This window comes from Notamacropus eugenii, chromosome 4 (genome assembly GCF_028372415.1).
Source record: "Notamacropus eugenii isolate mMacEug1 chromosome 4, mMacEug1.pri_v2, whole genome shotgun sequence".
Classification (NCBI taxonomy): domain Eukaryota; kingdom Metazoa; phylum Chordata; class Mammalia; order Diprotodontia; family Macropodidae; genus Notamacropus; species Notamacropus eugenii.
The window spans coordinates 381,966,534-382,110,712 of NC_092875.1; the positions used below are offsets into that span (position 1 = coordinate 381,966,534).

At 36.6% G+C, this 144,179-nt stretch overlaps 1 pseudogene; it reads left to right on the forward strand.

The window, feature by feature from the left end:
- Positions 1–4,637: 4,637 nt before the first annotated feature.
- LOC140502612 (Golgi-associated PDZ and coiled-coil motif-containing protein pseudogene) lies at positions 4,638–89,461 on the forward strand (annotated as a pseudogene).
- Positions 89,462–144,179: the final 54,718 nt, after the last annotated feature.

Genomic DNA, 144,179 nt, shown 5'->3' on the forward strand with positions numbered 1-144,179 from the left:
GCATAGACCCATACCTGACACCGTACACAAGAATAAAGTCCAAATGGGTACATGATTTAGGTATAAAGATTGATACCATGAATAAACTGGAGAAGCAAGGAATAGTGTATTTATCAGATCTATGGAGAAGGGAAGAATTCTTTACTAAAGGAGAGATAGAAAGCATTATGAAATGCAAAATGGATAACTTTGATGACATTAAACTGCGAAGTTTTTGTACAACCTAACCCAATGCAACCAAAATCCAGAGGGATGTAGTAAATTGGGAAAGAATTTTTACAGCTAAGCTTGGGGATAAAGACCTCATTTCTAGAATATATAGAGAACTGACTCATACGTATAATCATACAAGTCATTCCCCAGTTGATAAATGGTGAAAGGATATGAACAGGCAATTTTCAGAGGAAGAAATTAAAGATATCTATAATCATATGAAAAAATGCTCTAAATCACTATTGATTAGAGAGATGCAAATCAAAACAACTCTGAGGTACCACATCACACCTTTAAGATTGGCAAACATGACAGAACAAGAAAATGATAAATGCTGGAGAGGATGTGGGAGAGTTGGAAAACTAATTTATTGTTGGTGGAGCTGCGAGCACATTCAACCATTCTGGAGAGCAATTTGGAACTATGCACAAAGGGCTACAAAAATGTGCATCCCTCCCCTTCTTTGTTATGCGCGGAGCGCACCTGGCTCTAGAGCAAACAGTGGCTGGAGGCTGAGTGGATTAGGAAGGCCTTTAGCATATGAGTACCTTACAACAAGACTTCATTCACACAGAAATCTGCAGCTAGCACAACTGACAAAGGGAGGCATCAAATAAAACAAAGATGAAACTAAATGGCTGAGTTACAACAGGGGAAGTGCAATCAACTAAAATCCCAAAGCATATTTTAAGAGAAGCAGGTGGTGTAGGCGCCTTACATCACCACTCCCTTAATCTTGCAAATGGATCTATACAGGTGGAAAATTGGTCACCTCCTCCCCACCCAAGTGTCCTGGGTTTGTGATATCAAAGTCCTCATTCAGCTGGCGAAAAAAGGATGCCTAGATGGGAAGCTGTCAGCAGCAGTGTCTGCGGTTGTGATGAGGGCTGCTTCCTCTCTGGGCAGCAAGGTTAAAGCTGTCAGCAGCAGGCTCAGGTGGTGTATGATCCTTCTCCGGGGTCTCTGGGCTCTCCGGGGTCTCCGCCTCCTGCGTCTCCCTCGTCTCCGACCTCGGTTCCCACCTACGGATCCTTCTAATGGGAATCCACGCATCACCTTTTCCTGTGGAGACACAAACATACCCTCGACCCCCTATTAGTATCTTAAAATGTCTCATAGCTGGAGTAGTATGTGAGCCTTTTGAGACAGCTGTATCAAGCTCTGATTGTATTAGGCCTCTTGATCTTAGCTCTGATTGTATTAGGCCTCTTAATCTTAGCTCTGATTGTATTAGGCGACCTTTTCCCCTTCTTTGTTTAGCGAGGATCGCCTTTAAGGTAAAGATGATAAGAATGCATAGTGGCTCTTTACTTAGGTATAGCTGCTGCCAGGTGCTTACAAATGCTTCATTAACATCTGTAAGGAACCTGACTTTCCCAGATTTTTTCTTTTTAACAAACACAGGAGCATTCCAGGGTGCTAATTGCTCCTTAACCAATATTTGTAATGCCTGGAGTTTTTCTGAAGTCAGAGACCATTGCTCCACCGAAATCGGGGTGTCTGACTTCCAATTCAAGGGTGGGGACTCCAGTACAACAGCAATGGCCCTTACTAAAAATTTGATAGCTTCATCCCGAGGCGGCTCATAATGTCCCTGCCCCAGATGTTAAAACTAAGTCCTGGAATCACCAACGGCCATACGGTCCTTTGGCGATCCTCTGCCTCCCACTTTACTGGGTGCATTGTCTCTAAGGTATTTTGGCACCCTCCTATTCCCCACACTGGTCTCTGGCTTTCTTTAAGCTTCCAGTGCCGGGGTACTGAGCGACCGCTAAGGCAGGTCCTATCCGCTCCAGTATCAAGGAGGCCAGTCATGGGAATTCCATTAAGCCAGATCGTACACTCAGGTCTATTCTGTCCTATTTCCTTTAGTAACTGGATTTGAACTGAGTGCTTTAAAGGAAGGGCAATAGCTATGGGAAGCTGATCCTGGCCCCTCCCTGTACTTATTTCTTTCTGCCCAGGGGTAAGGCAGGCTCTAGCTAAGCTCTTCCAGTCATTAGGAGTCAGAACGAACTGACCGCTGAGAGTTTCAAGCATGGCTATAACAAAGGGTGAATTAGGGCCATGCTTGGTACAAGCCTCTTTAAGAGTCGCCACTCTCTTCCACTCTATAGGTATGTGGCTCCTCCAAACCCCACCGGGGACACTGGGGTCCGCTATTTCTAACACAGGAAATGTCCCTACATCTTCTCCATTCTCTATAGCCTTTCTTATTCCTTTTTCCAAACTGGACTGTGGCCCTGAACTGTCTGACCAATGGAGCAGGTTATAAGGAGGCGCGGAGGAAAGGCACGGCGTATTCTCCCCTGCCTCGCCTTTTCCATCCGCTAGATGGAGCTCCGGGTCTATTTTTTCTTTACGCTCCTTAACTTTCCGCTTAACTTTCTGCTTGCCTGGACTCTCGCTCCCTCCCGTGTTCTCCCCTCCCCTCTCTCCGCTTCCACTCTCATTCCAATCCCGCCCTGGCCTCTCCGGCCCTTCCAGCAGGCTTTTAATTACACCGAATATCAGGAAATCTAAATCCTCCAGCTCCCCAGGGTATTGTTGCTCGTAAGCAGTCATTTGCTTTCCAACCGCTCCCCATTTTTCTCTTGATATTCCTGCCTGCTTGAGCCAAGGAGAAACTTTCCAAATCCTTTCACAAAATTCTCGGAGTTCATCTAACTCTATTGTGACCCCCACCTTCCTGCATTCCCTGTGAAGTGTCTCAGCCCAGACCTCCTGTTCCTCTGGCTTTATTACTGGCAATAGATTCCCCATCTCCGCCCTTTTCCCAGGGGTTTGGGAAGCTTCTCTCCCCTTTCTCTCCTTCCGAATCTAGGATTCGGGACTTGCTTCTTTCACAGCCCCTTCCGGGTGTACCCCAAAAGCACCCAGGATTATCTACGCTCCCAATCCCTGTTGGGGCGCCAACTGCCAAGCCTAGAGGCCTGTATTGGGCTACCCGAGTCTTTCTTACCTGTCCAGGTCTTCGGCTGGCCACGCCGGATGCACGTATGAGAGAAAGGACGTTCCAGAGTCAAACAGGGGTTGAGCTTTATTACAGGGTTTCGGTTACAAGTGCAGGGGGTCTTCTTTCTTAGGACGAAGAGGGGGAGATTTCCTAAGAAGGCTAAGCTTAAGGGATTGGAAGTAGAAGTACAAGCGGAGAGAGAGGGGGAGGGGAGAGAGGAAAGAAAAGAAGCGGAGCCCTACTTTTCTCTTTGGCTCCACACGTGCTAAGAGAGCTTTTAGGCTTCCTCAATCCTACTTAATCTTCAGCCACACAGTTTGCATCTCAATACCGTGCTGTTAGGTAACTAGGTGTGCTCCAATCCGGGACGACCTCGAGGGCAGGGAGACTCCACCCATCAGGTATCTCCGGGGGAGAGGCGGAAATACCCGAGCTAGCCGAGCTAGCTCGGTCTGACCTTCTCGAACCCCCGCTGTTCATGGAGGGCCTCGTAAGACTCTAAGATTTAGAAGTCCCACTTTTACCTGCCCGAGACTGTCCACACGGAATTGAGCTTCCAGTCCCAACACATACCCTTTGACCCAGCAATATCGCTACTAGGACTATATCCCCAAGACATCATAAAAATGGGAAAGGGTCCCACATGTACAAAAGTATTTATAGCAGCACTCTATGTAGTTGCCAAAAACTGGAAGTCAAAGGGGATGTCCATCAATTGGGGAATGGCTTAATAAATTATGGTATATGAATGTAATGGAGTACTATTGTGCCATAAGAAATGATGAATAAGAAGACTTCGGAAAGGCCTGGAAGGACTTACATGACCTGATGCTGAGTGAAAGGAGCAGAACCAGGAGAAGTTTGTGCACAGGATCGACCACAGTGTGCGAGAGTTTTTTCTGGTAGACTTGGAATTTTGTAATAATGCAAAAACTTCTTATAAAAAAAAAATCCCAAAGGTGGTTCTCAAGGCAAAATGCCTTCCACACTTAGAGAAAGAAATATGGAAGTCATTCACAAAATGTAGCAGATCATGTTTGTGTTGTGTCTGTGTTTGTGTATCATGTTTTGATTTGTTATATGATTTCTTTCATTTATTTTAGTCTGACTACATAGCATGAATATAGTGAAAATATACTCAGTAGGAAAGTATATGTAGAACCTATACAGAATTGTATGCAGTCGTGGGGAGGGAGGGGGGTAGTGGGGGGCAGGTGTGGGGGAGATAAAATCTCAATTGTATGGCAGTGATTGTTAAACATTAAAAAAAATAATAATAATTAAAAAGAACTCTGAAATATAACTGAAAAAAAAAAAAAGGAAAGACACACATACACTAGCTCCGAACCCAGAGCCCATAAAATATCTCTAAGAAAGAAATCCCAACTAATTCTGGAGCAGCAGAAGCCACAGAACAACAGAGCAGACGAGATTTCTGTTCCAGAAAGCCCAGAAAACCTCTCGCAAAATGTGTGTCATGCTCTGGACCCGGATCCGAGCCCAGCCCTGCCTTGGCCATATGGCACTAAGAGGAGGGGATCTGAGCAGGCTTCAGGGACAGAATCTCCAGCAGCCGCTCGCGTTCCTCCATCCACGGGCCCCAAAGGTTGGTGAGAGGGTCTTGTCGGCTTGCTGAGAGGGGAGTGGGGTGCCCACATAATTCAGGCCCGCTCGGGAGGCAACAGCAGAGGCAGGAGCAGGCAGGGGCACCCCAAGAAGGCAGGAGCCTGGATCCATTGTCGAAGGTCTCTGCATAAACCCCCTGAGGGAACTGAGCCCCGTGAGGCTGCCCTGCCCCCACCTGAGCTCCTGAACTTGATCTCACACTGAATAGAAGCCAGCCCTCCCCCCCCCCAAAGCCCTGAGGCTAGGAAGCAGCATTTGAATCTCAAACTCCAAGCTCTGGCTGGGGGGATATGGAGGCAAGGTGGATGTGGAAAGAAAACTCAGAAGTCAAGTCACTGCCTGGGAAAATGCCCAGAAAAGGGGAAAAAAAATAAGACTATAGAAGGTTACTTTCTTGGTGAACAGGTATTTCCTCCCTTCCTTTCTGATGAAGAAGAACAATGCTTACCATCAGGGAAAGACACAGAAGTCAAGGCTTCTGTATCCCAGCCCACCCAATAGGCTCAGTCCATGGAAGAGCTCAAAACAGATTTTGAAAATTAAGTTAGAGAGGTGGAGGAAAAACTGGGAGGAGAAATGAGAGACATGCAGATAAAGCATGAAAAGCAAGTAAGGATAAAGGGAATAGGTGGTCCTGCAACAATCACAGGGGCATCTCTTTCTTAGTCATTGCTGGCAAAATTCTTTCTAGAGTGTTCCTTAATAGACTGATCCTTCACCTGGAAGATGGCCATATACCTGACAGCCAGTGTGGCTTCAGAAAGGACTGAGAAACAGTCGATATGGTGTTTGCCGCCTGACAACATCAGGAAAAATGCCAGGAGAAGAAGAGGTCTGTACAGAATGTTTGTGGATCTGAACAAGGCTTTTGATACTGTTAGTCATGAGGGCTTATGGAAAATTATGTCTACATTTGGTTGCCCAGAGAAATTAATAAAAATTGTATGTCAATTTCATGATGTCATGTTTCCCAGAGTTCTGGACAATGGACAAAGCTGTCATGCCTTTTCAGTCACCAATGGAGTAAAACAGGGCTGTGTGCTTACTTCCATGCTTTTTAGCATGAATTTTGCAGCCATGTTTACAAATGCTTTCAATGAGAATGAATACGGCACCAAGGTCAACTACCATACTGATGGTAAGTTCTTCAATTTGAAAAGGCTGCAAACCAAGATCAAAGTGAGTGGAGTGTTGGTGCATGATTTTCTGTATGCAGATGATTGTGCACTCAATGCAGACTCTGGAGCTAAGATGAAACAAATTATGGATCAAGTCTCTGCTGTCTGTACTAATTTTGGCCTAATAATTAACACCAAAAAAGCACAGGTGCTCCATCAGCCACCACCACATCATCCACACTTGGAACCATCAATTGCAACAAATGGAGAAGTTTTGAATACTGTGGATAAGTTCACTTACCTTGGTAATGTACTTTCCAGGGATGTACACATTGACAACGAGGTTGATGCACGCGTTGCCACAGCTAGCTCATCCTTTGGGAGGTTCCAAAGGAAAGTTTGGGAGAGAAGAAGTATTAGACTGACTACTAAATTGGAGTCTACAGAGCCATTCTGCTCACCTCATTGTTGTATGCCTGTGAAAAATCGTCAATCTACCAGCGCCATGCCAGGAAACTGAACCGTTTCCATTTGAACTGTCTTAGGAAGATTCTGAGGATCACCTGGCAGAATAAGGTACCAAACACTGAAGTACTTGTTGGAGATGAACTTCCAAGTATTCAAACTATGTTTCAGAGGGCACAAACTCGATAGGCTGGCTACGTTATTTGAATGCAAAATGTATGCTTGCCAAAAAGACTATTTTATGGAGAACTTGCATGGGGCAGGCAATCACATCGTGGCCAGAAGAAATGATAAAAGGACACTCTCAAGGTCTCTCTCAAGAACTGTTGATTTGTGTGTGCAACATGTGAGACACTGGCAAAGGATCACTCAGCATGGTGTGCTTACATAAGAAAAAGGTTCTGTGCTTTTTGAGCAAAGCAGAATTGAGATACCACAAAGTAAACGAAAGATGTGCAAATTTTGGATATTCACCCCAAATATTCACATGCATTATCTGTGCTCAACCTGTGGTAGAAGATTCCGAGCTCATATTGGTCTTATCAGCTACATTCGAACACACAGACATTTCAATTTACAATGTGGATGTCATTTTGGTCCTCTTCAAAGATGAAGGACAACAACCAGCTATGTATGTATATATGCAATGGTCAGGCAATTGGAAGTCTGTCTGTTGGTCCCCCTATGTTGACTGTAATTAAAATGATTGTTGATCCCTCAAAAGTTGACATTCCTTTTATAAATGCACATCTAATAACCTGTGATAGCAAGCCCTGTCCTGTGAATGTTGTGATGCTTACTGATGTAGGAACAACTCTCATTTTGTTTTTATAAATTTGACTCACTTCTCTATAAGTTTGAGAAATGAGGTCTTTATCAGAAAAATTTTCTTCTAAATTTTTTCAGTTATTATTGCTAACTCTATTGACCTTCATCCTATCCCACTTGTTTATTCTATTCTCTCTTTCTCTCCTTTTACCTTATTTGTTCTCAAAAATGTTTTGCTTTTGACTACCCCCTCCCCAATTTACCTTTACTTCTGTTACCCACTTCTTTTATCATCTTCCCGTCCTGTTTTCCTTTAGGGTAAGATGGATTTTTGTACCTAATTAAATGTATATTTTATTCCCTGTTTTTTAGCCAATTCTCATAAGCATCTGGTTCACTCACTCCCACTTACCTCCCCCGTTCACTTCCTATGAAAAAGCTTTTTCTTGTCTCTTTCATGTGAGATAATTTGTACCATTTTACCTTTTTCTCTTTCTCCCAGTGCATTCCTCTCTTACACCTTAATTTTATATTTGTAGATATAATTTCTTCATATTCAATTCACACCTGTGCACTCTGCCTATATATATTTCCTCTAACCACTCAAATAATGGGAAAGGTCTTATGAGTTACAAATATCATCTTCTTATGTAGGAAATTAAACAGTTTAACGTCATTAAGTCATTTACAATAATTATTCCTATTCAACTTTTTATGAGTCATATTTGAAAGTCAAATTTTCTAATCAGCTTTGTTCTTTTCACCAAGAATGCTTGAAAATCTTCTATCTCCTTGAATATCCATTTTCCCCTGAAGGATAACACTCAGGGTTCTTTTTTTCTGGGGGGGGGGGTAATCCTAGCTCCTTTTCCCTCCAGAATATTATATTCCAAGTCCTCAGATCCTTTAAGGTAGAAGCTGCTAAATATTGTGTTATCTTGATTTTGGTTCTACAATATTTGAATTTTTTTTTCTTTCTGGGTACTTCCTATAGTTTGTCTTTGACCTGGGAACTCTGGAGGTTGGCTATAATATTTCTAATACTTTCATTTTGGAATCTCTTTCAGGAGGTGATTATGGATTCTTTCATTTTATATTTTACCACCTGGTTCTAGAATATCAGGAAAGTTTTCGTCAATAACTTCTTGTGAGATGCTGTGTAGGTTCTTTTTTTGAATCATGGCTTTCAGATAGTGCAATAATTTTTGAATTATCTTTACTGGATCTATTTTCCAGGTCATTTGTTTTTCCAATGAGATATTTCACGTTGTCTCCATTTTATTTCTTTCTTTATATTTTCCTTTATTGTTTCTTGAATTTTCATAGTATTTACCTTCCATTTGCTCCATTATAATTTTTTATATTTAACGTTTAACATTCATTTTCACAAAATTTTGGGTTACAAATTTTCTCCCCTTTTGTCCCCTCCCCCACAAACACCAAGCATTCTAATTGCCTCTATGACCAATCTGCTCTCTCTTCTATCATCCCTCTCTGCCCTTGTCTCCATCTTCTCCTTTGTTTTGTAGGGCCAGACAGCTTTCTATACCCCTTTACCTGTATTTCTTATTTCCTAGTGGCAAGAACATTACTCGACAGTTGATCCTAACACTTTGAGTTCCAACTTCTTTACCTCCCTCCCTCTCCACCCCTTCCCTTTGGAAGGCAAGCAATTCAATATAGGCCAAATCTGTGTAGTTTTACAAATGACTTCCATAATAGTTGTGTTGTATAGGACTAACTATATTTCCCTCTATCCTATCCTGTCCCCCATTACTTCTATTCTCTTTTGATCCTATCCCTCCCTATGAGTGTCGACCTCAAATTGCACTCTCCTCCCCATGCCCTCCCTTCTATCATCCCCCCCACCCTGCTTATCCCCTTATCCCCCACTTTCCTGTATTGTAAGATAGGTTTTCCTACCAAAATGAGTGTGCATTTTATTCTTTCCTTTAGTAGAATGTGATGAGAATAGACTTCATGTTTTTCTCTCACCTCCCCTCTTTATCCCTCCACTAATGAGTCTTTTGCTTACCTCTTTTATGAGAGATAATTTGCCCCATTCCATTTCTCCATTTCTCCTCTCAATATCTTTCTCTCTCACTGCTTGATTTCATTTTTTTAAGATATGATCCCATCCTCTTCAATTCACTCTGTGCACTCTGTCTCTATGTATGTGTGCATGTGTGTGTGTGTAATCCCACCCAGTACCCAGATACTGAAATGTTTCAGGAGTTACAAATATTGTCTTTCCATGTAGGAATGTAAACACTTCAACTTTAGTCAGTCCCTTATGACTTCTCCTTGCTGTTCACCTTTTCATGGTTCTCTTCATTCTTGTGTTTGGAAGTCAAATTTTCATTTCAGTTCTGGTCTTTTCATCAAGAATGCTTGAAAATCCTCTCTTTCATTGAAAGGCCAATTTTACCCTGAAGTATTATGCTCAGTTTTTCTGGGTAGGTGATTCTTGGTTTTAGTCCTAGTTCCTTTGACTTCTGGAATATCCTATTCCATGCCTTTCCATCCCTTAATGTAAATGCTGCTAGATCTTGTGTTATCCTGATTGTCTTTCCACAATACTTGAATTGTTTCTTTCTAGCTGCTTGCTATATTTTCTCCTTGACCTGGGAACTCTGGAATTTGGCCACAATGTTCCTAGGAGTTTCTCTTTTTGGATCTCTTTCAGGGGGTGTTCTGTGGATTCCTTGAATATTTATTTTGCCCTCTGGTTCTAGAATCTGAGGGCAGTTTTCCTTGATAATTTCATGAAAGATGATGTCTAGGCTCTTCTTTTGATCATGGCTTTCAGGTAGTCCCATAATTTTTAAATTGTCTCCCCTGGATCTATTTTCCAGGTCAGTTGTTTTTCCAATGAGATATTTCACATTATCTTCCATTTTTCCATTCTTCTCGCTTTGTTCTGTGATTTCCTGCTTTCTCATAAAGTCCTTAGCCTCTATCTGTGCCATTCTAATTTTGAAAGAACTATTTTCTTCAGTGAGCTTTTGAATCTCCTTTTCCATCTGGCTAATTCTGCTTTTGAAACATTCTTCTCCTCATTGGCTTTTTGAACCTCTTTTGACAATTGAGTTAGGCTATTTTTTAAGGTGTTATTTTCTTCAGCATTTTTTTGGGTCTCCTTTAGCAGGGAGCTGATGTGCTGTTCATGCTTTGACTTCATATCTCTCATTTCTCTTCCCAGCTTTTCCTCCACCTCTCTAACTTGATTTTCAAAATTCTTTTTGAGCTCTTCCATAGCCTCAGCCCATTGGGTGGGCTGGGACACAGAAGCCTTGATTTCTGTGTCTTTGCCTGATGGTAAGCATTGTTCTTCCTCATCAGAAAGCAAGGGAGGAAATGCCTGTTCACAAGAAAGTAACCTTCTATAGTCTTATTTCTTTTCCCTTTTCTGGGCATTTTCCCAGCCAGTCACTTGACCTCTGAATATTTTCCTCACACCCACCTCACCTCCTGATCCTCCCAGCCAGCGTTTGGGGTCTGAGATTCAAATACTGCTTCCAGCCTCAGGGCTTTGTGCGGGGGCAGAGCTGCTATTCAGTGTGAGATTAAGTTCAGGTGCTGAGGTTGGGGCAGGGCCGCCTCTCAGGCTCAGTTCGCTCAGGGAGTTTATGCACAGCCCTTCAACAATGGATCCAGGCTCTTGCCTGCTTGGGGAGCCCCGGTGTGCCGCCGCCCCTCAGCTTCTGTCTCCCGATGGGGCTTGAGCCATGGGGGTACCCCACTCCCCCCTCGACCCGCCAAAGAGACTCTCTCACCGACCCCCATCACATGTGGGTGGAGGGACTTCTGTGGCCGCTGGAGATCCTGTCCCTGAAGCCCGTTCGAATCTGTTCCTCTCGGTGCTGTGGCCACGTCAGGGCTGTACTCAGCTCCCAGTCCCAGCACCCAGTCGGCAGAGGGAAGGACCGTTTGCGAGAGGTTTGCAGGTGTCTCCAGAACAGAAATCTCCCTCGCTCCAATGTTCTGTGGCTTCTGGGTGCAGAATTCGCCATGAGTTACTTCTTTGTAGTTGTTCTATTGGTTGTGGGTTCGGAGCTATGTGTATGTGCGTCTTTCTACTCCTCCATCTTGGCTCAGCCCCCCCTCCATTATAATTTTTAAGGAATCATTTTCTTCAGCAAGCTTTTGGACCTTCTTTTCCATTTGAACAATACTGTTTGTTAAGACTTTCTTCTCCTCTCTGACTCTTTTGATCTCTTTTGTCATTTGACCTAATCTGTTTTTAAGATGCTATTATCTTTGGTATTTTTTGTCTACTGAGCTATTGACTCATTTTTCATGATTTTTTTTCATCACTCTCATTTCTTTTCCAATTTTTCTATCTCTCTTACTTGAGTTGATAATACTTTTTGATCTCTTCCATGATCTGAGACCAATTTATACCTTTTTTAGGGACTTTGGATGTAGGAGCTTTGTATTTGTTGTCGTCTTCTGATTGTATGTTTTGATCTTACTAGTCTCTATAGTAACTTTTAAGTGTTTTTTCCTCATTGTTTGCTCATTTCCCCAGCCTATTACTTACTATGACCTTTAACTTTCTGTTAAAGTAGCTATCTACTTCCAGGGTGTAGTGTGCACTATTCCAAAGTCTATGTGTTTTGTTCAAATATTTTCAGAGATACTTCTAGAGACCTGTAAGTTTTCGATTCTTCCAAGTTGATATGGTGTATATGAGGGGTATTTACCACGTTCCTTTCCTGTGCTCTTGTCTATGAGCAACCACAAGCAATCTTTTCTATCCTGAAATTGTGAGGAGGGTTCTCCCTCCATTAGCACACTAGAGTGCTAATGAGCACTCTAGTGTGCTAATTCTCCTCCACACCCTGGGACTGCCATCCAGGACTGTGCCCCAGATCTATTGTGGATAAAGCAGCAGAGTCCCTCCTTATTGCTAGCAATAAGATCCCTTTGATCTCTTTTTGAGTTGATTCCCATCTATGAGTTGAACAAATCACCTAAGTGTAAGTCATACCATTTCACTCCTCCACTTAGTAAATCCAATAAATTCTTATTGCCTTTATACTAAAATATAATTTAGAATAACCTGACAAACAAATCAAGCAAGCAATAGTACAGGATTTATTATAAAGCCTGCTAACCATCTCGTGATAGAGAGATGAGAAAGCATAATGGATCACATAAAAGATATAGGTAATAAATATATGTGTCTGTATATGTATATGTATATATATATATATATATATATAGTGTCTGTTATATTGTAAAGGGATTTACAGTCTAGAATAAATCAATATCTACATCCATTTTATACATTAGTTCTTTCCTTGTTTCTTTTTCTTCATATGATTCTCTATTTCCTTTTCCATTTGTTGTTTCTCATGCTTTGAATTTACTCTCCCTACCTCTGTTTCTCAGAATTACTTGTTTTACTTCCACTTTTGCAGACATATCACTTTTTTCCAAAAGTACTTATCTGATTCCATGAATTTTATTGTGATTCTCATGTAATTGCATTCTAAACTTTTTGTGTATACTTTATGTATTCTTGTAGATGTGTATACTCTCTTCCCCTTAACAGCATAGAATATCCTTCCTGGCAAGAATTATGTCAGAAATATCTTTATATACATCCTAGTGGATGGCTGATATTTAATACAATTTTTATTGTTTGATTGATGTGTCTTACAAAAGAAAAGAGTTGAGTTCCCCCTTCAGTCTCTAAACTGAAAAAAACGAACGTTCTTTTTCTCATGAACTCATTCTTTCTGTCTCATACTTCAAGAATCTGACGCAGATAATATCTTAATGTTTTCCTCATAAAAGCAGGTTAGGTGATTTTCATTCACTTTTTTTCTTTTCAATAAAGGGTCATGAAACCACCCTTGAGTTCAGTGAACAAAATATTTTGGCTGTCACGATCACTTCTTGGACACCTGAGTATAAGATAATGATGTGGATGTCCAGGTTCTTTCTCACTGCTTTGGTTGACAGTTCATGTTGGAAAACTCAGGCAAAGAAGTTCCTTCCAACTGAGCCAATTTGACATACCTTCAGTGAATTTCCTTGTTGAATGTACCCTTATTGTAGATAAATAAGTTTTGTTAACGTGAATGATCTATGAATATCTTATTTTAACTCAGCATCAATTCTAAGATTTCAGGGGATAAGTAAAAGTCAAGTACAGCCCTGATGAAGTTCTATAGTCCTTCAGGATTGGATGATAATGACAGCATTGAAGAGGGAAAGTGTAAAGAAAATAACCCAAACTGGATTTATTGCTTTTGGTTGTGCTTTTGGTGATGTCCCTAAAGATGGTGGTTGGTTAACCTAAGTTATTGCTAGGAATGTGTGAGAACCAGCTTAAATTGGTTTAAGAAAGAAATTATTATTAAATTTTCATTGTGAGCATTTATATTTTGGAAATTGACAATTCTCACGAATCAAGATTTCATTTATTTTCTTTATTGTCTAAACTCAAGAAAGTGATGAAGAAAATGTTAATAATGCAGATTAAATCTAAAAGTATGTCTTGCTTTTTTTCTTAAATTGTTAATTGCTAAATATTTACTAACATACAGTTGTGCAATCTTTACTCAAAAAGATTAAAGTCTAAATTGTCTGAGACCATTCAGCAAAGGAAGACTTATGTTAATAGGTTCTGTGTATTTAAGAACTATACCTTGAAGGTAATTCAGGAAACTAATTTTTGGTCAATCTGAAGCATCATCTTAGACATCCTATTGTCATAATTTAATCCTCCAATAATTCTACTATGGGATTTTCTCAGGTTTCACTTCACCATCAAAATTGTCTAAAGGGTATGAATTTGGGAAAGATGAAAGAAATTTTCTACTTACCAGAAAAGGTAAATTCAAAAGAATTAATTTTTCCCTGATGAGATATGAGGAATGGTGATTGCAAAAAATGTCATTATTCTTGTTTTAGTCTTAATCTTTCTAGAGTTGATTTTACTTTTGTTCATCTATCTACTTTGAGAAATCCAAAATGAATTGAAGATGTTGGTGTCACACCACATGGACCTGATAGTTTGAAAGAGAATTTAGGGGGTAGAGTGGGGAATGGAAGGCAAAGTTAGGGAGTTCCAGTCTTAGTCCTCTCTTATTCAATCATGTATTTAAAGGCATATTATATTGTTTGTTTATGTTTATTTTTTGATCCTCCCCTATCCCCCATTTAGGTGCGCCAGTATAACAGTTATTGAACAATGTAGATAAAGGCTAACCTGTTGTCCTAAAGTCACTTAGCAGCCAAAAATTTTATATAACCTATCAATATACTAACAAGAAGTGAAATGCAGTGAATCCAGTATGGTGACCATTTTCTCATTAAAATTCAGGTAGAATTTTGTTTTGGTATTTCCCATTAATGGTATTAAAACAAAATTAAAGGCTAGCTTTGCTGAGAAGTCTAAAGGCTTGAGCTATTTATGTAGCTAACAAATTTTGGTCTTCTAAGTTCAACATAATCACAAGGAGCTCTCTGAAATGTATGACTATTGGTTTATGGTGGGCAACTCAGGCAAGAGTGCTTCCTTCAACTGAATAAATTCATAGTTTTCACAATCCACATCTTTATTAAATATGCTATTCATGCCATGAATAAGTAAATATTTTAACAACTACTGAATGACCTGTGATTGTTTTATTTTCTTCCAATGTTAAACCTAAGCAACTAAGAGATTGGTCCAAATTATGCCCAACTCAAAACACACAGGATCACAGATCTAGAGCTTATACCATACTGTCTTTTTATCAATCAATAAGTAGTTACGGGATACTTATTGTACACAAGTCATTCAGCTTACGGATACATGCAGTGATTGAATATAATGAGGACCAAAATAACATCTTTGTTTATAATCTTAGAGAATCATAGCTCAAAAATTATAAATGATTTGAGAAATCTTCTAGGAATGTCAAACAGATGACCTGAAACTCACATGGAACCCATAACACTCCTGAATGTGATCCAAATTAGAATAAAATGGAATTGGTAAATATTTATGAAAATATATACAAATATAATCAAGCCAGAAAGAAATGAATCCTGCAGGGAATCTTATTTATGAAGTAAAGGCCCCCACTTCTTTTGAAATTTGACATTATTGTGTAATCCAGTCTCTCATTTAAAAAAATAGAGACGATGTACAAATAAGTTAAGTGATTTACTCAAGGTCACACCATATTTAGGATTTTACCAGAGTCTCCCAATTCTAATCAGCTGTCTTTCCTCTGTACTATGCTGTTTCCAGTCTCCTAAATGTAAACACCATCAGTATTATTACTCATGCAATTTATTAAAGCATTAAAAACAAATGAAATACATAAATATTGAAGTTTATTTTTGATAATACATCAGAGCGAGTCAAGGTAGCAACTCTCTGTAAAGGAAAAAAAAAAAACAGGTGTGGAAAAATCTCACCAAGATGCCATTGACTCCTTCCCTTCTACACTTCATAATCCTAGCTTTCTCAGGGTAATTATTTGTCACTTAAGAATTCTCCTCATAATTTCCATTCTCTAAATAGAGTTAAATCTAATTGTCTCCAATTGGCTTTTCAGATTTTTTTTTCTCGACAGTTAATTCATTCAGTTTCTCAGAAAACCTGCATTTGTTGTCCTTTCTCCGTTTTCTCAAATGATATCTCTTACAATCACAGTTAATTGACTCTAGATGACTGCTTTCTTCATGACTCTCTCCAAAGTTTTGTTCCCTCTCTTTGATGGTACTATACTAGTATCCATGGACTCTGTGGGATGGGGACTTTGAAGGTGGTTTTTACATAAGCATAGCACATGGCATTAACTATTGTTAAATTTTAGATTCAGGTTATTATTTTAGATTCCTAAGAATTCCTTTTGTATCCAGACTCCACTACCCAAAGAAATTTACTCCCCTCAGTTTTGTGTCATCTTAAATGTAGGTATAGATATACACATAGACATACACGCCTATGTTTATATTCCTTCTCTGCTTTCATTCAAGTGGTTCTTTATTAGAATGTCATTCCTGTACCCCTCCATCTCTTGCATTCCTTGACTTCTTATAAAACTTACCCCAAATTCTATCTCCTACACAGAGTCTATATCTACAATGTACCTAGTATATATTTCATATTTACACATATAGATGTTATTAATATAATATTTTGGAGGGACGAAATAAGTTTTCTTTTTTTAGTTTTTGTCGATGTAAAACATGGCAGAGTGAGTAGAATGTATCTTCAATTAAATGGATGAAAAAATTAAAAGAAATAAGTACTTAATACGAAAATTATAAACACTACTCATTCTCCTCCTATTTATCTTACCAGGTTTCAGTCCCCTTACTGGATTTTCATCCAGGTCATATTGATCAGGGATAGAGAGATAGGGGTACAGGAACTCCAATTCTGGAATTACTTGCATGGACTTTCTGGAAAAGAATTCATGGACTTAAGCATTGTTGAGCTCAAGGTAAATATTTATTGCAATTTTTACTGGGCAAGAGTTCTTAGGTAACCTACAACCTTAAAGACGTACAGATAAAGTTTATGTAGGGTATTCTAGAGCAAAGCATGTGCCAAATATGCTAATTAGGTAATTCAGGGTAGGAAAGAGGAGTGCTTAAGGAGTGGTTAGTTCTTAAAGGAATATGCACATTTGCTATCTAGTGCAGAGGAATTTTACTCAGAGTTCATCTGTAAATAACCCACAGAGGGGTGGGGGTTAGGGTTACATGGATGTGTAGTTTTAAGTCTGAAACATCACTGAGTCAACTAATGGACAAGACTGACTAAAGAATACCAGGTTGCTCTCATCAATGTCTTGTTAGACAAGATAAATATAAGGGAGTATACCTATGTCTAAGTCTAGGACTTATGATTGGTCAGTGAGTAGTAAATACCATTATGACCCAGTACGCAGTCAGTCCAGTCAATACACAGCTGGTTCAGACTAATAACTTCAAGAGCTCCAGCTGGCTACTGTAGTAGGAAGGAAAATAACAGTTCTTGCTGGGTCAGACTGTCCTTGAGCTGGGGAGAAACTGCCTGGGGCAGTGTTTCAAGACTAGGGAGAAATGTGAGTTTAAAAGAGAAATGTGACTTTAAAATTGTAGTCCAAGAACGTTCATCCAAGCATCCCATTAATCCTAACTCTTACTCTCCCGTAGGGCTTTCCTGAGCATTGTTCTCTTCTTCTTCTATATTACTTTGCTTGGTGGCTACATTAGCTCCATTGGATTCAATTATTGTCTTCGTTAATGATTATAAAATCTACTTTTCCATTTCTAATCTCTCTGCTTATGTTCAGTTTTGCATCTCGAACTGGCTGTTAGATATCCCAAACTGATAATCTCTGAAACCTCTTGTCTCTTGTCTTTTACATTCATCTTTGACTTATTTCTCACTTTGACATACAAGACATTATTTTCTAGTTTTACAACATATGTATTCAACCTTCATTAGCAACTCTTGGTTATACCTTCAGCACCAAAAACACACATTGAAAAAATATATTTCTTAGTATTATTTTATGTTTTCTCAATTACATGCAAAAATTTGCCTTTCGTTTTATTTTTTTAATTCTGGGTTACAATTTCCCTCCTTCCTCTCACATTTTCTTTGAGAGGGCAAGCAATTTGATACAGATTATACATGTAGAGTCATGTAAAACATATTAAACGTATTACATATTATACATATTAAAACATATGTAAAAAAAGACCAATAATAACCTCCACAAAAAAAACAATTTTTTAAAAAAGTATACTGCATTCTCTATTGAGATTTCTTTTGTTTATTGTCTCTAGATGGATATCATTTGTCATTGTACGTCCTTCCGAATTGTATTGGATCATCATATTGTTGAGTATTCACAGTTGATCATCATAAGAAAGATACATTACTACTGTTTCTATTCACTTCATTTTGCATCAGTTAGTATAAGTCTTCCCAGTTTGTTACTTTTTCTGAAACCACTGGGCTTATCCTTTCTTAAAGTACAACAGTATTACTTCACAATCATATGCCACAACTTGATGGACATCCCCTCGATTTCAATTCTTTGCCACCACAAAGTACAGCCATGACTAGTTTTGGACAAATTGGTCCTTTTCCTTTTCCTTTATTTATGTATTTATTTTTTTTTTTGAGATATGGGCTTTGTAGTGGCATTGTTTAGTCAAAGAATACATACCGGTTTGTAACTAGTTCCCAGTTGATTCCCAGAATTGTATCAATTCACAACCACTGTCATGGTGCACTAGTGTCCAAATTTTTTCCACAACTCCTCCAAAATGTTTCACTTTTCTTTCATGCATACTATCCAGTCAGATAGGTTTGGTACTTCAGAATTGTTTTAATATTTATTTCTCTATTCAGCAGTGATTTAGAGCATCTTTTTACATGGCTACAGATGGCTTTGATTTCTTCTTCTGAAAACTACCTGCTCATGTCTTTTGACCATTTTTCAATTTGGAAAAAGCTTGTATTAATGTAAATTTGACTTGTTCTCTGTGAGAAATGAGACCTTTTCCAAAGAAATGAAGTAAAAAAAAATTTTTTTTCCCAATTACCTGCTTTCCTTCTCGGGTTTATTATATTAGCTTTGTTCCTTCAAAACCTTTTTCCTTTAATGTAATGAACATTATCGAGTTGTAAGTGAAATAGTATACATAGCACTGGACCTGAAATTGGGAAGATCTGACTTCAAATCTGGCTTCAGACACTTACTAGCTGTATGACCCTGAGAAAATATTTCAACCTTGTTTGCCTCAGTTTCTTTATCTATAAAATGACCTGGAAAAGTAAATGGCAAGCCACTCCAGTATCTTTGCAAAGAAATACCTAAGTAGGGTCTTGAATAGTCAGACATGACTGAAACATTGGAATAACAACAAAAATCAGAAGTATCCGTTTTCCAATTTATAAGGCGATCTGTCTTGTTTGATCACAGATTCTTCCTTTATCCATACATCTAATAGGTAATATTCCATGATCCTCTACTTTTCTTATGATATCACTGTTTATGTCCAACTCATTTATCCATTTTGACTTTATCTTGATATCTATATATACTTGATATATCTTGGTATACTTATTATTGTGTGAGATGTTGGTCTATATCCAATTTCTGCCAACATTTCCAGATTTAACAGAAATTTTTGTCAAATAATGAGTCCTTAAGATTTTTGGGTTTCTCAAATATATTATTCTGGTCATGTCTGCTGTGCATTATGCAACTAATCTATTCCACTGATCTATAATTTACTTCCTTAGACAGAAATGGATTGCTTTGGTGATTGCCAATTTGTAATATACTTGGAGATCTGATACTACTAGGCCATTTTTCTTCACATCAAACAAGGTGTGGTATTTTGTTTGTTTCTGTTATTTTGGCTAAGCTCACAGGAAAGAAAAGTTAAAATAATAATAGAAACACTGGTTGGGTAAAATGAGATGATGATGAATGACAAAAAAGGCAGAATTGCTAATTACTTATTTTGATAGTTTTCTTTCTATTACAGTGTGGTAACTGGTGGGTATTCAAATACAAGCTGTTTACAATTTAATGATGGAAAGCAACAACAAAAATAAGGAAACTGAGAAACTCAGATGGGAATGGCAAGGGAAAGAAGCTGTCCAAGAGCATGATGGAGAAGTCTAAGGGAGGCCACAAAAATGCAGCTGGGCAGAGAAAGAAAAGATGGTTGGCTTGAGTCCTGTCTTCAACTGTAAACTTTGGAGTTTGCGACTCCATCCTCCAATTAGTGAGGCAACGTATATTGATGAGGTGTGAGGAACAAGGCTTGAGGTTTCCTAATGACAGAGTTTCTAGGGACAGGATGGATAAGTTGAAAGCAATTTTATAAAGTACTGCTAGGTGGGAAAAGGGCATGAAACTCTCCCTGATGAATTTAAAACACCAGTGTCAGTTGACATTTCTCCCAGGTTATTGAAAGAATAAGTAAATACTATTCTTGATTTAATTTCAGAACATGAAGAATGAAAATGCTGCTGTAATGAAAGAGAAAGGAAACTGTGAAATTTTTTAGTGTGTTCAATTCTGAGTATCTCATTTTAGGGAGAACACTCATAAACCACAGAACTTTCAGGTATGGGTGGTTGGAATGTTAGGAAAACAGCATACCATGCCATCAGATGATTTTTCGCTGGAGAAGAAAAGACCTTTAGGGTATTCAAGAGCTGTCTTTAAGTAGTTGAAAGGGTTTTGGGTGGAATAATGATTAGACTTGTTCTGGCCCAGTAAGCAGAATTAGGAATAATAGATGCAAGTTGTAGAATGAATGACAAATTTCAACAAATGCAAAGGAAAAATAAACCCACCAACTTCCTATGAAAGAATGGCATTTTAAAGTGAAATGGCCTGTCCTATGAGGTAATGAGTTGTCCCTTACTGGCAGTCTTTAAGTGAAAACAAAGGACAGACCCCACTTACTGGGGATGCTCTGGAGGAGAATTGTAGAATTTTTGTATGACTGTCTTATGAGATAAATGGCATCATTGCATAAGGCCATGAAACCAAAACGATTTCACATAGATGTGGTCTATGAAAAGTCTCCATTGTTCTTTTGGCTAGGAAGCGACCATTCCTTAGCAACACCCCTCTTTCCATACACTGAAACAGCAAAGACCCCAGAATAAACAGGAGAGTGCACTATACAGATTCTTAGACTTGCATTTTTAAAAGGAATGCAACTTTGGAGGGGTCAACAATCTACTTTAGTCAAGTAATCATTCACTTACTTCAGGGGAAAAAGTCAGCACTCTGAATGTCACACAGTTACCAGAGAAAGAAGCACCAACATGTGGAATTTCAAAGCTGGAGGAGCTCCCTAGTGGCTATACAGAGTCTCATCTGACACATGAACCTTCTTCCAAAAAATAACCTCAGAAGTAAAATCTCACCTCACAGTATATGTGCACTTTTCAGAGCTGGACAGCATAACCCTTTTGACCCAGTGACTCATTAGAAATTAACAAAAGGTATCTGAGGACTATTAAGAGGTTGAGAAGATCTTTAACTCCTCCCCATCCACCATTAACCTTACATTAAACTTGCATATACCCATAAAGCTTTTCAACTCATCCAAAGCAAAATGTCCCAAACCCAAAGGCTTAGATTAAAATCAAGGTAAGGCGTTAACTATGTTATTTCAGGACCAATTAAATATTGGGATGCCATCACAGAACTGGGAGGAAAAAGCTCAGAGATAGCCCACAAAGGAATATAAAATAATCCAAACTGACAAGTATAACTACCTTTTGTTTAACTCAAGACATGTAGTTTGTTTTTTAAAAAATCACATGCAGTTTTGTGTTCTGTAAGTTTGGTGATAGTCTGTACAGTCACAAATTTTATAGCTCTCAAATAAAGTGTACATATGGAAATATTTAGTGAAGATTTTACAATGCTTATTCCTGACCTCATTGTTTTCCTAGGTACATCATGAGCTCTATCATGTTTCATTATGCTTGCTTGAATATCAGTTTTGTCTTCCGTTTCACTTTGTTTGCCTGGTGTGACTGCAGGTTGCTCTTATCATTTCAGTCTGTTAAGCCTCTTTCTTTGTAGTCATACTGTCACAAACCTAGCTCAGGTCCTCATTGTCTCTTTACTGCAATATTTGTCTAGCCTTCAAAATGATCTCCTTTTTTGAAATCGCCTCCTACTCCACATGATCTTCAAAATAGCTGCCATGGTGATTTTTCTAAAGGTAAGGTCGGGTTTTGTTTGTTATCTACCTGTTCATTGACCTCATACGGCACCCTGTTAAATCCAGAATCAAATGTGAATTCCTCTATTTGGTATTAAAGATTTCTGTCATACATTTTCAGTCTTATCATATATATCTCTCCCTATGTTTCTATGATCTAGATCCAGTAGCCTGCATGCAGTTTTTCAAACACAATACTTTCTCTTGGGGCTCAGGGCCTTTTACTAATGTTTTTTTTTTTTTTTTTTTTTTTTATTCATGGTTAGAATACTCTTCTCCTCAGTCTGAACTTCCTTAGTTTTCTTTAGGATTGGGCTGAAATCTTACACTCTAAAGGATATCTTTTGTACTTTTCCAGCTGCTAATGCCTTCTCCATTCAGATTATCTTCAACAGTTTTGTATATATCAAGTACATTCTTAGTCATTTGTATTATCTCCCTCATTAGAATGTACCGTCCTTAAAGTAAGGGAGAGTTTTTTGTTTAACTTGGTTTTCTTTTGGATTGGTTTTGTTTTTCCTTTTAATATTAGTATTTATAATAGTTCCTGGCATATGGAAAAGGTTTAATAAATACTTGTTGTTATACTGGATGAAATACAAATCATAACAATCATAATAATACATGAACATGAACCATTTTATGCTCCTCCACCTCTAGTTTACTGGTCAATGATATATTATGCGTTTTAGAATATGTTAGAGAAAATAACTTCTGATATTTCATCTGACTCTAAGATTCTTTGATTCTGTTATGGACTGGTCCTGATTCTAACATTTACTTGTCAATGTGGCCTTGGGCAAGATACCGAATTAATCTCTCCTTTCCCTTTCTCGAAGTTGGAAGTAATAATACCTGCCATACCTGCCTCATGGACCTTTTTCTTCTTCTGAAAATCAAATGAAATAATACAGGCATTTTTTTCCAAATTATAATTGCTTATACAGATATCTGTAATATGGTGAATAGAGAGCTGACCTTGAAATCATTAATACTGAAGATGTGCTAATCTACATTGGTAAAGGGATTTTCGTAAGTGTAAATTATCTATGACAACAAAATTACAAGTTTTGTTAATAATAGTTAAAATGTCAACTACGACTGTATTTCTCACGTAGTCGCTTGGAATGTACTAATGTTGATGGCTATAATGAGAACAATGAATCCATAAAGATTAACAAAATTTCTATACTGTTTTAAGCTTCACAAAGCACTTTACTTACAACAAAAATAAATTGTGTAGAATGGTTTGATGGAGATGGTTAATACCACTTGGAAGAAGCAATTGTTAAATTTTTCTGTGTGAGTATTTATACCTCACTTCATTAATATCACATATTTCTTTTATTTGCCAGTTTCTCTACTAAATGTTTAAAGATTTTATTTTATTTGATCCTTACAACTCTGCGATGCAGGTACTATTATTATCCCCATTTTAAAGTTGAGGAAACTAAGGCATAGATGGGTCAAGTGCATTGCCCAGCATCATGCAGAAAGTAAGTTTCTGAAACTGGATTTGTACTTAGGGTTTCTTGACTCCAGACCTTGAGCTCTATCCACCATGTTCAATATTGTAAGCTAGGATCAATATTTAATTATCCTAGAGATTTAATGGTGCAAGGTACCAGGGTTTCAGTTGTTGAGCCCTGATTTTCATTGTATAAGAACTCAGCAAGAGGAACGATACTGGCTCCACGGAACTGGCATATGCATTTGATGAGACACCCTATCATAGGAAAGGAAGAGATAAGAGAGATATTCTTGACTATCAGGAGTCAAGTATGACTCAGAACCTTTCTCAATTTATACAAACTGAGACCCAGAAATGTTTTTGCTTGCCTAGATTTACACAGATAATCATGTTAGAATTATGGTTTAAAAGTGATTTTCTCTTGATTCCTACATTCAGAGTGATTACCATTGCTTTTGAGAGGGCTTTATTTTGCATTGTTTCTCAATCCGTTTTGCCAATTTGATTCAAAGGAAGAAGGTATTATAGAGAAAAAAATGAAGTGAGTGAAGCAGTGAATATATAAAAAAACATGTTATATCAAAGTTTTGGCTGGTGTCCCCCTTTGAAACATACTTTGCTTTGAGAAGAACACAGGGCTGTGGAGGGGAAAGAAGACATTTAATGGAAACATGATGATCCTAAGAGACCAACTCATATCAAACTAAAAAGAAAGGCTCTGTTTTAAAGAAGTCAAGAGATGAGTGTTTATGAAAGATAAAGTAGAAAACAGTGGAAGGATACAGTGGAAAACAGGAGTGATGTGTTTCAATCTCTTCTACAGTGGGATGGAACAATGGAAATTGTATTGTTTGTGAGTTGAATCAGATCCAGGGAGTTAAATGGAGAATTTTTAAAAGCAAAATTTCACTCAGCGTTTTGTGTTTGAGAAGTATATGCTTATTAAATGCTGCCATACTAATCATAAGTCTGTAGATGAAATACATTTCAAAGCATATGTAGGTCAAATCCATAATTTTACAAATCAGGAACCTGAGGATCATGATGATGTCTTGTTTCTGGTCAAAAAGATTATAATTAGTGATAGCATTTGGACTGTCTATTGATTCCAAAATGCTTTTCTTTCGACTATACCATGGCTATACTACATAATTTTTGACTATACCATGACTATATTATATGTTTTTAACACTCCCCACTGATAATTTTACGTACTTCTCACACATCGTGTTTTTGTTGCTCCTGGTAAGAATAATCAATTGTTCTTTCTACTGAGCTTTTCCCATTCTTCTTATTCATTCCCATAAGGGGCACTAGGTATGCTTTTTTTTTTTCAGCTGTAATGTTGTATTTTGACCTGATGAAGTAAAAAAATTGCTCTTTGAAGAGTTACTTTTTTCCTCCTCTCTCATTGGTAATTCCCCCTGTATGGCAAGAAATATATTTCTTTTCTTTTTACCACACAAATATAGCAGTTAAATACACATAGTTTATTTTCATCTAGCACTGGTCCTGTCAAATTTCGCAAATGAAAAGAATCCTTGTGTACCTAGCAATAAAGTTTCCCATTTCTGTCTGTCTTCATGAGGATCTTTATCACAAAATTCAAGTTCAGGGTGAGAATATACCTTTATGCCTTTTGACCTTTGATACTTGGGGGAAGTGTTTTCTTTTCTTTTTTATTTAATTAATTTATTTTCTGTTTTCAACATTTACTTTCACAATATTTTGAATTTCAAATTTCCTCATCATCTGCTCCCCCGCTACTCCAAACAACATGTATTCTAATTACTCTTTCCTCCAATCCACCTTCCTTTCTATCACACCCCTACCTTATCCATTTTCCTTCTATTTTCCTGTAGGATGATAGATTTCTATACTCCATTGTCTATACATCTTATTTACTAGTAGCATGTAAAAACAATTACGATTTAGTTTTATAGTTTTGATTTCCACATTTTCTCCCTTCCTCTCTCCCCACTCAGGCACATTGAGAAGGCAAACAATTAGATACAGGTTATACATGTGTCGTCTTGCAAAACTTTCCCATAACAGTGATGTTGTGAAAGACTAACTATATTTTCCTCTATCCTGTCCTGCCCTCTATTCATTCTCTTCTCTCTTTTGACCTCTCCCTCTACCAAATTCTTTGCTTCTAATTACTCTTTCTTCCAATCTGCAATTTATTGTATTAACCCCTCTCTCTTATCCCCTTCCCCACTTCTTTTCTGTAGGGTAAGATAGACTCCCATAGTCAATTGAGTATGTATGGTATTCCCTCCTGGATCCCATTCTAATGAAAAGAAGGCTCACTTATTCCCTCTCACCTTCCCCTTTTTCCCCTCCGATGTGAAAGTTCTAACTTGCCTCTTTTATGTGAAATGAAGTACTACATTCTACCTCTCCCTTTCTCTTTCTCCTACTATATACCTATCAACATTTAATTTTCTTCATATATAGCTCACTCTGTGCCCTCTGTCTCTGTCTTTCTTTATATATATATATGTAGGTATACTTATATGTATAGACATATACACAAACATATATGTTATACAAACGTACATATACACATATCTAAACATATAATTTATATAAACATACATACATATATACATAGTCACACACAAATATATATGTATATATACATATACATATATGTTTGGGTGCATACACACACATATTCCCTCCAACTTTCCTAAAACTGAGAAAGGTCTCATGAGTTGGAGATATCATCTCTCCATGTAGGTATGTAAACATTTTGACTTTAATAAGTCCCTTGCAGTTTTTCTTTCCTGTTTATCTTTTCATGCTTCCCTGGATTCTTGTATCTGAAATTGAAATTTTCTATTCTGCTCTTTTCTTTCCAACAAGAATATTTGAAGGTCCTCTAAGTCATGAAAATTCCATTTTTTCCCCTGAAGTATTATACTCAGTTTTGATGGGTATGTGATTCTTAGTTTTGCATCTCCAATGACATCTGGAATATCATATTCTAAGCCCTTAGTGTAGAAGCTGCTAAATCTTATGTTATCTTGATTGTATTTCCACAGTACTTGACTTGGTCCTTTCTGATGTTCGTAGTATTTTCTCCTTAACCTGTGAGCTCTAGAGTTTGGCTACGATATTCCCAGGAGTTCTCCTTTTAGGATCTATTTCTACAGGTAATTGATGAATTCTTTTAATTTCTATTTTACCCTTTGATTCTAGAAAATATGGGAAGTTTTCTTCTATAATTTATTTTTTTAAAAATTAATTAATTAATTTAACTTTTAACATTCATTTTAACAAAATTTTGGGTTCCAAATTTTCTCCCTTTTTGTCCCCTCCCCCACCCAAACACCAAGCATTCTAATTGCCCCTATGACCAATCTGCTCTCTCTTCTATCATCCCTCTCTGCCCTTGTCTCCATCTTCTCTTTTGTCCTGTAGGGCCAGATAACTTTCTATACCCCTTTACCTGTATTTCTTATTTCCTAGTGGCAAGAACATTACGCCACAGTTGTTCCTAACACTTTGAGTTCCAACTTCTTTACCTCCCTCCATCCCCACCCTTTCCCTTTGGAGGGCAAGCAATTCAATATAGGCCAAATCTGTGTAGTTTTGCAAATGACTTCCATAATAGTTGTGTTGTATAGGACTAACTATATTTCCCTCCCTCCTATCCTGTCCCCCAATACTTCTATTCTCCTTTGATCCTGTCACTCCGCATGAGTGTCAACCTCAAATTGCTCCATCCTCCCCATGTCCTTCCTTCCATCATGAGCCCCACCCTGCTTATCCCCTTCTCCCCCACTTTCCTGTATTGTAAGATAGGATTTCATACCAAAATGAGTGTGCATTTTATTCCTTCCTTGAGTGGAATGTGATGTGAGTAAGCTTTATGTTTTTCTCTCACCTCCTCTCTTTTTCCCTCCACTAATAAGTCTTTTGCTTGCCTCTTTTATGAGAGATAATTTGCCCCATTCCATTTCTCCCTTTTTCCTCCCAATATATTTCTCTCTCACTGTTTGATTTGATTTTTTTAAGATATGAGCCCATCCTCTTCAATTCACTCTGTGCACTCTGTCTCTATGTGTTTGTGCATGTGTGTGCGCATGTGCGTGTGTGTAATCCCACCCAGTACCCAGATACTGAAAAGTTTCGAGAGTTACAAATATCGTCTTTCCATGTAGGAATGTAAACAGTTCAAATTTAGTAAGTCCCTTATGACTTCTCTTTGCTCTTTACCTTTACCTGGTTCTCTTCATTCTTGTGTTTGAAAGTCAAATTTTCTTTTCAGTTCTGGTCTTTTCATCAAGAATGCTTGAAAGTCCTCTATTTCATTGAAAGACCATTTTTCCCCTGAAGTATTATACTCAGTTTTGCTGGGTAGGTGATTCTTGGTTTTAGTCCTAGTTCCTTTGACTTCTGGAATATCCTATTCCATGCCCTTCGATCCCTTAATGTAGAAGCTGCTAGATCTTGTGTTTTCCTGATTGTATTTCCACAATACTTGAATTGTTTCTTTCTAGCTGCTTGCAATATTTTATCCTTGACCTGGGAACTCTGGAATTTGGCCACAATGTTCCTAGGAGTTGCTCTTTTTGGATCTCTTTCAGGCGGTGTTCTGTGGATTCCTTGAATATTTATTTTGCCCTCTGGTTCTAGAATCTCGGGGCAGTTTTCCTTGATAATTTCATGAAAGATGATGTCTATGCTCTTCTTTTGATCATGGCTTTCAGGTAGTCCCATAATTTTTAAATTGTCTCTCTTGGATCTATTTTCCAGGTCAGTTGTTTTTCCAATGAGATATTTCACATTATCTTCCATTTTTTCATTCTTTTGGTTTTGTTTTGTGATTTCTTGGTTTCTCATAAAGTCATTAGCCTCCATCTGTTCCATTCTAATTTTGAAAGAACTATTTTCTTTACTGAGCTTTTGAATTTCCTTTTCCATTTGGCTAATTCTGCTTTTGAAAGCATTCTTCTCCTCACTGGCTTTTTGAACCTCTTTTGCAAATTGATTGAGCCTATTTTTCAAGGTGTTATTTTCTTCAGCATTTTTTTGGGTCTCCTTTAGCAGGGTGCTGACCTGCTGTTAATGCTTTGACTGCATGTCTCTCGTTTCTCTTCCCAGCTTTTACTCCACCTCTATAACTTGATTTTCATAATCCTTTTTGAGCTCTTCCATGGCCTGAGCCCATTGAGTGGGCTGTTTGAAGGTCTGGGGCTAGGACTGAATCACACTCTCCTCTCAGTCAGGTGAGCTACCCTTCCCATTGAACTTTGAAGCTATCTTTAGCATTTGTGGGATGAGAAATCTGGAAACCATAAGAGAGGCTAGCAATTCAATCCCCTATGGCCTGCTCCAGTTCTGTCTTCACTGGCAAGTTAGAGGCTGAACTGTGCTCGACTCCCAGTCTTATATGATAGACCCTACCTGTTGATTTTTCACATGATCTTGGACTAGAAATTTCGTTTATTCTGTCATTTTCTGACTTCTGTTGCACTAGAATTTGTTTAGAGTCATTTTTACAGGTTTTTTTGAGGGGTTTGGGGCAAGAGCTCTATGAAGTCACTGTTTCTAATCTGCCCTCTTGGCTTTGTCCCATGGAAGTGTTTTCTGTCGAAGAGTTCTGTTTCTCTAACTCCCCTAATAAAGCAATAATATCCTTCCATGTCTCCCTAGTAAGCACTGTGGGTGAAACTATTCAATGTTTTCCTAAAACACATAGCCAATTTAGTTTCCTGCTAATTATGAGCCACACTTCCTCCTACTGTTCAAGATTTTGTCAAATCTATTTACCGGAACATCACATGACATGTACAAGTACAACTAGATTCAAATTAACGTGTCATATTAAAAGACTTCGAAGCAGGATTTTCTTATAGTTCTCTAGCTGAACAATTTTTTGCACATTATCTTGACTTTCCTGTGCTGATTTTGTTTTTGTTTTCTTTACCCTTTTCTTCCTAAAGTTAGCACTAATTACCCTAGTGAATATTTCTCTAAATAAAAGTTACTTTTCTCTGACTTTTCCTTTTAAAGTATTCAGCAAAACTGTAAACTTATCTTCATAACGATTATTTATTAATCCTACAGTGTCATTCCAGCATTTAGTTATTTCAGGATTTTAATACACAATGGTTCTGTTATAAGTATTACTTAAAATTGAAAACTTTGGGAATAATGAAATGATTTTCAGGGGATAGAAAGGAAATAATGTAAAGCTTTGAGCATTATTTCAGGTTAAAAATCATAGTCAATTAGTATCTAATTAATCATATTAATACTAGAAGTAAATCACAATTATGTTAAATGGATGAAAAGGATATTATATTTGCATGGGGTTTGAAGAATAATAATAACTTTTACATTAGTTCTTCACTTTTTAATTTAAAATGTTATTATATTAATCGAAATTATTTTAAAATAACATTAACTTGTGTCATCACATCTTTGTTATCATTTTTCATTTCTGATTCTCATTATGATGAAATTTTAAATATATTGTCAAATAATAATTTCAATATATTTCTTAAGAATGCAGTACAAAAACTTCTTAAATATATACATAACAAAAAATTTAAATATTGACACTGTCATAGGAATGTTATTGTTATTTTAGAAAGGAGAAAACTGAGCCCTATAAAGTTTAAGTAATTTAAACCAGATCATACAGTAGAAGAGTTTGGAGTTGAACCTAGCTTTTTTGCCTTTTCTTTTTTCAGATGAGGAACAGATGAGCAAACTGAGGCAACCATGTTTAGATGACTTTTCCAGGATCCCAGTGATAGTAATGATCTGAGGTCTGATTTGAACTCAGGTCTTCCTGACTGCAGTCCTGATGCAGCATCTGGCTACCCTGAATAATACATTATTGGGTACTTATTAGTCACAGATTATCATGACTGTTGGATTTTCTCTTTGTATAGATAATACATAGTGGCATAGTATTAAAGAAAATTCTAGTAGAATCTTTTCGGCCTCTGACTAACAATGGTGTTCTGTGTAATATTCCAAAGCTCTCTCTTGCCACATTCATCCAATAAACATTTTTAAATGTCTGCTATATATCAGGCACTCTGTTCTCACTGGGAATAGAACTGAAGGCAAAAGAAATATAACCCCAGCTCTCAAAGAGGTAAAAATTGAATGGGAGAGACAACGTAAGAGCCTATATATACAAAACAAGCTATATAAAGGAGAAATGGGAAACAATTACATTTGGAAAGCACATAAATTAAGATGGTTTAGGGAAGACTTTCTGTGGAAGGTGAGATTTTATTTGGGACAAAAAAGAAGGCAGGAAACATAGTGGTCTGAATGATAGAGGGAGAACATTCCAGGCATGTGTGTGTATGTGAGGCGGGCGGCAGTCAAGAGGCTGGTGTTACTGAAATGAAGAGTACATATAAGGGTCTAAGTTGTAAGAAGACTAGAAAGATAGGAACAGGCTAAGTTGTGAAGTGTTTTGAATTGAAAATAGAACATTTGGTATATGATCCTTGAGCCAACAGGGTGCCACTGTTACCTTGAGTGGGAGGGTAACATGGTTAGACCTGAACCTTTGGAAATCATGTTAGTGGGTGAATAGAGAATGGATCAGAGTGGAAAAAGACTTGAGACAGGGACATTTTCCAGAAAGCTGTTGCAGTAAACAAGATGAGAATGGATAAGAGCCAGCACCAGAGCAGTGGCAGTGGGAGGACAAAGTTAGCATACTTGGGAGAAGTTACAAAGGTAAAATGTTTAAAATTTGGCAACAGCATAGGCATGGGGGGATGGAGGTGGTGAAAGATAGTGAGGAATCCAAGATAATTCCTAGGTTGCAAACCTGACGAATCGAAGTAATGGTCTTCATCTCTACAATAACAGTGAAGACAAAAGTTTTGCAGGATTCTGGGGGAGAAGCAATGTGGTCTGTTTTTGAAATAGAGAGTTTAAGTTATCTAACAGACATGCTGCTTGAGACGTCTGAAAGATAGAGCTCCAAGACTGAAGGTCAGCTGAAATCCTGGAGGAGAAAAGGTAGATTTTACAATAATCAGCATAAAGATGGTAGTTAGAACCACAGCAAGTTATGAGATTACCAGGTGAAGTAGTATAGAAAGAGAAGAGAAAAGCATCTAGGATAGAACCCTGAGAGACACCCATGGTTGAAAGGGCATGTGAAGTATGGTCCAACAAAAGAGAAATCGAAGGAGAAATCAGATAGGTAGGAAAAGAACCAGAAGTGGAGTACCCTGAAAAACTCAGCAGAAGATAGTAGGAAGGAGTTAAAAACAATAGATATTGTCAAAGACAAAGAGAGGTCAAGGAAAATGAGGATTAAAAAACGGTCTTTGGATCTGGCAAATATTGCTGCTGCTGTTCAGTCATTTCAGTCATGTCTGACTCGTCATGGCCCTATCTGGGGTTTTTGTGACAAAGATACTGGAATTGTTTGCCAGAGGAGGAACTGAGGAAAACAGGGTTAAGTGACTTGTCCAGGATCATACAGCTACTAAATGTCTGAGGCTGGATTAAGACCATCAGTAACTTTGGAGAGAGCAGTTTTGGTGGACTGGTAAGGTCAGAAGCCAGACTGTAAGGGGAGAGTAAGAGGAGAGAAAGTAGAGGTACCTATTCTATCTCTTTTTGAAAAATTTATCTTCAAAGTACAGAAGTGATATAAAACAATGTTTAATGGGGATGGAATGACTGAGATAGGTATTATTTCCAGGATAGGGGAGACATGGACATACAGAAAATGAGCCAGTGGAATAGGGGAGGTTGAAAATAAATGAAAGAATTGGGATGACAAAGGGGGTAATCTGTTAGAGGAGATAAGTAAAAAGGAATTGTTTGAACAGGTAGAGGGTTAACCTTATGCAAGGGTACATTCAGTCCATAACATGAATCAGAGGGTGAGAGAGAAGGAGGCACCTGAGTGATAGGACACAAGGAAGAGGAGAGAAGAGGGAGTTCATGGCCACTTGCTTAGATTTTTTTTCAGTAAAATATGAGGCAAAATTCTCCACTTGGAGAAAGGGGGAACCATGGCAGGTTTGAAGAGACATGAAAAGGCTTGGAAGATGCACTACTCTTTCCTTACAGTGATTTTACCCTGTAAAATACGAGAAAACTGTCCATCCAATCAAAATTCAGCAGCCTGAAAAGATCAAAGTACTAAGGTACAACTAAACGTCTCTCAGAATACATTAAACAAGAACATTCTGACACCTTTATGTTTTGGATAAAATGTAGAATATCTTCTCAAGTGACAAAGATTTTAATGATAATGATATATACAATAACGTTTGATTACTCCGTAACTTTGGTTATATTGTAAGTCATTGAAAGCCAAACTGAGCTTTATATTGGTTATCTTTCCCTAATAATATTTTACATTTCTTCTATTCTCTGCTAGTTTTTAAAATATCTAGTTGCATTTACAAAGATTGGTTATTCATTATTCATCACATTTCAGTTTTTTTTTTTGTTTATTTGTTCATTGTTTTAATGTTTCACCAACTAATTATTAGACTGGTTCTTCTTTGCATGTTTGTGATAATGTATGTTTATGTGCCTTCAAGGAAAACCTTGAATATTTCCCTAAAAAGAAGAAGCTACAACTACTACCTTTAGTTTGAAATAAAATGCATTCTCTTAAAGAAAAAAGAAACATAAGTCATTAACAATATATGGAAATCGTTAGGTTAATATTCACCACAAAATGCCCAGTCAGGATAAATCACAAACTTGTTAGTCATTGCACATTGACTATATTATCGTGCCTTAAACGATACAAATGAAGCATTCAGTTTTATATTCAAGGCTCACATTATCTGCTCTTGTTCCAACACATGAGTATACTTTCCATGAATTCACAGTTCTTTATGTAGTTTACCATCTTTCTTACCCCATCTATACCTTTCTGTTCTCCTTTCTTCTCTCCCTCCTTTCTCTTCATCCTTCCTTCCTTATTCCTTTGTTGCTTCCTTTATTCCTTCCTTCTTTGAACGTTTATTCTCTCATTCTCTTTTCTTTTCATGGTCCTCCTCCTTCCCTTTCTCTCTCATTCCTTTCATTTTTTCATTCCTTTGTTCCTTTTTTTTCCCTCCTCCCTTTGCTGTTACTTTCATTCCCCAAATAGCGATTAAGTCCCTACTTTGTGAGTATAGCCTTGTAGAAATAGTGCTGGAGTATAAAGTGAGTAGATTTGTGTTTGAATTACAGTTTTGCACCTTATTATTTATGCATATTATTATTATATTATTCTGAGCCTCAATAATAATGATAATAATATTTTATTCTGAGCCTCAGTCTCCACATCTGTAAATTGATGAGACTGAATTAGATGACCTTATCAACTCTAAATTGATGATAATATGAACCCCAAAAAAGTGAGGAAATACTCAGCCAATCTCTTTTTCTCCCCCCCGAGCCTCAGAGTATCTGAGATAAGTGTACTCTTTACTAAAAAAAGGAAAAAAATCCTTTGCTCTTATTATTATGCTTAGCAGAAGTCAGTATAATTTGTTCTATCAGTCTCTCGACTTGTACTCTTACTAAAGGAAGGTAAAATATTGAGGACCTGTTAAGGCCTGTACCCTTCCCATGCAGACTGCTGCAAGGGACTAACAATGTATCCTTCCTAATTATTCCTTTTTACTATTTTTTCCATGAAAGTTAATTCAGTAAAATTTTTTCAGTAAATAATTTTTCAGTAAAGTATCCAGAAGAGAATTTCTGTATGTATTTTTGGATGCATTGCACATGAGTTTTCAATTACACTCAAGGATCCATTGCCAGCACACTGAACCAATGTATTGGCTCATAAAGACAGTGAGATCTGACCTGTTCTGCTAGATAGGGGCCTTTCCCTCCAAGTGTTCAAACATTCATATCCATTAATTTGAGAGGTAAAATAGGGTCAAATTCACAGTGAATCAGGGATGTGTAACCACATGGAGTGCCAACAGGATATAAGCTGTACTGTAGAGATTCAATCATTCCTTTCTATTTCTGTAGCTATGCTCCTAAGGCAATTTATGTGTCATTTTTTTTTTTACTTCAGCTCCTTTCCGACAAGTTTTTGCCTATTTTTGCTTGTACTTTCAAGTTCTGGAATGACATTCTTCTTACTCATAGAGACTTTTCTGTGCAGTTTTGTTCCTAGAGAATTGAAGTAGTACAACAGTTGCTGGTTTAAACAAGAAGGAAATTTTGATAACATTTCACTCAGATTGCTTTTACAAGACATCACACTCACAAAAATTTCCTTTAGGTTTTTATTTTGTTTAAATATATGGGTCAGAAATTCATTTAGATGTTTGCTGATTTGATAAATTGCCATCTGTTTGAAATGGTAAATCATTAATGTAAGGGACCATTGTTTCAATTCAATTTCACTGGTTGTAAATCCTACTTTTCTTTTAATGTCAAAATTACAAAGCACTAATTCTAATATGACCCATGGCACCATCCACAACCCTTGCTTCTTACTCTAAAATATAACTGAAATGCAGCCAATATCATCTATTGATAGAAACCATTGCTGGGGAATGTCTAACCATTATTCATCATCCGTGTTTCAAACTGTAGCAGTGTCACTGAAACTACTTAGGGTCATTCTTAGACAAAATGGAGAAGGAGATGAAATTTTACTTAATTATCCTTTCCCATTCCCCATTATATTCTTTCTTGACACTGTTTCCCTAGCCAAGATACCTCATGGATCTTGCTCTTAGAAAAGGAACTTATAGTAGAGCAAGAAGCAATTAATTATAAAACATTCCTTTCACAGTCTCTCTTTTTTTTTTTTGGCTGGGGGTGGGGGTACAGAAAGATTGATAGTAAATTGCAGATTTGTAGTATTTTTTAATTAATTTAAACTACATTTATTATGTACCTACTGAATATGCAGCTCTGGATTAGTTTAATGGTGATCAAATGTTTACGTGAAATACAGTGTCCTTGCTCATGGAACATATTTTATAATAATACGATAGGACCTTATACCAAATAGTACTGGTAATTGGATAAGTTATTCCAAATTCCTTGAAAGGAAAGAGAATGGAACCTAATTACAATAAACAAGTGAATTTGACATCAATTCCTGGATTGTGTATGTGGTGAATATAAAGGCTAATATAAAATGCATGATTAATGACCTTATAGAAAAGGAAACACTGAAAACAAGGATTCTTCTCATTTTTCGAAACAAAAAGATGATTCCATTCCAAACATATGCCTTTTTTTGAAATATGTATGTGACACACATTATGGAAATACAATAGACACAGTTTGCCTATATTTTATAATTCATTTAAAAATGCCTTGAATGTGGATTTCTAACCCACATTAGACCATTATGACAGGCTAGTATATTAAGAAATAGTGGAAGATGGTGGAGTGAGAGCAATGACTCAGCTAAGCTCTTAGACAAACTTCTTCAGATACCTCTAAAAAGAGAATCTGACCAAATATTGGAGGTGCATCATTCAACAGGAGACAGACTGTGACAGAATCACAGCCCAGGAAAGACTAGAAGGTCGAAGGGAAGGATCTGTTCCGCTGGGGTGAGCCCACAGAGCACAACGCAGTGTGTCCAGCAAAGCAGAACAGGAGAGATCCAGGGAGAACTGAGGCAACAGCAGGCAGAACCGGGCTGAGTGGCAGCCCAGGGTGAGAGACCAACAGAGCCGAGCGAGGGACAGCCCCTGAGCCAAAGATATCAGCCACAGCAGCTCCTGAGACTTTCAGTCCACAAATTAAACGTCTGTAAGTCACCTACTTGACCTTCTGAGAGCCACATTGGAGGAGTGATTAGTAAATGCTCTCTCCTCCCCCATTTATGACATCGAAAGAACCATTAAATATTTCCCCAGAAAAATCCTGGATAAGTGGGAACAGTCGAGGGGGCAAATAGTCTCATAACACCTGAGGCTAGGAAAATAGCTAAAGGGGATTCCTCCTACTGTGGCAGAGGTGAACTGGAAGGAGAGGGGTCCCAGGGCAGTAAACCTCGCACTAGGTCCCAAGTAAGCTTCAGTTTTAGAAAAGGAGCCCCAGGAGGGGTGGAAACTCGCACTAAGAACTAGGCGTGCTTCAGCACTCCAGAGGAATTGAGAAGACTAATAAGGCAGCTGGGATCACCATCTCCTGAGTTTGCCTTTGCCTCAGCTCAACTGAGGAGATCTCTAGTGACCAGACCACCCCTCCTCCACACCTAACAAATTAACCCCAGGGCTGATCCAGGAAACACAAGACAAAAAGACACCTGCTCTTAGATTTTTCACACTAGTCAGAAGGATATAGTATATTGGAAAAGGATTTTTACAGCTAATCTCTGAAATAAAGGTCTCATTTCTAGAATATAGATAGATAGATAGATAGATAGATAGATAGATAGATAGATAGATAGATAGATCTATATATATAACTGAATGAAATGTACAACAATACAAGTCATTCTTCAATTGATAAATGGTCAAAGGATATGAATAGGCAATTTTCAGAGGAAGAAATTAAAGATATTTATAATCATATAAAAATACTCTAAATCACTTGTGATTAAAGAGATGCAAATCAAAACAACTCTGAGGTACCACATCACACATATTGGATCGGAGAAAACATGACAGAATAGGAAAATGATAAATGTTGGACAGGATGTGGGAGAGTTGGAACACTAATTCATTTTTTGCGGAGCTGTGAGCTCATCCAACCATTCTGGAGAGTAGTTGGATCTATGCTGAAAGGGCTACAAAAATGTGCATAACCTTTGACCCAGCAATATCACTTCTAGGACTGTATCCCCAAGAGATCATAAAAATGAGAAAAGGTCTCACATGTACCAAAATATTTATAGCAGCACTTTTTCTAGTTGCCAAAAACTGGAAATCAGTGGGATGCCCATCAACCGAGTAATGGCTAAATACATTATGGTATATGAATATAATGGAATACTCTCATGCTATAAGAAATGATGAACAAGAAGACTTCAGAGAGGCTTAGAAAGACTTATATTACCTGACACGGAGCAAAAGGAGCAGAACCAGGAGAACTTTGTGCACAGCAAGACCACAGTGTGTGAGAGTTTTTTCTGCTAGCCTTGGATCTTCATAGCAATGCAAGGACATAAAAAAAAAAAAAATTACCTATGGTCTTCTTAGGCAAAATGCCTTCCACATACAGAGAAAGAACTATTGAATTCAATCGCAGAATGTAGCAGATATATTTTTTTTACTTGTTTGTATTTTTTTGGTTTGTTATATGATTTCTCCCAATTGTTTTATTTCGTCCACACAGCATGACTAATAGGAAAAATGTATTCAGTAGTAATGTATGTGTAGATCCTACATAGAATTGTATTCCACCTTGGGGAAGGAGGGGAGTATTGGGTGGTATGTAGGGGGAAAAGCATCTGTGTTTTATTGTAGTGATTGTAGAATATTAAAATAATTAAAATGCAAAAAATAATAAAAAAGGAATGGTGAAGTAATCAGACACTAAATTGGTCATAATAGGACTCAACTATATTTTCTTTGGGGGAAAATATCTCATACTTTACTTATTTCTAAATTTTCAGTGGTGACTCTTCCCTTTCCTCTTTTGTAATATATATGTCTGCCCTCTAACTTCTTGATGCATTCTTGGATTCATCTTTACCTCATCAGATTATTTTAAGAAATCTTTTCTTATCAAAAGCTTTGTTTTTTTCAGCAACACTCCATTTTTTCTTAAAAAGTAAAGAGTTTTTCCTCAAATTCCCTCAACCTTTTTTCTAGAAGCTTAAGGATAGATAATAGTGACCAAAGTATAATTACAAATCACACATGTTGTCTGTCCATTTTCAAAGAGGAACAAATGAGGTCTTGACTTTTGCAAGAATTGAATTTAAGTGAGACAAAGCTGCACAGGTGTCAGCCTCACTCTCTCCTTCAATGTCACTGAAGTGCAGTGATGAAGTCAAAAATCAGAATGATATGTGATGACTTAGGATGCATAGGGTAACTTTGGCATGTTCCAAGTCTGACCAAGGGCTAAATGCTCCACTGTTCCTGCTTCAGTTGCCTTCATAGCTATAGCAACAAATTATTTTGATCTTCCCTTTCCATTCAGGGAAGCTTCATGTGCTTGTGGTAGACATCACCCTCCCTCTGCAGTGGGTTTGTGACCTGTTGGTTATCTCAAACTGGTTTGTCCTGTTTGTCAATATGGTTTCACAAGAGTGTGGATACCAAGCATTCTAGAGATCTTGGATCTGTAGGTGAGAGTTGAGTTAAGACAGACACCAAATATAGATAAACAGCCCTGAAAATTGCTTGGAAACTCCTTACACAGGATGTACTAACCCTTCCTGAACTCCCTATATATCTTACTCATACTTTATATATATTCCACTAAAGTTCTAGATTTTCAAACTTTCTCAATGTATTATCTCCAGTCCTTTCACTTTCACCTCATAGTTCATCTGAAACCCTAGAAAATAACTAAGTGAATCTTTTTGAAAAGTCTATAACTCTAGAACTATAATTCTTCTATAGTGTAATTTGGCTGCTTATAGTCTCAAGGTAACAGGAAACCTGGTTGAAAATTTAAATCTTCCTCTTCCAATGTTTACTAATCTTTAGTTTTGCCTTTTCAATTTGATTTAGTCACTTCCTCTTAGTAACTTATTTCCCTTTGATGTCTTTCTTCCTCCTCCCTAAAAATGTTGCCTAATTTCCTTTAGTTTCTTCAGTTTTTATGTTTTGTTACTCTATTCATTTTCCTTCTCAAATCTAGTTCTTTTTAGTATGACTTTTTTCTACACCTTCATTGTCAGTCTTCTTCAACTACCATCATTCTCCTCCTTCTATCTCTTCAACTCCTTTAGGCTTTCAAATTTTAAAATCTTCAAACGTAATCTCTAACTCTGCTTGAAATTGTAAAAATCTCTGTCTTCTTAATAGTTGCTTCTCTTTATTTTTCTTCTCCTTTGTCTCATATACTTTTTACCAAGTTTTCTTTCCCAGACATTCCTCACTGAAGCTAAAACAGTATTATGATGAATTAAGAATGAAAAAAATGTCAAAATATAGTGTGGTATGGAAGGCAAAGATAAGGAAGAAGAGGTAAGATAGTAGAGAGCAGGCAATAAGTTGCCTGAGCCCTACCCAGTTTTCCATGGAAACAACATTAAATCGAGTCTTGAAATGGATTCTGGGGTGACAAAATCCAGGAAAAGATGGAGTGAAAAATTATTTAATTTAAGATTACTTAGGACTTCAGAAATGTCTATCTAACCTGGGTAAAAAGGGAGTCATCTCAGCCCATATGGTGTCCAGGAAAGCCAGTGGGAAACTCTTAAACACAGCACAGATCAGTAACTACATCCTCCCAGTCCTGGTTTAGGTAGGCACAGAAAACCAATTGTCATGACTCTAGCCTGAGGACAGATGGCAGTTGCTAACTGTGGAGCCTAAGCACAATAGGAACAACTAGGCTTGGTCAACCCAGCACACTGTGCAAGTTTCCAGAACCTGAAGCTGCAGGATGATAATCAAGTGATCAGGCCCTTGGTCTGTAGCATAAGAAGCTTCTGGCAGTAGTCCCTATGTCCCAGGAGTGAAATTCCACTTTTAAAAATAAACAAAAAACAAAACAGTGTCCTGACTACAGAAAGTTATGATGGTTACAGGGAATATCAAAAAAGAAACTCAGAAGACAATGTCAAAACAATGTCAAAGCCCCTTCATGTGAATCATTAAAGAGGAATAAGAACTTTTCTCAGCCTCAAAAGTCCCGTGGAAGAGTTCAAAAAGGATATTAAAAATGAAGGAAGAAAGGCAAAAGAAAAAAAATGGAAAATAAATTAGACTTACTCAGGAGAAATACAAAAAAGAAGAATTAACAGCTTGTAAAAGGAAGTTTAATAATTGACTAAAGAAAGCAATTTCTTAAAAAAAAATGCAATTGATCAAAAGGAAAAAAAAGAAAATCCATGAAACAAAGCAACTTCTTAAAAAGCAGAATTTTCCAAATGGAAAAGAAGATACAAAATTTCAAGTAAGAGAAGAACTTCTCAAAAAGCAGAATTGGCCAAAAATAAAAGGAGGTATAAGAGCTTACTGAAGAAAATAATTCCTGAAAAATCAGAATTGGATAAGTGGAAGATAATGACCATATGAAACATAAAGAATCAGTCAAAACAAATCAAAAGAATGAAAAAAAAAACAGAAAAAGATTAAATTATCTTTCCTGGATCTATTTTCCAAGTGAGATTTTTTTTTTTCCAATGAGGTATGTGACATTTGGCATTGATGTAAAAGTTAACGTTTTAATGATAAATTTGATTTTATCATTTTTATTTAAGCAGGAACTGGAACAGGTATAGAAAGGAATATAAGACACTTAAGACTTGCCTCAAAAGATGTTCCTTAGCCAATGTGAAATTATATTCATATCTGAAACCTGGTTATTTGAACTTGCTATTTTAAGACCCTATGGGACTATTAAGTGACTGCTCTTCCGAGTCTGACTCCAGGTATGGATAGCAAGAAAGGCGGTCTGAGACTCCAATCGATGATGCCAATAAGCCCGTGAGATGTTGGTATGAACTGAAAAATGTGATCTCATGGGAAAGGTGAAAGAGTAGCTATTCAACCTCAGCTATTGATGTAGGATTCTTCTGACTCAATTTCTCCACTGACACCTGGAAGACTCTAAAAGCCTCACTGAATGCAAATTGACAATCTACTCCTGCCTGGAGCTGACACGAAGTTGGGGAGATATTGTTTCCCTGCAATGTCTCTGCTCTTGGTGGCAATTTCTTATAGTCCAAAGGTTTGTAACTTAATACCAGATCTACTAAATTATAGACTGTTGGTAGGGGAACATCCAAGGCAATGTCTAAAATTAAGCTATTAGGCTTAGGATTTTAGACCAGCAACAAAAATTAAGGTCCTTTAATTCTTAGTAATCGTGTGGAGACAATCAGGTCAAGGCCTTATGAAGTTAGCATACATAGTTATTATTTATGTCTCAGTTGGTTAATGTTTAAAAAATATCCATTTGTGGTCTATGTTGTAAATGCTTTAAAAGAAATATCACCTGATCAATAGTTGGAATTGTGTTATGTGATATGAACTGTGTTAAAAATGGGAAATAAAAAAAGAAAAAAAAACCTGTAAATGTTTACTTGAAATGATGCAAAGTGAAGTGAGCAGAACCAAGAGAACACTGCATATAGTAACATCATTGCTGTACAATTATCACCTATTGATAACAATTCTTTTCAGCAATATAATGTTCCAAAACGTCCACAGAACTCATGATGGAAAATTCTATCCACATCCAGAAAAAGAAGTGATGGGGTCTGAAAGTAAATAAAGATAGTTAACAATTTTTATTTTACTTTATTTTTGTTATTTTTTTCTCCTTTGGTTCTGTTTCTTTTTTTTGACATTATGACTAATATAGAAATATGTTTTACATGATACCACATACATAATATATGTCAAATTGCTTGCCTTATTACAGAGGAGAGAGGGGAGGATGGGAGGGAGAAAGCTAGTAGATAATGCCCAGATAAAGGGATTTAAGATTTATTAAACATGAAGGTGTACACTTCTGGGTAATGGCATGATTGAGGATATGAATATTTTTGTGTGTGCCTGAGATGGAGTAACTCATGGGACTAAAGTAGGCTGAGGACCTGAGTGGTTGGAGTATCTAATGGAAAGTCAATATGTATTTTGAAGTTCCTTAGTTGTGAGCAGGAGTTGGAAAAGAGAGAAAAATTGTGAGTCAAGTATCAAACTCATTGAGGAAGGATACAGCAACCTAGCAGTTTCTCAACAACAGTTTAGGTTTTTTACTGTGTTTTTATTCGGTAGTAAATTTGAATAACATGAATCTCAAAGGAAAGAGGTTACTGAGCAATGGAAGCAGGGAAAGAACCAGGAAGTGACAATGGAGAACAAGGAGTATTCTAACTCCCTCACCTCAATCAGTAAGCGGAGACAAATGATTAAAAGTACAGCCAATATTGGTAAGGTTGGCTTGAGAGGGTGTGTCCTTAGGGAACGACTAGGTTTCAGTAAAAGCTGGAGGATGGAGAGAATGAGAAAGGAAAGAAAAATAGGATGAAGGGAAGCTTCTTTTTCATGAAACAGACACTTTAGAGAGAGCACATTAAAAGAAGTGAATGGAATTTAATTGAAATTTAGTAGAAACGAGTAATTGGGTGGTAAAAAATTGATGAATAGTTTTCATGCTGATCTACAACAATTCAGAGTCCCGGGGATGTGAAGGGTATGACAACATGTGGGAATATGCATCACTAAGTGGAGGGCACCACTCCTTTTCCCAAGGGATGTGAGAGATTAGGCTGGAGAAAAGTGCCCCATTACACACACACACACACACACACACACACACACACACACACACACAATATTTGCATTTCTCCAGACGTTCAAGAATCAGAAAGAAGTGGTGAGCACCTATATTTTTTAGGTTTTTCCAGTTATATGAAACATATTTGCATATTTTTCACACTATGAAATAAAACACATACCAAAAATATAAAAAAAATAGTATGGTTTAATCTACATGTAGACTTCATAAATCCTCCATCCCAGACGTGGATAAGGATTTTTTCATCATGAGTCCTTTAGAATTGTCATGGATTATTATATTTCTGAGAGTAGCCAAGTCATTCAATGCTGATCCTTGTAAATTATTACTCTGTCTTTATAGTTTTCTTTTCCAAGGTTTTATAGTATCCCAACTATATTGTTTACACTTTTTCTTTTGAAAAAATAATTAAGTTTTAGTTTTCAACATTCACTTTTATAAGATTTTGAGTTCTAAATTCCCCCTACCTACTCCCTCTTCAAGATGACATGCAGTCTGATAGAAGCTCTACATGTACAATTCTATGAAACATATTTACACATTAGTCATATTATGAAATAAGAAATAACAAAAAAAGGAAGCCAGGAGAAAGAAAAAAAAGAGAAAATAATGTTTTGATCTGCATTCATAATCCATAGGTTTTTTGTTTGTTTTTTTTTGTTTTTTTTTCAGGATGTGGACAGTATCTTCTATCATGAGTCTTTTGGAGTGTTCTTAGAGTTTTGTATTGCTTAGAAGAGTTAAGTTTATCAAGTTTGGTTCTTACATCCTGTTTCTGTTACTGTGAATAATGTTCTCCTGATTCTGCACACTTCACTCAGTGTCAGTTCATGTAAGTCTTTCCAGTTTGTTCTGAAGTTCACCTGTTCATCATTTCTTATGGAGCAATAGTATTCCATTATATTCATATACCTCAACTTGTACAGCCGTTCCCCAATTGATGGACATCTTCCTCAGCTTCCAGTTCTTAGCCACTACAAAAATTGTTGCTATAAATATATTTTATATGTACATTATTTCCCCTTTTGAATGAACTCTTTGTTAGACAAACTTAGAAGTGGTATTTCTGGGTAAAATGGTATGCACAGTTTTATAGCCCTTATGGGAATAGTTACAAATTACTCCTCAGACTGGTTGGATCAGCTCACAGCTCCAACAACAATGCATTAGTTTTCCTATTTTTCCATATATTCTCCAGCATTTATCATTTTCCTTTTTCTTTTCACGTTAGCCAATCTAATAGGTGTGATGTGGTACCTCAGCGTTGTTTCAATTTACTTTTCTGTAATCAATAGTGATTAGAGGATTTTTTTTGTATGACTATAAATACTTTTATTACCTTCCTTTAAAAATTTCCTCTTCATTTCCTTTGACCATTTATCAATTGGAGAAATGATCTATATTCTTATAAATTTGACTCAGTTCTCTATATGTTTTTAGAAATGAGACCTTTATCAGAGGTCTTTATCAGAGACAGTGGTTGTAAAAACTCTTTCCCAATTTTCTACTTCCATTCTCATCTTATTTACATTGGTTTTGTATGTTCAAAACCATCTCAATATAATGTAATCAAAATTTTCAGTTTTGCATTTCATAATATTCTCTGTATCTTGTTGGGTCATAATCTCTTCTATTCTCCATAGATCTCACCGGTAAACTATTCCTTGCTCTCACAAATTGCTTATAGTATCATCCTTTATGTCTAAATCATATACCCATTTTGATCTTACCTTGGTATACAGGGCAAAATGTTGTTCACTGTCTAGTTTCTGCCATACTGTTTTCCAGTTTGCCCAGCAGTTTTTGTCAAATAGTGATTTTCTAGAAGGTGGAGTCACAAGATCTTGTATTAAAGATGAATAAACGTCCATAAGTTATTCCTTTTCTATGCTTGCTTTTCTCCTTCATTCAGATGTATGACTATTACAACTGTGAATGATGTCAAGATTTTTAATGGCAAAGTAATTTTGTGTATTTTCTTCCGTGTGTGTGTGTGTGTGTGTGTGTGTGTGTGTGTGTGTGTATTTAATGAAATTAACACATATTAAATCAATTATTTGCTGCATGGTAGGATTCTACTTACATCTTAGTAACTTATAATAGCACTGAGGCTAAATCCAACAATACTGAATTGATTTAGTCTAGACTACATTTTAATCAATTTTTACAGCAATATTGGCTGTATTTTATTATATTCTGACTAAAAATTTATGATGACTTTACAGCCTTGTTTAATTGTTCAACCTTAAAAACAGTCTCTAACAAACACATTATGACTATTCAAGGAAGGCATGCATGCACAAAAAAATATACGACATAAACATTGCAAATTTCAATAATGTTAATTTCCTCAGTATAATTTCCTTTCCTGATCATATCTATATGATTCCAAAGTATTCATGTTCTCAAAAGACTTGTAGAAGTATACAATAATAAGGAATTTGTTTTAGACTGAAGTCAGATGTTTTGGATGGTAGCTGATCTCTTTGGTATTTAAGCCATCTCAATTACATTATATCATTTGACACTTTTGCTGTGGTAACAAACTTTCTTTGAACTCCACAGAAGAAAGCTACTAAACAAAAGGCATTTCCTTCCATGAGAATTTGTAGGAGAAGAAAGAATTGGAATTTATCAAGATACTTTAAATAATCTTCTTTATTAATATACAGTGTAAGATTGGCTTATACTCTCATATAAAGAAGAATTAGACTGATAATCTTATTCTTTAGTGAATGTTGATGTTCCCAGTGTTGTTTGAGTCAACGAAAGTCACATAGCAAGATGAGAAAAGTAGAATATGTTTCTATTCTAATTTATCAGTCACTACCAGGATCACAATTTATTACTGAGTCACATAGGATTTATCTGTGATACTGTTAGGTTAAATGAAATCTTGATAATCTACTACTCAGTATTCAAAATCAAATATAACACATATAATGAAACTGGTATAATCACTAGCATATTGAGGTGAGGTGGAAATATTTAGAAAGAGAAAACTATACTTATCTCATGTGACTCAGGTGTCTCTAAATATAAATATAGTTCATTGTTTTAAGTCACACATTTTTTATCATTTATCCTTAAGAAAGATATTTTAAGAAAATATTTCACAGACTTTATGTAACATGTTAAGGTTCTCAAAGAGTTTTTTCACTGCCAGCCTAAAAATTGCGTAGTATGACTAGAAAAATTCCCTTTTAAAAGTGAGGTAATGAAAACTCTACTCATTTTTCACAAAAGGAAACTAAGTTTCTAAAAGTACATGGGAACAGATCATGGCCATGGAGATAGTGTAGGAGATAAAATTTGAACTCTCTGACCCCACATCCAACGTGCATTCCATTATACTACATAATCATGATACTCTTGTTTCTCTCAGGCCTCACTTTCTTGCACTACAGATAAATCTTGTTCAGAATATCCTTAAATTCAGTAAGGGTTCTTATATTACACAATGGTTTATAAATAAGTCTAGAGCATTAAGCTGATTCATATTATTGTCCTTTCAGATTGCTTTAAATATGCTTTTGCCATGAGCAGAATTTCCTAGTGGCTAGGACTTCCAGGTGAGAATTAAATGGTATTAATGAAGAAATGGGATACAAGAAGCCATGGGGAAAGACGTTAAAGTAGTGGTGGCAAACAGAGAGCTTGGGTCCTATATTTTATCTTCCAAGACCAAATACATTACAAAATAGAGAATGCAATTTACTACACATAACAACTCAAGATGAGATCAAAAAAGTTTTCATCTGTTCGATTGTCAGTCAATTGATCAATAAACGCATTCTGATTTCCTGAAATTGTGCTATGTCCTGAGAATATAAGTACAAATATGATAATATAACCAACGCTCTATATATGTATATGTGTGTATAATATATGTGTGTGGATACATAGATGGATAAGCAGATATGCCTAATACACAAAATAGATAGATCATAATTTTGGGAAGGTACTAACACCTGAATACACAAGGAAAGGTCTCATATAGAAGGTGACATTATGTTTAAATCCTGAAGGAAAATGGTAATTCTGAAAGAGGGAGATGAGGTGGTAGTGTATTCCAGACATGAATGAAGACGGTGCAAATGCACAAAGGGGTGGAATATGGTGCTATGTATGAGGAAAAAGGGGAAAATCAGTTTGGTTACATTTGATGTATTTGGAGTATCATATTTTGGAATGAGCGTGGAAAGTTGTTAGGCACTAGAAAATGGTGCTACAAGGAAGACTTCATATTTCTTCCTGGACATAATAGTCAATCTGTGATGTGTATTGAATGGGGAAGGAATTGTGTAAGCTTTGGCAATAGAAAAATCAATTTTGAAACTCTGAATAATGGAATGGAAAGAGGAGTGATAAAGAATAGAAAGACCAATCAGAAGATCATCAGAACTGGAAAGAGTGAAAGTGGCCGTATCACCAAGTAGACACATGTTGTAGAGGCAGAAAGAAAATGACTTTTCAACAAGTTGGATATATGGAGGAAGATAAAGGGAGGAACTGAGAAAAGTCCTAAGTTTATATAGGGTGTGTGCAAGTAATGTCAGTGAAGGAAGAGGAAGAATAAGAGGAAGAATACAGAATTTGAAGGAAGAACATAAAGAGGAAGAGGAGGAGGAGAAAGAGAATAGAGATGGAAGAGGAGAAATAGGAGGAAGAGGAGGTGAAAAGATAAGAGGATTGCATTTTTGTTCAGAAGGCTATTACTCTGCTGCAAACAACTTCATTAGCAGAATGTATAAGACTGACTCTTCGAAGTCCTTGTTGCTACGCAGGTATTCACCAAGAGTTATTAATTAGCATACATTAAAATCTTTTTTTAATATTGATACTGAATTTTAATTTTCCCAAAAGTGTAATATTAATTTTGTAGTATTCTGTCAAGTATGCTGCACAGATGTATACCTGTCTACACATGTTTTATTCTAGTTTTTACATTGAAAATTGAGAATAAGCACTCCCAATTATTCTGTCTTTGGTGGTGGGTGACTTTTATAATGAGAAATTAATGGCAATGTGACCATCAAGTGAGTTCATAGGTATTCTAAGATTAAAACCGAAATGATAGTTTTAGAAATGTCTTGTCATTTAAATTTGATCCCTAAATTCAGTATCCCTGAATTGTTTCATCATACCTTTCCTGCTAAATTTGCTTCCTCCTGCTTTATTCATTTATTCTCTCTACGTCTTCCTCCCTTTTCCTTTTTAGGATACTTAAACACTCTTCAAATATCGGTTTCCTCCGCCTACTATCAGTTGTAAGTCTCTAGAACATTTTGACCTAAAAATACATTTTAAAAGATTTCTTAATTATATGGGTAAGAACAATGTTCTGCACTCCAAATCCAATTTATTAAAATCAACATGATACTTCGTGCCTGATGAATTCATTTATATTTGCAGTATCAATAAATTATCTTAATGTGTAAGCTAAATGTGAAAAATCTAGTTAATCCAGGTGGAAAGAGGAAAGAGTTTTGAGTCACTGGATAAAATAACAAATAGGCCATCTAGCTGGGACCTGAGACGGGGTAAACTAGATAGGCAAAGGGAAAAAGATTCAAAAATGTGCTATGGTGATGGCATAGCATACGGAGAGGAACAAGCCTTATGCCTGACCAGCAGGCTGCTGGTCCTCCTGTGGAGCTTGCAAATAAAAGAATGAGGTGGGAGAGTGGGTCATGAAGCAATATCGATTTATTCAAGCAAGCACTATGTTTATATAGTCTCTGCCAGCCAGCCCAATGAACCATGGTAACACACACAAACAAACCTGAAACTATAGTAATGAACACAAGCTGGAACTACAGTAACAAACACAAACTAGGGGTGGGGCCATCCCTTCCAGCACCATCTTGTTCACCCTTCCCTCCACCGGACTCAGTTTACCTGATGTCCGTCAGTGTGGTGTCCCAGATGGTGTGGCGGTCAGCGCCCCTTACAAAAATGCAATTTCGTTACTCTACATGGATTTTAAATCTAAGATTCCTGTAGATCTATTCCACTCAAGGGGTATTTCATGATGGTAGGAAAACAAAAAATGAAACAACACAAAACTTCCAATATCCATGATCCATGAGTTACTCTTTGACTACATATACTCTCCAAGATTTATTCCATATCCTTTTGGGCTTTGCATAGATTTGTGGAAGAAGAGGTCCAAGAGTCTACAACCTAAACTTTGGCAGTCTGGAGGACAATGTTTTTAATCAGCTGTTGTTTCTGTATCAGCTTAATAAATGCTCCTAAGTTAAAGCTAACTAAAAACTGTAGCTGGTTATGTATTTTGATTAGCTATATAATCAACAGGCAATTTAAGATTGTGGACATTTGAGTGAGTGTGCAGGAAAACCCCTAAGGCCTTATGTTTACCTTAGAACCTGAGAGGAGAAACAGTAAATCACCACTCGACTAAACTTGCAAATGATGAGAGTAGTTGGAAAAGTGAATCCAGACAGTATACTATATAAGGCTAAAAAGAAAGATATCAAGAAATCTAAACATGAACCAATGGCTTTTTACCATTATTTTTCTTTATTTAAAAAATCTCATTTAAATTTTCCAAGTTACATATAAAAAATTATATAACAATTTACCCCAAATTTTGGATTCCTAATTATATATCTCCCTCCCCACCCCATCCATTGATAAGTCAAGAAATTTGACATAGGTCATACAGGTGTGAAGCAAAACACATTTCTATGTAAATCATTCTGTGAAAGAAAATAGACCCCAAAATCCCAAGAAAAATAAAGGAAAAGAATCTTAGATCTACATTCAGGTCTTAAAAGTCCTTTCTCTCAAGATGGATAGCATCTTTCATCATAACTTCGACATAATTGTATTGGAACATTATATTGCTGAGAATAGTCAAGCCATTCATAATAGATCGTCATAAAATATTGATGTTACTGTGTACAATGTTCTATTAGTTCTTCTCATTTGACTTTACATTAGTTCATACAAGTCTTTCCAGGTTTTTCTGAGAGCATCCTGATCATCATTTCTTAAAGTAAATACTATTTTAAATTTACTCTAAAGAAACTGTAGAGTAGCAGAACCCATAGAAAGATCAAGTGAAACAAATTTCCAGCCCAATACAACTTGCAAGGTTATCAGGAAAAGTCTGTTGTAGCAGGGTTAGAGACTATCACAATACAGCACAGGCAGAGTTAGCCCAGAAAATGCTGAAACAAACCCAGAGCAGAACTCAAAAAGACTGAATACCTAGCAACTCTGGTGGCTTCCAGACTTCTTTGCCCACAGAAACCAGGAACAACTTAGAAGGTCATCACGAAGGGTCTGTTACACCAAGTTGTGGTATGTAATTATTATTGAATACTATTGTACTATTAAAAATGATAAGCAGGACTGTCTCAGAAAATCTGGAAATTCTTGCATGGATTGATGCAAAGTGAAATGTACTGAGTACAAACTATCGGCAATATACTATGATTCTCAGCTGTGAATTATTTAGCTGTTCTGAGCAATAGAATGATCTTTGACAACTCTGAAGGACTTCAGAAAAAAATCCTGTCCATCCATAGAGAAAGAAGTAATGTTGTTTGAATACAGATTGAAGTATACTTTTTATAAAAACTTTGTTTCTTTGGTTTTTTTCTATATTTAAAGACGTTTCTTAAATTTATTAAAAACACATTTATTTATAAATAATTTATATTTGTCTATATTTACTTCAACAATGTTTAACAATAACTATTATGGATAAATTTTGCATGACTACACACACATAACTTATATGGAATTGCTTGCCTTCTCAATGAAAGGTATTGAGAAGGGAAGAAGGAACTTACTTTAAAAACAAATGTGACAAAATGGTTTCTATACATAACTGGGGAAAAATAAATACTATATAAATACACAAAAAAGAAGACAGAATTCCTTCACAATCACATAGAAAAATTTTTTTAGATGTTTCTCATTTGAAGGACATTTTCAAAATTTCCAATTCTTTGTCTCAACTAAAAGAGCTGCTATAAATTTTTTTGTACATATAGGTCCTTTACTTTAAAAAAATTCTGTGGAATATTGTAAAAGCAAGTAACCTGAAATACACAGGAGGACAGTTTATCAGTGGACTATCAGAAGTTTTTAAATCTACTTTTATGAAAAGAAGGGCAACTTTTGAGGGTTCAACTATCATGTTAATCAAGCAAATGTATCATTTTAGTTCAGAGGAAAAAGTCAGCATCTAGAATTGCAGAGAAAATGCAGAGAAATATAAATCAATGGACAACACTTCCAGCTGCCTGACCATAAGCAATACTTACATCACAGTTTGACAAAACCAACTGTCTCACCACACATACATAGTTACCAGAAGCACTATCATCTGGGTTTTCAAAGCTGTGGGGCTGCTTAGCAACTTCCAAGAGTCTCATCTGGCCCTCGAACCTATTTCCAAAAACGAAATTCCAAATTAAAACCTCACCTCCGTGTCTTCATACACTTTTCAGAGTCAGAGGGCATTACCTTGAAAACCAGAGCCTTATTAGAAAATGAGCAAAATGTATTGAAGCCTATTAATGGACGGGGAAAATCCTTAACTCTTTTGCCCACTCACCATTAACGTTATATTATGATTACGCTGGGCCCTAAAAACATTCTAGTATATTACATAGGCAATTGTCATTAACATTTCTTAAGTAAATACAACATATTTCCCTAAAACACAGCATGAAATTTACATTTGCGGAATACGTAACATAACATCATTCCTTGGGGAGTAAGCAATCATTTCCTCCTTCCTCAACCCAAAACAAAATGTCCAAATAAAGTCTTTCATGGGGTGTGTATCCTCCCCACACTGCCTTTGCAGGCACTTTAAGGTGCAGGCTATCATGAGCCAAGTCCCAGTCTCATCAAACTTCCAGCCCCCACTTCTAAGTTAGGAGAGGTGGCTGAGCAACAAAGCTTTCAGGGTGGGGTTCTTGGGACACTTGTCACTCCCCCCCCCCCACCACAGGCAACTCTACCCCATGGGTCCCAAACTGTCCCAGAAGAAAGCTGCAAAACAGCACATTCAGTAACTTGCTGAGCTGTCCCCATCTTGACCCAGGGCTGAACTCAGAGCTCCTGGGTTCCTCCTCCTACAGCAGGAGCTAGCCACTCACAGACCCTTCTTGGGACTGCACACAGGCAGCTTTCTGCTCCTATTCCAGGGCTCACCATTCCAAAGTTGGCACACAGTTCTCTGCTTCTCTTGGGTTATTCTTCAGGCAGTTTCCTATTCCTTTTCCAGGGCTCCATTCCAATCTCTTCCCCTTCTGGTCTGGATTCTGCATACAATACACTTTCAGGGTCTTCACCCTCCAGCATAGTCTGGAGCCAACTAATACACTGGGGTCCTGGCTCTTTTGATGAGAATGGGATGCCAATGTAAGGATAATTTAAGTTTAATGGTGGTGGGAGGGAGATCTTCCCTGCTCATTAATAGTATTCAATACCTTTTGTTAAATTTTAATGAGACACTGGTCCTCAAGTGCTTTGATGCCCTCTGGCTCTGAAAAGTGTATAAAGACTCTGAGTTGAGGTTTTACTCTGGGGCTTAGTTTTTAAAAGAGGGCTTGTGTGCCAAATAAGACTCTGGAAAACCTCTAAGTACCCCCCTGTGTCAGTAAGCACCTCAAAATATAAGGGTGCTGCTATCACAGTTCTTAGATCTGCATTCATAAGAGGAAAACAACTTTTGAGGAGGTTAATAATCACTTTATTTAAGAGGATGTATCAATACTTTAATCAAGAACATATCTCATTCACCTGTTTCAGGGGAATCAGCACCCTGAACTTCAAAGAAAATACAGAGAAACTGAAGATCAAAAGACACAGCTTCACTTGACTGAATTCAACAGACACTTGGAGCCCAATTATCTGGCCATAGCTGCCAGAGAGGGAAACATTCCATCTAGGTTCTCAAAACCGGGGCTCTTCTTTAAAATGCTTTCCAGGGTCCTCATCCAGCCAAGCAAATACTTTCAGTCAGTAAGCCCCAAAGTAATCAACAAACATGGCTTCCTCTGCCTGACCATAATTCAACAGACAGGTACATCTGTCAGACCAATTACCTGAATGGGAAACAAGATATCTGGGTTCTCAAAGCCTGGGACTCTTTAAAGCAGCTTCCTAGAGTCCCTATCTGGCACTCAAACCTTATTACAAGGACTAAGCCCCAGAGGGAAACCACAACTCAGAGAATTTATGCCGTTTTTGGAATCAGAGGGCATCATATTCCTTGAGAACCAGTGTCTCATTAACAAAAGGCTTGATCCATCCCACAGATCTTCCCTAATCATACTTCCTTAATGGATATTAATGGGTGGGGAAGATCTTTAATCACATTAAAATAATCAAAAATACAAATACATATACCATATCAAGTTAAAGTAACCCTTGTTTTTGTACTCTGCTCCCTGTAAAGACTCTTGATTGATAAAGGTAATATTCAATCAGAGCCACTTTATTATACTAAAACAAAAACAAAACAAAAGATCCTATTTTTATTGCCATTACACCCCCCCCCCCCAATTCCACACACTCCACCACCACCTCATCCATCTGGCTTCGAAAACCTGGATGTTTGTGCTTCTCTGTCTGGCAACTATGTGGGTATGGTCAGACAGCAGAATTTATCAATCTGTGATTATGTACATATATATATATGTACGTATATGTATATAGATATGCATATATATTATTTTCTTATGTTATGTTATGCTGTGATATGTTGTCATGTTATGCTATATTATGTCATATAATATCATATTGCATTACATATCAAATCATATCATATTATATCACATTATATCACATCCCTTTACTTTGTATCATGTCACATTACATCATATTATGTGACATTATTTCACATTACATTGTATTATGTTGCATAAGTCGTGTTACACCATATTATGCCATACTGTGTCATATTACATCATGTTATGTTATATTATATATATAATTATACATATATATTACATCATATATATGCATATATACATATATATATGTATAGTTTATGATCAGGCAGCTGGAAACATTGACTGTTGATCTTTATTTCTTTTTATTTTCTCTGAAGTTCAGGGTGTTGACTTTCCCCCCTGAAGTAAGTGAGTAAATACATGTGCTTGATTAAAGTGATTGTTGACCCCTCAAAAATTGACTTTCCTTTTAGAAAAGCAGATCAAAGAATCTGTTATAGCATGACCTTTTGTATATGTTGGGGTGCTTGCATTTACATTTATAAACCCAGTAGTGTTATTGTTACAGTTCTTTGCACATAGTTCCAATTTGCTCTCCATAATTGTTAGATTGGTTCACAACTCCACCAACAATGAGCTACTGTTCCTATATTTCCATATATTCTCTAAATTTGATCATTTTCATTTTCTGACATATTAGCCAGTCTGGTAGGCATGAGGAACTAACTCAGAGTTTTGAATTTGCCTTTCTTTATTTTGCTTTCTGGTGTTTTCATCTTAATAGACTTTTTTATTTCTTAAATTTACATGTAAACATAGTTTTCAACATTAATCTTTGTAGAAGTTTCAGTTCCAAATTTTTATCTCACCTTCTCTCATCTCTCCTTGCCAAGTCAGCAAGCAATCTGATGTAGTTCATAAATGTACAATTATGTCAAAGTTATTTCCACATTAGTCATGTCGTGGAAGAAGGATCAGAACAAAAGGGAAACAACATGAAAGAAAAAAGTGAAAATAGTGTGTTTATATGTTCATGTAGACTCGACATTTTGTGTCTTTTGGAATAGTCTTGTGTGCTTGTATTACTGAGAAGAGCTAAGCCTATCAATGTTAATCTTTGTCCAGTGTTGTTGTTGCTGCTTACAATTTTCTTTCACTGTATCTTTTTATGGCTTCTGCTCCTCTAGAATTTGTTTAGAGTAATTTTTTTACAGGTATTTTATGAGCTGTATGAGACAAACTACAGTAGGTGTGTCTTTGTACTCCTCCACCTTGGCTCCACCCACAAGGAGCTCCCACCGCAGACATTATTCAAAACAGCAAATGTTGGAGTACACACAAGGTGGCACAGAGAACTCAGGAAGTTGCATGATTTCTCCTCAGTTTCCCTCAGAAACAATCTTCTCTCCAGAGTGACAGAAACCAAAAAAAAAAAAACAAAAACAAAAACAAAAAAGATGGAGAGAAACACTTTTCCAGGTTAAGATAACTTAGAAGGACTTCAAGAATAGTATATCTCACTTAGGTAAAAGGGGAACAAAGCCCAGTGTAAATAGTATCCTGGTAAACTAGCTGGAGACTCATAGCTATAATGCAGATCAGGAATCAAGGTGCCTCAATCCTGGCTCAGCAGGCCATCAGTGAAGCCTCCAGCCTCAGTGCAGAAAGTAAATTGTCAACCCCAGAGAGTTCATTTCATTCACATTCACAGTTGTGATTATTAATTGTGCATTTCCCTCTACCCTATTTGCTACCGGCTTATACTTTTCTCTCTTTTCCCCCCGTCCCTCTTCACCAGTGTTTTGCTTCTGACTGCCTCATTCCTCAATCTGCACTCCTTTCTATCACATCACTTCCCTTTCTTTCCGTTTTCCACTTCTTCACTAGAGAGTAAGAAAAATTTGTATTCCCCACTAATTGTGTAAGCAATTCTTTCTTTGAGCCAATAAAAATGACAGCTCTATTTTTATTAATTTATTTTTCAATGCCATGCCAATCAATATATCAAAATTATTTTATAGAATAATAATAATAAAATTAATCCAGAAGAACAAAAGGTCAGAATATCAAGGGAATTAATGAAAAGAAATGCTAGGTAAGATGACTTACCCATACAAGATTTTAAATTGTATTGTATTATAAAGGAGCAATCATCAAAACCACTTGCCACTGGCTATTAAATAGTGTAAAAGTTTAGGTACAGAAGATACAGAGGTCAATTACTATACTACTCAAGTGTTTGATAAACTCCAAGACTCCACCTTCTGGGAAAAGAAATAATTATTGTCAAAAACTGCTGAGGAAACTGGAAAATAGTGTGGCAGAAACTAGACAAAGACCAATGTTTTACATCGTGTACAAAAATGAAGTCAAAATGGGTACGTGATTTACATAGAAACGCTGATATTCTAAGCAAATTAGGAGATTAAGGAATAGTTTACTGTTAGATTTACGGAGAACAGAAGAATTTGTGACCAACCAAGACATAGAAAACATTATGGAATGCAAAATGCATAAGTTTGATTACATTAAAATGAAAAGTTTTTGCACAAATAAAGCCAATGTAACTAAGATTAGGAAGGAAGCAAAAAAAAAAAGTAGAAAAGTATTTTTACAACCAATGTATCTGAAAAATTCTCATTTCCAAAATATGTAGAAAATTGAGTTGAATTTATAAGAAACCACGTTATTCCCCAAATGGTAAAGGAATATGAACAATCAGTTTTCAAGTCAGAAATTAAAGCTAGCTATAGTCATCTGAAAAAACTCTCTAAATTATTATTGATAAGAGAAATGCATACCAAAACAACTCTGAGGTAACTCATCACACCTATAAGATTGGCTTACATGACAAAACAGGAAAATGATAAATGCGGAAGAAGATGTGGGAAAAAAAAGAACATTAATTTATTGTTGTTGCAGTTGTGAACTGATCCAAACATTCTGGTTAGCAATTTAAACTATGCCTAAAGGGCTATAAAACTGAGCATATGCTTGACCTAGCATTTCTAGGTCCTTTCTCAAAGAGATCATACAAATGGAAAAGCACACAAATGTATAAGAATACTTATAGCAGCTTTTTAGCAGTGGCAAAGAATTTGAAAATGAGGGGATGCTAATCAACTGGAGAGTTTCTGAATATGTTGTTGTATGTGAATGTAATGGAATACTATTGTGCTACAAGAAATTGTGAGCAGGTGGACTTCAGAAAAACCCGGAAAGTCTTACAGGGGCTAAGGCTGAATGAAATGACGAGAAGCAGGACAATGTTGCACACAGTAACAGACACATTGAGTGATGACTAACTTTGATACATATACTTCTCAGTAATGCAAGGGTGTAAGACAATCGCAAAACTCTCATGATGGAAAATGCTGTCCACATCCAGAAAAAGATCTATGGAGTCCAAATGTAGATCGGAGCACATTATTTACTCTCTGTCTTTCTCTGCCTCTCTGACCCCCCGCCCCGTCTTTCTCTGTCTCTGTCTGTCTCTCTGTCTCTGTCTCTTTCTTATTTCTTCTTTCTAATGGTTTCCCCCATTTGTTGTAATTCTTCTTTTCATATTATAAGCTGCCTTAGGGTTGGGGAGGGGAGAGATGGGGAGAAAATTTGGAAATCATAATCTTACAAAGGTGAGTGTTAAAAACCAAAATATTTTTTTGAAAGAGTTGCAAGTGTCATCTTCCCATGCAGGGATGGAAAAAATTTAACCTAATTAAATGACAATTTTTTTTCTTTCTTATTTACCTTTTTCTGCCTCTCTTGAGCTTTGCATTTGAAGATCAGATCTTTAGTTAAGTTCTTTCCTTTTCATCAGGGAAGTTTGAAACTCTACTATTTCATTTAATATCCATGTTTTCCCCTGAAAGTTTGCACTTAGTTTTACTAAGTATGTGGTTCTTTGTTATAATCCTAACTCCTTTTCCTTCATCATTTCTTATAGCACAATAGTATTCCAACAAAATCACGTACCATAAATCATTCAACAATTTCTGAATTAAGGAACCTTCCCTCAATTTCCAAGACTTTGTCTGCAGAAAAGAGTTGCTATAAATATTTTTGTACTTATAGATCTTTTTCCTTTTTGCCCTTCTTTTGGGATCCAGAACTAGTAGTTGTATTGCTAACTCAAAGATTATTCATGTTTTTTTTCGCCCTTTGAATATAGCTCCAAATTATGCTACAGAATGATTGAATCAGTTCACAACTGTGTCAACAATGAATTAATATCTCATTATTCTTGCATCCCCTCCAACATTTGTCATTTTCCTTTTCTGTCGGATTAACCAGTCTAAGAAGTATGAGGTAGTACTCGGAATTGCTTTTATTTGGATGATATTTTGGAAGGCAAAGGAACTGGGATTCCAAATATGAATCACTTTCCCACCACAACTAAGCATAATACATGAAGGGGAAAAATTGTTCTTTGATAAAATAGAAGGATTTCAAACTTGCATGATTAGACCAGAACTAAACCAGAAGTGTGACCTCTAACATCAAAACCCAAGAGAAGCATAAACAAGAAAAAAGGAAAAGTAAAACGTAAAGGATTCAATAGAGCTAAACTATTTGTTTCATTACAAAGTAAGATAATCACTGTAATTCTTAAAATTATGTCGCTAATAACATAGCTAAAGGGAAATGTGTTTGTCCTTCGTTGCTGAAGAAGACCATGTCATCAAGGAAATAATGAGGTGACTAGTACTTGACTTAGTTTTGAGTGACGGAGGGCTGTGCAGGTCACCAGCCTTACTTCTCCTACAGAGCCATCTGAATCCAGTGACCATCAGGATGGATGGAGATGACCCAGGATTAGGCAATTGCGATGAACTGACTTTCTCAAGGTCACATAGCTAGTGAGTGTCAAGTATGTGAGGTGAGATTTGAAATCAGTTCCTCCTGACTCCTGCACTGGTGCTCTATCCACTGCACCACGTAGCTGTTCAACTAAAAGGAAAATACATATCGACAGAAGGTGTCGGTATAAGGTAAATTTGAGGCAATGTCATAAAAGAAATTAAGGGATGAGAAAGATGAGTATAATGGGTGTAGAAATAAATGAGAGGCAGAATGGAGTAAATTTTTTCACACATAGTTGTAAAATACATTACAATGGAGGGGACTATGGGAGTATGGGCAACTATTTAACATTAGTTTCATCAATATTGGTTCAAAGAGGTAATTGCATACACAATCAGTTGAATATAGAAACTCATCTTACCTGACAAGGAAGTTGGAGGGAAATTGGTGAAATAAGGGGGTGGGTTGTGAACAGAAGCAAGCCAGGGCTGGGTAGCAATCCTTATTTCCGAGAATGTAAAACAAAAAGAGACCTAATTGAAAGAAATAAGGAAGGAAATGGCATCTGACTGAAAGGTAACATAGCCCAGTACTTCTTAAAGACCCCATATAGAGTCACAAGCCAAATTTTAAGAGAAACCCTGAAAGAGTCATGAGTGGAAAAAAGTTTAAGAAGCCCTGCTATAGGCAATGAAGCAATACCAATACGAAACATATTTGTACCAAGCTGTATGGCATCAGTATTCTTAAAGGAGAAGTTAAGTGACTTACAGGAAGTAAAAGGGAGAAAACTACACTAGTGGGGAACCTCAAATGTCCTCTATCAAAACTAGACAAATCCAATGAAGAAAACAAACAGAAACTTAAGAGGTAAATAGAATATCAAAATATTAAATGGGACAGACCTTTGGCACAGTTTAGACAAAAAGGGTGACATCATAAGCAAAATAGAAAAGCAAGTAATCACCCTTCAGATCTACGGGGAGAAAAACTCATGGCGAAACAGAGTATTACAAAATATAAAAATTTGTTCTTAACTTATCAAGAAAAAAGCAACAATATTGTACAGTTTAGGTTTTGGGAAGGATTGAAGAGAGAAAAGCTACACAAGTGTCTGAAAAACTATCTTCCTCTTTAGTACGTTGTGCTCATTGCTGCTTGCTTTTAAGTTAAAAAGTGAGCATGTTAAGTTAAGTAGGCCATTGCTAAATTCAGTATAAATTACCTTTCCTTTGGTTATGTACTTTCTTTTTATTTTTCATATTTCACTTTTTCTTTTCTTTTTTTTGAATTTGTTTATTTAAGTTTTCAACACTCATTTCCACAAAATTTTGGGTTCCAAATTTTCTCCCCATTTCTTCCCTCCTCACCCCAAAACGCCAAGCATTCTAATTACCCCATCACCAATCCGTCCTCCCTTATAACATCTCTCCCTTCCCTTATTTCTATCTTCTCTTTTGTCCTGTAGGGCAAGATAAATTTCTATAACCCCTTACCAGTATTTCTTATTTCCTAGTTGCAAGAACAATACTCAACAGTTGTTCTTAAAATTTTGAGTTCCAACTTCTCTTCATTCCATATAGGCCATATCTGTGTAGTTTTGCAAATGACTTCCATAATAGTCGTGTTGTGTAAGACTAACTATATTTTCTCCATCCTATTCTGACCCCAGTTTTCTTCTATCCTCTCTTTTGCTCCTATCCCTCCCCAAGAGTGTTGACTTTTAATTGCTCCCTCCTCCCGTTTTCTTCCCTTCCATCATTCCCCCACCCTGCTTATCCCATTCTTCCCCACTTTCCTGTATTGTAAGATAGGTTTTCATATCAAAATTAGTGTGCATTTTATTCCTTCCTTTACTCGAATGTGATGAGAGGAAGCTTCAAGTTTTTTATCTCACCTCCCCCCTTTTTTCCTCCACTGAAAAGTCTTTTACTTGCCTGTTTTGTGAGATATAATTTGACCCATTCCATTTCTCTCTTTCTGCTCCCAATACATTTCTCTCTCACCCGTTAATTTCATCATTTTAAGATTTGATCCCATCCTATTCAATTCACCCTGTGCTATATATCTCTGTCTCTGTCTCTGTCTCTGTGTGTGTGTGTGTGTGTGTGTGTGCGTGTGTGTAATCCTACCAAGTACTCAAATACTGAAAACACTTTCAAGTGTTACAAATATTGACTTTCCATGTAGGAGTGAACAGTTCAACTTTAGCAAGTCCCTTATGACTTCTCTTTGCTGTTTACCTTTTTATGGTTCTCTTCATTCTTGGGTTTGAAAGTCAAATTTTCTTTTCAGCTCTGGTCTTTTCATTGAGTGCTTGAAAGTCCTCTATTTCATTGAAAAACCATTTTTCTCCCTGAAGTATTATACTCAGTTTTGCTAGGTAGGTGATTCTTGGTTTTAGTCCTAGTTCCTTTGATTTCTGGAATGTAATATTCCATGCCCTTCGACACCTTAATGTAGAAGCTGCTAAATCGTGTGTTATCTTGATTGTATTTCCACAATATTTGAATTGCTTCTTTCTAGCTGCTTGCAATATTTTCTCCTTGACCAGGGAACTCTGGAATTTGGCCACAATGTTCCTAGAAGTTTCTCTTTTTGTATCTCTTTCAGGAGGTCATGGGTGGATTCTTTCAATATTTGTTTTGCCACCTGGTATTAGAATATCAGGGCAGTTTTCCTTGACAATTTCATGAAAGACGAGGTCTAGATTCTTTTTTTGATCATGGCTTTCAGATAGCCCCATAATTTTTAAATTGTCTCTCCTGGATCTGTTTTCAAGCTCAATTGTTTTTCCAGTGAAATAGTTCACATTATTTTCCATTTTTTCATTCTTTTGTTTTTGTTTTGTGATTTCTTGCTTTCTCATAGTCATTAACCTCCATCTGTTCCATTCTAACTTTGAAAGAACTATTTTCTTTAATGAGCTTTTGAACCTCCTTTTCCATTTGGCTAATTCTGCTTTTCAAAGCATTTTTCTCCTCATTGGCTTTTTGAACCTCTTTTGCCAATTGAATTAGCCTATTTTTAAAGGTATTATTTTCTTCAGCATGTTTTTGGGTCTCCTTTAGCTAGGTGTTGACCTGCTTTTCATGCTTTTCTTGTATCTCTCTCATTTCTCTTCCCAGTTTTTCCTCCACCTCTCTAACTTGATTTTCAAAATCCTTTTTGAGCTCTTCCACAGCCTGAGAACATTGAATATTTATTTTGGATGTTTGGGATACAGAAGCCTTGACTATTATGTCTTTCCCTAATGGTAAGCATTGCCCTTCCCCATCCAAAAGGATGGGAGAATATATCTCTTCACCAAGAAAGTAACCTTGTATAGTCTTATTTTTTTTTTCCTTTTTTGGGCATTTTCCCAACCAGTTACTTGATCTTTGGGTCCTTTGTCAAGAGTATGATATGCTCTGGTGATCTGTAAGGCGTCAGTTCCTCTAAGGTGGCACAATCAAGCTTGTACTTGTCTGGGCGAAGATCGGGATTTTTGTGCCTAGAATCTTAGCAGTTTCCTCTCCACAGGCACTTGGCCTCCAGTTCTGCCAAGCCAGTAATGGGGGCTTATTTTCAGATAAACTGGATGGGGAGGGCAGCCATTCAGTGTGAGATAAAGAGCATCTCCCTCAGGGGCTCTACAGAGGGCTGAGACAAGAATCAGCTCCTCAGTGCCCCCAGGGCTTTTATGCTCCAACAATGGATGCAGCTGCTGTTTGGCCTCTGTTGGCTGCTGCCTGAGGCTGGAGCTATGGGAAGTCCCTTCTCCCTCCCTGGCCAGCTGAAAAAAACCCATTACTGACCTTTGGTTCCTGTGGGTTGAGGGATCTGGGGACAGCTGCTACTGGGGCTGGGGATTCCATCACTAGCCATTCCGCCCTCAAGGACTGTTCCTGAGCAGCACAGCCAAGGCTGGCCTGGGCTCCCTTCCTGTTCAGTGCAACCGAAGTTTCCCTTGGGCCTTTCACGTCACACTGGGCTGGAAATCTCCTCCACTCTGTTGTTCTGCACTTCTACTTCTCCAAAATGTGTTGAGAGTCCCTCTCTATAGGTATTTTATGGGCAGTGTGGGGAGAACCTGCCTTTGTGTGTCTTTCTACTCCGCCATCTTGTCTCAGCCCCACTAGTTTGTACTTTTTAAGGTTATGTAAAGCATTAGGCATTGTATCTGTATCATAGAGTAATATGAGGAGAAGAAAGAATAAGACACATGAAAAGGTAAAATGAAATAGAGGTTTTATGAATTTTAAAGTCCAAAGCTAGAACATTACATTTGATCTTGGAGATAATAGGAAGTCACTGAAGTCATTTAAGCTTTATGTGTGTGTGTGTGTGTGTGTGTGTGTGTGTGTGTGTGTGTGATTGGTATGGCACTGAATACGTAAATTAATTTGGGTAGAATTGTTATTTCTATTACATTAGTTCAGCTTACCCATGAGCAATGCACATTTTTTCCAATTGTTTCGATATAATTTTATTTGTGGCAAAAGGGCTTTGTAATGGTATTCATCTACTTCCTAGGTTTGTCTTAGGAAATGGTCTCCCAAATATTTTATTGTCTACACTTATCTTAAAAGGAATTTCTGTTTCCTTTGCAGCAGAGTTTATTGGTAATAAATAGAAATGCTGATGATTTCTCTGTATTTATTTTATAACCTATGATGCTGTTTTTAAAATCTTTCTTGAGCTCTTCAAAGAAGGCTTTTTGGGCTAACGATCAATTCATATTCCCTTTTCAGGTTTTGGATATGTATATATTGACAATGCTGTCCTTTTCTGAATTTGTTTCTGGGGAGTGGAACCAAGATGGCTGAGTGAAAGCATGTACTCACCTAAGGTCTACCACAAACTGCTTCACATATCTCTAAAAACAGAATCTGAAGAAATTTTAGAGTGGCACAATCCACTAGGAGAGAGGGTGTGGTAAATTTGCGGCCCAGTACAGGCCAGAAATTTCCTGTGAAGAATCTGTTGCACGGGGCTGGAGGCACACAGAGTGCACAGGCTGTACTAGCACAGTCCCTGGCACAGAAAAACCAAGTGGCAACTGCAGGGCAGACTGAAGCAGCAGCAGCAGTGCAAATTCTCAAATAGATCAGGTGGGACAAGAATCCAGTGAATCTTAATGAGAGAGAGGCACAGGAACCCTGGTAACAGCAGCAACATCTCTTGAGACTATTAGCCTACATATTAAATGTCTGTAAGTCTCCTACTTGAACTTCCAGGAGCCAAGATGGTGAAATGATCTGTAAGTGCTCTTAACCTCCCCTTGTTGACCCAGAAAAAACCCAAAGAATATTTCCCCAGAAGAAACCCTGGAATAGTGGGCTCAACCAAAGGGTTAAACAGTCTGTCAACTGAAGAGGCTAGGAAAATCGCAAGGGGGTGGGGATTCTCTCTTGCTGTGGCTGAAGAGACTTCCTGTGCTCTGGCTCAGGAGAGGAAACTTCCTGTGCCCAGACCAACCTCCCCCACATGTCACACAGTGAACTAAAGGATAACACTGAGGAAATTCGGAAAGACTTCAGTTGGCCTTTGCCCTGCTACACCAGTCAGTTCAGCACCAGGTAGGCTGTGGAAATCTAGCTTCTAGTTGAAAGAACCAGAGGCCACAGCATACAAAGCTTCAAGTTCTCAGCAAAAGAACTGTGGGACATAGCCCCCTGTGCCCCAGGAGCAGAGATCAAATTTAAAAACCAGGAAACAGACAATCATCATGAGAAAGAAGCAAACCACAAAAGGAAAGACCATAGAATCTTACTATGGGGAGAAGGACCAAAATATAAATATAAAAGACATCAGCATTGAGAATGTGCTCTCATCTAAAATCTCAGAAGGGAGTAAGAACTTGCCTCAAGTCCAAAGAATATTATAGGAAGATTTCAAAATGGATTCTAAAAGTCAGCTTAGAGAAGTAGAAGAAAAATTGGCAAATAATATTAAAAATGTAAAAAAAAATAATTCACTGAAGACTTTAAAAAGAAAATCAGACAAATGAATAAAGAGATACAAAATTAACTGGCACGATTGAACAAATGGGAAAGGAGAATCAAAAGTTAACTGAAGAAAACAATCTTTAATAATTAGAATTGGGCAAGTAGAAGCTAATGACACTATGAGACATCATGATTCAGTCAAACAGAATCTAAAAATTAAAAAAGAGAAGAAAATGTAAAATATCTCATTGGAAAAAAACATCTAACCTCGAAAATAGATCCAGGAGAGAAAATGTAAGAATTATTGGTCTCACCGACAGCCATGATGAAAAAAGAACCTAGACAATAACTTGCAAAAAAATCATGAAAGAAAACTCTCCTGAGGTCCTAGATCCACAGGGCAAAATACTCATAGAAAGAATCCACCAATCATGTCTTGAAAGACATCCCAAACTGAAAGCACCAAAGAATATTCTTCCCAAATTCCAGAACTATCAAGTTAAGAAGAACATACTGCAAGCAGCAAGAGGTAACAATTCAAATATCACAGAACTACACTCAGGATCACACAGGACTTGAAACATCTACATAGAAAGATCAGAGGGATTGGAATATGATTTTCTGTAAGGCAAAGTAGCTTAGACTGAAACCAAGAATCAGTTACTGAACAAAACTGAGCACAATATTTCAGGCAAGAAGATTGACATTCATTGAAATAAGGGATTTCCAGATTATCCTGATGAAAATACCAGAGCTCAATAATAAATTTGATCTTCAAATACAAGTGTCAAGAGAGGCATACAAAGGTAAATGGGGAAAAAAACAAAACAACAATATGTCATTCAATATGAGCAAACTGTTTACATCCCTATGAGGGAGGATGATACTTCTTAATGTTGAGAGCTGTATATTTCTTGTGATATTTGAAAGGGATATACATAGACAAAGGGACTGGATATAAATTAAGTGATGTGATGATAAAAATGTTATTTAAGTGTGTGAATGCATTATAATTGGAGATGTGAAAAGGACGAGACAGAAAAAGGTAAATGACATCACAGGAACAAGCCAAAAGCTTATTATAATAAAGGAAAAGCAGTAAAGGAGATGATCTCTGTTTGAGCTTTACTCTCATCTGATTTGGTTCAAGGAGGGAACAACATGCTCAGTCAAATATAGAAATCTAACTTGCCATATAGGCAGTAGGAGGGAAAATGGGAAAGAAAATGTATAGGAGGTTAAAAGGGAAGGAAGAAGCAGTAAGGGAAAGGGGGGATGAAAGAGAGGGGGCCTGATAGAAGGGAGGGAAAATTGAGGGAGGCAGTGGTCAAAAATTAAAACGCTGCTATGGAGGGGAAGGGAGGACAACTAAAAGCATAAACGAGGAAATAGAATGAAGAGCAAGACACAGATAGTAATTATGACGGTGAATGTGAATGGATTAACTTTCACATAAAACGGAGGCAGGAGCACAATGAATAAAAAACCATCATCCATCAATATGCTGTTTATAAGAAACACATTTGAAAAAGGGGCATAGACATAAGGTAAAGGTAAAACGTTGGAGCACAATATAGTATGCTTCAGCTGAGGGGCAATAAAACCAGAAGTAGCAATCCTGATCTCAGACAAAACAAAAGTAGAAATAGATCTAATCAAAAGAGATATGGACGGAAACTATATCCTGCTAAAAGGCACCACAGACAATGAAGGAATACTATTAATAAACATATATTCACCAAGTGGTATAGCATCCATATTCTTAGAAAAGAAGGTAAGGTCGTTGCAGGAAAAAATAGACAGCAAAACTATACTAGTGGGGGACCTCAACATCCCCCTCTCTGAACTTGATAAAACTAACCTCAAAATAAACAAGAAAGAAGTGAAGAAGGTGAATAGAACTCTGGAAAAGGCATATATGATACATCTATGGAGAAAACCGAATGGAGATAAAAAGGAATATTCCTTTTCCCAGCAATACCTGGCACATATATAAAAATTGACCATGTATTAGAGCATAAAAACCTCACAGTCCAGTGCTGAAAGGGACTGAATGAATAAAATAACCATGGAAAGATAGACCAAAAATTAATTGGAAGCTGATCTAATCCTAAAGAATGAGTGGATTAAACAACAAATCATAGAAACAATCAACAAGTTCATTCAAGAGAATGACAATAATCAGACAAACTATCAAAATTTAAGGGATCCTGCAAAAGCAGTTCTTTAGGGAAGTTTTATATCAATGAATACCTACATGAATAAAATAGATAAAGAGGCTATCCATGAATTGGGCATACAGCTGATAAAGGTAGAAAAAGAACAAACTGAACTTCTGTTTTCACATTACCTGTCACCCAGATACAACTCTGTGGTCATTGTTTTTCTTTGTTAGGTTTTGCTCATGTTGCTTCTCTTTCTCTGGCTTTTAATGTTGACTTCTATTGCTGAGGCACTGGGCATACTATACCAGGCTTTCTGTGCTAGGGACAAGGGTCCTGGTTATTGGTTTTGTGTGGTAAGGTCCCAGGTGCTGGCTTCAGGAGGCTGGCTACTTATCTGATGCTGAACAGGAGCTGGTGTTGGTGTCTTGTATGTACCAGGTGTTAGTACATTCCTGCTCCACCATCCTGGGACTCCGAATGTCCATCAGTTTGATGAAGTAGGGCTCGTCACTGGAGTGCCTCCCAACTTGTACTAGTCTCCTTCAGCCACAGGAAAAAGGACCAATTCCTTGATCATTGTAGCCTCTCCAGCTAAAAAAACGGCTGCACCACATCTTTCTGCTGACTCCACTGTTTGAGGAGATTTTTCTAGTGCAATATTCTCTCACTTTCTTAAGGTCAATAAGGGAAGATGACAGGAACTTACTGCTTACTCTGCTACCTTGGTCCAAGGAAGTTCTATTTCGTTGTTAAAGTTGTAATTTATTTCAAGAATTTTTTGTTGTTGATTCACTAAAATTCTCTAAATATGCCATCATATCATCTGAAAAGAGTGGTAGTTTTTACTCCTTATTTCCTCCTCCAGTTCCTTCAGGTTTTTTTATCTGCTATGCTATTGTAACAGAAAGCACTCTGACATGCACAGGGGAGCCTGCTATCACAGGTTCTTTGATCTGATTTTCTAAAAGGAAAGGCAACTTTTCTGGGGTTAACAATCACTTTAATCAAGCACATGCATTATTTACATAGTTCAGGGGAAAAAGTCAGCCACTGAACTTCAGAGTAAATGCAGAGAAAGCAAAATCAACAGAGAGAGCTTCCCAACTGTCTGATATAAGCAATACATATATAGTTATCAGAGAGGTAAACACCAGCATCTGGGTTTTCAAAGCCCAGGGTTGGGGGACGGGCACTTAGTGGCTTCCCAGAGTCTAATCTGGCCCACAAATTTTCTTGTAAAAGCTAAGAAGAAAAGTAAAGCCTCACTTGATAGCACTTAAATATTTTTTAGTGCCAGAGGGCATCATAACCTTTGAGAATCAATGTCTCATTAACAAAAGGTGTGGGCCTTCCTATGAATCCTCCCAGGCCCATTAATATATGGGGAAGATCTTCCCATTAAGAAGCAAAATTATATTAACAATAAGAAAAATATATCATCAATAGAGCTACTTGCTTCCAGTTTCTTGGAGAGTTTATCCCATTCATAATCGCAGTAATGATTATTGAGTATTTCCCTCCATTTTCTTTCCCCTGTGTTTACGCTTTTTAAAATCTCTCCTTTCACTCTGTTTCTCCTCACCACTCTTGCTTTTCACCACTCTTGCTTTTCATCACTGTCTACCTAAATCTGCCCTCTGTTCCATTGGTTCCTACCCCACTTTTCCTTTTACCTTCCCCTCCTACTTCTCTATAGGTTTCTTTTTCCAAGTATGTGTGTATGTTATTTGCTCTTGGAAATAAATTCAATGATTTTAAGGGTAATACAATGTTTATCCCCTCCCTTCTTTCCCTCTACTATATTAGGTCTTTTGAGACTCTTCATATGATAGTTACCCCATTCTGTATTCTTCCATACTCCTTTCCCAGCGCAATCAGCTTTTTCACCCCTTATTTTTTTATTTTTTTTATCTTCGCATCAATGTTAACTTATACCTGCAAGCTCTGTTTAAAGATACTTCTAACTGTCTTAACAGAAACACAGTTTTCAGATTTACAAACATCACCTTCCCATGTAGGGATGCCAATAGTTTAATCTCATTGAATACCATATTCTTCCACCCTGCCTTTCCAGTTTAACTTTTTTGACTCTTGAGTCATGTTTTGGAAGACTGAATTTTCTATTCAGCTCTGGTCTTTTCATTTTTTTTTATTTAATTGTTTTAAAAATATATTCATTTTATTAGTTTGTAGTGTTCTACAATAACTACCATACACTTAGATTTTTTTCCCCTGTACCTACCCTCCACAACCCCCCTCCCTCCCCAAGATGGCATACAATTCTGTATAGGATGTATACATAAATTCTTATTGAGCACATTTTCATTATACTCACACTGTGTAGAAGAACTAAAATAAATGGGAGAAATTATATCATAAACCAAAACATAATGCACACACACACACACACACACACACACACAAGATCTGCTAAATTCTGCCATTGAATTTCATAGTTCTTTCTCTGTATGTGGAAGCCATTTTGCTTTAGAAGACCATTGGGAATTTTTTAAAAAATTTTCTTGCATTGCTGTGAAGATCCAAATCTACCAGAAAAAAAACTCTCACACACTATGGCTGATCCTGTGCACAAAGTTCAACTGGTTCTTCTCTTTTCACTATGCATCAGATCATATAAGTCTTTCTAGGCCTCTGTGAAGTCTTCTTGTTCATCATTTCTTACGGTGCAACAGTATTTCATCATTTTCATATACCATAATTTATTCAGCCATCCTCCAATTGATGGGCATTCCCTTGATTTCCAGGTTGTGGCCACCACAAAGAGTGCTTCTATAAATATTTTTGTACATGTGGCACCCTTTCCTATTTTTAGGATCTCTTGGGGATACAATTTTGAAACAATACTGCTCGTTCAAAGGGCATGCACATTTTTGTCGCCCTTTAGGCATAGGTCCAATTTGTTCTCCAGAATGGTTGGATGAGGTCACAGTTACACCAACAATGCATCAGTGTTCCAACTCTCCCACATCCTCTCCAACATTTTTCATTTTCCTGTTCTGTTCTTTTTGTCAGTCTAATAGGTGGGATATGGTACCTCAGAGTTGTTTTGATTTGCATCTCTCCAGTCCAAAGTGACTGAGAGCATTTTTTATATGATTACAGATACCTTTAATTTCTTCTTCTGAAAATTACCTGTTCATATCCTTTGACCACTTATCAACTGAGGAATGACGTGTATTGTTGTACACTTGCCTCAGTTCTCTGTATATTCTAGAAATGAAGCCTTTATCCTCAAGATTAGCTGCAAAAATTCTTTTCCAGTGTACTACATCCTTCTGAATTTTGGTTGCATTGGGTTTGGTTGTGCAAAAACTTTTCAGTTTAATGTAATCAAAATTATGCATCTTACCCTATATAATACTTTCTATCTCTTCTTCAGTCAAAAATTCTTCCCTTCTCCATAAATCTGATAAATACACTATTCCTTGCTCCTCCAAGTTGTCCATTTTATCAGTCTTTATACCTAGATTGTGTACCCATTTGGATTTTATTCTTGTGTACGGTGTCAGGCATGGGTCTATGTCTAGTTTCTGCCACACTGTTATCCAATTTTCCCAGCAATTTTTGTTGAACAGTGAGTCCTTATCCCGAAACCTGGGGTCCTTGAATATATCAAAGAGTAGATTTCTGTATTCTTTGTCTACTGTGTCTTCAGTACCTAGCTTATTCCACTTCTCTACCCTTTTGTTTCTTAGGCAGTACCAAGTAGTTTTGATAATTGCTGCTTTATAATATAATGTGAGATCTGGTAGTGCTAGGCTACCTTCTCTAGCATTTCTTTTCATTCATCCCTTTGATATTCTAGACCTTTTCTTCTTCCAGATGAATTTTGATATTATTTTATCCAGCTCAAGAAAATACTTATCTGATAGTTTAATTGGTATGGCACTAAATAAGTAAATTAATTTAGGTTGAATTTTCATTTTTACTATATTTGCTCAGTCTACCCATGAGCAACTGATGTTTTTTGAGTTACTTAGATATGACTTTATTTGTGTGAAAAATATCTTGTAGTTGTGTTCATATAGTCCCTGGGTTTGTTTTGGCGGGTAAATTCCCAGATATTTTCTGGTGTCTACCCTAGCTTTAAATGGGATTTCTCTTTCTATCTCTTGCTGTTGGGCTTTGTTACTATTATATAGAAATGTAGAAGATTTGTGTGGGTTTATTTTGTAAACTGCAAATTTGCCAAAGTTCTTCCTTATTTCAAGTAGTTTTTTACTTAAATCTCTGGTATTTTCTAAGTATATCATGATATCACCTGCAAAGAGTGATAACTTATTTTCTTCTTTGCCTATTGTAATTCCCTCAGTTTCTTTATTTTGTCTAATTGCTACACCTAACATTTCTAGTACCATATTGAATAATAGCAGTGATAATCGACATCCCTCTTTCACCCCTGATCTTATTGGAAATGCATCCACCTTATCTCCATTGCATATAATGCTTGCTGATGGTTTTAGGTAGATACTGCTTGTTATATTATGGAAACTTCCCTTTATTCCTATGTTCTCCACTGTTTTTTAATAAGAATGGTTGTTGTATTTTGTCAAAAGTTTTTCTGCATCTATTGAGATAGCCATGTGTTTTTTGTTAGTTTTGTTATTGATATAACTGATAATGCTAATAGTTTTCCTAATACTGAACCAGCCCTGCATTTCTGGTGTCAATCTTACCTGCTCATAATGTATTATTCTCGTGATAAAACTCTGTATTCGTTTTGCTAAAATCTTATTCAAAATTTCTGCATCTATATTCATCAGAGAAATTGGTCTATAATTTTCTTTCTCTGTTTTGTCTCTTCCTGGTTTGGGTAGCAAAACCATATTTGTATCATAAAAAGAATTTGGGAGGACTCCTTTTTCCCCAGTTTTCAAAAATAGTATATATAGTATTGAAATTAACTGTTCTTTACATATTTGATACAATTCACTTGTGAATCCATCTGGCCATGGATATTTTTTCCTAGGGACTTCACTGATTGGTTGTTCAATTGTTTTTTCTGAGATGGGGCTGTTTAAGTATTCAACATCTTCTGTTAATCTGGGCAAATTGTATTTTTTAAAATACTCATCCACCTCATTTAGATTGTCTAATTTGTGGGCCTAAAGTTGGGGAAAGTGATTTCTAATTATTATTTTAATTTCCTTCTCATTGGAGGTGAGTTCACTCCTTTCATTTTTGATATTGGTAATTTGATTTTTTTCTTTCTTTTCTTTTAATCAAATCGATGAAATGTTTATTAATTTTATTAGTTTTTTTCTTAAAACTAACTATTGGCTTTATTTAATTAATTCAATAGATTTCTTAATTTCAATTTTATTTATCTCTCCTTTGATTTTCAGTATTTTTAATTTGGTATTTACTTGGGGATTTTCAATTAGTTCTTTTGCTAGCTTTTTCAGCTGCGTGCCCAAGTCATTGATCTCCTCTTTCTCTGTTTTATTCATGTAGACATTCAAAGGCATAAAACTTCCCCCAAGAACTGATTTTGCAGTGTCCCATAAGATTTGGTAAGTTTTCTGCTCTGGTATTTTCAAAAGAAAAGTTTGAAAGTCGTCCCCTAATTCATTAAATGTGCATTCCCCTCGCCCCTCTCTGAATGATTAGGATAAATTTTGTTGGGTAGTTGAATATTGATTGAAGTTTAAGCTCCTTTGCCTTCTGGAACATCAAGGACAATATTTCAAACATCTGATCCTTTAGTAAGAATGTAGTTAAATATAAATAATTTCTTCCTGATCTATTTTCCAGGTGTTTCTTTTGCCATGCCGTTGATTCATTTTTCATAAGGTTCTTTCTCAATTTTCATTTATTTTCCAATTTTTCTTTCCTCTCTTACTTGATTTTGAAAATTCTTTTAGAGTTCTTTCAAGATAATTTTTTGGGGCTTGAAACAGTAATTCCCTTTGAGATTTCACATGTAAGCATTTTAACATTCTTGTCCTCTTCAGAGTTTCTGTTTTCATCTTTCATGTCACCATAATAGCTTTCCATGCTAAACTCTCTCTCACTCACTTTTTTTTATTCATTTTAAAAGTTGAACTCTGCTCCTAGGGCGCTGGCTTTCTGTGCCCAGGCCCCTGTGACTTGCCTACTCTTCTAGTGGCCCAATCTAGTCATTCCTGTTTTGCTCTAGGTCCCAGAACTGATCATTTGCCTATTGTTCTGGGGCTAGCAACCTCATGGCCAGCCTGTTGTGCTACTAGCCTGATGACTCCAGAACACAGGGCTTTGGCTGATGATCTGTCCTATGGCTAAGAACCTCCTGCTGGCTTGCCTGGACATTGACTATATTGGATTATGTTCCCTTTAAAACTAAATGAGACAGACCTTTCTTGAAGTCTTTCTAAGTTATTGTGGCCTGTAAAATTATTTCTCTTCATATCCTTGTGGATTTTGTCATTCCAGAATTTGCATACAGCCCGAATTTAACATCAGTTCCAAAGGAGACTGGCAAGAGTTCAGGCAACTACCATTGTTATCTCCACCATCTTGGCTCTGTCTCTCTCACTCTCCACCAATATGTAAATTTAATAGAGATGCAATCTATGCCTTTATCTGGATCAATGTAATCAATTTTAATTTTATTGTCAGGTCTTGTTGACATCATTGAACTTGAATATGGATGTAAATTCATTGAAAATGGCATGACTTCACAAAATGAAAATAATCCTCCTCGATAAAAGAGAGATTTATCCCTCTGCAATAATGATTTGTAATTTCTTAATAAACTCCTTAATTCTTTTTGAATGAACTTCTCCTTTATTTCCTTAATAAGTGTCTTTAGACTTTGCATTCTGTAGCTGCTAATAATGAGTATTCAAGGACTTCTTATTGATTAAGAAAGACCTGTGCTTTATTTGTGTCGAAATTTTACCTAAGTTTCTTTGAAGATACTACATCAAGTTAAGATTATGCTAGAGGATAAGTGTGTTTGGATTCATCATATAAAAACAAATACATCATTGGCATGATGTTTCAAATGTAATTTTCCTTAAACTTTTGCTAAATAAATATACGATAAGTGACATTTGACACTAATATCCAGTGAATACAGTCTGACTTAACCTTTCAAAATAAATCTCCTTGTGAGATAAAGTATTTTTATTTCAAAGAAATTCTTATATTTGTAATTTTCTTGTTGAGAAAACAGATAGATTTAGGTAGAAGCACCTTTTCGGTATTTTAAGGAGCATCCTTGGTGATACTGTATCTCATGAAAAGTTTGCCTCTAAAAGAAGAAGGTCATTCTGTAGGGAATTTCGGATTATTCGTGATTTGTTGTTGCTTTTTACTCAAAATTTACCTCTGGGGAGATTTATTTCTTCTGATTTTTTCCACATTATAAGTGCTAGAAATGAAATATCCACATAATGAATTCTTTTCTCTATCATTATGAACAATAATATGCAACATTAGGGGAATGAAATGTGTCTTATGTTTTGTTATTAGCTTTCATTTGGATGTTCCCCAAATAATTTATATTTCAGTCATCCAGGGACGAGCACACATTCTCAAGCAGTACATTAGAGGTGCAGTCTCAAATAAATGACAGATGACTAATTTTTTAGTATAAATTATGTTATAAAAGTTATTACACGATGATTGCATCTCTAAATAGGTAAATTACACATGAACTGGCAAGAAAAAAACATTCTATTTTATGTGTTATATTTTTGAGATAGTGATACACAGTAACAGAATTCGAGGTACTGAGTTTATACTAAGTCTTTTTTTTTTTTTTAATCTTAGGTTAGGAGAATTTTAGAAATTCTGTAGAGGCTAATTAGAGACTGTTTAAAGAATATCGTTTTTAAAAATTCATCATGTCTTTGCATTCAACTATTGTACCTGAAAATGATGATTCCCCAAAATCCATGTTTGACTATGAGTAGAGATAATGGGATTTAGAGAGCATTTTATAAAACAATGTTTGTCTCAACTCAAAAAAGAATATGGGGGGGGGGGGGAACGAACCAAGATGACAGAGTAGAAGGAAAGACCTGTTCTAGCTCTACCCCCGATACCCCATAAAATACCTGTAAAAATCATTCTAAATGAATTCTAGAGCAGCAGAAGCCACAAAATGACAGAGTGAAACAGATTTCCTGCCCAAAACAGCCAGGAAGGGCAAGAGTGGAGGTCTGTTGTGTTAGTCACGGAGAAGATTGCAGACCAACCTCCACACAGCACAGAAAGAACTGGAGCAGGCTTCAGGGCCATGAATCACGAGTAGCAGCTGTGGTTCCCAGATTTCTCAACCCACAAATGCCAAAGATAGCTTCAAAGGTCAGTAAGAAAGCTTTTTCACCTAGGTACGAGGGGAGCATGGTCTGGCCCCAGTCTGGCCCCAAGGCAGCAGGAACTACTGAAATAGCAGCATCCACTTTTGGAGCCCTTGGCCTAAAGAGCTTGGGGGAATCCAAAAGATAATCTGAGTCTCACTCCTGAGTGGTGATCCTGGAGTGAGGAGGAGCACTGGCGTGGTGGAGGTGGTTTGGTGGAACCTTTGGAAAGGGTATCCTACTCACAGTTCCAGAGCAGAAAAGAGTGTTTGTGGTTGCTCACAGATCAGAGGATAGGCAAAGAGAGGACAAAACACCTCTTGTTTGATTGTATCACCTTGGAGGAAGTGAGACCTTACAGCTTAATACAGATATCTCAGTTACGCAAAATATTTGAAGCCTAGGATAATATACCCTCCACTTGACACAAGACTCAAAAATCAAGTAACTGACTAGGGAAATGCCCTCCAAAAGGGGAAAATAAGACTACAGAAGGTTATTTGCTGGGTTAAAAGATATTTTCTTCCTTCCTTTCGAGTGAGGAAGAATAAAGCACGCCATCAGAGGAAGACATCAAAGTCAAGGCTTCTACATGCAAAACCTACAAAAATATCCAATACTCACAGTCCATGGAAGATCTCAAAAAGGAATTTGAAAATCAAGAGCAAGAGCTGGAGAAAAGTTAGGAAGAGAAATGAGAGTGATGCAAGAAAATAATGGAAAGCAAGTAAATAACTTTCTAAAGGAGTCCGAAAAATGCTGAAGAAAATAACACCTTTAAAAACAGAATAGCCCAAATAGCAAAGGAGGTCTAAAAAGCTAGAAGAATGTTAAAAAATCAGAACTGGCCAAATGAAAAAGGAGGTTCAAAATTTAACTGAAGAAATTGGGTTTTCAAAAATTAAAATGGAGGAGATGAAAGCTAATAACTTTATGATAAACTAAGAAATTATAAAACAAAACCAAAACAATGATAAAATAGAAGACAATGTGAAACATCTCATTGGAGAAACAACTGATGTGGGAAAGAGATCCAAGAGAGACAATTTAAAAATTATTGGCCTACCTGAAAATCATGATCAAAGAAAGAGCCTAGACGTCATCTTCCAAGGAATAATCCAGGAAATCTTCCCTGATATTCTAGAATCAAAGGGTAAAATAGAAATGGAAAGAAATCACATATCACCTCCTGAAAGAGATCTGCAAAGAAAACTCCTAAGAATATTGCAGCCAAATTACAGAATTCCCAGGTCAAGGAGAAAATATTACAAGCAACCAGAAACAAACAGTTCAAGAATTATGGAAATACAATCAGGATAACACATGATTTAGGAGCTTCTGCACTAAAGGATCAAAGGGCTTGGAATATGATATTTCAGAGGTCAGAGGAGACAGAATTCAAACCAAGAATCACCTACCCACCAAAACTGAGTCTAATACTTCGGGAAAAAATATAATTTCAATGAAATAGAGAACTTCCAAGCATTCTTGTTGAAAAGACCAGAGCTGTATAGAAAAATTGACTTTCAAATATAAGAATCGAGAGAAACATGAAAAGGTAAATAGGATAGAGAAGCCTTAAGGAACTCATGAAAGTTGAACTGTTTACATTTCTACATGGAAATATGTTATTAGTAACTCATGAGACCTTTCTCAGTATTAGGGTAGTTCGAGGGAAGTGTATTGATATGTCTCTAGGTGTATACTATATGTGTGTAGGTATGTATATATACATGGGTTTCTGTGTGTGTGTACATATATTTGTGTGTGTGTGTGTGTATACACACAGACAGTGGGCACAAGGTGAGTTGAATTTGAAAGGAAAATACCTAAAAATAAAATTTATTGTTGAATGGAATGTACTAGGAGTAATATAAAGGGAGAGGTCAAATTTAACAAATCATCTCACATAAAAGAAGGAAGATAAAGCTTTTACAATGTATGGGAGGAGGAGGGAGAGGAAAGGAAATAAATAAACCTTACTGTTATGAGATTAGACTAAAAGAAGAATAACACACAATCAATTGGATATGGAAACCTATTTTACTCTGCAAGAAGTCGAAAGGGAAGGGGATAGGAGATGGATGATGTCAGAAGGGACACCAAATTCGGGAAAAGCATAATCAGAAACAAACACTGTCATGGGAGGACAGGTAATGGGAGATAGTGGAATAAATGAAAGACAGGATAGAACAGAATGAAATGTGTTTAGTTTTTTACAATATAACTTATGGAGATACTTTGCATCATTACACAGGTATGATCTATATTGAATCGCTTATTTTCTCAATGAGGATGGGGGATGGAGGGAGAGAATGTGGAACGCATAGCTTTAGTAATGAATGTTAAAATTTGTTTCAGCATGCAACTGAAAATTAAGTTATATAGGCAATGGTGTATTAAAACCTACTTTGACTTACAGGAAAATAGAGGGGACGGGGGATGAAAGAAGAGTGGATAATAGAAAGAAGGACAGACTGGAGAAAGGGGTGGATAGGGTACATGCTGTCCTGGGGTGAGGGGGTGGAAGAGACGGGTAGAAAATTTTGAATTCAAATTCTTGTGGAAGTAAATATTGTGAACTGAAAAAATAAATAAATTTTATATTAAAAAAAGAGAATACAGAAAATATGAGTGTGGGTATATTTCTTATTAAGAGCCAGAGTGAATTTGCCTTTATTTGTTTGGACTTTCCCAAGGTCTGCAATGGCTCTGATATTTCAGATGTCACTCCGTCCCTCTCTAAATCAAAATATACCAGATAAAATGAAATTTGATGTCATTTTGACCATGGTTCCTCAATGTCTGACTTTGAAAATAAACTTTTAACTCTATCTAAAGGAAAGAAAATCAATGTATACCAAATCAATTCCTTCTTAGCAACTCATAATTCTCTAGAAATGTTACTTACAGATGCCAAGATAATGACATTTCATTTTACATCTTTCCTTATGAACAAATGCTAAAAATGCAAATAAATAAATAGATAGAAGAAAGTAACTTGATTGACATTTCTAATCCTTTCTGAAAGATATTTCCAGATTTGAAATAATCACTTAGTCATGAGTCTGGATGACTACATATGTTTAATCATCAAATTAAACACACATTTCAAAATAAAAGTAATATGTGCAAATTTGTTTCATTTCTCCACCTACTCCTTCACGCAACATTTAGTAAAGAGCATCTATATTCTTTGAAAACATTAGATGAGGGAGATTGTTCACATAACCTTTGAATGTGTAATGATTACTATAAATGAATTACCACATAATAACAAAACTTAATCTTTCTCTTATTTTACTTCTTATTGTTGTTGCTGCTGTTGTTTGACAAGATTGATGAGATGGTCTAGCTCTGTGATTTTATGGGTGTAGGGCTCCCAGATTGGAAACTCCATCTGCAAGTGCATATAGTCAATTCAAATACAAGTTTTAATCTGAGAAAATTTCTCCTAATTTGAGAAAATTTAGGTGATTTATCTTGGGCGAAATATATAATGACTTTAGGCTTTCTGTCTCTGAGGTTGACTCTCTATACACTTTAATATATTTTCCTGACGTACCTCCTCAAAAACAGTCCTCAAAATTCTTCTTATGAATGTGGGTTGTCCTTAGAAGGATGAAATTATATACAGAATATATATACATATGTATATATATATATATATATATATATATATATATATATATATACACGTATATATGTATATATATATATATACACGTATATATATGTATATATATACATACATACATACATACATATATATATATATATATATGTATATATTGAACTCCTCACAATGCACCACCCAATTGTTAAGGTATAGGAATTAATAATAATCATTACATTTCCATGGAGATTCCAGGAAAATAAAGACAAAAATCTTATCTTGAAGAAAGTGGCTTAGTCTTAGTAACTCAGTGCATGTATATGTCAAAGCTTCAGGGACAGAAACTTAAGAAAAGGCTAAGAGAAGATACCTTCACGACAGATGGAAAAATCATTGTACCGTCCTTATGTAGGTGTATCCAAATAAAAAGATAAATGCTAGAGAATCTGGGTGCCAGGAAAAGTACCTAATTAGAGACACTTTTATATTTAAACACTCACGTCCAACTTTACTACTTAAGCTTGAATGATTTATATAATAATAATTATTTATAAATTACTACCTCTGAGGCACAATATGACTGGAGGTTAGTAAGATTTTAGTATTGAGTTAGGATTGCTCTCTTTTTATTTGTTTTCTTATCATCATGATAATCATCTTCTCCCTGCGTGTCTCTATCTGTCTGTCTCTGTCTCTGTCTGTCTTTTTCTCTTTCCCTCCCTCCCCCGTATAATTAATGTAATAGATACCGAGCTGATCTTGAAGCCCAGAAGAACAGGGTTCAAGTAACTTCTTTGACACATACTGGTTGTGTGACTCTGGAGAAGTAACTTAAAATCTCAATTATCAAGATCAACTTGCAAGAATGAAAGATTCAGAGAACATGTCAATCTGAATTTTGCTATTAAACTTCTTTACCTGGGAGTTCTTTATACACATGAAATTATAGGTCCATTCTCCATCCTTATAAATAAAACTATTAGTATGTTTAAAAAAGTTGATTTCAACTCGAAGTTAATAAATTGTGCTATAAAATTTGTAGCTTGGTTTTTCACTTAAGATTTTTTTTCTTTTGGTATGTAAAGTGATTTTTTTAACTGATTGATTAATTCTATTAGCATCCTCAGCGAGTGCTCTCTTGTGAACATACAGAAAATACCAGTTTGTGATGATTTATTAAGCAGATCAATGCATTTTAGTCATTAGCTGAATATATAATTGAGATCATATGTGGAATATAAGTGTCATGAGGTCAAGTACTATTTTGCTCTTGATCAGTGTGTCCTCAACACCTTGCCCAATTCTGTGCTTATATTAGTTGTTTCAAATTTACCTAGTGAAATCAAATAGGAACCAAAATCATCTACATTTCTCCAAGTTTTATAACAGATACAAAATGATCACATTGATTCCAATGCATTAGTCATACAAATATAGTTGTCTCTTATTCAAAATATTATAGTATTTTAGGAATGAAACTTGTAGAAATTATTGTGCAGAATGAATTTTCTTAGCTTCAGCTTTATGTACAGTGATGAAATACTTCATTATTTTTCATGAACTTTTATCACAAGAAAGGTATTTGAAATTATACACTAGGCACCACCAAATGGTCATCAGAATGACAAACCAACAGATGTAGACAGAGTATTTATTGATTCATCTATCTGTAAACACTAAATGTCTATTAGCAGGACTACAGGTAACTCCTCCATCCTGCCACTGCAGCTTAGAATCAGCATAGACAGAAATCTGCCTGATATGCGGGGAAAAATTTAATGAGGGTGAACAAAGAAAGTCAGGACATCTGGGACTGATGGAAAAGGGCAAATAACAATATCTTTTTCTTGGAAAGAGAGATAGATGTATGTTCTTGCATATTAAAATTCTGTATTCCCAGGAGAATTTGAATTCGAGCTGTGAATGTACAACTAGCTTGTTTCCCATGGCTGCTAGACTAACTTTTTGGGCTCCAAAAAGAATACAGATAAATTCAAGTGTTCTTCATCTTAGTTACAAAGCTCAAAAAGTCACAATGAATGAAATGTAGGGGACAAGCTTGAACAAATTATTCATCAAGTAAGACATAATATTTATAATTCTAATTATTAGTTAAAATGAATGTTCCTATTAGTGTAATGGGAAGTTGAGATGATCTTTGATGGAAAGAGGTTATGGAAGACATTTTTACCTTACACTTGGAATTTATAGCTGACTCAAAGATGTTATAGCAAAGAAAATTTATCATTGTGCATAGGTGGATAATACAGAGTTTTGCCAGAATCTCAGAAGTCAAGAAAATCAAACCCTTTCTAAATGAAGAATCCCATCTAAAGCAACACCCCTGCTAAACGGGTGTTTCAGCCTTTGCTTAAAGATCTAGAGTTACTGAGAATTTACCAGTTTCGGAGGTAGTGAATTCTATTTTTGAAAAAAAAACATACAACACACATTACTTTGAAATGTTTCTTTAAAATGAACTGAAATCTGCCTTCCCATAATTTTTGCATATTGGTTTCAATTCTACCCTCCATTATTAAAAAGTTGTTATAATCCGTAACCTACATAAAATATATAGTATTTTTTTATTTTAAATTTATTTATTTAACTTTTAACAGTCATTTTCACAAAATTTGGGGTTCCAAATTTTTCCCCCATTTCTCCCCTCTCCCCACCCCCAAACTCCGAGCATTCTAATTGCCCCCATCACCAATCTGCCCTCTCTTCTAACATCCCTCCCTTTCCTTGTTCCCATCTTCTCTTTTGTCTTGAAGGGCCAGATAACTTTCTATACCCCATTACCTGTATTTCTTACTTCCTAGTAGCAAGAACAATACTCTACAATTGTTACTAAAACCTTAACTCCAACTTCTCTTCATCCCTCCCTCCCCACCCTTTCCCTTTGAGAAGGCAAGCAATTCAATTTAGCCCATATCTGTTTAGTTTTGCAAATGACTTCCATAATAGTCGTGTTGTGTAAGACTCATTATATTTCCCTCCATCCTATACTGCCCCTCATTGCTTCTATTCTCTCTTTTTATCCTGTCCCTCCCCAAGAGTGTTGACCTCAAATTGCTACTTGCTCCCACTGCCCTCCCTTCCATCCTCCCCCCTCACCCTGCTTATCTCCTTCTCCCCCAGTTTCCTGTACTGTAAGATACATTTCCATACCAAAATGAGTGTATATTTTATTCCTTCCTTTAGTTGAATGTGATGAGAGTAAGCTTCATGTTTTTCTCTCTCCTCCCCTCTTTTACCTTCCACTGAAAAGTTTTTTGCTTGCCTATTTTATGAGAGATAATTTGCCCCATTCCATTTCTCCCTTTCTCCTCCCAATATATTTCTCTCTCACTGTTTAATTTCATTTTTTAAAGATGCGATCCCATCCTATTCAATTCACTCTGTGCTGTGTGTGTGTCTGTGTGTGTGTGTGTCTGTGTGTAATCCTACAAACTACTCAGATATTGAAAAGTTTCAAGAGTTACAAATATTGTCTTTCCATGTAGGAATGTAAACAGTTCAACTTTAGTAAGTCCCTTATGACTTCTCCTTGCTGTTCACCTTTTCATGGTTCTCTTCATTCTTGTGTTTGGAAGTCAAATTTTCTTTTCAGTTCTGGTCTTTTCATCAAGAATGCTTGAAAGTCCTCTATTTCACTGAAAGACCATTTTTCCCCTGAAGTATTATACTCAGTTTTGCTGGGTAGGTGATTCTTGGTTTTAGTCCTAGTTCCTTTGACTTCTGGAATATCATATTCCATGCCCTTTGATCCCTTAATGTAGAAGCTGTTAGATCTTGTGTTATCCTGATTGTATTTCCACAATACTTGAATTGTTTCTTTCTAGCTGCTTGCAATATTTTCTCCTTGACCTGGAAACTCTGGAATTTGGCCACAATGTTTCTAGGAGTTCCTCTTTTTGAATCTCTTTCAGGAGGTGATCAGTGGATTTTTTCAATATTTATTTTTCCCACTGGTTTTAGAATATCAGTGCAGTTTTCCTTGATAATTTCATGAAAGATGATGTCTAGGCTTTTTTTTTGGTCATGACTTTCAGGTAGTCCCATAATTTTTAAATTGTCTCTCCTGGATCTATTTCCCAGGTCAGTTGTTTTTCCAAAAAGATACTTCACATCATCTTCCATTTTTTTCATTCTTTTGGTTTTGTTTTGTGATTTCTTGGTTTCTCATAAAGTCATTAGCCTCCATCTGTTCCATTCTAATTTTGAAAGAACTATTTTCTTTAATGAGCTTTTTTACCTCTTTTTCCATTTGGCTAATTCTCCTTTTTAAAGCATTGTTCTCCTCATTGGCTTTTTGAACCTCTTTTGCCAATTGAGTTAGCCTATTTTTTCAAGGTGTTGTTATCTTCAGCATTTTTTTTTGGTCTCCTTTAGCAAAGTGTTTACCTGCTTTTCATGCTTTTCTTGCATCTCTCTCATTTCTCTTCCCAGTTTTTACTCCACCTCTCTAACTTGATTTTCGAAATCCTTTTTGAGCTCTTCCTTGGCCTTAGCTTACTGAATATTTATTTTGGCTCTTTGGGATACAGAATCCTTGACTTTTATGTCTTTCCCTGATGGTAAGCATTGTTTTTCCTCATCTGAAAGGATGGGAGGAGGTATCTGTCCATCAAGAAAGTAGCCTTCTATGGTCTTACTTTTTTTTCTCTTTTTTGGGTATTTTCTCAACTAGTTACTTGACTTTTGGCTCCTTTGTGAAGAGTAGGGTATACTCTGGGAATCTGTGATATCTCAGTTCCTCCAATGTGGCACGATCATGCATGTACTGGTCTGGACACAGAGAGTTATTTTTGTGCCCATAATCTTAGCGTTTACCTCTCCACAGCCACCTGGTCTCCAGTTCCTCCAAGGTAGCATTCAGGGCTGATTTTCAGAAAAGCTGTATGGGCAGGGCCGCCATTCAGTGTGAGACAAAGGCCAGCTAGGGCAGGGCCTCCACCCAGGGCTGAGGTAATACTCTGATATTCAGTGGCCCCAGGGGTTTTTACGCTCCAACAATGAATGCTGCTGTTGTTTGGCCTCCGTGGGCTGCTGCCTGCTGCAGGAGCTATGGGAAGTCCCTTCTCCCTTCCTGGCCAGCTCATAAAACCCTGTCACTGACCTTTCATGCCTGTGGGTTGAGGGATCTGAGGACCCGCTTCTGCGACTGGAGTTTCTGCCCCTGAGGTGTCCTCCTCCCAGAGTCTCCTTGTGCTGCTCCACGTGGCCAAGGCTGGGTTGGGCTCTGTGCTCCTCTCCAAGTCTAGCACAACTGTTGTTTCCCGTGGGCCTTTCAGGTCACCTTGGGCTGGAAATCTCCTCCACTCTATTGTTTTCCACATCTGCTGCTCCAGATTGTGTTGAGAGTCCTTCTTTACAGGTATTTTGTGGGCTGTGGGGGGAGAGCCTGTGTAAGAATGACTTTCTAGTCTACCATCTTGGAAGTAATCAAGTATTTCAAAAAATATATTATTCGTTTATATTAACATACCTTACTTTTTCAGTTTTGAGTTCCAGGTTCTCTCCCTTCTTCTCACTACTCTCCCCACTACTGAGAAGGCAAGCATTGTATCAATTATGAATGTGAAATTATGTGAAATATATTCCCATATTAACCATATCACCAAAAGGCAAAAAAAAGAGAGAGAGAGAGAGAGAGAGAGAGAGAGAGAGAGAGAGAGAGAGAGAGAGAGAGAGAGAAATTATACACAGAGTTCATTGGTTCTCTCTTGGGAGGTGGACATATTATTTTTTTCACCAAGAGCCTCCTGCATCATCTCTGATCATTGGCTTAATCAGGGCACCTAAGTCTTTCACAGTTGATCATTCTTGAAATATTATGGTGCATAATGATTATTCAGTTCTTCTAATGTTACATTGTATTAGTTCGTATAGGTCTTGCCATGCTTTTTTTTTTGTTTGTTTGGGTTTGGTTTATTTTCTGAAACCACTATCCTTATCATTACTCATTGCTAATAGTATTTGAACACAGCCATGTACTACTTTTTCAACCATTACACAACTGATGACCATTACGTCAATTTCCAATCCTTTGCCACCACAAAAACAGCTGCTATAGCATGCTCCCAGAGCACTCTTTCACGTCAGTTCCTCTCCTGAAGGCAGGTAACCAGGGTAGGTAGGAAAGGCAAGTTGGAGACCCTCAGGAGCACCATGTCTGTCAGCAGCTGGTGCTCAGTGCTCTCGAGTCCCCTGTGGGCACTCTGGGGTACCTATTGTGGCTCAGGGATGCCCCTCAGTTGTGGTATAGTGAAGTTCTGATGACAGGAGATGCTGTAGAACGCATCTGGCAAGGCCTTCATTGATGTGGACCAGCTCAAGGGTGAAATCAACCCAGTGCAAACTTACATCAGTTACAATGGACGCCAGAAGGCAATCAACCTAAGGTCCTGCTTCCTGCAGCTCTGCCAAAATCACAGACGGGTCCCAGATTAATCACAACTTTGAGCCAAGGTTGGTTGATCTGAAATATGACCTGACAGAGACCCAGGCTGAAAAAGTGGTATTAGAGAAAGAAGTTCTTGTTCAACTTTTTACTCTCTGTTTAGCTTCAGTTTCATGCCAAACCTCGACAGAGTTTGGATTTTGGTGCCAGTTAGGTAAAATTGGAGAGAGAGAACATGAAGCAAACACAGAAGAAAAAAAAAAGAAGTGGGGAGCCAAGATGGAGGAGTAGAAAGACGCAGATACAGTAGCTCTTACCCCACAGTCCATAAAATACTTGTAAAGAACTCTCAACAAATTCTAGAGCAGCAAAAGCCACAGAACAACAGAATGGAGGAGATTTCTGTCCCAGAAAGACCTAAAAAAACAACGGGAAAGGTCTGTTGCACCAGGCGAGGAGCAGAGCCCAGTTCAGTTTGGCCACATGGCACCAAGAGGAGCAGATTCAAGCAGGATTCAGGGACAGAATTTCCAGCATCAACTCAGATCCCTCAACCCACCAATACCAAAGGTCAATGAGAAGGTCTTTTCAGCTAGCTGAGAAGGGAGCAGGGTGTCTTCATAACTCATGCCTCCTCAGGTGGCAGCAGTAGAGAGAGCAGTGGACAGGAGTCTGAAAGCAGGCAGTAGCCCATATCCATTGTTGAAGGTCTCTTCCTAAAGCCCCAGAGGGAGCTGAGCCCTGTGTGGTGGCCGTGCCTCCACCTGAACAGCTGATATTAATCTCACATTGAATAGTGGCCCTGTCCCTGCCTAAAGACCCTGAGGCTTTGGAGCAGCTCTTCTGAATTTCAGCCTCTCAGTTCTAGCTTGGTAGAACTGGAATCGAGGTGGTGGTGGAGAGGAAACTCAGAAGTCAAGTAACTGGTGGGAAATACGACCAAAAAAAGGGAAAAAAAAAAAGGTCATAGAAGGTTACTTTCTTGGGGAACAGGTGCCTCCCCTTATCCTTTATGATGAGAAAGAACAAGGCATACTGTCAGAGGAAGTCAAGATCTCTGCCTCCAGGGCCTCCAAAGGGAACTTAAACTGAGCTCAAGCAATAGAAGACCTTAAAAAACAAGTTAGCAGCTTACTAAAGGAGAACCAAAAAAATGCTGAGGAAAATAACAGCTTTAAAAAGAGGCTAACTGAGTTGGAAAAGAGGTCCAAAAAGCCAATGAGGAGAAGTAGGTTTTAAAAAAAAAGAATTAGACTAATGGAGGAGAAAGTTCAAAACCTCACTGAACAAAATAATTCATTGAAAGAGAGAATTGAGTTCAGGGAAATGAATGACTATGAGTTAAACCAAGCAGTTAGTAAACAAAACCAAAAATTTGAGAAAATAGAAGAGAATGTGAAATATATCATTGGAAAAACAACTGACCTGGAAAATAGATCCAGGAGAAACAATTTAAAAATTGTGGGACTACCTGAAAACCATGATCAAAAAAAGCCTAGACATTAACTTCCATGAAATTATCAAGGAAAACTGCCCTTATATTCTAGAACCAGTGGGCAAAATAAATATTGAAAGAATCCAATGATCCCCTCCTGAAAGAGACCCAAACAGAGAAACTCCTAGGAATATTGTGGGCAAATTTCAAAGTTCCCAGAGCAAGTAGAAAATATTGCAAGCAGCTAGAAAAAAAAAACAATTTGAGTGTTGTGGAAATATAATCAGGATAACACAGGATCTGGCACCTTCAACATTAAGGGACTGAAGGGCTTAGAATTGGGTATTTCAGAGGTCAAAGAAACTGGGATTGGAACCAAGAATCACCTACCCAGTAAATCTGAGTATAATACTTCAAGGGAATAAATGGTCATTCAATGATACAGAGGACTTTCAATAATTCATACTGAGGAAAAGACCAGAACTGTATAGAAAATTTGATTTCTCAAGACAAGAATCAAGAGAAGCATGAAAAGGTAAACAGGAAAGAAAAATCATAAAAGACTTTCCAAAGCTAAACTGTTTACATTTCTCCATGGAAAGAAAATATTTATAACTCTTGAATCTTTTCTCAGTATGTGGATAGATGGAGAGATTTTGCACACATACACGCACACACGCACATACACATAGATAGAGAATACAAGGTGTGTGGAATCAGAAGACACGATATCCACACAAAAATAAAATAAAATAAAAATTAAGATGTGAAGGAGGAAAATACCGGGAATAGAAAAGGAGAAATCAAAGGGGGCAGGCTATAACTCATAAAAGAGATAAGAAAAATCTTGTTCAATGGAGGAGAAAAGGGAAAAAGGGAGAGGGGAAAAATGAAGCTACTCTCTCCGCATTTGGCTGAAGGAGAGAATTACATGCTCACTAAATTTGATATGAAAATTTACATCCCACCACTGGAAAGTAGGAGAGGAGGTGACAAGTGGGGTGATGGGAATGTTAGAAGGGAGGGCAAATGGGAGAAGGGAATCACTAGTAATAAACATTTTCAAGAAAGTACAAGGTCAATTGTGGGGGAAAAATAAGCGAAGACAGAGTGGGACAGAGGGCGATGTAATTAGCATTACACAACATGATCATTATGGAAGTCTTTTTCAAAACAACACATATTTAGTCTGTATTGAATTGCTTGCCTTCTCAGTGGAGCTGGGGAGGGAGGGAAGAGGAAGAGAAGTTGCAATTCAAAATATTAGCAACGAATTTTGAGAATTTTTATTGCATAAAATTGAGAAATAAGAAATATAGGGAATGGGATATAGAAATGTATCTTGCCCTACAAGAAGAGAGAGAAGATGAGGATAAGGGAAGAGTGGAGTGTGATAGAAGGGAGGGTACATTGAGGGAAGGAATAATCAGAATGCAAGGTATTAGGAAGCAGGGGTAGGGGAGTGATGAGGAGAAAAATGAGACATGTTGCAAAGTGAGATAAAAGCAATTAGTATTAAAACAATAGACTGAATTAATTACTGAGAATAAATCAATTACATCTTTAGTTTAGGGTAAAGAATTTTAGTTTAAATTTCCTAGAGGAAGGTAACCTAGGGTAAAATTTGGTATTGATGGAAAAGTTAAGGTTTTAATGGTAAATTTGATTTTATGATTGCTATTTAATAAGGAACTAGAACATGGATAGAAAGGCATGTAAGTCACTTAAGACTTGCCTCAAAAGATGTTCCATAGCCAAAGTGAAATTATAATCATATTTGAAATCTGGGTACTGGAACTTGCCATTTTTAGATGCTATGGGACTATTAAGTGACTGTTCTTCTGAGTCTAACACCAGGTATGGATAGCAAGAAAGGTGGTCTGAGCCTACAATCCATGATGCCAGTAAGCTGGTGAGATGTTGGTATGAACTACAAAAAGCGATCTCATGGGAAGGGGGGGGAAAGCTGCTGTTCAGCTTGGGCTGAGATAGGGTTCTTCTGAATCAATTTCCCCACTGACACCTGGCAGACTTTAAGCCTGACTGAATGTAAGTGGACATTCTAATCCTGCCTGGAACTGACATGAAGTTGGGGAGATAGTGTACTCCTGCAATGTCCCTACTCTTCGTGGCAATTTCCTGTAGTCTAAAGGTTTGTAAGCTTAATACCAGAACCATTAAATTGTAGATTATTGGTAGGGGAACATCCGAGGTTAAATTTAAAATTAAGCTATTAGGCATAGGACTTTAGATCAACAGCAATAAGTTAGGGTCTTTTAATTCTTAGTAATACCGTGGAGACAATTAGGGCAAGAGCTTGTGAATTTAGCAGCATAAATATTATTTGTTTCTCAGTTGATTAGTGTTTTAAAAAAAATCTTTTGTGGTCCATATTGTAAATGCTTTAAAAAGAAGTTTCGTGTGAACAAAAGTTTGAATTATTTTATCTGTTATAAACTGTGTTAAAAATGAAAAATAAAATTAAAAAAAATAAAAAATTAAAGAAGCTCAACTTCAAGCTGAGGTGAAGTTATTAAGAAAGAAAAATTAATCCTCTAGGAGACACAGCAATTTTCCAGGTGGAAGTTTATGGGGGAAGACTGGCAGCCAAGGACTTTGATAAAAATTGGCAAGAAGAGTCAAACAGATCCAGTTACTGAGTCAAGATATGAAGGGGACTGTTCGTGATAAACTTTAAAACCAATTAGAATATGAAATCCGCGTGAATTTTCACAAATCAGGTGTTAGAACTGGGACAGGATGTAGTGAAGTGAAAAGATCAATGCAAGCACCACCAGGACACGATCAGGAATCCCGAACTAAAAGACAAGATGTTGGTCCAATCAAAAAGTTTCTTCTCCTCAAAGACAATTATGAAGTAGTTGGCATTTAAATTATAAATGGAAAGAAACATGGTGTTCCAATTCTCGTGGCTGAAATCCATCCTGGACAACCTGCCCATCATTATGGAAGGCTGCGTTTTGCAGATCCCATTTTGGAAGGCAATGGTGTTAACCTAAGAGATGTTAAGCATAAAGAAGCTGTAACTATTCTTTCCCCACAAAGAGGAGCCACTGAGTTTGAATTAATTTATGCTGTTCCTAAGGTAGATTCTGATCATGAAAATGGGGAGTGTAAGAATGAGAGTGGACACTGTTTTATTTTATATCTTGAATTACAGGCAAGTGGAAATCCTGCTGCTAATCAGAATAGTGCAAGTGGGGACATAAAACTGTTACCAGGTTTAAATAAGGAGACAGTAATTGATGGACATGAGAGTGGAGACATGCGAAATTCAAGTGAAACTGCTCTTGATGACAATGCAACCAAGTTAGCCAAGCAAGAAGAATCTTTGCCATAAATGGTTTATTAAAATGACTTTTCTGTTTAAAAAAAAAAAAAAGAGCTGCAATAAATACTTTATACACATAATTCTTTTCTTCCCTTTTTCTTTGATATTTGTGGGGTGCAAACCTAGTAGTGGTATTATTGAATCATGAAATATTTACAATTTTATAGGCCTTTGGGCATAACTCAAAGATTGTTCTCTGGAATAGTTAGACTACTTCACTAGTACACCAACAGGTATTCAACCATCTAAATCAAGCATTTATCATTTCCAAGAAGTGTGAAGTGGTACCTCACAGCTGTTTTAACTTTCCTGTCTCCAACAATATTAATTCAGAACATTTTCATATGAATATAGATAACTTTGATTTCTTCTTCTGAAAACTTTTGACTTTTTATCAATGGATAAATGGCTCTTATTCATGCCATTTTACTTCATTTGATGTGTAATAAATTCTTTTCTAGTCTTTTACTGATCTTTGTGTGTGTGATTTTGCTTTGCATGAATCTCTTGTATAAAACACATTATTGGATTCTGGTTTCAAATCCATTTTTCTATCTGCTTTTATTTTATGGGATATCTCACCCCTTTCAAATTCATAGTTGTTTATTAACTTTATTTCTCTCCATTCTATTTTTTTTCTGTTTTTATTCTCTCTCTCAATCACGGATTTCAGGTAATCCAATAATTCTGTGTGTGTGTGTGTGTGTGTGTGTGTGTGTGTGTATCCATGATCTATTTTCCAAGTCAGCTGTTTTTTCTCAATTTTATAGTTCACATTTTCTTGTATTTTTTCATTCTTTGACTTTGTTTTATTGTTTCTATTAGCTTCAACTTGATTAATTCTGACGTAAGTGCATATTTTAATGCAATTTTGTACCTCTTTTTCAATTTGGTCAATTTTGATTTTAAACAAGTTCTGTTCTTCAGTGAATTTTGTGCCCCTTTTACCATTTGGCTAATTTTGTTATTTAATGTGTCATTTTCTTCCATATATTTTTGTCCTTCTTTAACAAGATATACAACATCTTTTCATAATTTTGTCTCATCACTCATTTCTTTTTTGAATTTTCTTTCACAATTCTTTGTCTTTCATTAACTCTTCTTTTAATGAATGACCTTCTTCTGAATGTCCTTGTAACAAATTAGCATGTTTAATTTCACCTTTGTTTGAATATGTTTTTAAATCATTGTCTTTTAAGTTTATTTCTTTTTTTCCCAAAAGTACCTTTGGATGGGTATTTCTTCTTTTGTTTGTGCTTGTTTTCCTATCTATTTCTTGACTTTGGACTTTATGTTAAAGTTGGGCTCTGCTGACCTGGGGATGGAAAGGCACTTTCCTGAGCTTCAGGTTTTGTATGTTGTTGTTTTCAGACTTAGTACTGAGGATGGGAGGGAGGGGTGTCTTCAAGTTTTCAGTGCTTTCAAAGTGGTGTTTTCCTGGGGGAGGTGTGGTCACTGCTTTTCTGGCTTGTACTCTGGGCTTTACCCAGGAAGGTTCTCTATTCCCCTGAAGCTGCAAGTACTGGTACTCCTCTTACTTTTTTACAGACACAATTGCTGTCACTTCCCTTGTGACCAATCACAAATATTCCTCTCTGCTTTGGAAACGTGATCCCAGAAATGTATTTGTGTAATAGAGTTGCCAATCAATACCAACCGCACTTTGGTGCCAAGTAAAAGTTCCCTGTAATCTCTTTCTGATGAATCATAAATCTCTGGGTTGAGAGCTCTCAAAGCTACCTACTACTGTTTCCATGTGGCAGTCTGCTCTAAAACGTACAACTGGTGCTCTGGCTCTGTGCCTACTCCAGTTTCATATACCTCTCCTGTGGACTTTGTCAGTTGTCTTAGGCTATAAAAAATCTCTCTCTCTGATCTTTGGCTCATTTTACTGCTCCAAAATTTGATTTCAAGTGTTATTTTAAAGTTGCTTCAGGGGAAGTGGCTCCTACCATTCAATAAAGTTAAACAGTTTATGGCCCTGAACATATTTGTGGAAATGTGTAGGTTCAAACTTAAAAGAGATTATACAAATGGCTAAATATCCTCGAGGCAGCTACTTCTTTCAAACCAGTTGAATTTGGTCTCCATTGCTGCTTCCATGCCATTCTCTTCCACAGTAATTTTTTTAAAAAATACGTATTTGTTGACCTTAATTAATTAACTCACCTATGGGTTTATAGCCCTACCTATTTTGATACTTTTTTTTCAAGATCTGATCTGATGTAAAATTTCAAATTACTTTCCATCTATTCAAATGATCATAAAAATAGAGTTCAGCACTGTAGTAGAGATATCAATTATTTTCTGAAATAAAGTGAATTGATGATAAATCCCTTGCAGATCGTGTTTATTAAAAAAAGCCAAAGGATTTGACTTATTAATCAAAAAAGAAACAGATAGAATGTGGAAGAAAAATTGCAAGACAAACTAGTTGCCAGATGTTTTTACACAAAGCTAATTCAAGCAGCAAGATAAAAGTAGAAATAACATCTTGTGTTTATAGATTGAGATGGAATTAAGATAATGCTGCTAGCATCTCATAGTTTCTTGACTGATACATTTAAAGGTCATAATAAAAAATAAGTTTATAAAAGTTACAAAAATACATTCATTATTCCAAGAGATTATGTTGTACATGCTTACAAATAAGGAAGTTCTCATCTGTCCTGCAGTTTTTAAAGGAAAACCAACAGTCTGAAATTTTGGGTCTTTTCATTTGGTGTTTCTAAATATTTTTTGAGAATATTTTCATACTATATGTTATACTATATTTACCACATATTTCCCTTCAATTTACATAAGGCAGTCATTATGAAATTCCTTTGGAAATGAAAGAAGAATTAATTAATTAATAATTAAGGACATTTTGGTCCATTAGCCCATTTCCTAAAGACTGAGCTCACCAGGACAATTGAAATAGTACTTATTATTGATGAGACAACCAGCATTCTGATGTAATATATTGAGAAATTTGGTTCTTATTTCAAAAAGCTAATATCCCTGTTCAAGCATGTGTTACACATTGTCCCTCTCCAAACGTCATCTCCATTGTGTAATATTTGTACCAAAGTTCATTCTTAATGTTTATCCTGACTCCTGTTTGCCTACTGTTTCAACTCCTATCGTCAGTATAGTAAATATAAACCATCCCAACCTTAGGTGGCTACCTACCATCTGATACTAGATGAGTGTCTCCTTATTAGCTATTGACTTCTGAGTATTTCTCTAGGCCTGGTTTGTTTTCAAGTTTATCTTCCTGTACTGACTAACCTGGCTTTCTTCAGTATTAATTTGGGCTGGTCATTTGGACTGGTTATTGCACTCTCTTGTTCCACACTTGTTAAAGTCAATTTGTCATTTCTTACGGGAGCCACTCCCTATATATATTTACATATACATATATGTGTGTGTATGTATGTATGTATGTATGTATGTATGTATGTATGGCTGCAAAACCTAGACAGTCTACCAATGCCATGCCAGGAAACTGAATTGCTTCCATTTGAATTGTCTTAGGAAGTTTCTGAAGATCACTTTGCAGCATAAGGTACCAAACACTGAGGTCCTTGCTTGAAAGAAACTTCCAAGCATTCAAACTGTGCTTCAGGGACTACAACTCCGATAGACTGGTTAAGTTGTTTGAAAGAAAAGTATATGCTTGCCAAAAAAACTATTTATGGAGAACTCACATGGAGCAGGTTGTCACATGGTAGTCAGAAGAAGAGATAGAAGGACACTCTCAAGGTCTCTCTCAAGACCTTTAGATTTGATTGTGGGACATGGAAGACACAGGCACAGGACCACTCAGCATGGAGTGCCCACTTCAGAAAAAGTGCTGTGCTCTATGAGCAAAGCAGAATTGAAACAGCATAAAGGAAATGTAAGATGCACAGATTTGGAGTAACCATCCTAAATGTTCACACAGACTATCTGTGCCCAGTCTGTGGTAGAGCATTCCAAGCTCACATTGCTCTGATCAGCCACAGTCGTACACCTTGAAACATCTCTTTGTCATGGTGATTTCATTTTGGTCTTTTGAGAAGGAGGGACAACCAACCAACCAACTAAGCAAGCATACTATAATGATCATATCATCTTCTGTCTTCCATATTTCACTCCATACCTTCTCGGGAATGAATGTTGATGACTCGCTCAAGAAGTTAAGCATAGTCACAAAAAGCTTTTACCAATTTCACATGTTGTGTTTAGATAAACATTTGTTCAAATGTTTCTTTTCTATTATAGTGAGTTTGCTTCCATATAGCATCATTTACATAATGGTTGAAAAGATTAAATTATGCATATCTTCTCTATATACTATTTGTCAAGAGTATTATATCTTCTTGTGTAGCATCTACTCATTTTGTGGTTCTCCAGAGAGAGCTGAACATCACAGGAATTTCCTGAATGTTGAATTTTAAATTTTAATCTCTGTGCAAAATGAAAGATGTGCAAACTCACAAGGAATTACAGAGAGGGGAAGCTCCATATTCACTACATGTTCGAATCGAATTTCGTGTGCTATTGATCCTAGATGGTACTCAAAATACCATTTTTTTCATGAAGTGCGTCATAGGCACACTTTTTCAAACCCTATGTATAATTGATATTCAGGGTTTAATCACCATTTTCTTCAAAATTTCTTTGACTATAATAAAGCACATATTTATACAGACTTGTTCCTAAGTATTTAGTTGAAGCTCTACTTCATCTGTGTTTGCATTTGTGTGTGTGTGTGTGTGTGATCAGTTAGTTATGCTAATGCTGAGATGTACAAACTCTAAAGCTTTGCCATTCTTCCTTTTCCAGTCTTCTTGACATCTATGATGTAGAAATGGGAACTTAATAACAGGACAATACTGAATAACTTTTGCCATCATTTATACTTCTAAATTAATACTCAGGAAAATTCTCACCCATATTTAATTAAATATTAAAAGACCGTAAGCTTTTCTTGGTTTTTAAAAAACTTGTTGTTTGAAATAAGATTTAGAGATCTGATTAGATGTTGTCATTTAAAATAGATAATTTTACCTGCTGGTGTCCCACAGATATATTTCACCAATCTCTATAGAACTCTGCATAAAACAAAACTATGTAAAATTAATGCTGCCTCAGGCTTTGCAATCAATTGCTAAACATTTTTCATTTATCATATATGTATATCAAATGATTATTTTCATTATGTTAATTTTCATCTAAGACAAAAAATTTTGATTTCAGTTTCTCTCAAATTCAGATACTTTTGTGGTGTTTAGTCAGTGTAAATAAGTGACCAAAGAATACAGAAATAAATTAGTGAATTCTGTTTTAAGCCTTTTGGCCTCCGTTCATAAAGCTAGGATGCCTTCATAGGAATGCACAAGCAATTAGATGACACAGAAGTTCAACCTTTTTTACTTTCTAAGTTTCTTGAAAGTTATATTTGTTTCATTTTCAAATTATTAAAGTTTTCTATTGTAGTATTTTTTTCCCTCACTGTGTGCGTGTGTGTGTGAGTGACAGGAGGGTGAGGACTTCTGTTAATAACTGGTGATTCATTTCACATAAGTTATTATTGTTACTAAGGATTTTGTTCCACTGTGAAGTCTTATCAATCATTTGGTAACTCGAGTGAGGGAATCAGTGAAGCTCTCTTCTTCCCAGGGAGGCAGAGTCAAATCAGGCTTGGAGATTCATAGAACAGCAAGGGCACTAGGAGGCCATCAGTGATGGAATTCCTCTTCTTATCTTGCAGACAAGAAGAAGTCAGGCACTTCTCTCCCCCAAAGGCATCATACAAGCAAGTGATGGAATAATACTTTTGCCACTTGCCTAAAGGCAAAAACATATAAGATAATTCTGTGGAACAAAAGAAACATATTATCCCACAGTGCATTAACTGATGCATGATTTGGTAAGTCCTGAATTAGTCAAAATCTCATTACACTAAAATGTACGATCTGACTTGGCATACATTCAATGATGTGGAAAAAGCAGAGGAATTTCAGAAAAGAATGGTTAAGAGAAAGATAATTCCTAGGTAGGGAAAATTTAAACGAATGCTTCTGTTTATACTAAGAATAAAGCTTTTTTTTTTTTTTTTTTTGTTTCAGTCATCTCAGCTTTATAAGGAATGTGACCCATTGTTGTAAGGACTGAAGTACAGACATGAAATTCAATTAAATGAGCTACACTAACAGTCACACAATCTCACAGAGTACTCTCTACTTAAAGATGTGAAAGGTGGTGAATTGATTTGTAGGAATAAGGGATGATTTTATTCCTAAAAGAAAGATAGAATCAACATGTGTTAAAATGTTAAAGTGAGTCTAATCATCCTGTGAACATATTAGCTTTACTAATAAAACTGGCAACTAATTTCCTAATCCAAACTCTGTCATTTTCTGTATGAGTAGGCATAATTCTTTCATCATCTGATACTAACTGATCTCAGCAATGAAATGTGAAACCATGAGTCTTTTACCATGTACTCCTAAAATATTCGATGGTTGTCTTCTTCCCAAGGAATTTTAAATGAACTTTTGATTCTATAGCTCTTCTCATCGAATGCCAAAAATTTCTATCTTACCACTTAAAATGCCTTCTTTCAGTCTGTAGTTTTCATGATGAAAATCTCAAAGGATATTTTAGATGTTATCCTTTAGATGTTAATTATGTACTCCCAACATTTCCATCACTAAGACGTGCTTCTTGACAATCAGGGTAAGAAAAACACTATATTAACTTTAGTAATACTCATAGGAAGAATGGGAAACAACCAGATAATTATCTATCATAATACCAATGATAAAAGAAATAATGTCCAGGTTTATGGTTCTATGATTCCAGGTAATGTAAGGATTTAAATGAACGCATAATTTTACAAAAGTTCACCATGTTAACACATAAAATTGCAGAGATATTGTTCAGTACATATCTTTGGCATACATGAGTTATAAAAATAAAAATTGATGATGATGTCAATATGTATAGAAATTTACATGGTGGGTACGATGAGATAGTCTAGCTGTTTTCTGAGCATTGAAAAGGTTTTTACCTTCTCAAGAGTCCCATGAGTTCCTTGATTTGTTTATGCTGTTTAGTTTTGCAACTTAGTATGGATACAAAGCTTCCTGGAGTGCTCTGAGAAACACTTCAGCATAATTATTATGTACATCATTGATCTGCCAGCGTCCTGGAACTTTGTTAATTTCATCAGTTTCATTTTATGCAATTCTTCAGTGATAAATCTTTTTGTGCCATCATATTCAATGTTTGTTATAAAATAAATCAGTATTATGAATTAAAATTTAATCAAATGATTGATATTTTGTTCAAAATTGTTTTGCAGGATTTCATTATCATGTGGTCAGCCATTCCCTAACCCATAAGGTACATGCTGAAGATCTTTAATTCAGTAGCAATATAGAAAATACAGTTTTTGAAAAAAAAAATTGATTTTGCTTATTAGTGTACCATAATAGAGGCTTTCATTGTATTTGTTTCTTTGAGTTGGTTTAAGATTTCATTTATTTAGTGTGTGTGTGAGATAAGATACTGGTGAGGATTAAACTGAAGCATTACAGAAATGCAGTTCAATTTGCCAGTGGACACAACAGCATACTAATTTACCGTGACTTAGAAGACTGGGACATATGGTTTAATTTTCTGAAAAAATAATTCAAATCTTCAAACTTTTATTAGTGAGGCTGATGTCAGGAAGTAGTGAAGTTCTTTCTACATATGATTGAAAAATTTTACTTCCTCAGTGCATACAAAAAACATATTCATAATGGCACTTTTCATGCATCCCATGAGTTAATGGAATAAATAAGAAAGAAAGAAAGATGCACCTTTGTCTTTAGCCACGCTTCATGAAACATGGCCAACCCTGGAATGAATCACTCTTTGTATTCATTCCTTCCTCCTTTGTATGTACTGCTTTCAACAATATTTTTTACAGGTATAGTAATGATAGAAGGAGGAAAACATAAAGACTTGCAAAGAGAGAGAGACAGAGAGAGAGAGAGAGAGAGAGAGAGAGAGAGAGAGAGAGAGAGATGTACAGAGAGATACAGAGATGCACAGAGAGGGATCACCCTGATCACACATTACTGCCTTGGTGATGGCCACTGTTCGTGAACTGATTGCATATACAATGGTCGTAGGGTATTTTTAGTAGAAGCTGGAAGACCTGCCACCTTAACCCTCTAGTTTCTTAACTAAATTACTAACCAGCTAATAGCAGCTTGCAATAATATCAGCTAGATATTAAAGGACTTAGGAAAATAGTTGCCATTTTACTTACAAACTATGATTGAGCACAAGGAATTTGAACTCAAAATAGACTATGGCAAGTGATCATCTGGCAAAAACAATGTTACTACAGAAATTTTGTTTCCTGAACCATGTAATAAGATACAAGAATGATTAATTCTTTACCAGGAAAGGAATGCATCTAATGAATGAGAAATATTTTCCCCTAGAAACTGGTTAATTTCATTAACAAAATTTCTAATCTGAAATTTGAAAGACACAAGATGAAAATGACAATGCAACAGTGCAAAAGCAAGAACCTTGAAATACACAGGAGAGTCAGCTGCACACGTTCTTATATCTGTTATTCTAAAAGGAAAGCAAAATTTGAGGGGTCAACAATCACTTCAATCAAGTACATATATCATCCACTTATTTCAGGGAAAAATGTCAGCACCCTGAACTTCAGAGAAAATATATACAGAGAAACAATACAGGTCAACAGAGAGAGCTTCCAACTGTATGATCACAAGCAATGTATACATCACAGATCAACAGAGAGATCAAACTGTCCAGCCATTACATACAGGCATAGATATCAGAGAGAGACGTAGCAACATCTGTGTTTTCAAAGCTGGAGGGCTCTTTAGCAGCTTTCCAAAGTCTTATCTGACACACATACCTTCTTTCAAAAAGTAAGTCCCAAAGTAAAATCTTGTCTAACAGTATATATACACTTTTCAGAGCCAGAGGGCCTCACAAACCTTGAGAACCAGTCCCTCATTAGAAATTAACAGAAGATGTCAGCATTACAACAAAATCTCCCTTGATCAAACTTCCATTAATGGGCAGGCCCATTAATGGATAGGGAAGATCTTTAACATACGTTAGCATTACAAAGAACGGATATACAGAAACTTAGAGAAAGCATATATGTGATAAAGGAAGTAGAGTTTAAGCGATTCAAGTTATTAATAAAAAAAGAAAATAACAACAACCAAATGAGTAAAGAGGCCTGGAGAGGAAGTGTTCCAAAACAGCTGACAGTTGAACTTAGTTCAGAGATCCAATTTCTCTGAGATAAATGAAGTAGTTGAAGTGTAGCTAGTAAAAAATAAATCAAGATACTGGCAACAAGAAAGAAACATAATATCACATACCATTGAAGCTTGGTGAAATGCAACCTCCTACTGGACACAGAAATGGATTGTTACACTTTATTCAAGACTCATAGCTTAGAATGAAAAGAATAAAGTAGTAATATTGAAACATCATTTGACTGAATGGAAATTAATCATCTGAAGTAGAGAAAAATACTTGATGATATTTAGAAAACAATAATGAAAGAGAGAAATAAGTAATGTGATGAGAAAATTTTGCCAGCTGCATAAAAAAGAAGCAATGGATACTAAGCTTGTGATGCAGATCTCAAAACTGTCACAGAGGTAGATTGCATTTTTGACAGGATTTAAAGCATCTGGTTATATGCAATAGATCTCTCTTTGGTAAAAGCTTCCTGAAAAATTTCTTGTCTCTTGGTATCTTTTTTTATCTTACAGAAAATAGAATCAATAAGGTGAGCTGTTATTCTAGAACTTTTTCTGCCAAAAATAAAAAACATATATTTTTGAGGTAGATTATGGGAGATTATAGAGATACTGTGATCATCATATTTTGAAAATTATGTGAAATTATAAAGGAGAGCTAGAGTGGATTCCACAAAAACAATTCTGAAGACAGTTTCAACTGATTGAAAGGAAGAAAAATTAAAGAAAAGGATGTAGATGTAAAGGAAATAAACCAAAGAATTCACAATTTAAAAAAATATTATCATGAGACATCATCCCTGGTCATTTAATTTTCAGCTGTGCATCAGCTGATTTCTCTATACCAGACAGAGACCATGACTTTAATGGAGTTAACTCTTTAAAGTCTGTAAATTTTGATCATAATATCCTATAATGAGCACTGTCCTTGTCATAGTAACTCTAGACAACACTAGACATGTTTTACACCACAGGTACCTGTGTGTCTGGTTACAACTTCATGTACTTGATATCCCATCCCTAGCTTTGGAATTAAAATTATTTTAATTTGGCTATTGTGTCAACACACTTCACTGTGACTCGACTCAAAATTCTTGTAATTTTTCAAGCGCATATATTAATCTTTGATCTCAATCCCCCTATAAGAGTTGTTTTCCCTTATCAGATCATAGGCAATATTTCACTTTTATATTTGTCTAAACAGAAAAATGTCAGAAGCGGGGGCCAAGATGGTGGAGTCAGAGCAACTGCTCACCTAAGCTCTCAGACAAACTCCTTCAGATACTTCTAAAAAGGAAATCTGACCAAGTTTTGGAGATGCAGAAACCAATGGGAGACAGACTGTGGCATATTCACAGACGAGGACAGGCTGGAAGATCAACAGGAAGGAACTGCTCCAAGCGGGTGAGCCCACAGCACACAGCTAAGCACATCTGGCAGTGGTGTGTCCAGGAGGGAGACCACAGGGGTGGCCTCAGGCAGCAGCAACACTGCAGAAATTTAGATTGGCAGCCCAGGGCAAAAGACTAGCAGAGCTGAATGAGTGATAGCCACTGAGCCCGAGGTATCAGCTGCAGCAGCAGCCAAGACTTTCAGCCTGCAGATTAAACATCTGGAAGTCACCTACTTTATCTTCTGGGAGCCAAAATGTTGGAGTGATCAGTAAATGCTCTCTCCCCCTCCACTCATTGACCTCAAAAGAACCATAAAAATCCTGGATCAGTGGGAACAGCTGAAAGGACAAACAGCCTCACAGCACCTTAAGCTAGGAAAATACCTAAGGAGGATTCCTCTTACTGTGGCAAGAGCTGAACAGAAGGACAGGAGTCCCTAGGAGCTGTGAAAACTTGCACTACGACCCAGGTATGAGGTGAACTTGTCTTTGCTCTAGCTCAGCTGAGGAGATCTCCCATGACCAGACTACCCCTTTGCTACACTTAACAAGCTAGCCCCAGAGATAAACCAGGAAACACAAAACAAAAGGGGAAACAAAAGCTTATATTCTTAGCTTTCCCACTCCAGCAGCTCAGGAACAGATTTTATAGCTTCTAAATGAAAGAACCAGAGGCCACAACACACAAATCCTCATCATCATGAGCAAGAAGAAGCAAAGCCAGAAGGAAAAGACCATAGAATCTTTCTATGGGAACAAGGACCAAAATATGAATACCAAAGATGTCAGTATAGAGACTGTACTCCCATCTGAAACTTCAGAGGGGACTATGAACTGCTTGTATGCACAAACTGCTCTCTTGGAAAGCTGAAGAAGGAAATGGAAGAAAAACTGGCCAATGATTTTAAAAGTAAGAAAAAAGAATTCACTGAAGAGAAGAGATCTTTAAAAAGGAAAATTAACCAAATGAAAAAGGAAGCTCAAAACGTAACTGGCAAAACTGGACAAATGGAAAAGAAAGTACAAAAATTTACTGGAGAAAATAATTCCTTAAAAGGAATAATTGGACATATGGAAAAGGAGACACAAAAGTTCACTGAAGAAAACAACTTGATTAAAATTACAATTGGAGAAATAGAAGCTAATGACTCTAAGACACATAATGAATCAGTGAAACAAAATCTAAAGAAGGAAATGATAGAAGAAACTGTAAAATATCTAATTGGAAAAAACAACTGACTGGGGAAATAGATCAAGGAGAGAAAAACTGAAGAATTGATGGCCTACCAGAAAACCATGATTAAAAAAAAAAAAGAGTCTGGAAAATATCTTCCAAAAAATCATCAAGGAAAACTGCCCAGAAGTGGTAGATTCAGAGGGCAAAATTGTCAGCGAAAGAATACACTGTTCACCTCCTGAAAAGGATCTGAAAATAAAATCACCAAGAAATATTGTTGCCAAATTCCAGAACTATTAAATGAAGGAGAAAATACCACAGGCAGCCAGAAAGAAATCATTCAAATATTGAGAAGCTATAGTCCGGATCACACAGGACCTCACAGATTCTACATTAAAAGATCAGAGGAATTATAATCTGATATTCTATAAAGCAAAGGAGCTGGGACTAAAACCAAGGATCAAAGGTCAGCTTAACACCTGGGGCAAGGAGTTGGACATTCAACTAAATAAAGGATTTCCAGACTTTCCTGAAAAAAAGGCCAGAACTCAATAGAAAATTTTCTCTTCAACTGCATGTCTCAAGGAAGGAATAAAAAGGGAAGTAGGGGAAAAGAAAAAACTTGTTATTCAATTTGGGCAAGCTGTTTAAATCCCTACAAGGGAAGATGATATGTATTAATCTTGAGAATTGTGCATCTATTATGAAGTATAAAAGGGATATACATAGATAGAGGGAACTGGTATAAATTAAATGATGTGATGATAAAAATGTGATTTAAGCACACAAAGGGATTGTAACAGGAGACGTAAAAATAAGGAAGCAAAAAATGATAAATTACATCACAAGAAGTACAAAAATATATTAGATTAGAGGGAAAGAGGGCAGAGAGCAGCATTGTTTGAGAAATATTCTCATTTGATTTGATTCAAGGAATGAACAGTAAACTTAAGTATATAAATCTGATTAGCTCTTTAGATAATAGGAGGGGAAAAGGGAAGAGAAGGTGGGAAAGCTAAAAGGGGACTAAGAAGTGGTAAGGGTAAAGAGGAGTAAATGGGAGGGGGGGTGAAAAAAGAAGGGAAGAGTGTAGGAGGTGGTGGTCAAAAGTGAGAACTCTATTGAGGAGGGAACAAAGACAGGAGAACTAAAAGCACAAATGATGGGTAAGAGGATGGAGGGAAAGGCACATATTGTAATCATATCTGTGAATGTGAATGAAATGAACTCTTCCACAAAATGGAGACAGATAGCAGAATGAATCAGAAGACATAATCCCACAACATGTTGTTTATGAGAAACACAATTGAAACAGGGGATACAGACAGGGAAAAGGTAAAAGCTTGGAGCAGAATATATTGTGCTTCAGCTGATGTAAGAAAAGCAGAGGTGCTAGACCTAATCTCAGACAAAGCAAAAGCAGAAATAGATCTAATCAAAAGATATAAGGAAGAAAACTATATTCTGCTGAAAGGCACCATACACAATGTATCAATATCTTTAGAAAACATATGTGCTCCAAGTGGTGTAGCATCCAAATTCTTAGAGGAGAGGTTGGGGCAGTTGTAGGAAAAAATAGACAGCAAAACTATAATGGTGGGGGCCTCAACTTCTCCCTCTCTGAACTTGATAAGAAGTTAAAGAGGTGAATAAAACTTTGGATAAGACAGGTATGATAAGTCGCTGGAGGAAATTGAATGGGGATCTAAAGGAATATGCATTTTTCTCAGCAGTACTTGGGACATATACAAAAATCGATCATGTTCTACAGCATAAAAACCTCACTTTCCAGTGTAGAAAGACAGAGATAGATAATGCATCCTTCTCAGATCATAATGCATTAAAAACTATATGTAATAAATGGCCATGGAATGATAAACCAAAAATTAATTTGAAACTAAATAATCTAATCCTAAAGAAGGAGTGGGTAAAACAACAAATGATGGAAACAATCAAAAAGGACGTTGAAGACAATGACAATAATGAGACAACCTACCAAATCTTATGGGATACTGCATAATCAGTTCTTAAGGGAGGTTTTATATATTTGAATACCTACATGAATAAAATAGACAAAGAGGAGATCAATGACTTGGGCATGCAGCTGAAAAAGCTAGAGAAAGAACAAATTGAAAACCCCCAAATAAATACCAAATTAGAAATACAGAAAACCAAAGGAGATATCAATAAAATTGAAATTAAGAAAACTATTCAACTAATAAATAAAACTAATGGACAGCTTTATGAAAAAGTAATAAAATTGATAAATCTTTGATCAATGTGGTTAAAAAAAATAGAGAGAAGAAAACAAAATGACCTATATAAAAAAGGAAAGTGTAAAACTCACCTCCAATAAGGAGAAAATTAAAACAGTGATTAGAAATTACTTTGCCCAACTTTATGCTCAAAAATCTGACAATCTTAATGAGATGAATGAGTATTTAAAAAAATATAAATTGCCCAGATTAACAGAAGAGAAAGTTGAAAACTTAAGCAACCCCATCTCAGAAAAAGAAATTGAACAAGCCGTCAATGAACTCCCTGGGAAAACATCTCCAAGGCCACATGGATGTACAAGTGAATTCTAACAAACATTTAAAGGACAGTTAATTCCAAAATTATATAGGTTATTTGGGAAAATTAGGGAAGAAAGAGTACTCTCAAATTCATTCTATGATGCAAATATTGTTTTGAAACCTAAACCAGAAAGAGATAAAACAGAGAAAGAAAATTATAGACCAATTTCTTTAATGAATATAGATGCAGAAATTTTAAATAAGATTTTAGCAAAAAGAATACAGCAACTTATCTTGAAAATAATACATTATAATCAGGTACAATTCATACCAGGATTGGAGGACTGGTTCAATATTAGGAAAACTATTAGGACTATTGATAATAACAACAACAAAATTAACAGAAACCAAATGATTATCTTAATACACGAAGAAAAACTTTTGACAAAATACAATACCCATTCTTATGAAAAACTTTGGAGAATATACAGATAAGGGGTATGTTCCACAAAATAATGAACAGCATCTAACTAAAAACTTCAGCAAGGATTGTATTCAGTGGAGATAAGATCAATGTATTTCCAGTAAGATCGGGGTGGAACAAGGATGCCCATTATCACCACTATTATTCAATATAGTACTAGAAATATTTCCTATAGCAATTAGATAAGATAAAGAAATTGAAGGAATTACCATGGGCAAAGAAGAAAATAAGTTATCACTCTTTTCAGGTGATATGATGATATATTTAGAAAATACCAGAGGTTCAAGTAAAAAACTACTTGAAATAAGGAAGAATTTTGGCAAAGTTGCAGTTTACAAAATAAACCCACACAAATCTTCTGCATTTCTATATGCTAGTAACAAAATCCAACAGCAAGAGATAGAAAGAAAAATTCCATTTAAAGCTAAGGTAGACACTAGAATATATCTGGGAGTTTACCTGCCAAAACAAACTCAAGGACTATACCAACACAACTACAAGACACTTTTCACACAAATAAAATCACATCCAAGTAAGTGGAAAAACATCTGTTACTCGTGGGTAGGCAGAGGCAATTTAATACGAATGACAATTTTACTTAAATTAATTTAGTTATTTAGTGCCATACCAATTAAACTATCAGGTAACTACTTTCTAGAGCTGGAAAAAAGTACTAAAATTCACCTGGAAGAACTAAAGGTCCAGAATATCAAGGGGAATAATGAAAAGAAAGTCTATGGAAGGTGGCCTAACTCTACTAGATCTCAAATTGTATTATATAGCAGCAATTATCAAAAGCACTTGGTAGTGGCTAAGAAATAGAAGGGTAAACAAGTAGAGTATGCTTTGTGCTCAAGACACAGTAGACAATGAATATATCAATCTACTGTTTGATAAACCCAAGGACCCTAGATTCTGGGATAAGAACTCAGTGTTCGAGAAAAAATTGTTGGGAAAACTGGATAACAGTGTGGCAGAAAGTAGGCATGGACCCATACCTAACACCACACACAAGAATAAAATCCAAATGGATACACGATCTATGTATAAAGACTGATACTATGGACAAATTGGTGGAGCAAGGAATAGTGTATTTATCAGATTTATGGAGAAGGGAAGAATTTTTGACTAAAGAAAAGATAGAGAGCATTATGATGTGCAAGATGGATAATTTTGATTACATTAACCTGAAAAGTTTTTGCACAACCAAACCCAATGCAAGCAAAATTAGCAGGGATGTAGAAAACTGGGAAAGAATTTTTACATCTAAGTTCAGGGCTAAAGGCCTCAGTTCTAGAATATGTAAAGAATTGAGTCAAATGTACGAAAATACTAGTCATTCCTCAATTGATAAACGGTCAAAGGATATGAACAGGCAATTTTCAGAGGAAGAAATTAAAGATATTTATAATCACATAAGAATGCTCTAAATCATTTTTGATTAAAGAGACGCAAATTAAAACAGCTCTAACTTACTACATCACAGCCATCAGATTGAGAAACATGACAGAACAGGAAAATTATAAATGCTGGAGAGGATGTGGGAGAGTTGGAACACTAACACATATTTGGTGGAGCTGTGAGCTGAGCCAACCATTCTAGAGAGCAGTTTGAAACTATGCCCGAAGGGCTACAAAAATGTGGGTATTGTTCCACTCAGCAATATCACTTCTAGGATTGTATCCCCAAGAGATCTTAAAAACGAGAAAGGGTCCCACATGTACAAAAATATCTATAGCAACACTCTTCCTGGTGGCCAAATGCTGGAAATCAAAAGGATACCCATCAATTGGGAAATGGCTGAACAAATTACGGTGTATGAATGTAATGGAATACTATTTCTTTATAAGAAATGATGAACAGGAAGACTTCAGAGAGGCCTGGAAAGACTTATATGATGTGAAGCTGAGTGAAAGGAGCAGAACCAGGAGAAGTTTGTGCACAGGATAGACCACAGTGTGCGAGAGTTTTTTCTGGTAGACTTGGAACTTCATAGCAATACAAGGACTTAAAAAACAAATTCCCAGCGGTCCTCTAAGGCAAAATACTTTCCAAATAAAGAGAAAGAACTGTGGAATTCAATCGCAGAATATAGCAGATTATTTATTTTGTGTATGCATTACGTTCTGGTTTGTTATATGATTTCTCCCATTCGTTATAATTCTTCTACACAGCATGACTATAGTGAAAATCTATTTAATGGGAATGTATATGTACATCCCATATAAAATTGTGTGTCGTCTTGAGGGGGGAAGAGGGAGGTAAGGGGGAGGTAGGAGAAAAAAGTCTAAGTTATACGGTAGTGATTGTAGAACATTAAAAATAAATAAAATTATTGTAAAAAAGAAAGATGTCATACATGATTAAGAAATTACTTTTCCTTTAATTTATTCAAGAGAATGTGGCAAAGTTCTATGAAATTATTTATAAGGATAACTAAAGTTCTAGTATGTGATGAATCTAGTGATAAATGCTAAAGACAATGGGGGGAGTTGCATATGTTAGATGCAACAAAGAAATTATGGAAATAGTAGAACCTCTGTTTGGGTAGGAATGAAAGATTGGAAGTGAACAATCTATTCAACTCCCTTTTTCTTATATTTTCTCTTCAGAAAAGACTGATCTTCGGACGTAAATAAATAAAAGGCAGCAAATAAGAAATAATTGATTGGTTGGTTGGTCTTCATTCTCAAAGAGGATCAAAATGACATCACTATATTAGAGCCAAGTTAGTGTGTCTGACTATGGCTGATCAGACTATGACTTGAAATGCTCAAACACAGGTTGGGCACTAATAATCTATGTGACCATTTGGGACAGATTCTCCAAATTGGTGCATCTTACTTTTCTTTTGAGCTACTTCAATTCTACTTTGCTCATAAAGCACAGCACCTTCTCTGATATCAGTATTCCATGTCGAGGGCTCCTTTGCCTCTTCTCCCTTATCACACAATCAATTCCAAGTTCCTAAGAGAAACCTTGAAAGCATCCTTGTATTACTCTTTCTGACCACCATGTGAGTGATTGCCCCTGTGAGTTCTCCATAAAATGATCTTTTTGTCAAGCACACATTTTGCATTTGAACAACATGGCCAACCCATTTGAGTTGCACTCTCTCCAGCAGAGTTTGGATATTTGGCAATTTAATTCAAAAAAGGACCTCAGTGTCTGTTATCTTATCCTGCAAGGTAGTCTTCAGAATCTTCCTAAGACCTTTCAAATGGAAGCAATTGAATTTCCTATCATGAAGCTGGTATACTGCCCATGTTTCACAGGCATACAATAATGATGTCAGTACAGCAGCCCCGTAGACCTTCAGTTTAGTAGTCAGTTTAATAACTCTTCTGTCCCACACTTTCTTTTTGCTTCCCAAACACTGAGCTAGTACTGGCAACCCATGTGATAACCTCATTATCAAGGTATACATTCCCAAAAATATTCTGCCAGGGTAAGTGAACTTGTCCACAATATTCAAAACTTCTCCATTTGCTGTAAGCAATGGTTCCATGCATGGCTAGTATCGTGCTGTCTGATGGGGCATCTACATTTTCTTGGTATTACTTATAAGGCCAAAATTAGCACAAGCAGTAGAATGATGGATTCATACTTTGTTGCATCTCAGCTTCAGAGACTGCATTGCCTGCATAATCATCCGCAAAGAAAAAAATCACGCACTCCTTCCACTTTAGGGCTCGTGGTCTTTTAAAGTTGAAGAACTTACCCTTAGTGCAATAGCTGACCTTGATGTCATGTTCATATTCAATGAAGATGTTTGACAACATGAATGAGAACATCATACTCAAAAGCATGGAAGGAACAAAAACTTGGTTTCACTCTACTGATGGCTGGAAAAATGTGAAAGCATAGCTCATTTTCCAGAACCTGGAACATGCTGTCATGAAATTGCAGTACAAAACTGATGAACTGCTCCAGGCAACCAATTTTTGATATAATTTCCCATAAGGCCTGATGATTAACAGTATTACAGGCCTTGCTAAGATCTGCAAACATCATGTACCGATCTCTGCTGTGCTGCTGGCATTTTTCTTGGAGTTGTTTGGCAGAAAACTGTTCCTCAGCTCTTTCTGAAACCTTAGTGACTCTCAGGTAGATGACCAACTTTCTAATTGTCAGGTGAAGGGTCATCCTATTAAGGAGAAGTCTGGCAAGACACATTTGTTGACTATATTAACTATGATTACAAAACCGATACCAACTTCACAGCAGTCCCCTTCATTGTTACCACTCCAGAAAAATGTGTATCAAGCTCTGCCTTCAGTAAGCTGACCTTCATTTGCCAGTGTTGCTTCACTTTGAGATGATATTTGAATATGATACCGACCAAGTCCTCTCTCAACAAGAGCTGTTTGTGTTTCAGTCTACTGGATTTTTTTTGTTGTCTGTACGTGTGCACTCATTCCACGTACTCATGGTTAGTGGAATCATCTTTACAGAAATCTTTGTACATTTTGAAAGTGGGTGTGTTTGTTTGTGTGTGCTTGTGCGTGTGTGTCTTCTGACTGCAGGAAACTGTGGCTATCATGGCAATCAGATCAGGGTTGAATAAGCAGGCAATTTTAAGTATCTTTTCTAAATACTTCTTACACCAATAAGTTAGCAGTGTGATCATTAAAAGGCTACTCAGATGCCCAGAGCCCACTGCTGCTTCCAGTAAGTGGATGACCCAATGGCCTGTGTTCAGGGTTGGGATTACAGTTTCAAGTGCATCTGATCTTGCTACTTCATCACTTGGCTCTCACCCCAAGGCTTTGAGATCGGTGAAAATGGTAAAATGGTTTGCATGATGTCTTTTGATTCATGCATAAAATGAACTAAGTGAAGTAGAGTTGTGCAAAATCATTGGCCTCACTCTTTCTTCCAGTCATAATTTCATTGACAGGACACAGTCAAGATGACAGCTGATGGCTCAAGATGCAGTGGATGCCCTTGGTGTCTTCAATGGCTAACTAAGCTCTAAGTGCTCCACAGCACCTGCTTTAGCTACCTTCATGGACATTACAACAAATTGTTCTTATCTACCTATTCTACGAGGGGATCTCTTCACATGCTTGTGATATACAGTCCCCTAACTCACCAGTGACTTTGAAACCCCTCAGTTACCCTTAGCCTCAACCTTCATATGCCAAAATGATTTAGCAGAATGTGGCCATTTAGCATGCCACAGCTTCTTAGAGCCACAGGTCAGAGTTAGGTGAATCAAATGGACAGCAAAGGAGAAAGTAGACCTGAAAAAGTGCTCAGCAGCCATTACAGTAGAGGTACTAGTATTCCCTGTACACACGCTACAATAATAACAAGAAAAGACAACAAATAAGAAATAACAGATATTATAGACACTTTGCTGTTGTTTTGTTGATTAATCCTTTCTAACTCATCATGACCCTAATTGGGCTTTTCTTTTATTTTCTTTTTTTCTTTCCTATCTTCCCCCCAGTTTTATATAAATAACAATTTTGAACATTCATTTTTAAAACTTTGAGTTCCAAATTCTCTTTCTTCCTCTCTCTCCACCCCCCCCCCCCCATTAAGGAGGAAGACAATTCAATATATGTTATGTATTTGTAGTCATGTAAAACATGTCCATTAATAGGCATTTTGTGAAAGAATACATAGACAAAAAACATCAACAAAAATAAAGAAAGTTAGAAGTATGCTTCAAACTGTATTCAGACACCATTAGCTCTTTCTCTGGGGATGGATAGCATTTTTCATCATAAGTCGTTCACAATGGTCTTGGGTACTTGTATTACTGAGAATAACTAAGTCATTCACAACTGACCACCTTACAACATCGCTGTTATTTGTACACAGTATGTTCAACTTTGCATGAGCCCATGCAAGCCTGTCAAAGCTTTTCTGAGAATATACTGCACATAATTTGTTATAATACAAAAGTATTCCATCATAATCACATACCACAATTTATTCAGTCATTCCCAAATTGATGGGCATCCCCTCAATTTCTAAATTCTTTGTTCCCGGAAAAGCACTGGTATAAATAGTTTTACATGTATAGGTTCCTTTTTTTTTTTTTTTTTTTACATTTGCTTTTAAAATATAAACCTAGTAATGGTATTGTTAGGTTAAAGGGTATGCATGGTTTTATAACCCTTACATATATTTCCAAAGTGCCTATTGAATGATTGAATAAGTTCATAATTCCAATAAAAGTACATTAATGTCTCATTTCTGATACATCTCCATTTGTCATTTGTCACTTTTCTGTGCTATCAACCAATCTAATAAGTATGAGGTACTATCTCAGAATTGTTTTAATTTGCATTTCTCCAATTAAAGGAGAGTTAGAATTTTTTTTTTCATATGACTGCAGATAGCTTGCATTACCTCACCTGAAAACTGGTCATAACTTTTGATCATTTATCAATTAGGGAAAGATTCTTAATTTTATAAATGTGACTTAGTTCTCTATGTTTGAGAAATGAATTCTTTATCAGATAAACCTGCTTCTATTTTTTTCACACAATATTACTATTTCCCTTCATCCTGTTCCCACCACTTATTCTATTATTTTTCTTTCTTTACCCGGTCCCTCCTGAAAAGTGTTTTACTTTTGGTTACTCCCTACCTCAATCTACCCTCCTATCACACCTGCACTAACCATACCCCTTCTCCTCTTACTTTCCAGTAGGGTAAGATAGATTTCTGAACCCAAATGTGTATGTATGTTGTTCCCTCTGAGCCAGTTAGGATGGATGTAAGCTTCACTAAATCCCTCCTATCTGCCCTTTTTTTTCTCTACTGTTAAAGTTTTTTCTTCCCTCTTTTATGCGAGATAATTGACACCGTTCAACTTCTATCTTTCTCTTTCACCCAGTATCTTCCTCTCTCACTCCTGCAATTTATTTTTAGATATCATACCTCCATATTTAGCTCATGTCTGTGCCTGCTATCTATATAAAATCCTTCTGGCTACCTTAATAAGTTAAGAATATGATTTTTCTCATGTAAGAATACCAGCAGTTTAATTAAGTCTTTTATGACTTCCCTTTCCTATTACCTTTTTATGTTTTTCTTGAGTCTTACATTAGGATTCCAGTTTTCTATTTAATTCTGGTCTTTTAATGAAGAATGTTAGAAAGTCATCTATCTCACTGAATATCCACTTTTTCTGTTAAAGGAGTATACACATTTATGCTGGGTGATTCTTGGTTTCTAGGTTGTAGTGGTACATTCTTTGCACTATGAAATACCTTATTCAAAGCCCTCCAAACCCATAAGAGAGAAGCTACTACATATTATGCTATCATGATCATGTTTACACAATACCTGAATTATTCTTACCGGCAATATTTTCTTCTTGACCCAGAAATTCTGAATTTGGCTATTATATTAGAGTCAGTTTTCAATTTGGGATCTCTTTAAGGAAATGTTTGGTGGGTTCTAGAATATAAGAGCAGGGGGGCAGAGCCAAGATGGAGGAGTAGAAAGACACACATACGCTAGATCCAAAACCACAGCCCATAAAATATCTTTAAAGAAGAACTCCCAACAAATTCTGGAGCAGCAGAAGCCACAGAACAACAGAGCAGAGGAGATTTCTGTTACAGAGAGCCCTGAAAACCTCTTGCAATAGGTCCGTCGCACAGCGGACCTGGAGCCCAGACCAGCCATGCCTTGGCCACGCAGCGCCAAGAGGAGCAGATCAGAGCAGGCTTCAGGAACGGAATTTCCAGCAGCCCCGTGGGTCCCTCCACCCACGGGCCCCAAAGGTTGGTGAGAGGGACTTGTTGGCTTGCTGAGAGGGGAGTGGGGTGCCCACATAACTCAGGGCCCCCCGGGAGGAAGCAGCAGAGGCGGGAGCAGGCCTGGGCTCCCCAAGCAGGCAGGAGCCCAGATCCATTGTCGAAGGTCTCTGCATAAACCCCATGAGGGAACTGAGCCTGAAAGGTGGCCCTGCCCCCACCCGAGGACCTGAACTTAATATCACATTGAATAGCAACCCCCGTCCCCATCACAAGCCATGAGGCTGGGAAGCAGCATTTGAATCTCAGACCCCAAGCTCTGGCTGGGGGGATCTGGAGGCAAGGTGGATGTGGAAAGAAAACTCAGAAGTCAAGTCACTGGCTGGGAAAATGCCCAGAAAAGGGAAAAAAAATAAGACTACAGAAGGTTATTTTCTTGGTGAACAGGTATTTCAGCCCTTCCGTTCTGATGAGGAAGAACAATGCTTACCACAAGGGAAAGACACAGAAGTCAAGGCTTCTGTATCCCAGCCCACTCAATGGGCTCAGGCCATAGAAGAGCTCAAAAAGGATTTTGAAAATGAAGTTAGAGAAGTGGAAGAAAAGCTGGGAAGAGAAATGAGAGACATGCAGTCAAAGCATGAACAGCAGATCAGCACCCTGCTAAAGGAGACCCAAAAAAATGCTGAAGAAAATAACACCTTGAAAAATAGGCCAACTCAATTGGCAAAAGAGGTTCAAAAAGCCAATGAGGAGAAGAATACTTTCAAAAGCAGAATTAGCTAAATGGAAAAGGACGTTCAAAACCTCACTGAAGAAAATAGTTCTTTCAAAATTAGAATGGAGCAGATGGAGGCCAATGACTTTATGAGAAACCAAGAAATCACAAAACAAAACCAAAAGAATGAAAAAATGGAAGATAATGTGAAATATCTCATTGGAAAAACAACTGACTTGGAAAATAGATACAGGAGAGATAATTTAAAAATTGCGGGTCTACCTGAAAGCCATGACCAGAAAAAGAGCCTAGACATCATCTTTCATGAAATTATCAAGGAAAACTCCCTTGCTATTCTAGAACCAGGGAGAAAAATAAGTAGTCAAGGAATGCACAGATCACCACCTGAAAGAGATCCAAAAAGAGAAACTCCTAGGAACATTGTGGCCAAATTCCAGATTTCCCAGGTCAAGGAGAAAATATTTCAAGCAGCTAGAAAGAAACAATTCAAGTATTATGGAAATACAATCAGGATAACACAAGATCTAACAGCTTCTACATTAAGGGATCGAAGGACATGGAATATGATATTCCAGAAGTCAAAGGAACTAGGACTAAAACCAATAATCACCTACCCAGCAAATCTGAGTTTAATACTTCAGGGGAAAAATCGGTCTTTCAATGAAATAGAGGACTTTCAAGCATTCTTGATGAAAAGACCAGAGCTGAAAAGAAAATTTGACTTTCAAACACAAGAATGAAGAGAAGCATGAAAAGGTAAACAGCAAAGAGAAGTTATGAGGGACTTATTAAAGTTGAACTGTTTACATTCCTACATGGAAAGTCAATATTTGTAACTCTCGAAACTATTCAGTATCTGGGTATTGGGTGGGATTACACACACACACATGCACACATGCACACACACACATAGAGACAGAGTGCACAGAGTGAATTGAATAGGATGGGATCATATCTTAAAAAAATGAAATCAAGCAGTGAGGGAGAAATATATTGGGAGGAGAAAGGGAGAAATGGAATGGGGCAAATTATCTCTCATAAAAGAGGCAAGCAAAAGACCTTTTTAGTTTGGGCAAAAAGAGGGGAGGTGAGAGAAAAACATGAAGTTTACTCTCATCACATTCCACTAAAGGAAGGAATAAAATGCACAGTCATTTTGGTATGAAAACCTATCTTACAATACAGAAAAGTGGGGGATAAGGGGATAAGCTGGGTGGGGGGGATGATGGAAAGGAGGGCATGGGGAGGAGAGAGCAATTTGAGGTCAACACTCTTCGGGAGGGACAGGATCAAAAGAGAGAACAGAAGTAATGGGGGACAGAATAGGATGGAGGGAAATATAGTTAGTCTTATACAACATGACTGTTATGGAAGTCATTTGCAAAACTACACAGAATTGGCATATATTGAATTGCTTACCTTCCAAAGGGCAGGGGTGGGGAGGGAGGAAGGTAAAGAAGTTGTAACTCAAAGTTTTAGGAACAACTTATCGAGTACTGTTCTTGCCACTAGGAAATAAGAAATACAGGTAAAAGGGTATAGGATGGAGACAAACGCAGAGCAGGATGATAGAAGAGAGGGCAGATTGGCCCACAGGGGCAATTAGAACGCTCGGTTTTTTTGGGTTGTGGGGAGGGGACAAAAGGGGAGAAAATTTGGAACCTAAAATTTTGTGAAAAGGAATGTTAACACTTAAAAAATAAATAAAGAAAGAAAGAAGGGAAAAAAAGAAAAGATCAGAGCAAAATAGAACATTCGATCTTCCAACACAGGTCACAAGAGAAGTATGAAAAGGTTTAGAGGGGAAAAAACTTGTTACTAAATAAGGGCAAAGTTTTGCATCCCTATAAGGGAAGATGATACTTGTTAACATTGGAAGTTTTATACTTATTATGAAATAAAAAAAGGATAAGCATAAATAGAGGGAGCAGGTTTAAAGTAAATGATGTGATGATAAATACATGATGGGATGTTGCGAAGGAGTTGTAACAGGATATGTGAAAAGCAGGAGGCAGAAAATGGCAAATTACCTCACAGGAAGAGGCGCAAAATTATATCAAAGTACAGGGAAAGAGGGGTGACAGGTGACCATTGGTCAATATTCACTGTGATCTGATTTGGGTCAAGGAGGGAACAAAAAACTTGAATAAGTACAAAAATCTAACCAGCTCCATAGGCAGTAGTAGGGGAAGGTGGAAAGAAAAGGAAGGGGAGGCTAAAAGTGAGGGAAGAAGTAGTAAAGTAAAGGGGAGTAAAAGGGAGTTGAGCTGAAAGAAGGAATAGAAGACTGTGGGAGGTGGTGAGTAAAAATTAAAACTTTCTCTTGGAGGGGAAGGAAGAAGGGAGAACTAAAAGCAAAAATGGAGAAAAAGCAGATGGAGAGAAAGACACAGATAGTAATCAAAACTGTGAATGTGAGTGGGATGAACTCTCCCATAAAGCGGAGATGGATTGCAGAATGGATTAAAAACCATAATCCAACTATACGTTACTTACAAGAAACAGACTTGAAAAGGGGGGATGAACACAAGGTAAAGGTAAAAGGCTGCAGCATAATCAATTGTCCTTCTTCAGATGTAAAAGAAGCAAGGATAATAATCCTAATCTCACACAAAGCAAAAACAGATCTAATCAAAAGAGTTAAGGAAGGAAACTATATCCTGCTAAAAGGCACCATAGACAATGATGCAATATCATTACTAAATATACATACTCCAAGTACTATAGCATCCAAATTCTTAGAAGAAAAGTTAAGGGAGTTACAAGAAGAAATAGGCAGCAAAATTCTACTAGTGGGGGACCTCAACCTCCCCCTCTCTGAAGTTGATAAATCCAACCTTGACATAAACAAGAAAGGGGTTAAGGAGGTGAATAAAATTCGGAAAAGTTAAATACGAAATATCTAGTGAAAAAAATCAATGGGGATAGAAAGGAATATGCCTTTTTGTCAGCTGCACATGACATATATATATATATATATATATATATATATATATATATATATATATATATATATATATATATATATATATATATATATATATATATATATATATATATATATATATATATATACATATACATATATATACACACACACACAAATTAACCCTGTAGTTATCCATAAAAACCTCACAATCCAGTGCCAAAAGGCAGAGATACTCAGCTCATCCTTCGCAGATCATAATGCAATAAAACTTACTTGTAATCAAAAGCCATGGCAACATAGACCAAAAATAATTTGGAAAGTAAATAATCTACTCCTAAAGTGTGTTCATCCTTTGTTGCTGAATAAGACCATGCCATCAGAGAAATGATGACATGACTTCTACTTGACTTTGTTTAGAGGCAGTGAGGGCTGTGCAGATCACCAGACTCACTTGTCCTCTAGAGCCATCTGAATCCAATGACCAGATATTCATCAGGATGACTGGACATGACCCAGGATGAGGCAATTTGGGTTAAGTGACTTGCCCAAGGTCACACAGCTAGTGAGTATCTGAAGTGAGATTTGAACTCAGGTCCTCCTGGCTCCTGCACTGGTGCCCTATGCACTGCACCACCTAGCTGCCCTTAATCTTAAGGTATGAGTGTATTAAACAACAAATACAGATTACAGTATTAAACCCACGGAAATTTTCTGCACCTAGCAGAAAGAGATAAGAAGAGAAATCTCATTTAAAGCTAGAGTAGACACTATAAAATATTTGGGGGTCTACCTGCCAAACAAATCTAGGTACTATATGGATACAATTACAAAACATCTTTCTCAAAAAAAAAAAAATCAGACCTAAGTAAGAGGGAAAACATCAGTCACTCATGAGTAGGCAGGGCAAATATAATAAAAATGACACTTCTACCTAAATTAATTTATTTATTCATTGCTATACCAATCAAACTGTCAGATAATTATTTTCTAGAGCTAGAAATAATAGTATAAAAATTCGTCGGGAAGAATAAAATATCCAGAAAATTATAGGAACTAATGAAAAGGAATGTTACTGAACATGTCATAGAAACAATCAACAACTTCATTCAAGAGAATGACAATGAGACAACCTAGCAAATCTTATGGGATGCTGCAAAAGAATCCCATGGTGAAGTTGTTTGTCTTTCAATGCCTACATGAATAAAATAGAAAAAGAGGAGGTCAATGAATTGGGCATGCAGCTGAAAAAGCTAGAAAATGTCAAATTGAAAATCCCCAAGTGCATACCAAATTAGAAATACTGAAAGCCAAAGGAGAGATTAGTAAAATTGAAATTAAGAAAATGGTTGAACTACTAAATAAAAGTAAGAGTTGTTTTACTAAAAGCCAATAAAATTGATAAACCTTGTTCAATTTGATTTAAAAAAAGATTAAAACAAAATTTCCAATATCAAAAATGAAATGGATGAACTCACCTCCAATTAAAGCAATAATTAGAAATTACTTTGTCCAACTGGAAACCCATAAATTCTACAACCTAAATTATATGGATGATAATTTAAAAAAATATAAGTTGCCCAGATTAACAGAAGAGGAAATTGAGTACTTAAATCACCCCATCTCAGAAAAAAAGAATTTGAAAAAACCATCAGTGAATTCCCAGCAAAAAATTTCCAGGGCCAGATGAAGTGACAAGTGAGTTGTGTAAAACACTTAAGAAACAATTAATTCCACTACTTTATAAAGTTTGGAAAAATTAGGGAAGAAGGAGTTCTCCCAAATTCTTTTCATGTACAAATATGGTTTTGATTCCTAAACCAGGTAGAGCCAAAACAGAGAAAGAAAATTATTGACCAATTTCTCTAATGAATACAGATGCAAAAATTTCAAATAAGATTTTATCAAAAAGAATACATCAAATAATCATGACAACAATATATTGTGATCAGATAGGATTTATACAAGGAATGCAGGGCTGGTTCAATATTAGGAAAACTATTAGCATTATTGATTATATCAATAACAAAACTAGCAGAAATCACATGATAATCTCAATAGAGGCAGAAAAGGTTTTTGACAAAATACACCACCAATTTCTATTGAAAACACCGGAGAGCTTAGGAATAAATGAAATTTTCAATAAAATAATGAGAGTATATGCCTAAATTCTTCAGCAAACATTATATGCAATAGGGATAAACTAGATGCATTTCCAATAAGATCAGGGGTGAAACAAGAATGCATGTTATCACCACAGTTATTCAATATGGTACTAGAAATGTGAGCTGGCTCAATAAAAGAAGAAAAAGAAATTGAAGAAATTAGAATAGGCAAAGAAGAATCTAAGTTATCACTCTTTGCAGATGATATGATGATATACTTAAAGAATCCCAGGGAATCAACTGAAAAATACTTGAAATAATAAACAACTTTGGAAAAGTTGCAGGTTACAATTTAAACTCACACAAATCTTCTGCACCCTGCAGCAAGAGATAGAAAGAGAAATCTCATTTAAATCTAGGGTAAACATTATAAAATATTTGGGAGTCTACCTGCCAAGTAAATCCCGGGACTATATGAGCAAAATTACAAAACACTTTTCTCACAAATAAAGTCAGATCGACGTAAGTAGAAAAACATCAGTTGCTTGTGAGTAGGCCAGGCCTATATAATAAAAATGACACTTCTACCTAAATTAGTTTATTTATTCTTTGCCATATCAAGCAAACTATCACATAATTATTTTCTAGAGGTAGAAATAATAACAACTAAATTCATCTGGAAGAACAAAATGTCCAGAAAATCATGGGAACTAATGAAAAGGAATGCTAGTAAGGTGGCCTAACCCTACCAGATTGCAAATTGTATTATAAAGCAGCAATTGTCAAAAGCATTTGGTTCTGGCTAGAAATAGAAGGGAAGATTAGTATAATAGGTTAGGTACTCAAGGCACAGTAGTCAATGAATATAGCAAACTACCATTTGAAAAACCCAGCTTTTGGGGTAAGAACTCACTGTTCTACAAAAATTGTTGGGGCAACTGGATAGCAGTGTGGCAGAAACTAGGGATAAATCTAACACCATACACAAGAATAAAATTTAAATGGGTACATGATGTAGGTATAAATATTGATACTATAAACACATTATTTTAGCAAGGAATAGTTTATTTATCAGATTTATGGAAAATGGAAGAATTTTTGACTAAACAAGAGATCAAAACATTATACATTGCAAAATGAATAATTTTGATTACTTTAGATTGAAAAGTTTCACAGTGAAACCCAATGCAACCAACATGAGGAAGGAAGCAGAAAACTGGGAAAGAATTTTTGGAGCTAATGTCTGTGATAAAGGTCTCATTTGTAAAAAATATGGAGAACTGAGTCAAATGTACAAGATTGCAAGTCATTCCTCAATTGCTAAATGGTCAAAGAATATGAACAGGCAGTTTACAGATTATGAAATGAAAGCTATCTATAGTCATATGAAAAAAATACTTTAAATCATTCTTGAATAGAGACATGCAAATCAAAACAACTCTTAGATACCACATCGCACCTATCAGATTGACTAACATGACAAAACAGGAAGATGATAAATGTTGGAGAAGATGTTGGAGAGTGGGTACACTAAGTAATTTTTGGTGGAGCTGTGAGTTGATCCAACCATTCTGGAGAGCAATTTGGAACTACGCTTAAAGGCCTGCAGAAATGTTTATACCCTTTGAACCAACAATGTTGCTTCTAGGACTGTATCCCCAATAGATCATAAAAACGGGAAAGGGTTCCATATTTACACAAATATGTACAGCAGCTCGCTTTTTAGTTGCTGAAAACTGGAAATCAAGGGGATGCTTATCAATTGGGAAACTGCTGAATAAATTATGGTATATGAATATTATGGAATACTAATTTGCTATAAGAAGGGATGAGCAGGAAGTCGTTAGAGAGGCCTTGAAAGACTTATTAGAATTGATGCTGAGTGAGAGGATCAGAACCAGAAAAACTTTGTACACCGCAACATCCACAGTATATGAGAAATTTTTCTGGCATACTTAGTACTTCCTTGCAATGCAAGGACATAAAAAATTCCCATTGGTCTCTTAAGGCAAAATGCCTTCCACATCCAGAGAAAGAACTATGGATTTCCATCACAGGATAGAGCAGATCATTTTCTTTTGTATTACACTTTGGTTTGTTTTATGATTTTCCCATCCACTTTAATTCTTCTATGCGACATGACTAAGGTGAAAATGTATTTAATAATAATGTATTGTAGAACTTATATAAAATTGTAAGCTGTCTGAGGGAGGGAACAGGGAGAGAGTGGGAAAGAAGAGGAAGGGAGGAGAAAAAAATATAAAACATATGGAAGTGATTGCATTAGACTGAACATAAATAAAATTTAAGAAAAAAGTTGCTGAAGCCATATTTTAATTCATATCCTCTTTACTCTAACCTCAGTGGTATAGTGCTGTTTCAGTAGCTGACTAAATTGTGTGTTTATACTTATATAGACTAGAAAATATCAGAGATGTCTTCCAAATCCATAATTCTGTATTTTGTAATTAATCTTTACACCCAGTAATAAAACTCCGTTTTTGTAACAAGCCTCCTAGCATTACATGTCTCTATTTAGAATAAACTTGTATCTATGTATGCTGGGAAAAAAAGGAAGGTAGATTAGAGGATTACAAGAGAGCATTCTTTCCCCATTATCTAGAAATCAAAAGATTTTGGGGATTATGAAGGGCTTTGGATGAGTAAGCTATGATTAGCTATCCTTATCCTCTTTTTTCCTCTCCACCCCTCTTCTTCCATCTCCTTTTTCCCCTTGGGCCATTATCATGATTTGATTATTTAATTCATATTAACCCAAATGTAGTGGGAGGGAATCTAAGACAACACCTATAGGGAGCACAACAAAATTGTAGACACAGCAACTATCATAACATTCCTGATAGTGAAGGGGTTTGCTGTTTTTATTTTTTTTATTGATTGTCAGGACTCAAACATTTATTGGGAAAAATGTTAATAATGCAAATAAAGTTTAGAAGTGTGTCAGGTGTATAATTTTTGGAGATTCAGTTGCTAAATATTTACTAGTGCAATCCTAGTTGTATCTGATACTACAAAGTATATAGTATATAAGGCAGGTGACATTACCATACTTATCTTCATAGTATCACCTCTTACATTTAGAAAATGATTACATTGCCAAATGTCTTCTATATAATTCCATATAGAGAGATTATTAAATAAATATTATTTATTATAATTTTATTTCACGCAAAAATTAACATTAATACTATTATCAGTAAAAATTACCATCAATAACAAATCAATAATAGTCCTATTCAGGGTTATTTTCATATTTGAAAGCGTACATTTTTGTTTGACATTTTATTTGGAATATGCAGAACGGAAGTACTGCTATTAAGACTTTATGTTTGGTCCAAAACTATTCCTAGCCCAAATGACATTTAAATACTCCACTTCTTGGCATTCTTCTTTGGGATCAAATGTAAGGGGTGAGCAATGAATTTTTTTTTATTAAACTTTTAATTTTGGGTTACAAATTTTCTCCCCTTTTTTCCCCCTCCCCCCCCAGACCCAAGTTTTCTAATTGCCCCTGTGACCTATCTGCTCTCTCCTCTATCCTCCCTCCCTGCCCTTGTCTCCATCTTCTCTTTTGTCCTGTAGGGCCGGATAGCTTTCTTGACCCCTTAACCTGTGTTTCTTGTTACCCAGTGGTAAGAACATTACATTTGGTCCTAACACTTTGAGTTCCAACTTCTTTAGCTCCCTCCCTCTCTACCCCTTTCCCTTGGAAGACAGGCAGTTCAATATAGGCCATATCTGTTTAGTTTTGCAAATGATTTCCATACTAGTTGTGTTGTATAAGACTAACTGTATTTCCCTCCATCCTGTCCTGTCCCCCATTACTTCTATTTTCTTATGGTCCTTTCCCTCCACGTGAGTGTCGACCTTGTACTGCATTCTCCTCCCCATGCCCTCCCCTCTATACTCCCCCCCACCCTGCTTGTGCCCGTGTCCCCCACTCTCCTGTATTATGAGATAGGTTTTCCTATCAGAATGAGTGTGCATTATATTCTTTCCTTTAGTGGAATGTGATGAGAGTAGATCTCATGTTTTTCTCTTGCCTCCCCTCTTTATCCCACCACTAATAAGTCATTTGCTTGCCTCTTTTATGAGAGATAATTGAGCAATTGAATTTTGTTGTGTAGTTTGAACCAGATATTTCTGAGTTCAAAAACATATATACTTTACTCTTTTAAACTTTAAAGATGAAAGATAAATTACATCTCCTATTAATCAAGTCACAGTTCTGCTAATGTAATTTTTGCTAAAGATCAAATACACATTGATAGGTTTTTTCCCGTTTTTTTTATTATTTCCCCTGCCTTTTAATAATCTCTGGTACACACACAAACAGCACAAAAGATGTTGAAACATTTTGAAAGTTATCTATAAGGAAAGTAAAAATTTCCTGTCACAAGGCACATGATCGCTGACGAGAGATCAAACTGATGCCAATAGAAGCGTTTTCCATCTTCTCTTATGCTTTTTTCCTGTCTTGTGACTAGTTGTGAATGGCAGAAAAGATTTTCTTTTCTCTGTGCAGAAAAAATTCCCCTAATCTTCTGAGTTATAGTTCAAAGCCTATAAGAAAGTGAAAAGAAAACCAGGAAAGAAGTTTTTAAATTCATATTTCCGACAAAGCAGTTTCTCACAGATCAGTTTCTCACATCTCACATCTTAATTTCCTTCTTATATTTGTGTTTCGTTATGTCTTCTTTATTTTCATCCCCTGACATTGAAACCCTTATCCTCAAAGTCAAAACCAACATAAAATTTGTTAAGGCACATCCAAGCAAAGGGGATTAAATAGGATCACAAAATTTTTGCTCCTCCAACTCTTCATTCTGACATTTTCTTAACAGGAAGACATAAATATTACCTATTCCTTGTCAGATTCTATTTCTGCAGATTCAAAAAGGAGTTTGGCTATACATGTGGACAAAGAAAGCAGTGACCTGTTTTAGGTACCTTGATAACTGTCAAAAAACTGCCTGACAACCCGTGTTAGCCTACTTTTCTGGATGAAATTAGTATAATTAGAGTCACTCTTAGAGTATATCAAGTCATAAAACATATTTAAGAAATATTCTATATAATTTAGGTAAACGCATTAGCATAAACAAGTTTATGTTAACTGTAGTAAGTGTGCTCCAGCCTTACTCCCTCAGATCAAGGCCTACTAAACTTCCTCTTCTAAGTTCAAAGGGCATCCCATGGTTTTGTTTTTCATGGTTTGTAATATTTTTTTTCTTTTTAGGTAAAGGAATTGAAGATTCCTATCTCATGCATTTCATAAGGAAAAGAGTTATTACCCACCATTCCAGAAACTGGGTATTTTAGCCAGCACAGTAGTGATGCCCTAAAGGAATAATATTCAGGAGGAACATTCAGAATACAACCAGTGGCAAGATAAAGATTCATTCAACAGTACCACTGAAACTGGATTTGAATTCATTAGATTAATGTTAAGTAGAAGCAGAGTTGTTTGTGTCCACTCTTCTTAAAGAATGTGGTGACCTAGGAAACAATGTGCTTTGAGGTTATGGGGGAAAAGTTTATAATTTTTCCTTGTTACATGTTTGAAATAAATTTTATTTTGTAAAAGATAGTTGATGTGAAATGTAACTGTATACAACAAACTGACAGCTAAGGGCAAGGGGACTCTGTAAATGACAGTAGAGAAGAGACATTTCCAAACTCCACAGGGCACTCTTAAGAATTTTGAGCAATGATTATCTAAGAGATTAAGGGGGAAGAGACACTAATACAGATGTGATGGAGCTATGAATAGGCGAAAAATTCTGGGGAAAATTGTAGAACTACATCTAGAAAAAGCATAAAATGATACCTGAAAATTAACTTTTAAATAACTATTTAAAAACAAAAGTAATACACATCTAATTAATTACATTTTTTAAAAGTAATAAGCGTTATATATGCAAATAAATCATATAAGGTCCTACCTCACTGCTTGTGACTCGAATACAGAGTACTACTTGATAAATACGCTGCAGAATGATCAGAAGAAAACACGTAGGTTAGTAACCAATGGAAAAACATACAAACATACAAGAATGTTTGGAGCAGTACTCTTTGTTTTGGTAAGGGATTTGAAAAGAAAATTAAATGTCTTCAAGTAGGGAAATGGGTGAATAAATTATGATATGTAAATATAATGTAATTTCACTTCTCTATAAGATATGACAAACATGATGAATTCGCAGGAATATGAAAACTCTCATTAGAATTTGTGGGCAAAGGAAAGTGAACAGGAACAGCCAAAAAATGCACAAATATATGGATGTGTGTGTGTGTGTGTGTGTGTATATACACACACACACACACACAAACACACACAAAAAAGCATGTACGTATGTTTACACACATATACCTTGACTACAATTTTTCTTTTTTTAAAATTTATTTAACTTTTCAAAATTCATTTCCACAAAATTTTGAGTTCCAAATTTTCTCCCCATTTCTCTCCTCCTTCCACCTCAAAATGCCGAGCATTCTAATTACCACATTACCAATCTGCCCCCTTCCCTTCTAGCATCCCTCCCTTCTCTTATCCCCATGTTCTCTTTTGTCCTCTAGGGCAAGACAAGTTTCTGTGCTCCATTACCTGTATTTCTTATTTCCTAGTTTTATGCAAAAACAATACTCAACAGTTTTTCCTAAAACTTTGAGTTTCAACTTCTCTTCCTCCCTCCCTCCACACCCATCCCCAATGGAAAGGCAAGCAATTCAATATAGGCCATATTTGCATAGTTTTGCAAATGACTTCCATAATAGTCGTGTTGTGTAAGACTAACTATATTTCCCTCCATCTTATCCTTCCCCCTATTTCTTCTATTCTTTCTTTGGATCTTGTCCCTCCCCAAGAGTGTTGATTTCTAGTTTCTCCATCCTCCCCCTTCCCTCCCTTCCATCATCATCCCCCATCCTGCTTATCCCCTTCTCCCCCACTTTCCTGTATTGTAAGATAGGTTTTCATACGAAAATGAGTGTGCATTTTATTCCTTCCTCCAATTGAATGTGATGAAAGTAAGGTTCATGTTTTCTCTCTCACCTTCCCCCTTTTTCCCTCCACTGAGACGTCTTTTACTTCCCTCTTTTATGAGAGATAATTTGCCCCATTCCATTTCTCACTTTCTCCTCCCAATATATTCCTCTCTCACACCTTAATTGCATTTTTTTATATATGATCCAATGCTATTCAACACACCCTGTGCTCTCTGTCACTCTCTCTCTGTCTTTCTCTCTGTCTCTGTCTCTCTCTGTCTCTGTCTCTCTCTGTCTCTTTCTGTGTGTGTGTATGAGTGTATTCCCACCAACTACCCAGAAACTGAAAAAAGTTTGGAGAGTTAGAAATATTGTCTTTCCATGTACGAATGTAAACAGTTCAACTTTAGTAAGTCCCTTATGACTTCTCTTTGCTGTTTATCTTTACATGATTCTCTTTATTCTTGTGTTTGGAAGTCAAATTTTCTTTTCAGCTCTGATCTTTTCATCAAGAATACTTGAAAGTCCTCTACTTCATTGAACGAACACTTTTTCCCCTGAAGTGTTATACTCAGTTTTGCTGGGTAGGTGATTCTTGGTTTCAGTCCTAGTTCCTTTGATTTCTGGATGATCATATTCCACACCCTTCTATCCATTAATGTAGAAGCTGCTAGATCTAGTGTTATCCTGATTGTATTTCCGCAATTCTTGAATTGTTTCTTTCGAGCTGCTTGCAATATTTTCTCCTTGACCAGGGAACTCTGGAATTTGGCCATAATGTTCCTAGGAGTTTCTCTTTTTGGATCTCTTTCAGGTGGTGATCAGTGGATTCCCTGAATACTTATTTTGCCCTCTGGTTCTATAATCTCAGGGCAGTTTTCCTTGATAATTTCGTGAAAGATGATGTCTAGGCTCTTTTTTTGATCATAGCTTTCAGATAGTCCCATAATTTTTAAATTGTCTCTCCTGGATCTATTCTTGAGGTCAGTTGTTTTTCCGATGAGATATGTCACATTATCTTCCATTTTTTTCATTCTTTTGGTTTTGTTTTGTGATTTCTTGGTTTCTCATAAAGTCATTAACCCCCATCTGTTCCATTCTAATTTTTAAAGATCTATTTTCTTCCGTGAGCTTTTGATCCTTCTTTTCCATTTGGCTAATTCTGCTTTTGAAAGCATTCTTCTCCTCATTGGCCTTTTGAACCTCTTTTGCCAATTGAGTAAGCCCATTTTTTTTTTATTTTTTATTTTTTTTAATTTTAATCATTTTTTAATATTTAGCGATCACTGCCATACAATTAAGATTTTATCCCCCCCACACCTACTCCCCACTACCCCCCTCCCTCCCCACGACTGCATACAGTTCTTTATAGGTTCTACATATACTTTCCTATTGAGTACATTTTCACTATAGTCATGCTATGTAGTCGGACTAAAATAAATGGAAGAAATCATATAACAAATCAAAACATGATACACAAAAACATACACATACACAAACATGATCTGCTACATTCTGAGAATGACTTCCATATTTCTTTCTCTGAGTGTGGAAGGCATTTTGCCTTAGAGAACCACCATTGGGATTTTATTTATTTTTTTAACAAGTTCTCACGTTATTACAAAATTCCAAGTCTACCAGAAAAAACTCTCGCACACTGTGGTCGATCCTGTGCACAAACTTCTCCTGGTTCTGCTCCTTTCACTCAGCTTCACATCATATAAGTTTTTCCAGGCCTCTCTGAAGTCTTCCTGTACATCATTTCTTACGGCACAATAGTACTCCATTACATTCATATACCATAATTTATTCAGCCATTCCCCAATTGATGGACATCCCCTTGACTTCCAGTTTTTGGCAACTACAAAGAGTGCTGCTATAAATATTTTTGTACATGTGGGACCCTTTCCCATTTTTATGATCTCTTGGGGATACAGTCCTAGTAGCGATATTGCTGGGTCAAAGGGTATGCACATTTTTGTAGCCCTTTGGGCATAGTTCCAAATTACTCTCCAGTATGGTTGGATGTGCTCGCAGCTCCACTAACAATGAATTAGTGTTCCAACTCTCCCACATCCTCTCCAGCATTTATCATTTTCTTGTTCTGTCATGTTTGCCAATCTTATAGGTGTGATGTGGTACCTCAGAGTTGTTTTGATTTGCATCTCTCTAATCAACAGTGATTTAGAGCATTTTTTCATATGATTATAGATATCTTTAATTTCTCCTTCTGAAAATTGCCTGTTCATATCCTTTAACCATTTATCAACTGGGGAAGAGTAAGCCCATTTTTAAAGGTGTTATTTTCTTCCGCATTTTTTGGATCTCCTTTAGCAAGGTGTTGACCTGCTTTTCTTGATTTTCTAGCATGTCTCTCATTTCTCTTCCCAATTTTTATTCCACCTCTATTACTTGATTTTCAAAATCCTTTTGGAGCCATTCCATGGCCTGAGACCATTGAATATTTTTTTTGGAAGTTTGGGATGCAGAATCCTTGGCTTTTATACCTTTACCTGATGGTAAGCATTGTTCCTTCTCATTTAAAAGGATGGGAGAAGATATCTCTTCACCAGGAGAGTAACCTCCTATAGTCTTATTTTTCCCCCTATTTTGGGCATTTTCCCAAGCACTTAATTGATTTTTGGTTCCTTCGTCAAGAGTAGGCTATACTCTAGGGGTCTGTAAGACCTCAGTTTCTCCAAGGTAGTACAATCAAGAGTGTACCCTTCTCTCTGAACAAGGAGAAATTTTTGTGCCTAGAATCTGAGTAATAGAGTTTCCTCTTCATAACCACCTAGCCTCCAATTCCTTCAATTCAGCACTGGGGGCTGAGATTCAGATAAACTGTAGGGGCAGGACCACCATTCAGTGTGAGATAAAGGTCAGCTGCTCAAATCCCTTAAAAGTCTTAGGTGGGGACAGGGCCTCTACACAGGGCTGAGGTGGGAATCAGCTACTTAGTGTCCTCAGGTGTTTTAGGCTCCAACATTGGATGGAGTCTGTTGTAGGGCTACTGTGCTGCAGCCCACCTGATGGGACTTATGTGGGCCACAGTCTGAGGCTGGAGCTATGAGAAGGCCCTTCTCCCTTTTCAACCAGCTGAAAAACTTCTCTCACTAAACTTTGGAGCATGTGGCTTGAGGGATTTGTGAACCGCTGCTACTGAGACTGGGGATTCATCTCCCAAGGCCTGCTCGTGTCCTCCTCCCAGTAACCCACCACATGGCCAAAGCTGGGCCAGGCTCTACTCCAAGTCTGGTGAGAGAGACTTTTCCTGTCGGCCTTTCAGATCACACTGGGCTGGATATCTCCTCCACTGTGTTATTTTGTGGCTTCTACTGCTCTAGAATTTGTTGACAATCTTTCTTTACAGGTATTCTATGGGCTGTGGGGGAAGAGCTAGTAAAAATGACAATTCTGCTTAAATTATTTTACCTATTTAGTGACCTCTCAATCGAATTACCAAATAACAAAATAGAGAGCTAATAAAAATCATGACAAATTAATTTTGAAGAACAAAATATCAAGAATAAAAAAATCAATGGAAGGAAACATGAAGGAAAGTGGTTTAGTAATACCAAATGTCAAACTGTATTATAAATCGCAATTATAAAACAATATGGTACTCTCTAAGAAAAGGAGGGGTAGATCAGTGGTATAGCTTTTTCTGTAAGTGACCACAGCAATCTAGTGTTTAAGAAACACAAAAACTCAAGCTTCTGTGATAAAAACTTGCCATTTTAGAAAAAAAAAACTGCTAATTTTCCCATTCCAGGAGCTAAGATGGTAAAGTGAAGTGATCAGTAATTACTATCTCCCTCCCCACGTCTACCTTGACAAGCCCAGAGATTATCTCTCTGGACAAAACACTGGAACAGTGGGAGCAGTAGAAGGGGTAAACAGACACTTAGTAGAGGAGACTGGAAAGATCACTAAAGAGAGTTCCCCTTGCTGTGGTCAAAGGCAACCCGTGCAAGATCAGAGCTGTCCCAGACAGCTGCACCTCAAGAAATCAGGTGAAGACCCCGAACCCCATAGGGTTGAAGCCGGCAACTGAAAACACCAGGACTTCAAGTATGTCTCAGCAATCCAGTGGATTTGAGAAGACACTAGGGCAGAAAGTTGAGCTTCCTTATTCTCTAGCTCAGCAGAGGATCCTACAGTGTCCAGACCAACCCCCCCCCCCCCCACACACACACACGTAATGACCTGCCTCTAGGGTAACTGCAGGGAAGCCCAAAAAGACTTAACCAGCCTCTGCTTTCAAACACCAGCCATCTCAGTGCCAGGTAAACTGCAGTATTTAATTTCTAGCTCAAAGAACTAGAGACCACAAGACACAAAGCCTCAAGTTTTAGGCAGAAGAACTGTGGGACTGAGCTCCCTGTGCCACAGAAGCAGAGATCTACCTTAAAAGCCAAGAAAAGGGTTATTATCATGAGTAAAAAGCAAAACAGATAAGAAAAGACCATAGAATGTTTTATGGAAAAAAGGAACAAAATACAAATACCAAAAAGAACAGAATTGAGACTGAACTGCCATCTGAAACGTCAGAAGAGAATATGAACTGATCACAAGGACAAGGAGTCTTCTTGGAAGAGCTCTGGACGGATTTTAAAACCCAAATTAGAGAAATAGAAGAAAAACTGACCAATGATATTAAACATATGAAAAAAAACAGCTTCTTAAAAAGGAAAATTGGACAAATGGAAAAGGAGGTATAAAATCTAACTGATGAAAATAATACCTTTAAAGGAAAAATTGGACAGATTGAAAAGTAAATGCAAAAGTTAACTGAAGAATACAATTTCACATAAAAGAAAATCGGGCAAGTAGAAGCTGATGAATCTATGAGACACTAAGAATCAATCAAACAGAATCTAAAGAATGAAAATATAGAAGAAAATGTAAAATATCTAATTGGAAAAAACAACTGATCAGGAAAATGGATGCAGGAGTGAAAATCTCAGGATTAATGGTCTACGTGAAAGCCATGATGAAAAAAAAGAGCCTGGACAATATCACCCAAGAAATAATCAATGAAAATTGCCCAGAAGTCCTAGGCCCAGAGGGCAAAATAATAATCCAAAGACGCTACAGTTCACCTCATGAAAGGGACTCCAAAGTAAAAACACTAAGGAATATCTTTGCCAAATTCGAGAACTATAAAGTGAAGGAGAAAATAATGCAGGCAGCCAGAAAGAAACAATTCAAATATTGAGGAGCTACAGTCAGGATCACATAGGACCTTGCAGCTACTACAAGAGAAGATAGAAGGAATTGGAATACGATATTCTGTAAGACAAAGGAGATGGTATTTCAACCAAGGATTAACTACCCACAAAAGTTGAGCATAATATGTCAGGGAAGGACACTGACATTCAATGAAATAAGGGATTTCCAGACCTTCCTGATGAAAAGACCATAACTAAATAGAAAATTTCATCTTCAAATGCAGGTCTCAAGAGAGGAATCAAGAGGTAAAGAGGGGGGAAAAACTTGTTGCAAAATATAGGCAAACTGTTTACATTCCTATAAGGGAAGATGATACTTGTTAATCTTAAGAACTGTATACTTACTATGAAATGTAAAAGGCATATACATAGATAGAGGGAATGGGTGTAAATTAAATGATGTGATTATAACAAATATTATTTAAGGATGTGAAGGGATCTTAACAGGAGATGAGAAAAGGAGGAGGTAGATGAGTATTGTTTGAGAGTTACTCTCATCTGATTGGATTCAAGGAGGGTACAATCAACTCAGTTAAATATGGAAATACAACTAGATCTATAGGCAATAGGAGGGGAAGGGGGAAAAGGAGGGGAGGCTAAAAGGGAGGGAAGATGTAGTAAAGGAAAAGGAAATTAAAAGTGAGAGGGACTGAAAGAAGTTAGGGAAAAATGAAGGATACAGTTGTGAAAAATTCAAACTATTGGGGAGAAGCAGGAGGAAAGGATAACTAAAAGCATAAACAAGGGGAAAGGGGATGGAGAGAAAATACAAATAGTTATCATTACTGTTAATGTGAATGGGATAAACTCTGCCATAAAACAGAGAGAGATGGAAAAATGGATTAAAAACCATAATCCAACAATATGCTGTTTACAAGAAACACATTTGAAAGGGGGAGATACATGTAGAGTAAAGGTAAAAGGTTGGAGCAGAACACATTGCGCTTGAGCACACACACAAAAAAAGCAAGGATAGCAAACCTAATCTCAGACAAAGCAAAAGCAGAAATAGATCTAACCAAAAGAGACAAAGAAGGAAACTACATACTGCTAAAAGCCACCAGATACAGAAGGAATTTCATTATTAAACCTGTATGTTCCAAATGGTACAGAATCCTAATTCTTAGAGGAGAAGTTAAGGGAGTTACAGGAAGAAATGGACAGCAAAACTATACTAGTGGGTGACCTCAGCCTTCTCCTCTCTGAACATGATAAATCTCACCTCAAAATAAACAATAAATAAGTTATGGAGGTGAATAGAACTATGGATAAGGTAGATATGACAGATCTCTGGAGAAAACTGAATGAGAATAGAAAGGAATACACCTTTTTCTCAGTGGTACATGGCACATATACAAAAATCGACCATATACTAGGCCATAAAAACCTCACAATCCAGTGCAGAAAGGCAGAGATAGTCAATGCATCCTTCTCAGATCACAAAGCAATAAAACATTTATGGAGCGGCAGAGCCAAGATGGGGGAGTAGAAAGACATAGATATTCAGAATCTCCCCACACAACCCATAAAATTCCTGTAGGGAGGGACTCTCCACAAATTTTCGAACAGCAGGGGCAGAATCTCTAGTCACAGTAGCAGCAAATCCTCAGTCCCAGCAGCAGCAGTCTGCAGATCCCTCAACCCACAGGTGGCAAAGGTCAGTGATAGAGTTTTTTTTAGCTGGCAGGGAAGGGTCTTCCCATAGCTCCAGCCTCAGGCAGTGGCTGCCAAGGCAACATAGGACAGGCAGCAGCAGTTCTTACCACAACCCATCCAGCTGCCCACATCCGTTGTTGGATAATAAAAATCCCTGGGGGCACTGAGGAGCTGAATATTACTTCACCCCTGTTTAGAGGCCCTGAGGGAACTGATCTTCATCTCACGCTGAATGGCGGCCCTGCCCATCCAGCTTATCTGAAAATCAGCCCCCAGCTCTCACGTGTCAAAACTGGAGGCCAGGTGACTCTAGAGAGGAAACTGCTAAGATTCTGGGGACAAAAATATTTTCCTGCTCTGAGACCAGTGTACACGCTTGATTGTGCTACCTTGGAGGAACTGAGAAACTGGGAAAAGAAATGAGAGAGATGCAAGAACAGCATGAAAAGCGGGTCAACACCTTACTAAAGGAGACGCAAAAAAAATGCTGAAGAAAATAACACCTTTAAAAATAGGCTAACTCAATAGGCAAAAGAGGTTCAAAAAGCCAATGAGGAGAAGAATATTTTAAAAAATAGAATTAGCCAAATGGAAAAAGAGGATCAAAAGATCACTGAAGAAAATCGTTCTTTAAAAATTGGAATGAAACAGATGAAGGCTAATGACGTTATGAAAAACCAAGAAATCACAAAACCAAACCAAAAGAATGAAAATAATGGAAGATAATGTGAAATATCTCATTGGAAAAAAAACTGACCTGGAAAATAGATCCAGGAGAGATAATTTAAAAATTATGGGACTACCTGAAAGCCATGATCAAAAAAAAGAGCCTAGACATCATCTTTCATTAAATTATCAAGGAAAACTCCCTTGCTATTCTAGAGCCAGGGGGAAAAATAAATATTGAAAGAATGCACCAATCACCTCCTGAAAGAGATCTTAAAAAAAGAAACTCCTAGGAACATTGTGGCCAAATTCCAGTGTTTCCCGGTCAAAGAGAAAATATTACAAGCAGCTACAAAGAAATAATTCAAGTATTGTGGAAATACAATCAGAATAACACAAGATCTAGCAGCTTCTACATTAAGGGATCAAGGAGTGTGGAATATGATCTTCCAGAAATCAAAAGAACTAAGACTAAAACCAAGAATCATCTACCCAGCAAAACTGAGTATAATACTTCAGGAGAAAAAGTGGTTGTTCAGTGAAATAGAGGACTTTCAAGCCTTCTTGATGAAAAGACCAGAGCCGAAAAGAAAATTTGACCTTCAAACACAAGAATAAAGAGAAGCATGAAAAGGTAAAGAGGAAATAAAAATCATAAGTGACTTACTAAAGTAGAACTATTTACATTCCTACACGGAAAGACAATATTTCTAACTCTTAAACTTTTTTCAGTTTCTGAGTAGTTGATGGGATTACACACACACACACACACACACACACACACATACACACACACAGACAGAGACAGAGAGCACAGGGTGAATTGAATAGGATGGGATCATATCTTAACAAAATGAAATTAAGGGATGAGGAAGAAATATATTGGGAGAAGAAAGGGAGAAATGAAATGGGGTAAATTACCTCTCATAAAAAGAGGCAAGTCAATGACTTTTCAGTGGTGGGAAAAAGTGGGGAGGTGAGAGAAAAGATATGAAGCTTACTCTCATCACATTCGACTGAAGGAAGGAATAAAATGCACACTCATTTTGGTATGAAAACCTATCTTACAATACAGGAAAGTGAGGGAGAAGGGGATAAGCAGGATGGGGGATGATGATGGAAGGGAGGGAAGGGGGAGGATGGAGAAACTAGAAATCAACGCTCTTGGGGAGGGACAAGATCCAAAGAAAGAATAGAAGAAATGGGGGGAAGGATAAGATGGAGGGAAATATAGTTAGTCTTACACAACACGACTATTATGGAAGTCATTTGCAAAACTTCACAGGTATGACCTATATTGAATTGCTTACTCTGCCAAAGGGGATGGGTGTGGAAGGAGGGAGGAAGAGAAGTTGAAACTCAAAGTTTTAGGAACAATTGCTGAGTATTGTTCTTGCAAGTAGGAAATAAGAAATGCACGTAATGGCATATAGAAATTTTCTTGCCCTACAGGACAAAAGAGAAGATGGGGATAAGGGAAGGGAGGGATGTTAAAAAGGAAGGCAGATTGGTGGTAGGGGCAATTAGAATGCTTGGTGTTTTGGGGTGGAGGGGAGGTGAGAATTTTGGAACCCGAAATCTTGTGGAAATGAATGTTGTAAACTTAAATAAATTAATTAATAATATAATGAAATAAAAAAGTAAAACATTTATGTATTCAAAGGCCATGGAATCATAAAGCAAAACCTAATTGGAAACTAAACAATCCAATCCTAAAGAATGAGTGGGTTAAACGAGAAAGTATAGAAACTATCAACATTTTCGTTCAAATTTCATTCATTCGTTCAATAATGAGACAACCTACCAAATTTTATGGGATACTGAAAAAGTAATTCTTAAAAATTTAATATCTTTCAGTGCCTACCTGAATAAAATGGAGAAAGAGGAGTTCAATAAATTGAGCACGCAGCTGATAAAGCTCAAAAACAACAAATTGAAATCCTGAAGCAACTACCAAATTAGAAATATTGAACACCAAAGGAGAGATTAATATAATTGAAAGTAAGAAAACTATTGAAGTAACAAATAAAACTAGGAGCTGATTTTATGAAAAATAAAACAATGAAACTGATAAAGTTTTGATCAATTTGATTTAAAAAAATAAAGAAGAAAACCAAATTACCAATATCAGAAATGAAAAGCGTGAATTCACCTCCAATGAGGAGGAAATTAACAGAATAAGTAGAAATTACTTTGCCCAACTCTAAGGCCATAAATTCGACAATCTAAATGGATGGATGATTATTTTAAAAGATTCGAATTGCCCAGACTTACAGAAGAGGAAGTTGAGTACTTCAATAATCCCATCTCAGAAAAAGAAATTGAACAAGCCATCAATGAACTCCCTAGGATAAAATCTCCAGGATCAGATGGATTTATAAGTGAATTCTATCAAGCACTGAAAGAACAATTAATTTCCATAGTATATAGACTATTTAGGAAAACTAGGGAAGAAGAAGTCCTCCCAAATTCTTTTTATGATACTAATATTGTTTTGAAACATAAACCAGGAAGAGTCAAAATAGAGAAAGAAAATTATAGACTAATTCTCCCTTTTTAATTTTATTATTATTATTATTTGTTTTCTGTGTTCTACAATCTATTCCATAGAAGTTAGATTTCCTTTTCCCCTCACTCCTAGTCTCTGCTTCCCCCCTCCCCTAGCTGGCATACAATTTTATATGGGTTTTACGCATATATCCCTATTTAATACATTTTCCCCTTAGTAATATTGCAGAGAAGAATTAAAATGAGTGAGAGAAATCATAAAGCAAACCAAAATGTAATACAAAAGAAAATGATCTGCTACATTCTGTGATCAAATTCCTTAGTTCTTTCTCTGGATGTGGAAGGCATTTTGCTTTAAGAGATCATTGGGAATATTTTAAGTCCTTGCATTGCAATGAAATTCTAAGTGTACCACAAAAATTCCTCACACACTATGCTTGTTGCTGTGCTCAAAGTTTTCCGGACTCTAATCCTTTCACTAAGCATCAGTTCATACAAATCTTTCCAGGCCTCTCTGAATTCTTCCTGTTAATCATTTTTTTTATAACAAAATAAGATTCCATTTCATTCATATAACACATTTTATTCAGCCGTTCCCCAACTGATTTGCATGACCTTGATCTCCAGTTTTTGGCCACCACAAAGAGATCTGCTGCAAAAATTTTTGTAAATGTGAGACCCATTCCCATTTTTATGATCTCTTGGGGATACAGTCCTAGAAGCTGTATTGCTGGGTTGCAAGGTATGCACATTTTTGTAGCCCTTTGGGCATAGCTCCAAATTGCTTTACACACTGGCTGGATGAGCTCACAGCTCCACCAAAAATGAATTAATATTCCAACTCTTCCACATCTTCTCCAACATTTGTCATCATCCTGTTTTGTCATGTGAGCCAATCTGATAGGTGTGATGTGGTATCTCAGAGCTGGATCATTTTGACGACATGAAATTTATAATCTTTTGAACAAACTAAACTAATGTAACCAAAATTAGAAGGACAAATATAACTGGAACAAAATTTAAAGTAATTTCTTCCAATGATCTCTTCCTCAAATACATTAAGAACTGTGTCACATTTATAAAAATAAGAGTCATTCTCCAGTTGATAAATTATCAAAGAATATGAAAAATTAGTTTTTAGAAGAAATTAAATCTTTCAATAATTACATAGCAAAATATTCTGAAATCACTACATATTTGAGAAATTCAAATTAAAAGTACTCTGAGATATTACCTCACACCTATCAGATAGGCTAAAATGACCGAATAACAAAGAGGAGATGTGGAAAAATCAGGACGCTAAACCACTATTACCCTTCCAGAGATCGATTTGGAACTATGATCAAGGGAATATCAATTTCTGCCTGTCCTTTGACGCAGAAATACCCCCATAAGTTCTACATGCCAAAGTGACCCAAGAAAAAGAAATTGATTTACTTGCACAAACATCTTTATAGTAGTTCTTTTTGTCCTTGTAAAATATTAAAAAGTAAGGGGATGCCTCTCAACTCGAGAATGGCTGAAAAAGTTGTATGTAATTTTGATTGAATTTCATTGTACTATAAGAATTTATGAGCTGGATGTTTTAGAAAATCCTGGGAAGAATTATACAAATTCATGCACAGGTAAGACGCAAGAGAAAATTATACAGAGTTTACCCTGTAATATTTTAAGGCTGATCAATTGTGAAAGATTTAGGTTCTTTGATTCAGACAATGATAAAGACAATTCCACAGATCCATGATGAAAAATGTTTTCCACATCCAGAGAGAGAGCTGATGAATTCTGAGTGCAGATTGAAGTATAATTTTTAAAACTTTATTTTCTTTTTCTTGTCTATTCTTTCTTCTGCAATATGAATTATATATAAATACACTTTTCATGACTTTACATGTGTCATGAATGTCAAAATGCTTGTCTTCTCAAGGAAGGAGCAAGGGGTAGAAGGGATGGAGAAAACATGTAAATCAAAGATAAAATAAACAAAAATGATAAATAAAATTGTACATGTAAATGGGACCTATTCAATGAGATAAATAAGAACTATGTGATATGAGGTACATTTATTATTCTTCAGATTTTATAGATGTTACAGAAAAAATATTAAGTAACTAATTGTTCAGGAAATTCAGGATTTTTTTCCATTCCTAGATCCTCATTCTCCACTAGGCCAAGCAAGCATCAGAAGGACATTATTATTGGATGAAATTGTCCAAATCCGCAGGGTGTACACCTTTCTTTTAGTCCAGAGTGGGGGCCCTTTTTAACTAGAAAACTTTACAAATAATTTAATCTACGGTGATTTCTGGCCCAGTGTACCACTCAGGCAGTTTTGTTCAACGGGATTCTTTGACCTAAACTGATGCTTTATGTAGACTGCCTGAAGCTGGGAATAGTCTAGGAGCAAGTGTGATCAGAGTTGTGTCCCCCAGGTCCTCATTATTATATATATTCTTCTCATCAGTTGGTGACCAATCAGTTCCATCAGGAACGACAACTTTTCCCAAAATATATAAACATTGGTTGAATTCCATGAGAGGTCCTTGGCACTCGAGTTCTATTGACCTCTTATTGTTTGCTAACATGACTAATAATGTGTTTGTTGAATTTTTTATGCAAGACATAATGTAATTGAGATATTGAGAGATTAAAATGTTTTTCCATTTAAACTTCATTGTGAGAATATATTAAATAATGCATCATCATTCTTTTAATATTAGATGTAGAGAGTTTATATAAGGACCATTCTGGGAATTTTGATGTTTTGCTTGAGAAAATAGCATAAGTCATTTTCCTGACCTTCTCCTGATAATTGGTATATATCTTTAAAATGTTTATTTTCCCTTGCCTTTTTTGCTCTTGTCTCTAAAATCAGACGCTCCTATCCTTCTCCCCCTTTGTCCAACAATAGTCATGTAGTCCCAAATAGCCATATAGAAGTTGGAATCCTCACTAATAATTTTTGTATCTCTCCTTTAAGTTTAACATAAGTAAACCAGGAAATAATTATCATTGCCTTTAGACTATTTGTCAATACACATTAGCACTTCTGTGGACAAAGACATTCCCAGGCCTCCCCCATCCTGCCCAGGCCTTCTCACAAGCAAACACTCAAGACCCTTGCTGTGCCTGCTGTCCTGCGTCTTCTCTCCTCTGTCAGGAAAACTCTCTTTAATTTCATCTGGTTCTGCTCCACCCTTCCTGTTTCACCCCTTCAGCAAGCTCCTCCCAGCACATGTGATTTAGACTACCAGGTGATTTAAGTAGTGCACATAGGCCTATTTATTAATGAGAAAGACCTGTCCATTTAAATTGCTATTATAGCTTCTCCCTCACCAAACCAGCTGAAATACAAAAACACATCCAAAAACTTTTGTGAAAATTCCATTCACCTTTGTTACATGGGATGTCCACATATTTATGGACAACAAGAAATTCAGTAAATTTGAAAGGACAATAACTTTTATTGAGAAAAATATTATCAGGTTTCATATTCAAAAAGTAGCGCTGAATGAAATAAAGACGCCAAAAGAAGGCCAGCTTCCTAATATTGTAACTGGACACATGTTTTTTTGGAGTAACAGCAGTGATGAGAATTACTATAAAGCTGGCATTTTTTTTGGTTTTGCAATCAAATCTAATCTAGTAAATAAGCTTATATGCCTTTGAACAGGGAGACAGAGTCATGACAATGTGATTGCCACTTACATGAAAGCACCACACCACTATCATCAGTACATGTGCTCCCACTATAATGAACCATGATGAGGTCAGATAAAAAAAAAAGTATGAAGGAGACCTTCATGGCTAATGTATCAAAAGGGGACAAATTTGTAATTCTGGCTTACTTTTGTGCCAGAGTAAGAATGGACTGTCAGACATGCCAGGGAGTCCTTGGGAAGAATGGTGTCAGAAACAAAAACAACAGGCACTTACTACTGAAGACTTGTGTATTTCATGACCTTTTCTTCATTAATATTGTCTGTTGCTACAAAACCTCATGGGTGCACCCTTGTAGAAAATATTGTCATTCAATAGTTTCATTGTAAGGAAAAGAAACAGGATGTGAGAGTTGACAAGTTCAATGTGTGGTGCAGAGTACTGGATGGATCGCAGACGTGTCCTATCCAAGCCAATCATTTGCGTTAAAAAAAACAGTGACCCCAACTCATGGCAGCTTTCAGACAATTCAGTATCAGCATATTAGAGTGCTTTTTCACATGTGACCAGTTTTTTACTGACTTGGAGGGAAAGCTGAACCAATAAACTGTTGCTAACAGTGGAGCAAAAAATGAACATGTTTCAGAGATTTTGTGTACAGCATTGCATTTACTCATCTGGGCCAGAACACTTACAAACACCTGGACGGATTTGATGAAATTGATTGGGAAATTCAGAAGCAAATAAGTAAAAAAATGAGACCTCATAAAGCCTGCCAACCGTATAGTTTATGCATCTCTAAAAAGGCAGAATTTGACTCCATCAAAACTGAAGAGCAAGCATTGCATTTGTTTGTTGTTTGTCCTTTGTTCTTGAAGGGGACCATGGAATCAGGAAGATAATATCATGACTTTCAAATGAATTGGATTTAAGTGAGGGAGGGTTGTACAAAGTCACTTGCCTCACTCTCCTCTTTAGAGTCATCTGCATCCAGTGGGAAGATATAGATCAGGATGTTTGAAGATGGTCCAGGATGCAATTCGAGACCTTAGCCTTTTCAATTAAAGGTCTTTCCCAAGTGTAAGTTTGGCTGATGCAAAGTCCACTCAGTGATTAAGACTAGGTAAGAAATGAATCAAAAACTGTTTTTGTTTTTGTTTTTTTGTTTTTTTACTTAGTTAAATAATTCAATCTGGGAGAGGAAGACCTTAAGTGTTTCTGGCCAAAAAGGAACACAATTGCTATTTACAGTCACTATGAACTATCAGGGCCCAAACAATAACCAAGTAAAATTTGCACTGGCACCTATTTTTGGCCAATCAAAGAGAGCCAGAGTAATTTGTGCTTAAGATATGGCTCTTAAAAAAGAAAAAGTGCAAGCAAAGCTTAAAGAGATACAAGATCATTGGCTCAGTAAGAAGGCAGATGAAATTTAGTTTTATGCTGATGATAACAATCCAAAGCATTTTTATGATGTCCTAAAGGTTATTTCTGGGTAAATACATTTGGTCCATCATTCACTGATGAGTGTGATAAGTACCTATTAAAGGAGAGGTGGAGCTCTCCATGGTACTATCAACCTAACATCATCAATTAGTGCTGAAACCGCTGACCATTTACCTCAGGTTCAAGTCAATCCCTCTATAGCTAAACTTCCAGAGGAAGGAGTACTTTTGAATACTATTAGCCTCTTCTCCTATGGCAAAGTACCTGGTGCTGATTCCATTCTATCAAAAATCTACAGTGCTGGGGTTCAGTGCTTATACAAATTCTGATGGAAATCTTCGAAGTTATATGACAAGAGATTATCCCTCAAGTGATCAAGGGTTCCTCTTTTATTCATCTATATAAAAAGGAAAAAGATTGTTTCATGACAGCAGGATGAAGATTTGTCTCTCTTAGTCTTTGCCAACAACATTTTTTCCTGAGTCCTCCTTAGTCAGCTGATCTTTCACCTGGAAAATGATGATCTACCTAAGAGTCATTGTCACTTTAGTAAAGGCTGAGGAATGGTTGATGTGATGTTTGTTGCCAACGAACTCCAGGAGAAATTCCAGGAATAGAGCAAAGGTCTATGGACAACATTACTTGAAATATCCAATGCCTTTCTTACTGTGAGTTGTGAGGGCCTGTAGAAGATTGTGGAGAAATTTGGTTGCCAAAAGAAGTTCATCACTAAAGTGGAAGAAGAGTTGTTACAAGAGCTTTTGTTTGCAGATGATTATGTACTCAATTTAACCTCTGAGGACGAAATTGAACAAAGCATGACTTGATTGGCTGTCACGTTTGCTAATTTTAACTTAACAATTAACACCAAGAAAAGAGAGGTTCTCTAGCAGCCAATACTACACCATCCATATGTGAAGACATCAGTTATAGCAAATGGAGAAATTTTGAATGCTGTGAATACGTTAACTTACCTTTGGATGAGGCAACACAGTGCCATAGTTAACTCAGTTTTGGGGAGGCTCCAAAGAAAAGTGTGAGAGAGAAGAGGTATTAGGCTGCTTACCAAATTGAGCATCAAATAGAGCTACTGTGCTGATCTTATTGTATGCCTGTGAAACATGGACAGTAATCAGTACCATGCAAGGAAACTGAATCAGTTTCATTTAAATTTTCTTCGGAAGTTTCTGAAGATCACCTGTCAAGATAAGATACTGGACCCTGAGGTTGTTATTTTGACCTGAACTGCCAAGCATTCAAACTCTGCTACAGAGAACATGACTCCAATGAGCTGGCCCCATTGTTCGAATATTAAATGCAAGTTTACCTTAAAGACTATTTCATAGAGAACTCACAAAAGGAAGATGCACATGGTGTTTAGGAGAAATAATATAAAGATACTGCCAAGGTCTCTCTGAAGAATGTTGGTATCATTTTACCAGTCATGGGAGATATAGGCACCGGATCATCCACAATGGCATGTCAGTATCACAGAAGACAGTGTGTTCTATGAACAAAGTAGAATTGCAGTACCTCAAAAGAAATATGAGATATGCAAAATTAGAACTATCTCATTCTCAAATGGTCATACAGACTATTTTTGCCTCACCTCTTCTAGAGCCTTCCAAACTTTTATTGGTAAAACCAGTCACAGCTTGACACACTGGACATTGACCCTGACATTGTGATGTCATTTTGATCTTTTTGATCACTAAGTACAGAAAATAACATCTTTTTATATGAAAGTGGACTACTTCTCTTGGCTGTCTTTTTATGTAAGCCAGACAAGGAATAATTTTCATTCATTTTTTTTTTCCTTCAGTGGATGATAAATTTAGTGAGTGTCTTTTGAGAGATATCCCGGGTAAGTGACTCTTCAAAATGTTCTGGGGATTGATGCAATTAGAAAAATGTTATCCACAAATAAGAATATTTGGAACACCATACCATCCCACAGTACTCACTGAGCTAGGATACCTCTGGGAGAGCAATACATATATGTTGAACGTTAATCTCCCTGCATCATGCCTCCTTTGATATTAATAGACAGAAATTTAGATTGCAACATATTAACAGAAAATTTTAGTGAATGTATCATAAAAGGTATCATGATAGAGATGCTTGTCTGGAAAAAGAAGGAGGTTGGTCATATTGCCAGATCAAGAGATAAATAAAAGACAATCAATACTTCACTTTTATCCAAACCATATCAAGAATTCTAAAGGAAGATTTTTTATTGTTATGTAGATTACACGACGGAAATTTTGGGGAAGACAAGGACAAAAGTCACAGAATTTAAGAAGTCATAGATGAGTTATCATTGAAAATCATTTAATTAAGAATCCAAGGTGATGAATACATAGATTCAGTGAAATATAGAAGTTATACATTAGAATAAGACAATGACATGTTTACAAAGTCTTAGGAAGTTATTTTTATAAAAATTCAAGTACTTTTGATTTCATCATTTTAAGTAGCAGTTTTTTCCCTACTGTATATGTCACTACCCTTCTCTCTCTCTTTATTATATTACACATTTTCTGATGTATAAAAATATTTCCATGTATACACATACACACACACACACACACACACACACACACACACACACAAACACCAACCAACCTATAAAAACCCATTAACTGAGTACAACGTGTCAAGGACTGTGATAAGCACTGGGGGAAAAGAGGCAAAAGACATTCACTGTCCTCAAGGAACTAACAATCTAAAGAACACACACTCAGAGGTTTTTGTGCGTATATATATATATATATATATATATATATATATATATATATATATATATGTCTGTGTGTGTGTGTATATGTGTGTATATATATATATATATTCATTTTTGTCATATATACACAAATGCATATATAAATAGCTAGATAGATTAGGTAGAAAGATGACAGATAGATAGACAGATAGATAGACAAATAGATATATATATATATAGATAGATAGATAGATAGATAGATAGATAGATAGATAGATAGATAGATAGATAGACAGACAGACAGACAGACAGACAGATGGACAGATAATCAATTGCCCAAATCTCAGGTGATAAATTCCTAAAATGTTGTCTAGCTACTATTCTTATGAAAGATATATTTTCTATTTATTATTGGACCTATACTTGGCAGAACCTTCCAGAGCTTTTGAGCTGACAGCTTATTTTAAAAACTCATTTTTTGGTAGAATGAAGGATTGGAAGAAAATTTTAATGAAGTAGTGTGTGATAGCCGTAAAAGATACCACAGCATTTAAAAATAATAATTTATGTCTAGTGATTTTCACAAGCATCTAAATAGTTTGTGTGACCAACATCTTAAATATACACATCAATTTAAAGGCTTAAATATATGTAAATTTAAGCTCTTATGATAGTTACCTGCTTTCATCATTTAAAAATTTAAAATCACATTAAATTATCTGTTCATTTATTTTACAGATCAATGTTACCATGTTTCACTGGTAACATTTATAAACAGAATATTCAGCCTCTTGAAAATAAGCTATCAAAGCATGGGACTAAACATATTAAAAGAAACAAAAGTCCCTCTTACCAAGGATCCTGTGGCATGATTTGCACCCAGATTCAATCCAAAGAAGCCGTTAGTCATTTAAATACAATAAAAATCACTGGCTCAATTGTAATGTCATGCTCACGAAAAGCAGAAACTGGGCACAAAAAAATGGAATTTTTGGTTTAATTAAAAGTTTCGGGGGAGGAGACAAGATGGAAGAGTAGAAAGACGCAAATATGTTACCTCCGAACCCACTGCCCATAAAATATCTGTAAAAAAAGAACCACCAGCAAATTCTGGAGTAGCAGAAGCCACAGAAAAACAGAGCAGAGGAGATTTCTGCTCCAGAGAGCCTGAAAACCTCTTGCAAAAGGTCCCTCTCACCCCAGACCTGGAGCTGAGCCCCTCCCTGCCTCAGCAGCTAGGCACAGAAAGGAGCAGATCCGAGCAGGCTTCAGGGATGGAATCTCCAGCAGCCATGTGGGTCCCCCACCCACAGGTGACAAGGGTTGGTGAGAGGGTCTGTTCAGCAGGTTGAGAGAGGTGTGGGGTTCCCCCATAACTCAGGCCCCCTCGGGAGGCAGCAGTGGAGGCGGGAACAGACCTGGGCTCCCCAAGCAGACAGGAGCCCAGATCCATTGTTGAAGGTCTCTGCATAAACCCCC